The sequence below is a fragment of the Rattus norvegicus genome, chromosome 11 (assembly GCF_021556685.1).
Source record: "Rattus norvegicus strain SHRSP/BbbUtx chromosome 11, alternate assembly SHRSP_T2T, whole genome shotgun sequence".
NCBI classification, from domain to species: domain Eukaryota; kingdom Metazoa; phylum Chordata; class Mammalia; order Rodentia; family Muridae; genus Rattus; species Rattus norvegicus.
Window position 1 is genome coordinate 83,429,212 of NC_141544.1, and position 133,275 is coordinate 83,562,486.

Below are 133,275 nucleotides of genomic sequence, written 5' to 3' on the forward strand. Positions count from 1 at the left end.
TTTGTTATTTCAAGACCAAGATTCCCCCTCTAGCAGGCCGACCCAGTCTAGGGTCTGGTGTCAGCCTCTCAAGTCTGGCAGCCAAAATCTGCAAAGGAGAGCTGGCGTCTAACCCGTCGGAACCTAGGACCTAGCGGCTGCGATGGCCCCGCCCTTTAGGTGTCCACGGTCACGATTGGCTCCCGGCAGCGCGGTCCCGCCCCCGCTATGGCCGCCGCCCGCTGCCGGGCTCCGGGCCCTGGAGTGCTGCTTTGAGTGGGCCCGGCTGCTGGGCCGCCGGCTCCGGCGCATGGACCTCCTCCGAGGCGGGGCCGCGTGCGCTCGGGCCATGGCGCGCCTGGGCGCGGTGCGCTCGCACTACTGCGCACTGCTGCTGGCCGCGGCGCTGGCAGTGTGCGCCTTCTACTACCTGGGCTCGGGCCGGGAGACCTTCTCCAGCGCCACCAAGAGGCTGAAGGAGGCCCGCGCCGGGGCCGCCGCGCCCACGCCGCCCGTGCCCGAGCTGGCCCGGGGCTCCGCGGCGCCGGCCTCCGGTGCCAAGGCCAAGAACCTGGAGGGCGGCTTGGCGGTCCCGGTGGACTACCACCTGCTCATGATGTTCACCAAGGCGGAGCACAACGCGGCGCTGCAGGCCAAGGCTCGAGTGGCGCTGCGCTCCCTGCTGCGCCTCGCCAAGTTCGAGCCGCACGAGGTGCTTAACCTCCACTTCGTGAGCGAAGAGGCCAGCCGCGAGGTGGCCAAGGCCCTGCTGCGGGAGCTCCTGCCGCCCGCCGCCGGTTTCAAGTGCAAGGTGAGAGGTGGATGGCCCACGTCTGTTCTCTGAGCTGTCACTGGTAGCTCCAGTGAGCGGTGTTCGATTCCTGTGCCTGTAGCCTGTCTAATATCCTCTACCCTGTCCTGCACATGCTTGTCCAGCGTCCTGGAGATCTGGTCTGGGGGCGTGTCCTAGAGTCAGACTAACTGGGATGGATCGGCAGCGTTAACTAGTCCCTCTCCCGCTTCATCCGGCACCGTTTCCTGAAAGATCAGCCCGCCCTATTTTGCTAGTTTCCCAGAGTTCATTCATAAGAAGTGCCTTTACAGTCTACACTCCTCATATTCTTTGACTTCTGAGAATGGAATTGTCCCTTTTGAAGGCACACAATAGTCATCACTCTGAGCTGTCTTCTAGTCAGGATCTTGGGGAGGCCTCTAGAAGTATCAGGGTTAAACTGGAATTCCTCAGTAGTATTCTGGGGGCGGGGGGGGGGGAGGATCTCATGTCCTCTCTGTGTCCTTTTCCCTCTTGCCCTTAAGAACGTGAACCAGTTAGATAAGCCACAAGTTCCTCCTCCAGAGGAAAAGCTCCAAGGGATACAGATTTGAACCCACCAGCCTGACTTCCCAGCAGCTCCCACCTCTTCTGGCCTCTGATTTATCACCTGCCTCTGTTTGTCCAGGATTGGGTTCTTGACCTACGAGCTTGTTACTCTCATCAACTTGCTTGCCCTATCTATTTTGATGCATTGGTTGTCCGGAGGGGGTTCAGAGTCTGATTATTGGGAAAGAGGGGCCGATGGTCTTTAAGGATGGAATCTGATGTTGGTGGAAGATATTGAATCAAGAGCAGAATTCCTTGTCCCTGTACCTAGCTTGGTGCCAGGGACCATGCTGTGTTCAGGGGTCCAAGGCAGTTTTGTGTTGACTAGAGTGATGTCCCTGTTGCTTGGTAGAGCTCTTCCTTGACTCTCCTTCCTGGACTCATGGCTATGCCCTCAGTTTCTTTTGTTTTTTGGGCTTGCTATCCAGACCATACTGGCCTTGACCAGTCTTTTTCTGCCTTTGTCTCCGAGTGTTGGATCACAGGTATGCATAGCCCTGATTGGATGGACTATTATTATTATTTTAAAAGGATCTCACTCTGTAGTCTAAACTAACCTGGGAACTCATTGTGTAGCTCAGGCTGGCTTCGAACTTGTGCCAGCGCTCCTGAGTGCTCCACTCTTTGTGCGCCACCACACCTGGCTCCCAGACTATATCGAGTATGTCCTTATGTTCGGGAACCTTCCAAGCCTGACCCTCCGTAGCCTGAAGGACCTTTCCATTCCTGCTCCCCTCATAGCACTGAAGATAGGACAACCGCTATGGTCAGGAAAGGGTACCTGGACTGGAATTTCACCCTGTAGGATCTAGAAGTGTCTTTCACCAGGGGTTTGTTCCAGAGCCTATCCTGCTTTGCTTATCTGCAGTCTCCAGAGGTAACTCAGCCTGTCCCTGTTTGATCCCAGCATTCTAACATTGGAGAAACCTTACTATTCCAGGGAGAAGACATAGGGCCAGTCTAGGCAGGTCTTGGGTTTCACCAGGTCACCTTGAAGACCAGCATGCTCTGCTGCAGCAGGGAGAGCAGCTGGGGCCTGCTCTGCATTTCCAGATGTGCTTCCTGCCCTTCATCAGGTATGCACACTGTAGCCTAGCCTGTGTGCCTAACTAAGCTCATGTCATTCCCTGTGTTGGATACTGTCTCCATCCCAAATCCTGCTGCTCTTCCAATGCCGTCAGCTCCTTGGAGGCGTGCAGGGGACGGACCCACGGCTGAAGAGTCTGTGTTTTTCCCATTGATAATTTCCCGCTGTGGTGCTTTGCCATATCACCTGCCTCTACACAGTTCCTGCCCTGTAGTTGGCCTGAAGGTCAGACTGCTGTCTTGGAGTATGTGTTTCCTGCTCCGTGGAGTCCATCTCTGACAGCTACAAGCCCTCACACAAAGCTTGGTGGCAGCTGCAAATGACCTGAAGAGACTGTCACCTTTCCTGTTGAGGTGTAAGCTAGTGGTTCTAGCTCAACAGTTGTTAACCTGTGGGTTGAGACCCTTTTGGGAGTTGACTGACTCTTTCACACAGGGGTCACCCAGGACCAGCAGAAAACACAGATACTTACATTACAAACGGTAGCAAAATTACAGTTAAGTAGCAACAAAAATAATGTTATGGTTGGAGGTCACCACAACATGAGGAACTATTATTAAAGGGTCACAGCATCAGGAAGGTTGAGAGCCACTTCTCTAACCACTTCTCTAACCTTTAGCAGCAGGCAGCTAAAGGCTTATCAATCTTGGGGTCACATTGCTCCCCTTGATTATAAATTTGTATTTTGTGAAGCTGTTTCTGTGGTAAAAGGTACCCCTGCTCCCCAAAGAAGGCTTGCTTCACTTGCTGTCATTTGATTCTTGCTGGGCTTTGTAAAGGTCCCTACACCACAAGCCATTCATCGGTGCCTTCAGTCTTCCTGGAATGTGCTCCAGCTCTGTCCTGCCTGCAGGGTTAGGAAAGTGCTGTGACGCTGACCACACTCCTGCCCCTGGCATCTCTTAGCTGCCCTGTCTGCCCCTGACACCACACTCTTTGTGTATGAGCATCTTTTGTTCAAGAACTTATTTCTTTCAGCACTGATTAGGAAATCAGAACTTCTCGAACAGGTCAAAGCACCGTGAAGACCTTCAGGAACAGACTCTGCAAGGCCACCGGGGAGTGGCTGCCTCCGAGGTGACCCAAGGTGAAACAGCATCCAGACTACAGTTTCTCCCTTTTGAAGATTACCTCTCTGTGTGTCTCTGTGTCTGTCTGTCTATCTGTCTGTCTGTCTGTCTCTGGAGGTGGCTCCTCGGTACCCAGCCTTCTAGAGACAGCCTGGGGCTTGTCCCAGGGAGAGCCTGGCACTCCGTCATGTCCACAAGATATAGAGCTGGCACAGGACTGTGTCTGTGCTCACAGTCGCATTCCCAAGTCACCTTCAAGTGATAAACACCGGAAATAAATAGAGAACGTTTTAGTAACCTTGGGTTATGTTATGGTTAATTAAATATTAGAAGAAACATTCAGGGAACCAGAAAAAAGTCTCATTTTGACTCTTAGAGAGAAAATTTCGAAATGTGTTAGCTTGTTATGTCCTGACCGTGGGAGTACTTTGTAACCAAACGTCTGAACCTGCTGTGTCCCAGTTACCAATGTAGGAGCTGCTTGGATAGTCCATCTTTCCACTCCAATCACATGCTCCCTAATAATACTAAAAACCTCCTGGGTCATGCCCCGGTCTCTGGTCCACACTGTCCTGGTGGTGCCTAGGATGTGCATTTAGATGGAGAGGCACAGGCATTTCTGGGATGAGCCTGAGACTTTCCTACTGACCTCCTGGAGCCAGCTCAGGCTCCCTGGCCTCTGCTGCCCGTGATGGCTCTCTTTCTGCCTCAGCCAACTTGGGAGGGTGCCGTTGTCACCGTACCACATGATTTCCAGTTAGGTCTCCTGTGTTTCCTGGCACATCCAGCCTTGCTTTCCTTCTCTAGCTTGTCATCCTAGAGCTTGAGATTGGGTGTCCCTTTCTGCAGATTCACTTCCGAGCTCCTCCTTTGTCCCTGTGTCAAGTAGACTCTCTGACCTCTACCTCTGTATGGTTTTGCTTTGTAGCCCAGGATGGCCTGGACCTCGAAATCCTGGTGCTGGGTTATAAGTGTGCGCCCTCATGCCTTCCTGAGATTAGCTCTTCCGTCAGCTTTTCTTACTGTGTCAGATCCAACAGGGTGTACCCAGAAAGCCCGACAAGAAGCTGATGTCACACGTTCGTTTGGACTGGTTTCTCATTTAAATGGTCTGGAGGGAAGCATTTCTGGCTGGCGTGAGAGCCCCATGCAGCCAGGAGGCTCTTTCTAGATCACTGTCTCACCCTCCCCAGGGTAAGCCCTTGTCATGGCCCAGGATGGCTGCTGTAGCTCGAACCAACAGATCTGTGTTGCTTGTAGTTCAGCCCAGTGTTTCTGTGGCTTTGACTTTGTCCAAAATCAAATGTGGCCCTCCTCCCCTGTCTCCTTGATAAACTAAGTTCAGTGAGTGGCCCTCAGAAGCAGCCCCAGTCCCGCACAGCCACTGTTGACACCTCTGCTGGTCCTGTGTTGACACCTCCGCTGGTCCTGTGTTGTCACCTCCGCTGGTCCTGTGTTGTCACCATTCTGTCTGCTCAGGTATCACCATTTCCGTCCTGAGCCCTATCTTTCCCATAGTCCCCTGCGTATGTCTTTTGTGGCCCGTACTCATTTTCGCGTCTATCCACCCAGCAGGTGTTGAATGCTTACCCTGGATAAGCGCTGCCCTGGGTTCCCGTGAACCATAGCCACAGGACAGCCCTCTGGGGGCTCACACTCGGCCGCCATGGAAATATGTGTGAGAAGCTACGTTTTAAATAAGTAACAGAGCAGGTTCCATGAAGAGAAGCAAAGCAAGACAAGGAGCTGGGGGTGTGCAAATGTTCTGGGTGAGGACTTGGCTGCCCTGTGTAGGTGGCCTGGGAAGGCTCGCTGGTAAGGAGGTGAGGGAGCAGAGTCTGAGGGGAGGGGAGAAGGAAATCCCTGCAGGAGCAGCTTCTTCAGAGAGGATGAGGAGAGGGGACTGAGTTTTTTTTTTTCCCGGAGCTGGGGACCGAACCCAGGGCCTTGCACTTCCTAGGTAAGCGCTCTACCACTGAGCTAAATCCCCAGCCCCAGGACTGAGTTATTAGTGTGCCCAGATGTCTGAGAACGTAACTGACCTGTGGACTTGTTTGAAGTCTTTTTCTCCCATCCAGAATGTCCCTGGAAGGCAGATATGACCTTCATCTGTCAGGTTTTGGGAACCCACCCTCTGTTCCTGAGTCTGAAATGACCACTGCCCCTTCGTGTGCTACATAAGGAGAACAACCACTACCTTCCTACATGGACGGGCCAGGACGCTGACACAGACAGCCCTCCCCTCACACCAGGCCATTCCTCACTGCCCTCCAGTCTCCAGTTCTGCCTCTCCACTGTGCCCACATCTTCTGTTTCTCTTCCATTTCCCACTTGCTCCTCTCAGCGGCGCCTGGGGTCTCTGGGTCTCTTCCACATGGCACCGGGCGACAGGGATGAGCCTAACGTTCTTGAGGTCCACATTGTACCACACCAGTACTTCATCCCTTTTTGTACTTGGATGGTATTCCACGGTATGGATCAGCTTGATGAGTTCTCTTGGTTTCCCCTTTGGGGCAGTTATGCTAAGCTTGCTTCTAAGTTTGGGGTGGACCAGCTTTTAGATGTCTTGGATATAACCTAGGCGTAGAACGTAGGTCTTCAGAACTGCCAGGTTGGTTTCAGGGCAGCCGTATCGCTCACCGCTGCAGGCACAGTGTGGGGCCTGGCTCTGCACTCTCACTCGTCTGTGGTTTTGATCTTGGTCTTTTGGTTTGATTTGGTTTTGACTTGCATTTTCTTAGTTACTGTGAGGTGATCATGTGCTGGTAAGGGCCGTTGGATAAATGCATTTGGCAGGATTGCACACTCAGTGTGCTAGTTAGTGTTTCCATGGTGGCACAATGCCTGAGGCAGGAAAAGAGAGGTGTGTGGGGAGAAAGAAGGCTTTACTTTGGCTCATAGTTCCAGGGGTTTCAGCCCATGGTTGTTTGGCCCTGTTCCTGTGGGCCCATGAAGAGAGAGAGCTTTATGCTGTAGAGGTATGGTGGTTCCTCTTCTGGTAGTTAGAAAGGGAGTACGGAGAAGGGAGAGGGGAAGAGGAAGAAGAGGAAGAGGAAGAGGAAGGAAGAGGAAGGAAGAGGAAGAGGAAGAAGAGGAAGAGGAGGAGGAGGAGGAAGGAGAAGAGGAAGAGGAGAGACAGAGACAAGAGAAGCACAGAGACAGAGAGGAAGCCCCTCAAGGTCACATCCCTGGGGATCTACTTCTTCCAGCTAGGTCCCACCTCCCAGTTTCCCCGCACTTAACAGTAGTGCCCACACTTTATGCGTTGCCCCATTGGTTAGGTCAGAACCCTGACACTTCCCTGACACCTTGGCACCTAGTAATATTCCACTGTAGGAGTGTTTTTCTTTTTCCCTTTCTTTCTCCCTCATTTCCTCCCTCCCCCTCTGCTCCTTTCTCTCGTCCTTTCTATCTCATGCAGACCAGGTTGGCCCCAGACTCACTATGTAATCAGGACGCCTTGAACTGGTTCTCCTGCCTCCACTTCTTGAGTGCTGGAATTCTAGACGTTTCCCTCCCCCTCCTCCAGCTTTAGAGGAGGCATTTCATATCCAGCCCCCAGCATTCCCTTCCTAGCCCCCAAAGGCTTGTGGGCTCGTACTACAGAATAAATGCATTCGGTCCATAAGAGTCTTTATAGGCACAGTTCCAGTATTGATAAAGAAAAAAAAAGGGTGTGTGTGTCAAAGTCTTCTCTGAGATTGAAGGCAAACTCTTAGCTGAGAGCCCCCGTAAAATTAAAAAGCAAGTTACATACTCCAACATACTGTGGAATAGGGCAAACGTTCCCGTTCTGAAAGGACAGTGGACAGGGCAGGGGGGACAGGACCACAGGACCCATGCCTTTCCATCTCAAGCAGGTTAGGCTCATGGCATAGAGTGAGCAGGAAGTGCCTGAGACCCTCCAGGCCACATGACCTCTCTCCTGGCCAGCCTGTGCCTGTTACCTGTGACTTTGCCTGGCAAATGGTTCATGATCTTTAGCCTCAAGGTCCTAGAGCAGTGGTTCTCAACCTGTGGGTCTCTATCTCTTTGGGGGGCCCAATGACGTTTTCGCAGGGGTCACATGTCAGATTTCTTGCATATCAGCTATTTATATTCTAATTCATAGTAGTAGCAAAATTATAATTGTGAAGTAGCAACAAAATAATTTATGGTTGAGGGTCATTATAACATGAGGAACTGTATTAAAGGGTTACAGCGTTAGGAAGGTTGAGGACCATTGTAGTCTCCATTGGAGCTTACAGTTTCATGTATGATCCTCAAGGGCTGCCAGCCTCCAAATCTATAACTTGTATATTTGGTGTGTATACAAAACTAGCATTACATGGAGTATGCCAGCGTTTGCCTTCAGCTGGAACAGTGGCTCTCCCCTTAGGTCACAGACGCTTCTGAGACTCTGGACGGCTGAACTTGGGGAAACAATCACCTGGTCCTTCGTATTCTTAGACCTTCAAACCCCAGGATAGGGTTGGCGCTTTCCGAGAGTCCTTCAAGGTAGCTCTCCTGTTGTCCTGATGGACTTAGTTAGCTTCTTCACAAACACACACACACACAAAATGAAAACTTATTTATTGTGTGTGGGGGGTGTGGGTCTGGGTGTATACACGTCACAGCAGCCTGTGTGGAAGTCAGAGGACAACTTTGGGAAATCCATTCTCTTTACCATGTGGAGCTCAGGGATCACACACTCAGCCATGAAAGCTAGTTCATTTACTGCTGAGCCGTCTTGCTGCCCTGCTTTTGTTTGTTTGTTTGTTTGTTTTTAATGGTTCTTATTTCTTTGGCTACTACACACTTTTAATCTATTGCCAAACGGCAACTCTTTCAGAAGCAAGCTTGCCTTTTGCTCCAGTTGGTGCCGTAAAGCACCCAGAACACCCTGCTTTGTCTGTCACTCCATTCACTGGATTGTTATGCCATTTTAAAGTTAAGCTTTACTAAAAATCTCTGGGCGTGGACAAAATGTAGCGATTCTTTTCTAGAGTGTACCGTGAGTGGCCTAAAGGTAAGGGGTAGCGCCTCTCACTCTTGGGTGGGCTGGGGGCATCTTTCCTGTCTGAAGCCTCTGGACTTAGCTGGGGGGCCTTGCTACAGGCTATGAGACCATGGAATCACCAGTAAGCTCTGCTCTCAGTGCCCCAGGGCTTCTCCCAGACAGTCTCAAGTTTCTCCCACAAGCCACTTCCAAAGACCTGTGGGCCTGGTGGTCAGTGCAGGGGCAACACCAGCTAATTTTCAGTGCTGATTCTCCTTTAGCCACATTTTGTCACTGAGGCAAAGCGCCCAAGTGGGGCGTAGTTAATGGCCATCAGTTCCATCGCTGGAGTCTGAGGTGAGGTGGGACATCATAACGACAGGAGGGTGTAGCCAGGCTGCTTACAGCCGATTGAGACACGGAGGGCACCGACCGCCCAGTGACCTCTGCTCTAGTCCCCACCACATCCCTATAATGCCACCAGACTGTGAGTCCATCGAAAGGTTAGTGCAGTGTTCGGGGCTCCTGAGATGTGCTCCCTCCCTAAAAGCCCTGCCTCAGGACAACACTTCAGGGATTGAGCATTCAACACGATTCTCCTTTGCTGAGTGTCAGGGGCATTTCATATTCGAACCATAACAACCCAAGCTCCTCTTACAGACACAACCTCCCAGCTCCTCTGACTCTCCCCTGCCTACCTTTAGAGCATCTGTAGAAACCTGTGTAATTGGAAGAACATTGTTAGTGGACCTCACAGTCCTTGCTTTTGGCTTTTCTGTGTCTGACTCTCTGGGTTGGGAAGGCCTCTGGTCTCTTAGATACCTTATCTACCCCGGGCTAGCATTCCTGCTCTTCTGTGCCTGGGTCAGTACTGGGGCGTTTATGCCTTGGGTGGCCTACGTTTTTGTTTTCTGCTTCGAGACGTGCACTGGGGGAGACCTCTGTGTAACTTTGGGGTCTACAGTCTTTTGGGAAAACTGTCTCCCAGGCCTGCATGAGGAGGAGCCCAGGCACATCAATCACACAAGCTTCTGGAAAGCCTGGGTAGTGGAGGGCCACTGTCTCTAGTTGGCCGCTGGAGGGCGCTGCCGCACTGTGTTAGTTTGCTCGGCGCCTGGCCTTTGGGTCTCCAATGAATGTACGCTTTCACTGGCCCCACTACGCGGCTTTAGAAAGAGGGACCAAAGAAAGGTTGCCAAGTGGCAACTCGGAGGGGTCTTTTCCTTCCTGTCCAGTGTAAACAGTGTTGATGAGACTGACTGAATGTGGCTAATGGGCCTCCAGGGCAGCTGGATCCAGTTCTCTGGTAGGAGTGCAGATAGGGAGAAAGTCTGGGAGCTTAGGTGATGCTGTTCAGCAGGCCTTGTAGTATCCTCCCCCCTCCCCCCCCCCCCGCCCCCGACATACCCTTTCCTTGTCACCTGAGCCTGGATCCTGCTTCAGATGTGGGAACTGTGACTGGAGCTGGGCCTGCCCGTAGCCCTGGCTGGCCTACTCAGGTTGTTGGCTGACAGTGTTGGGATTCCACCTCTCAGGCTGCAGAGTCCTTAACCTAGAGGGCCCAGCACAGAAAGCAGCTCTACCTGTTTTGAACGGTTGAGCCAGGCCATGTCAGCTGGTGTCATGTTTGTTGTTAACTTAATGTGCTCCAAATTAAAGCCATTTGTTTCATTTATTGGGGGTGATTATTGTTTAGAAGCCCCAATTAAGCAATCCTCTCTGGTGGAATGAAGTGTCACGGAGTCTGGCACCTGTTACCCTGCACGGGAGGCCTCAGGCTGGGAGAAGAGGTGCCCCCATCTGTCCCCTCCTCCCCTTCTTGGTCTTCTCAGGTCCTGTGGCTGGGAACACTCTGTTTCTCACATTTGCTCACTGCCCTTCCTGCCTCTAACAGTCTGCCCTGGGTCCTCCAGGGAAATGCCCAGGGCAAGAATGTGTGGCTTGGAGCCTGGGACCTGGGTTCAAGTCAGTCCAGTATGTGACATTTGGGAGCGGCTGCCCTGGGTGTAACACTTGTGAGCCTCCACTCTTGACTCCCTTCCCCTCATGGTCTTCCAAGCTGTCTGTGAGAGAAAGCTGCCCTGATAGCACAGGGCCCACCTGGCTCTCAGCGAGTGAGTGAGTAATGCATCGTCGGAGGCTGCTGCTTCCCGTTCCTGAGTAGGTGTGTGAGAGCGGGTTCCTTCTCAGCATCCTAGAAGGCTCACCCACCGGGAGGGTGGTGCAGCGAGCTTGCAGTAATAGTGTTTGCCCAGGTTTACCTCAGGGAGCCCCTGTGCTGTCCACAGTTCTCTAAGCTACAGTGTTCCTTCCTGGTCTGCTCCCTACCCCCATTCCAGTGCATCGATTGCTTGTCCTGGAAGCAGGAACTCGGTGCTTTACTGGGTACTCTGTTGTATCCTTGCCTTCTCCTGTAAGCACTAATCAGGCTGATGAGATCAGAGATGGGGGAGGGGGAGGAGAGGCCATAGATTGTATCTGTGCCATAGACATGTGTCTTTGCTGTGGGAAGGAAGAGGCTCTAATCATCACGCTCCCCTCATTCCCTTGGAGCCCGCAGCTGTCCACTTGGTCCTGGGTGCAGGCTCTGTGGATGCCTGCCGGCTATTCTGCAGTCAGTGGGAGAGCCCGAGTCTGTGCTTACTGTGACTCGAAGGCCTAGTTGGCAGGCTTGAGTGATTAGCTTCTAGGAGCTCCATTGGAACTCTCGGGAACTAACAGTTGACAGGTGATGCTTACCTCTTGTCAGTGTCTTTCAGGTTGTTTTCTTGGTCAGATTGCACACAGACTGTGATACTGAAGGATTGGATAAGTGTAAACTGCCAGTGACTTAGAAGGTCATGTCACCAAAAGACCCACACTTCTCATAAGCTTGCTGGCAGGCTCACATTCTCAGCTCCTGCCACTTCAGTGTGTGTGTGTGTGTGTGTGTGTGTGTGTGTGTGTGTGTGTGTGTGTGTTGGGAGGGGGTCAGTGAGACCTGCCTTAAATGGGCAGTTTTGTGGGGTCCTGATCAAGATGTAATCCGAGAAGGGACTCACTGGACACTTGCTCAGGATTAGACGTGATGCTCACGTCTTGTCTGAGGCTACCTCTTGTCTGAGGGACCAGAAGACAAAGCAGGGGGTTCCTGGAGTGCTTGGGGCTGCCTAGGAGGATGCAGAGGCTGCTTGGGGGAGCGAGGACCTTTGAGGACGACATTGATAGTAATTTGGAAAAAAAGAGACAGAGGCCACTGGGATGGTAGGCCCCTGACTCTTCTGCCTGGCAGAGTGGAGCAGGCAGGGGGCGGGGGAGCCTGGTTGAGGGAATGTTTGCTGCCTGGATTAGCAAATCCTCCAGCAACAGGGAGGCACGACTGCGCCCTAGGTGCCTGGCTTGCATTCAGTTTGCCTGCCCAGCTTCTGGAGGGCTCACCTCACACCCATGTGTGTGCTTGGGACTTCCTCTCCTGAATCTGTCACCCCTTTGCCCTCTGTAGTCCTACACTCCCCAGCAGGCTGCTTTTTTTTTATTGTGTTACGCACCCCATATCCATCCGTCCTTTCGCCTACCCCTGGTGTGTTGACTCTGGCCTCTTTACCAGCTGCTAGAGTGCAGGACCGGCTCTTCTGTCTGTCTCCATGGCGGGCGCGAGCTCTGGTGGAGTGTGAGGCTCAGTGCAGGTGGAATGGGTGCAGGAGTAGATGTGGGTAGTAAGGGTGAGCAGTGGCCTGCAGCTACAGGAAGTGAGCGGACTGCAGGGTGCCCCCTCCCAGGAGTTCCTAGGCCTGTGGGATCATGCTAATGAGAAGGGCTCCCAGTTGACATCGGCTCTCCAGTAGGGGTTGCCCCACCTGAGACCAGCCAGGATGGTCTTTCTAAGGTTTTGAACACCACTGCCCCTCCTTGTATCATTGTGAAGGAACCCCAGTGCTATTGGGAAAGACTCCTATTGTTTCTCTCACTGTACGAGCTAAGGCGTTCCTAATCTGCCCAGAGCGTCTGCTGGCACGTTCCTGTCTTCAGCCCCTGCCCTGGCCCCAGACATGGTGGACAGGGTCGGCCCAGGATGCTCCTGCTGAGTTCATGGTTTTCTCAGTGTCTGAGCTTTAGCTTCTCACCATAAGTGATGGGTTAGATACTTCTCCATCACAGTAACAATGTATCCTCTCCATCACAGTCACTAACGATTCTCAGTCTATAAAGTCAGGTTGTTTGTTTGTGCTGGAATTGAGTCTAGGGCCTCTCGCATACTAGGCAAATGCTCTACCATCAAGGTATAGTCTTAGCCCACCAAGGGTTATTTTAGGTAACAGCCATAGTCAAACAAAGGCATTGTATAGGCCTCTGGTGGGGCGTCAGATGGCAGCAGCAGGAACACACAGTGGAGACCCCAGGTCACTTGGTTGGGAATTGAAAGAAAGGAAAAGAAAGGTCAGTGTTCCCTTCAGGGGCTCCCCTCCACTTCGTAAGAACTCCCACGTGGGCTAGAGATGGCTCATTTGGTAAAATGTTTACTGGGCAAACATGAAGACCTGACTCCATGTCCCCCACAGCCCTGTAAAACCAACGTGTGGTCCTTGCCTTTACCCCTGGTGCTGGGGACGGAGAGACAGGAGTGTCCCCTGGTTGCTAGTCAGGCTGGGGAGTGGATGACTTCAGGTGGTAATCTGGCCTCTGCTGCCTGTACAAATCTCACACACAACTCCCATTGCCCTTAAACTTCCTGTCACTTCCCTGTAGTGCTACAGGCTGACGTTGGCAGAATGGTGGGCACTCTCCAGCCCTGAGTCACATGAGAGGTTCTCTTACTGGTGGGTCTAAAATGGGTACCAGGAAGTTGCAAGCTCATGTTCTAGAATTTGTTTTGAACAGAGGCTAGGAGATGAGGGAAGAGGCCATTGTTTAGCTTTTCCTGGGGTAGTTCCTGCAATGAGCTTCAGAGAGTCAGTCAGTTCTTTGGGGGAGATTTGGTTGATTTCCTGGCCTCACTCCTGAGGAGATAAGGGGAGTGGACTCCCCAGCTCTCTCCTGCAAGGATTACAGCAGTGGCCTCAGGTGAAAGCCCCCAAGGAGCAGGCATCATATTGGAGCCTGCCTTGGTCTTGCCCATGGTCTGCAGAATGCTTTTCTCTTAAAAGAAGTTTACAGCTGCCCCTGGCCCAGGGCAGAGTCCTGAGCGGAATGGCCATGAGCACCTGAACTGGACTGGACCTCTGACCTTCTGACCTTGGAACACTGCAGCCTTAATGGCTGTTGCTTTGGGTGGTTCCTTCTTACCCTTCTGAAGCAGGGGATGGCCTGTGAGATCTGGAGCCCCAGGGAATGGTGACCAGGGTGCTCTCTGTATTGTTCAGGGGCTTACACACGTGACTTCGTCCCCTCACCAGTTGGGGGAGCGTTCTCAAGTGATTTATGAAAAGCAGGACACTTGGCCCCAGGGCCAGGGCATGGTACCCTCCTTCCTGCGCCAGCCTGTGCGCTGTGGAGCGGGGGAGCCTCTTCTCGTACCTCCTGCGTTTACTTGGCCCCGGGTCGCAGGAAGAAGTCTAGTGCCTTCAAGTTACCTGTGAGGAAACTGGGGCCCAGGAAAATCCAAGTGGCTAGCATAAGGCATTTTTAGTCACTTCTCTTTGCTGTGATAAAAACACCATAACCAAATTAACTTAACAAGAGAAAGCATTTATTGTTTCAGAGGGTTAGAGTCCGAGATGGCAGAGCAGAGGCAGGGAGCTAGTGCTGGGGTTTGTCTCCACTCAAGACCAGACAGAACGCACCAAACCAGCATGGTTCCACGTGGAGAGGTTTAATGAGAGAAGAGTAGAAAAGTGGAAAGGTAGCGGGCCATGACACATGGGGGGGGAGGGGGAGATGGGGAGAGAAGGGACAGGGAAGAGGGGAAGAGAGCAGGGAAGACAAAGGGCAAGAGAGATCAAGAAGGAGAGGAGGGAGCAAGCAGCCCCCATTTTATAGTCAGGCACAGCTGGCTGTTGCCAGGCAACTGTGGGGCGGAGCATACTGGGCTGTTCCCAGGTAGCTGTGGGGGTGGAGCTTAGACAATACCAATAGCTGAGAGCTCACTTCGGATCAGCAAATAGGAAGTATGTCTTGGGTATCCATGTCCCCCTGCCCACCTTCTCTTTGTTTTGTTCCTGGGGCAGGGTGCATTGGGAATCACAATCTTTTGTAACCTCATTCCCAGTGATTTCACTGACAACTCCTCAAACAAGGCCACATCCCTCCTACTCCTTCCCAAACAGTTCTACCAGCTAGGGACCAAGCATTCAGACAGGGGCCTACAGTAGCCATTGTTATCAAATCACAGCAATCACACTGTGGGACAAGGGGATCCAGGACTGCGTGGGTTCCCTGTCTCCCTGCCTACCCTCTCTCTGGTTTGTTCCCAGACTTTTAGGTCTTTACATCTTCAGTTTTCTTTCCTGGTGGGATGCATTTGCTTAATCTCACTTTCCTGTGGCCATTCTTCATGTGCTCTGTGTGAGGTGACAGCTGTGACATGTGCCCTGGAGTGGCTCCCATCAGGGCTGCCTCAGGTGCAGGCTCAGCCGTTCTGTCCTCTTCCCACTCCAAGCGCTGATGTCTTTTGCCTGGCTCTGGGCCTCTGTGGGTCCTGAGGTGGGGAGTCCGGTGGAGCATAGCTGTGTGGACTAAGAATCCATTGCTACCTCCTGCCTGGTCCTGCATGTCCGCTGCAGTCCCATTGTGCCTTTTCCATGGTCTCTGGGCCTGGTGAGCAGATCCACATGGCACCCAGAAATTTCTAGATATTTCCTTCTCTGGTGGTGTGAGGGTTAAACTGTCAACGTAAGACAATCTCGAACTGCCTGGGAAGGGAGTCTTGGTGAGTGAGGGATTGTCTAGATCTGATTGGCCTCTGGGTATGACTGGGGGGGACAGACAAGCTTGATTACATGAACTGATATGCGAACTCACCCACTGTGGCTGGCACTGGGACTGGGTTTGGGTCCTGGACTGTATCAAAATGGAGGTGGGGTGGAGAGATGGCTCAGCGGTTAAGAGCACCGACTGCTCTTCCAGAGGTCCTGAGTTCAATTCCCAGCAACCACATGGTGGCTCACAACCATCTATAACAGATTCATCTGAAGACAGCTACAATATACTCATATATACTAAATAAATAAAATTAAAAAAAAAAAAGACGAATAGTCGGCATGAGGGCGTCTTTCTCTGCTGCTGACCAGACATGGCTGCTGTGGGAAGTCCCCGGCATCAAGACTTCCCTGCTGTGGTGGAGACTCTGTAACCTGTGAGCTGAGCTGGAGTCAGAGTATTTTATCCCAGAACAGAGGTGAATTGGTGGAGAAATTAGAACTGTTTGGGGGAAGGGTGACGTGGAGACATTTGGTACATTTGGCTAGGACAGACACTGAAAGCTAGGAGCAGAGCTTAATGAGGCGTTCTAGTAGGGAGCTTGGGAGGGTGCTGAGAGAAACAGACACTGGGGTCCAGCTTGTTAGGTTTCAGAGGGGAGCAAGGACTCCACTGGGCACAGGGCTAGGGGCCATTGTATGCTGTTTGATTAGGAACCTACCTTCATTTTGCTCATGTCCCGAGAGTCTGAGGGAAGTTAAGTGTAAAGATAATGGACTGATTTGCTTGGCTGAGGAGGGATGGTGTTAGGCTGCTTGGTCAAAGGTCAGATGTCCTGGTCGATGGAGCGTTCAGCACCACTGTAAGGAGGCCTTCTGCCCTGCTGGTAGGTAGAAGAGTATTTCTCCACACTGGAACCGACGTAGCTGTAGTCAAGGATGCCGGTCTCCCTCTCAGGCTGGTAGCAGGACTGGCAACGTCGTAAGTGTCCTTCACAATGTACTGGTTTGGAAGACATGAAAGACACAGGACTGAGGGAGTCATGGAGAGCAGCCAAGGTGAGGAACCATGTGACAGTGGAGGCCCCAGGAGATGGAGATGCCAGGACTGTGGAGATGATAAGGGGAGCTGCAGCTGTGTTTGTGGGTGGCAGAGCTGGAGGCACAGGCCCAGGCCCTTTAGGGTGAAGTTAACTTACCAGGTGCTGAGTGAGGAAGTGGAGGATTTGACATCTCAACGTCCTAGGAGTGCAGTCGCTCTTTCTGCCCTTGCCTGGCTGTGATGAGATCAGCTGTGGCCGGCACGTCTGTTGCCCTGCTGTGGTGGATGGTAACCTGGACTTGTGATGCCGAATGAACCCTTTCTCTCCTACACTGGGGTTTTCAGGTTATTTTATCACAGCAACAGGATGAAACCTGGCTTCCTATCCAGTTCAAACACCCGCCTGGAGCATCCACACAGCCCTCTCAAATACCTGCTCCTCTAATGCTTAGACTGACGCTGCTGTCACCCTGCTGTCTCTCTGCCTGCCACACTGGGAGAGTGCCAGATGCGGGGACTTGGGGGTAGAGACCATGTCAGCTTCTTCCTCCCTCCTGTGTGGCCTTGTGTGGGAGTGGGGTGAATTTGCTGAACAACTCTGGTGTTGGCACAGGTGGGTGTGGTTCAGCTTCTGACTGTCCCTCATCCTCCCAGGGGCCTTAGGTAGTTATTTTCCTTCTATGAGTGACTTTCTCAGCTGCATAAGGGACACATAGATCAAGTGAATGAGTAGTGTGGGGAAAGGACTGTCCATGTCTAGCACCCAGTAGGTGTTTGGCAGGGCCCATAGGTAAGGCTACCCTGTTTCCTGAGAGGTCTCTCGAGTCCGTGTCCTGTGTTGGGGTAGCCATGCTTGTCCCTGGCATGCCTTCACATGGCCTTGCCCGCCAGGTTGCCACTGGCTTATCTGCATCAGCCGAGCTCTGTAGCAGGCACTGTGCCTAAGCCTGGCCGTGTGTGCAGAGAAAGCCGGAGCCACACACTATGTTCAGTTGTGTCCTGGCTAAAGAATGACTGCCTGAGCCCAGGGGCCATCTGAGTAGTGTCATACCCTGTGGTCCACAAGTTTGTCAGTGGAAAAGGAACAAGCTTGAAGGTGTGGGATATGGCTCTGGAGCAGTTGAGAAGACGCTGGGGGAGGCGAGACGCTGGCTATGTTAGGAGATGACCCTCCTTGTATACCCAACAGATGGCAGTGTACAGTGGGCTTTGCTCCCTAGTTACTGGTGGTGCTGGTCACTGTTGACGTGTGTGCCAAGGCCTGGGTCTCCATCATCTACTAGGGCATCCCTGTGGGAATGCTTGCTGGAGCTCATGGAAGGTGGAGAGTCCCTGGGTAACAAGACACAGTCCAGCCGGGGCACTGTCCACCCTGTGGCCTGTCTCTGCCTCCTGGGTAGAGCCTGTCCTTGGAATCCCTGGCACATCTTGGAGGACAGCCTTTTCCTCTGTCACAGCTGGAAACTCAACCTGGCCGGGGCCTTGGACCCCAGCAAAGTGTAAATAACCAAACGGTGAGTTAAGTTTCGGGAGCAGTCCTTGCCAAGGGCCTAAAGCCGGTTGGGTTTGCCTCCTTTCTGGTCCTCTAGGCTCACAGAATCTTGGCTCTGACCAGAAGCACCAGCAATGTAACTGTTCACTCTCAGGGCTTTCTCAGAGCTGGAAGATTTCTTAGAGCAAGCGAAACAAAATGGTTTCTTTTGTTAAATTTGGAAGCTCTTGCTGTTTAACCTCCTGGTTTCTACAACTGCTGGTTTCTCGTCTTCTTGTGTGACACGTGGTCTTGATTCACACAACTGTGGAGGGATTTGTTACAGCCGGAAGTATGAGGGAACATCTTGCTGGCCCGTGAGAATGTTCTGCTCTGAGGCCTGGCCCCAGGCCCAGGGTGAGAAAGGGCTGTGAGGATGTGAGAGGATGCCTAGAGAGAGGTGGGCAGCGGACCCCGAGAGCCTTCCTGACTGCCTCCCCAGAGGTTAGGAAGCTAAGAGCCATGTTCTCAGAAACCCTCCTCACATTCCCATGCCCCCCTCTGACACTTGCTGGTGTAATTTTGGTATGGCTGGGGTTGTGGAGTTAATCTCTGTTCACTTCACTTATGGGACCGATATGTCATGTGTAGGTCAGGTCATGGTGCTTCTGATCTCACTGTGTGCTTCAGACTTAGTGTTCGCGTAGTATGCTGTCACCTTTATTTTATAAGCTGTTCTGTGAGTTTCTGACCTTTTGAGACAGGATCTCAGGATGTATCAGGCTTTGGATGAGAACGTCTCCCATCGGCTCTCCCAGCTCACCTTTGATCATTTACTCGTCACTCAAGTTGGGAGCCCAGCCGGGCAGAGCTCAGCTGTGATGTAGGAGAACTAATGCTGGGGACATTTCCCAGATGCCGAGGACAGCCCTGCTGTGGGCGCCAACGCTTGTCGTATGTGAGTCAGATTCTCTTTACAGAAGTAGAAGACAGTTGTAGCTGGATCTCACCCTGTGTCTTCCAACCCGCTCCTGTAGGGTATTCCTTGTCCTAGATGAGAAAGAAGTCGCATGTCTTGTAAATTTGTCTACTTTTACTTTTCATTTCACATATACATTTGTGGTATATACTCACTGTGTGTGCTGGTCAGTTTTTATGTCAACTTGACACAAGCTAGAGTTTTTTGGGAAGAGGGGATTTCAGTTGAGATAATACCCCTATCTGATTGACCTGAGGGCAAGTCTATGGGGACATTTTCTGGATTAACAGTGAAGGGAAAGGGTTGGCCCATTGTGGGTGGTGCCATTCCTGGGCAAGTGGTTCTGGTGTGTGTAAGAAAGGCAGCTGAGCCAGCGGGAAAGCAAGTCAGTCTACGGTGCTCCTCCCTAGTCTCTGCTTCAGTTCCTGCCTTGAGCTCCTGCCCTGGCTTCCTTGGATGATGGGCTGTGATGTGGAAGTGGAAGTGAAATTAACCCTTCTCAGCCCAGGCTGCTTTGGGTCATGGCATTTATCACTGCAGTAGAGAGCAAACCAGGGGTTATGCTTTGTGTTACCAAGCAATTATAGAGATGCTCCTATATATCATTTTGATACTTGTTTTCCCTCAACTTGATGGAGTTAAAATTCACTGCTGCTGTGGATACATGTGGGTCTCATTGGCCATTTAGGCTGCTACGTAGTGGTTCATTATGGGCAGACCTGGCTTTACCATTTCCCCTAGAAGATGGCTTTCGCTTTGCCACCCAAACCTTGCTTCAGCATATGTAGGAGACAGCTGTTCACTATGGCTGGCAGGCTTTGGGTAGACACTTGGTGTAATTTTCTCCTATTGAGAGGGGTGCCCAGTCTTAGTGGGCAAAGCCTTTCACTTGGGCCTTATCTGTTCACCTCCCAGGGCTGGGTGTAAAGGCCCTGGGCCTGGCTTTGGCCCTCCTTTGACCTGACTTGCCCACTTCACTGGATCCAGTTTTTTTGTCTTAATCCAGAGGGTCGAATTGGTGGTGTGAAATCAAAGGCCTCCCCTTTAAGGTGTCGTTAAACCACAAGCCTCCCCTTTAAGATGCCAGCTGAGTCAAGCAGCCTGATCCTATGGCCTGAAGAAGTCAGATTGACCGGTGGGCCATTCTGTGGGGGCATTTTCTTGATTAATGGTTGTTGTGGGAGGTGCCACCCTGTGTGGATGGCCCTGAGTTATTTAAGAAAGCAGGTGAACAAATCATGGTGAGCAAGCCAGTAAGCCATCTTCTTCCAGAGTCTCTGCTTCAGGTCCTGCCCTGGCTTCCCTTCAGGTTGGACTGTGAGCTGTAAGATGAGAGAAACCCTTCAACGGGAACACGAAAGCAGGCTAGCACAGGTTCCTGCAGTTACGACGCTGTTTGTGCTGTGGCTTCATAGCCATTGATCTAGCCCAGTTGCTGGCTCCTCTGTGCTCCTTGTCACATTGACTGTCCCGACTAATACACAATTTAGAACTTCTTGTCACTGCAGAGACAACGTAAAAGAAGATTCTTCTCCAGGTCTCCCTGTGACATCCTGTCTGACATGACTGTCACATGACTGCTATCCCTCTTAATGAAGTTCCCCTTAAGGTTTTCTTAGAGGAGACGTGTTTTTCCTTGAAGGCTCTGTCATATGGTCCCTGATGTGATGGACTGACCTTTCCTTAATACTTTGGCGTCTCAAGGCCTGATGACTGCTTCCCTGATCACGAGGCCTTCTCTCCTAGTAAAGCTCATTTCTGAAGGGCAGCATCGCCAAGCCCTCCCTGAACCAATCTCAGCAGTGGCACGTGTGATGTGCTGTGTGTGACGTGTGATGTGCTGTGTACATGTTGCTTCTTGCCGTTCCATTTAGCCACGGCTTCTGGGAATGAGCCTTCAGAGGCTAGCTGGTCTAGGGGAGGCAGTATCGAGGGCCCCTGTGACCAGCTCTCTCCTCCTCAGCTACTAAACTCCTGTGCTCAGCCAAATGGTCTGCTTTCCTGCAGCTTGCGAGGTGAGCTCAGAGTCCCTTGTCATTAGCTGAACTCAGGTTTATAGCCTGGGGCTGCAACCAACTCGTGACAAAGAAACGCTGTTTTCCTTGATCAGTGTGCGCTATGCCGAGTTTTCTGCTCTCTAAAACTCAACAGCCTGTATTTACTGTGGGTTCTGGGCGTGCCGGGTACTGTGAAGGAGCTTGGGTTCCTCAGAGAAGGGAAGAGGCAGACAGACAAAGACTATGGCCTGCCCTGGTGGAGCTTACGTTCTGTGCAGATTTAATGAGCTACTGAAAGCTGTCCACATTGCTTCCTGGAGAAGTGAACAAGGTAGGGGCTCTAAAGGCTTAGCTTTTACTTTATGACTGCCCTAGGGAAAGCGAATGGCTGAGCAACACAGTGCCAGCAGGTCAGGAAGGGATGCAGGGTAGCAGAGGAGCCTCCTGAGAGATGGCACTGAGCAGAGGGAAGGATCTGACCTCACGGCTAGATGCGGGGTGATGCGGGGTGCTGGCACTCCTCACGGGAAATGGTTTCTGGACCTCTTTGATACCTCGTTCTTGACTTTGGGTGCTCTCCCTGCAGGGTGATTCCTGGAGGTTTGTGCCCGGCATCCAGTAGAGAGGCTCAGCTGCCACTTCCTTCTCAGGGTGACTGAGGTCCTCGTACCATACTCCCAGCCTCATTCCAGATCCTGATTCTGACTCCCTGGGGTCAGTGCACACCATTTATTGGCTAACCAGGCTCCTTTGTGAGAGCCTGTGCCTACTGAAGCTGAAGACTCCCTGGGGCAGCATTTGAAGCTGGCAGGCGTGCTGGAGGCATAGGTCCCCTGGTGCTGGTTTTGCCTTCCATTATGCACTCTCCCTGAGGCCCATCTCATTTGGGGTGTATTTCTCCTTACCTCTGTCAAAAGAGGTTTCTGAGTTTGAGGATAAAACCTAAATGGTGATAAAAGCTAGAATGCTGGGGACTCCTACGGGAGTACCTGGGAGTGGCAGATGGTGCATAGTGTGAGTGGAGATGGGTGGAGGGGTGGGGTGAGCTGTGGAAATGGGTGGAGGGGCAGGGTGTGCTGTCCCAATCAACACAGTGAGGACCAGGCACAGGACTCTCTCTTCTGAATGTGAGCGAAGCAGCTGTGAGAGCAGCTCTTTGAAATGCCTTTAGGAATTAGACGGGTGGGCTCTGGTTCCTCTCTAGCTGCTTGCACTTCTGTCAGGCTGAGTTCCAGTCATGAAGGACATCTTGCAAAGTGGTAAAAGTCACACAGGGGGCTGTGGGGAGTGTTCACAGTTTCTTTTCTCCTAAGATCTCACTTTTACCTTTTCCACTTAAAACTAACAAGGCGGAGCTTTGTCCTCTCATCCCAGGAGGCCATTCTTTCCAAAGTTCAAGTTAGCGGAGAGGACAGCATGTGCTACCCATTGCCGGTGCTGCTGTGGGGACGCATTAGAGTTTAAACCGAGAGGCCAGTGGTCTCTTGTCCTGTCCGTCTGTCACTCACAGGTCTGTCTGTCGCTCCCTGGTCTAGGAAGACTTCTCTGACATGATGTTAGAAGTAACCTTGAAGAACCAGACATGGTTACTGTGAAGCAGCTCCTGGTTGGATGTTTATAGCACCCTAACTAGTAGGTTAAAGGTAAAAGAAGGGCTGTGTTCCTGCAGGTTTAGAATAAGTCCCGTGAACTAGAAATTTCTGTTTTTAGGTACTTTCAGGGCCAGAGGGATTCCTAGATTATTTCTTGGGTTCTCCTGGGAGCAGGTCCTGCAGACTCCCTTCTGGACTGGTGAGTTCTGCCCACTCTGCTCGTCTTCTGCACTCTGTGAGCGAATCTCAGTGGTTGCTGAGTCCCTCTGGCCTTGATGCGCTCTGCTGACAGGTGCACGTGTAGCAGTGACGAGCGGACAGACAAGGTCCTGCCTTCACTGTACCTCACAGCCAGCCAAGAGCTGGAGACAGGCCGAGAACGACTGACTAAACATGTCAAAACATTCTGTGTCAGCTGGTGAGAGAGAGGTGTCACAGACAACACTGAAGCTGCTGATGTGGCGGCCAGAACAGATTGTATGCATGTGGTGTGTAAATGTGTGTTTTGCTTCTGTGTTCCTGGGCTGGGGCTCTTAGCTGTACATCTTGTGCCCTGGAACCTAAATGGAAAGAAAGATAGCCAGTGGGAGACCCTGCGGTGTGCGGTGTGTCGTGTCTGTAGGGTTGAGGCTTTGCTACTTGTCTTTCCGCACAGAGGCAGGCATCACATCCGTCACGCAGATGGATGCTTCCTCAGGAGCCACCTTTCCTCCTGGGAATTGTTGGACTTGATGGCTGAGCTCACAGGTTAGTGGTGTGTCTGTGAAACCAGCCAGCCTTGGGTGGACTCCAGCCCATGTTGGAGCCCACTCCTCACCCACAACCCTCAGAACAACTCAGTTTGCTCTACTTATCCTCCCAGTTGTCCTGAAGAGTATTTTTGGGTCGGGACGATAATGGAGACCCTGCTTTTCTTAGTGTAGAGTGCTGCTGTTTACCCGCCCAGCCCCATCATAATGGCCGCTACCATCTCCACCAGAAACAGCTGTGACTACTTGCAGGCGGCCCTCAAAGTCAGGCCTGTTGACATTCCCTTATAGAAGTGGCGGTGGGGAGGGTCCCTAGACTATTACCTGAGCTTTAGCCTCTTGCTGGCACCTCCCTCCCAGCTGTGGGTGTTCTGCCACAGTGGTTTGGAAAAGTGTTTGTTAGTCTATTTCGTGTGGAAGGCTGACTGAAAGGGGGACTCTGTGGTGGTGTTTTTAAAACTGTCTAGTTTTTCTCTACTCCCGGCTGGCTCTCGAATGAATGAGATAGATTTATTTAGTCAAGCTTTATTCCACAATACCTGGGCAGTCATTGATCTATTTTAATCCTCTGAACCTTCCAGCCAAAATCCACGAGATACTACATTTTAGTATTGGTCTGGCTCTCTGGGCTTTAGATATATTTTCCTATGCTGTCTCCTCTCCACCTCCTCGTGACTGAATCCTCCCAACTCTTCTCTCTATTCCCTCACCTGGCCGGCAGAAGTCCTGCCTATTCTCTCTTCTGCCCAGCCATTGGTTGGTCAGCTTTTATTGACAAGGCAGAGGATAAAGGTAAGCACTATTTACACAAACTTGAAACAGGAGATACTTGGAATAAGCATTATATATAATGCCAGGTCTGGGTTGTAAGCAGATGTGAGGGCAGAGAAATCAGCATTGAATAACACAAGGATAACCTTTACACATGCACAAAACATCGTGCTGCCGTGACTCCCGTTTATGCAGCTATAGGACATCTTCATACTGGCTTTGGGGAAATTGGCTGCTTTAGGGCACGTGCTCCTTTAAGTAGCTCCTCACCGTGCTCTCATCAGTAAGCACAGTGACTGGCTCAGCAAACTAGCTTGGGTCAGATCGGTACTTTGGTCTGTTGTTGATACCCGAATCAGGTGAGTAGGTGCTCACCTCCCCACGGGAGAAGTTAACACTCAGAGGGAGAGCAGCCCCTCTTTGGGAATGTGTCCAGTGTTTGTCACCAGGAAAGGCCTACCTGCTATTCCATGCCTTCCCAGGTGGCCTTAACGGGGAGGCTGTGACCAGGGACTGGGTTGGAGAAAATCAGCTCCCAGGCTGAGGTCCATGTCCCTTCTAGTGACTTTCTGATCCATTAAGACCTCTTTAAGAGTTGGTTCTCGGGCTGGAGAGATGGGTCAGTGGTTAGAGCACTGACTGCTCCTCCAGAGGTCCTGAGTTCAATTCCCAGCAACCACATGGTGGCTCACAACCATCTGTAATGGGATCTGATGACCTCTTCCTATGTATCTGAACAGTGTACTCATATACATGAAATAAATAAATAAATCTTAAAAAAAAAAAGAGTTGGTTCTCTCCCTGTCCCTGTCTCTCTTGCTCTGTGTGTGTGTGAGAGAGCAACATGGGCATATGCACATCTGTGTGCATGTGTGTGAAGACCCAAGGTTGCTGTCAGGGGTTTTCCTCGGGCACTTCACCTTGTTTTTAGACCAGGTTAGTCACAGAACCCAGACTCACTGATTTGCTAGGTTGGTGGTCGGTAACCCCAGGAGTCCTCCACATAAGCGCTCGGCTCCTGGCTGTGCCTGGCAGTTGAGTGGCTAAGCATGCAGGACGGCATCTGTAATTTCTTTCAGTCCAGCTAGGACACAGAAGGGCCGTGTGGCTCTGATATCTAGAGATATCCTGTGTCTGGAGATCCCGAAAGGGAAAGCACTCTAACTTACTAAAAGTGCCAGTGGCTGTCTGTACGCCTCGGGCACGACTGTGTGCCCACCTGAGATGGGAAGTCAGCACCTAGCACACCGTGCCGTTAAGGCCAGGACTTACAGATACCTGAGTCTCTGGAGGCGTTGATCCCATGTCACTGGAGGGATTCCAGCCAGACTTGGTGCCTATGAATGGTAATGACTTGCAATGGTTAGTGGTTGTTGTTTTTTTTTTTTTTTTTTTTTTTTAATCAACTTAACATAAACCTATCCATACCCGGTAAGAACCAATCTCAGTTGAGGAACTGCCTCCATTTGGTTGGCTGATTGGCATGTCTGTGGAGCAGCTTCTTGGTTGGTGATTAATAGAGGAGGTCCTAGCCCACTGAGGAAGGTAACTAAGGGCCTGTGGGCCTGGGCCATATCAGAGATGCAGCTGAGCAGCCCACGGGGAGCCGGAAGTGGACGTTCCTCTGCGGTCGCTGCTCCAGGCTCCCGTCTGGAGTTCCTGCCTTGGTTTCCCTTGATGATGGACTAGAACCTATGAGATGAAGGAACCCTCCTCCCCACATTGCTTTTGGTCACGTGTCATTACAGCAACAAGAAGCAAACGAGGGCAGGGATGTTTGCTTGTCCCCATCGCTGGACAGTTCTGTTGATGGTGAGCTTGTCGGCTGAGTCTGGGTGTTGCTGCAACATCCTTCCATGCTGGATATGAACCCTGTGGAAAGCGGAGGAACGTTTGTCGTTCCTGGGGAGACGGATGCCATCCCTGCACCAGAGATGGTTGTACTGGCAGTGTTCTTCTCTCCTTTGGTTGAGGATGACCTCCCCAGTCCTCCCCCTGGCTGACTGGCAGGAGCTGCAGCTCTCCTGGCAGCCTCAGGGTTTCCTGGAAACCGTGTCTTCCTGTGCCCAGAGCCAGCTCATTACCTGCCGCCTTGGCTCCTGGAGCGTGGTCATGTCTGGTTCCCCATGGGCTTGTCATTTGACAAATGAGTTTTGCTCACTCTGAGCTAAGGGCTTGGGGCGGGGCTCTGGGGGTGCCTTAGCTCCTCAGAGACTCTCCCAGCCTCTCTGTGCCACTGAGTGTCCACCCCCGCATGGCACAGGATCAGCTCTGATTGGTTGCACCAGTGTCTAAGGCTGAAGTTAAGAATGTGTTGTGCCTGGTGAGACGAAGCCAGATGCCTCCTCCCCTTGAGAACCGCCCTTTCTAGTTGTCTTTATGGTGCACAGAGCGTCCTCCGCGCATACTTTATTTTGAACAGCAAACTCTTTGAGGATACTTAGAATACGAATACTTTGTCTTTACCGAATTTAGACTTTTAAAATAAAAGGAGGCAAAGGGATTTACAGACTTAGTTAATATCCCTGATAGACTGTGTAATCATTGGCATGAAATACTGTTATGAACAAGTCCTTTAAGTGTCACTGATAAGAGGAAATTAGTGAATGCTTACAAATGTCTGATTATAAGCTGATTAGAAAACCAACTGTCTTGCTGTATGCTTGGTAAGTCATGGCGGGAGCGGGGGTGGGGGAGGGCGTCGTGTGGCGTACACTTCCAGAAGCTTCTTCATGAGCTCAGAATGGGCTCTGTCCTGCATGTGACAGATGGATGCTCTAGTGACTCAGTCAGTGTGAAGGGTTTGAGGAGGAAGATCTTAGGTTGAGTGTGGGTAATGCTTTATAAGTAATAGGTTTTAAGGTTTTAAGATGTGTTACAAGTCGTGACCTGATTTTATTGTCTGTATCCCTGTAAATCACACTCTTACGTTTGCATAAGACACTGTTCTGGCCCACTCACTGCTGGCTGCCTTCAGTAACCAGCTACTTTATAGCTGGCTTCCTAGGTTCTATGGCAGCTCTTCCTGTAGCTCATGAGGTGGGGCTCTGCAGCCCGCAGCCAGGCTGGAGCCTGGGCTGGGCTGGGGGCCATGGTGTCTAGCCTTGATGATGCTGGAGGGGTCATAGTCTGCAGGCCAGCCGGCTTCCTGCTCTGGAGACTGGGCATTTTGATTCACACTTGGTGTCTGTGGCTTGCTTCCTGCTGTATGGATATATCCTTGGGATATATTCATTTTTCTTTAAGTAGATTCATTACCTGAAATATTCACGGGAGCTGGCTAAACAGCCATTGGAACAAATGTACTGACAGTCCGTTTGTCCTCACTAAGTCTGTTAATTCGGACTGGCTACAGTTGTCACTGGGGAAGCTTGGGTGGTATGAGGCTGGGGCGGGGTAGGCTGGCCGCTGACAGTACTTTGCTTCTATGGGCTTGGCTGTGGCTGAGGCAGGCCCTGCCCTCATGTATAGCCCATCCCCCTCACACACACTCGCACTTGAGCGTGCACACACACTCAGGCACACATGCACACACCCCTTCCCTTTCCTCTTTAATGAATGTGGAGATGTCTGGCCCCTGAGAACCCTCCTGTGCTTTTAGCGCCATGTCTATTCCAGCCCTTGGTGATGGTTTGGAGGTGTGATGTGGGTGTGCTGGGAAGGCTATCACACAAGTGATGGCTGATCTGTGAGGAGAGAGACTGAGGGGGCCAGAACACAGGCAGGGGTAGGATGTGAGGCTAAGGAGTGAGAGCAGCTTAGCAGCCATGAGCTGGGTGCGTATCCTCAGTCATCCCCGTGGCCACCACCAGGGTAAGTGTTGCCATTCCTGTGTCACCCAGGAAGGGGTCGGGCTCTTGCCCAAAGTGTCGTTTCTTCAGGTTACAGACCCGTGTACATGGCCTGGCACAGATGTAGCCAGCTGTTACAGGGCAGGGGACAGTCATAGCCAGTGAAGCCCCATGCAAGGATGGGGAGTAGGAGGGGCCTGGAGGATCATGGGAGGTGGTGTGAAAGCTGGAAGGAAGGCTGGAGAGGGAGTTCCACACATGGGAAGAGCAAGTGGAGGTTTACAAGGTTACAGGTCATAAAGGGGCAGCCGATGGGACAGGTGAGGGTGAAGGTTCACCCTTTTCTAGCCATGCATGCATGTGGGGAAGGAACTTCTAGCCACCAGTCCTGTCCCTGCTGGGGGGTTTGGACCTGACGGTAGTGAGCTTTGGGGGTTTAGAAGCTAAGAAGAAAAATATAAATCTGAGTGTTTGGAAAGTGACTGTGAGGTCCGACAGAGGACACTCAGGATGAGGTTTACTGTCAGGGAAACCACAGGACAGGGCCAGAGGCTACAGAGGAGTGGGAGAGATGTAATTTGGGTTGGTGTTGAGAAATAGCAAGCCACAGAAAGAGAAGGCCGGAGGAAAAAGAATGGCCTGAACAGGGATGAAGGAGAGCAGCACTTTGGGAGCAAAAGGTCAGGAAAGAGCAAAGCCTGCGGGCTGTGTGGCTTTAAAGAGAAGAATGCCGACTTCAGGGAGCAAAATGAGCCTCGGTGGTAAAGACCTTGCGTTTCCTGCTGTTTGGAGACAAGGTTCTATTCCTCTGGGGTGTTAGAACTCAGAGGAGTGAGCCACCACTCCTGGCTAAACTAAGCTCAGTAGCTTAGAAATGGAAGTGACCAAGGACAGACATAAGCATGAACGAAAAGAGGTAGTTTGGAGAGAAATAAGAACATGGGAAATCTAGAGCAAAATCGGAAAAGCAGAAGCCCCTGGGTGGGGAGCCAGTGACGTAGGCTGGGCACGATGACCACAGGCTCTGGAGGTCCAGGGTGTGATAAACCTGGGCAGTCATGGACGGTGAGAAGGTGAGGAGTGGAGCTCACTTGCTTGCCCACGCCTGCCCTGTCTCCTGCTGGCATGGGAGCAGACTTTTTGTCGTGAAGTTTGAAACTAGAAAGCAACCCGAGAGCTGGGCCCACTCCTTGTCTCTCCTTCCACATGTCCACTACCCCATCCCCAACAGTGTCCTTACCAGCCTGGGCTCTGCTCTTTAGTGTCCTTCCCTACTTCCTTTGTCCTCAGTCACTCCCAGCACCCTCTTAGCTCCACCCTGTCGGTTTCTGTCTCCTGGGCTCGAGTGTGTGTCAGATGTTTGGAGCTCAGAGAGAGACGATTGGCTGACTGTTGGGATTTCCCTGCTTCCCTCTATAGGTCATCTTCCATGATGTTGCTGTGCTGACAGACAAGCTCTTCCCTGTCGTGGAGGCCATGCAGAAGTACTTCAGTGCTGGCTCAGGGACCTACTACAGCGACTCCATCTTCTTCCTCTCGGTTGCTATGCACCAGATCATGCCCAAAGGTAACCTGGATGGCCAAGAGCAATGGCCCTGTGGTGTCAGGCTCTATATACACTCTGGGCTCAGTATGGTTAACCCCCTATTTCTGAGGGAGACGGGCTAGGTGCCTCCAAAGAGCCAGGTACAGCTTTGTCCCGTCTTAGTCAGGGTTTGTATTTCTGCACAAATATCATGACTAAGAAGCAAGTTGGGGAGGAAAGGGTTTATTCAGCTTACACTTCCACATTGCTGTTCATCACCAAAGGAAGTCAGGACTGGAACTCAAGCAGGTCAGGAAGCAGGAGCTGAAGCAGAGGCCATGGAGGGATGTTACTTACTGGCTTGCTTCCCCTGGCTTGCTCAGCCTGCTTTCTTATAGAACCCAAGACCACCAGCCCAGGGTCAGCACCACCCACAATGGGCTGGGTCCTCCCCCCTTGACCTCTAGTTGAGAAAATGCCTTACAGTTGGGTCTCATGAAGGCATTTCTGCAACTGAGGCTCCTTTTCTGTGATGACTCCAGCTTGTGTCAAGTTGATACATAAAACCAGCCAGTACAATTGACCCCTTGTCAACTTGACACACAAACACATCACATTAAGCCTCAACCCTTATTTTCTTATTCATCCCCAAGATCTAAATAACTTAAGAGTCACATAGTCTTTACATACTAAAAGTTCAATCCATTTAAAATATCCAATATCTTTTAAAATTCAAAGTTTCTTAACTGTGGACTCCACTAAAATACTTTCTTACTTCGAGAGGAAAACATATCAGGGCACAGTCACAATCAAAAGTGAAATCAAACTCTACCCATCCAATGTCTGTCTCCAAGGGCTTGGGTCACTTTTCCAGCTCTTCCTTTTGTAGCACACACCCTGTCTTCTAGGCTCCAGATGCCTGTACTCCACTACTGCTGTTCTTGGTGATCATCTCATGGTACTGGCATCTCCAAAACTCTGCTGTCTTCTACTGCAGCTAGGCTTCACCAATAGCCTCTCACAGGCTCTCTTCATGGTGCCAAATCTCAACTCCTTTGCATGATCCCTTCTGTCCGGGGCAATCAATTGTAACTGAGGGTGCACCTTCACCAGTGGCCTTCCATGGCCTCTCACAGTGCCCAGCTTCAGCTGTTCTTCATGACCCCTTCATGTCTTCAAAACCAGTACCACTTGGGTAACTCTTACACAAGTCCAGCCACAGCACAAGGTACAACCTTGGCTATCTCTGGAACACAGCCTCTTTGTGCTCTCAGAAACACTTCCCAGAAGATTCACCTCAATGATGCTGGTCTCTTCTAAATTCTAATTTCTTAGCTCCAGCTGACCAGCATCAACAGTCCCAGTAACTCAAAGGTTCGCTTTAGTAGTTCTGGTATCTTGTTAATTACAGCTGATTCTTCAGCTCCAGCTAACCAAAACCACAGAATCTTCACAATCAAACAGCAACAGCCCTGAAGTGAGTCCTTATCTTCCCTCAGAAATTTCACAAGCCAGTCCTCCATCTTCTGCACTGTTCTCAATATTATCTTCCAAGCTCCTACAGGACATCCCACAGAGCTCTTCTAGCTCAAAGTTCCAAAGTCCTTCCCACAGTCCTCCTCTAAACATGGTCAGGTTGTCACAGGAATATCCCACTCCTGGTACCAATTTGTCTTAGTCAGGGTTTCTATTACTACACAAACATCATGACTAAGAAGCAAGTTGGGGAGGAAAGGGTTTCTTCAGCTTACACTTCCACATTGCTGTTCATCACCAAAGGAAGTCAGGACTGGAACTCAAGTAGGTCAGGAAGCAGGAGCTGAAGCAGAGGCCATCGAGGGATATTTCTTACTGGTTTGCTTCCCCTGGATTGCTCAGCTTGTTCTCTTATAGAACCCAAGACTACCAGCCCAGGGATGGCACCACCCACAAGGGGCTGGGCCTTCCCACCTTGATCACTAGTTGAGAAAATGCCTTACAGCTGGGGCTTATGGAGGCATTTCCTCAAGGGAGGCTCCTTTCTCTGTGATAGCTCCAGCTTGTGTCAGGTTGACACACGGAACTAACCAGTATATCCCCTTGCTTGATCTCCTAGTCCTGTGAGTGACACACAAACTAAGACTTTGTCTTCTACTATGGCTTACATAGTCCCTCAAGCGGTAGAGCTAGAGGTTGAAGTCGTGGCTGTCTGGTTTAGAACCCTGCCTCTCCAGATAGCTTTCTGTCTCTTCATGACCCAGAGGAGAGCTTTATGGGAATGCCCAGTACAGACGTGGCTCCTGTTCCAAGGTCACACGCTGGCCCCTGCTCTGCCGCCAGCTGTATACATGGCTCATGGTAACAGGCCATCTGGGACCTACAGGAAGTGGAAGGAGCTCCTTTAACCCACATACCCAGGGTTTTCTTGCCTTCTTTAGCTAAGTGTTAATGTGCTTCCAGAGGTTTATTCGTTCATATACCCAGGATGTACTCACCAAGAACAGTTACTAGGAGTTACTAAATCTCTGTGGTCACAGAGAGCAAGCAGCACTGTGCTTCCTGCAGCGTCTGGGCTGTGCTCTGCCGGGAGGTCGGGAGCTGCATGAAAGGGTGGCCATATACCACTGTGCGGTCCCCTGGAGCAGGCGGTTCGGAAGGCCTGCACTCCTCCAAGGGACACTTGGTTTTCGGACATCACGGATGCTGTCCTGAGTTGGTTCCTTACCTCTGTGCTTTCTTTGTGCTTATGTGTGCACCGTAGACGTTACTTCTGTGCTTCATTCCTGTTTAACTGCTGCTTTCTTGCTGTTTTGGTTATTTAGTTTGTTTCCTCCTCCTTCGGGACAGTGGGAGTGAGTGGGTGGGGCCTGGGAGGCAGGATTAAGCTTGTGACCCCAGAGCCATGTGAACGGACTTGGTGACCAGAGTTCCAGAGACTCCAGTTACGTTTCTGTGAACTGTGTGCGCTCCTTAATGCTTGTAGCATAAGGTCACCCCAAGTACATAAAGAACTTTAAAAACGTGTTTGTCCTCGTGACCTAACCAGGTCCTCATGTGTGCTACGTAAGTGCTCTGCCACTCCAGTTACACCTGTCTCTGCTTCTTCCATTTTAAAGGATTCATAAGATATCTGAGAACAATAATAAGTAGGAAAGGTTATGTATTTACACCACGTAAGATCAGCCTCCCCAGTCACTGCTCTCTTCTTCTTCTGTCTCTGACGTGTGTTTACGTGTGTTTTAAGGATTTGGACTTGGCATTCAGACTCCTCTTCTTGCGTGTCAGGACGTGAACCTGATTTCATTTCAACTCAGAGAACACGCAAGCACTCGAGGATATCAGCAAAGCCACTAATGTCACACCGTCGCACCTCCCCATGCTGTGTGTGAAGGCTTCCTGAGTGTCTGTTAACCAAATGAAGCTTAGCTCACTTTACCGGTTAGTCTCCTCTCCTGGGCTGGCTCAGTGCATTCCACTGGCTTTTTAATATTGTAAATTAGACTATGGCGGACATGCACGTGCAGAAAGATTATCTTCTTTCTTTAAGATTGTTTCACTGTCTTCCCAAGGGTGGAATTACCAAGCCAAAGGTGATCTTTACAAAGCCATGTGTGTCAGCTCTCTAGAGCCCCCACTGTGGCCTGGCATGAGTAGTTTCTGTGCTGCTTTCTAGCCCAAGTTGCTGACTTTTTGTGGAGCTCTGTAGACTTTTAGGCAGCTGCTCCCCCACTTGGCAAGGAAGACCTACAGAGGCTTGGGTGAGCTGGGTCTCTTCTGAACTTTTATTCTCCTGTCCAGACCTGAGTTCTAGTACATCTCTCTGCACAGTTCCTTGAAGCTTCCCTCAATTCCACCCTTTCCTCTGCTATAACTCTGCAAAATGGTCTGGTTGGGATAGGGGCGGGGAAAGCAACCCCGTGTTCTGTGCACTAACTGTCCCTTTGAAGCAGTGTCCTAAGACCCTGCAGTGCCCGCAGAGGAACAAAAGTCAGGCCAGGCGTGCATGCTGCCTTCAGTTCTTTTCAGCCCATGCTTTGCTTTTGCTTGCTCCAGCGGTCACATGTGGCTAGCTAGCCCATCCTGCTGTTCATGTCTGCTATCCCTCCACAGACCTGTGGCCACTCTCTGTTTTTCTCTCTTTCTTTCTGTTCCCGTGTTAGTTTTGTCACCGTTAAAAAACACCTTATGCCATAACAAATAAAACGTGTGCCTAACTGGAGCTGCAGGGAGAGAAGATCAGCTCCTTTGGGCTCGCTGTCGTCACTGTCCTGCATGACATGGCTATGAGGAACCATCAGCTCTGGGTGACATGCCAGTGAAAGCACCTCCTGAGAGGATTAAAATCCTGATTGTGTCAAAAGCAGCTGCTCAGGAGTCCCCCAAGTCCCCTGCCCCTGGCTTTGAACTCACAGAGCACTTTAAAAACTACAAGTGAGTTACTGTTTCTATGGTAGCCAATAATCTGCTACCTCTAACCACGGCCTCTAACTGTGGCTTCAGTAGAAACAACCTATAATCCGGGGAGGGACTAGCAGGCCTCAGGGATGCCTGCCTCACTTCTGCATAGTCAGGCCATGCACCTGCATGCACATATGCTTCCTAGATGTGCTGCTGAGGAAGGAAGTTACTGTGTGTGTCTTGTTAATGAATGGTGACAGCCTTGTTTCTTCTGCCTGTATCCTGATATATGTATGGCTTTGAATCCCACCAGCTGTGGGATAGAAGCTCGGAGGCTTAAGGGCTGTATACATGTGTCCCTATGGTGTGGTCCTATGGGTTGAACCCATGATATATCTGGGTTCCTTTGCTTTCTGTGCCCCACGTCTGTGAGGAGGACTGAGCTAGGCATCTAAGTGGCTGGAAAGGGAGCTCATGTCACAGATTGTCTAGTTCAGACTCTGAATCTGGTAGGGCTAGCTGCAAACCATAGCCTTGCATTTCACTGACTTGATGATGAGAAGCCATTTGGGGCACTGGTCTCCCTAGGCAGTGTTCCTGATTTCTGTTCTCATGGTTTGTCTTGTGTTGCCTGTCAAGTCCCTTAGAGTCATTAGGGTCTGATCTCTGGGCCTTTCTACTTCTTGGGGTACCTGCCATCACCTACACTAGCCACCCCAGCTTTTCTCATTCCTTCATTGTGACTACTCTCCCTTTCAATCCCTCTCTGCCTCTCTCTCTCCACTCTCCTGACTTGATTTGCCTCAGCAGTGGTATGTTGGAGAGCTCATCCCTGGGTGAGCACTTCTACCTGGCTGTGCCGTGCCTCTTGGCAGGAATCTATGGGAATATGTGTTGCCCTGTTTGGACCATCTGTCTGCCCTGCCCATATGGAAGCTCCGCCAGGGCAGGGACGTGTGTGTTTCCAGTGTTGAGAACAATCCAGATGTAGAGTAGGCACCCAGTAGGTACTTGCCAATTAAGTGAAGTAAACTTACGTTAGGTATACATTGGGAAATACTTTGATAAGGGGCCAGTCAGTAGCCTCGGGTGTCTCCTGAGCCACCGTAGACACACCTGGACATGCAAGCTGTGCAATCTGGGTGGCCCTTGCAGGTGGGGCACCTGCAGGATTTGAATGTCTCAGACCACGGTTCTGTGAGGCCCCACAGGAGGAAACACTCTGGACTCTGGATTCTGGTGAAGTTGGGGAGCCTCGACTGTCAGTGTTGAACATAGCGTGAGGGAGGACATTCTCACGTTGGAGAGGACAAAGGAACAACAGACACTGGGCCCCAGCCTGAGTGAAAACATCTGTGTGGATCACAGCAGAGGCGTGAACTCGTGTCCGCTGTTTGCTGGCAGCCGCTCTGCAGCAAAGCAGAGCCATTTGGTGCCTCTTACTCTGATGGGGCACAGCTGAGCAGATTTTCATAAATACTAAAAATAGTGATGTGGCCCAGTCCTCTTGTGTCAGGGCTGGAAGCTGACTCTTGGCGAGTGGAGACCGTGGCATGGTGGTTGAGTAGTGACTCTCACCCTTAGTTCCTCCACAGGCTTCTGCTTTTAACTTTCCAAGGCTCCAGCTAGCGTTTTGTTTTTATCGACTTGAGGTTAACCAGTTGGTGGTGTGCAGGACACGGAGGCCAGTGCTACTGAGTGCCCTTGGGGTGGGGACGGAGGAGAACCCAAGTGAGTGTGGTCACAGCAAGAGGTCACATGAGCAGCCTCTGCCCTGGAGGACTTTGGAGGAAGCTATGGGCTTATTTTCATGGAGAACAAGACCAGACACTGCCAGTTCAGTTAGTCTGAAGGCAAGCTTTGAGGAGTGGGGAGGACAAGGCTGAGAGACTGCACAGCAGGCCTTCCGGGGCATGGTGCTGGATGGGCAGCCTGGGCTTACCCCCACATGGCCTCCTCAGACAGTGAGCAATGTCAAATCCTAATTTCTTCTGTTAAGAGCTATAAACTGTGTTTAGGACAAGGAGTTACGATGCTTTTACCTCTCCACCTTGTAAGACTTGCAAATATTCTGCTCCCACCCAGGGAAACCTTCGCTCTAATCCAGGAATTCAGTGGCCAGATGTAGTGGCCTTGGAGCGCTGTCCTTCCCCGTTCCTGCTTCATTTCCTGTGTGCCAGTTCTTTCTCAACTACCCAGCTGATGTAGATTGTCAGGTCAGACCCCAGGCGGTGGGGAAAAGGCAGATTACCACCTTCCTTACAATGAAAACCCAGTGCACTCCTTGCCTCCGTGTGCTAGCTCTTCAAGCACACTTTGTTGGTCCAGAGTAAAGTCTGCCTTGTCCAGACACTCCATTCAAACTTATTTCTAACGGGGTGGTGATGAACTCCAGTCTGCCAAGTGTGGTCACCACACACCTCTGGAATTGTTTGCTGTGTGTATTCTCTTGGTCTCTATGCATTTTGGAAACATGGGTCACACGGGGAGAGCGTTGCAGCAATGTGGTACCTCAGCTGCTCTGCTCTGGCCCCTTTCCCTCAGGTTTGTTCCTTTCTACCTTCCCACGTTCATCATGGTCTCCGTCTTCAAAGTAGCTTCTTAAGATAGAGTCTAGTCACCTGTACACTTTGCTGTCCCTCTTTCCAGGCCGACTCATCTTTTCCTTTTCGCTGGGTCCCTTCCGTCTGCCATACTATCTTGATCTCCTCTGTCTGCCTGCCTGCTTAGTGCGGGAGTCACCTTAGCCTTGAGAGGAAAAGGGAAATGTCTTCACTACTGCACTGAGCTGGGGAGTTGGGTACAATAATGAGTGTAAGCGAGGTTGGACCACTCCATGGGTAGCAAGAATAGTTTATTGGGGTTTAAACTAAAGCTGTCTCTTAGGGGATGGGGACAGAGGAAGCAAAGTGGCAGAAAAGCAAGTGGATCTCAGAGGACTCAACAGGGTGAGGTCTTTGAGCTGATGTAGGCTGTTTGGATTGAGACCCAGAAACTAGATGTTCTTCCTTGAGGTAGTTGACCTCTGGGGTGACCCCTTGAGTCCAATTTATGCTGCTCACATTAGTCATGGTTGTAAGACCACGATCTGCCTCCCCCCAAAAGCCACTGAGTGTCATGGCTCCTCAGTTAGGGGTAGAGGCTATGAACTCATCCCAGCTCCATGCTAGAATGTTGATTGGCTTGGTCTTGTGAAGATGTTGTCCAGGCAACCAGAGCTGCTATGAGTATGTGAGTGCTGGTTCTGGCTTCAGAGGACTGGTTTGCTCTGGCCCTCTCTGACCTCTGACTTTCTTGGATTTTCTGCCCCCACTTCCACAGTGATCCCTGGCTGCTGGGGAGGGCTTTGATACAGATGACAGTCATTTGCTCTCTGTGCTTCGACCTGTTGTAAATTTATGCATTAGCTACCCACTGCACAGAGGACCTTCCTGATGCCTGAATCTGAGAGCTGCAGCAATGTGCTCGGAGTACAGAGGGCAGGCAATGCTTTGTCTGCTTAACACAGTGGTAGTAGTACTTTCACAGTAGGGCTGTCATCTTGGCCATGGGATCTTGCTCAGATTTGCCTTATCAGATGTTTCCTCCTGGGGAGTGGGCCTTAAAGCCAGCCAGAAAGCAGGCGGTTACGCCCGTTACGTCTGTGCCCTGATTGCGCCCATGTAAAGATTTTGCCATGCTAATCATTATTGCAGTCCACAGGGTTCACAGCTGGGAAGACTTCGGCCACTTTTCTCCCTAACAGCCTTTGCCTACCTTCTAGTGCTATGAAAGCGACATTCTTGGCTTTTTACATGAATTCTGGGGATCATATTCAGGTCTTCATGCTTATGCAACAAGCACTTTACTGACTGAGCTATTCTCCTATCCTCTGATTGATTGATTGATTGATTGACTGATTGACAGATGGACGGACAGACAGATGGATGGATAGATGGATTGTTTGAGGCAGGGTCTCGTTAACCCTGGTTGTCCTGGAACTTGTTTTACAGACTGGGCTGGCCTTGAATTCACAGGTATACACCGGCCTCTGTCTCTGGAGTGCTGGGATTAAAGACATGAACCATCACACCCAGCCTATTCCCTGCTTTAAAGCAAAACAAAACAAAACATTTTATTTATGTGGTAAGGTTTGTCCATTGTAGGCTTTAATCACAGAGCTGTGAAATGAGCGCATTGACAGGCCCTGTGATGAGTATGCATGTTCACGGAGCTGATTTGGTGTTAGTGTCAAGGAAATGCCTTCTTCTGTCTTCTGCCCAAGTGCTCAGGCACTCCTCTGACACCTCAGGAACTTCAAAGTCACTGAGAAAGAGGATTGTTATGGGAGGGGCTGTAACTGGAGCACCGGGGGACCTGACTGTTTGGGTATGTGGTTCCCCCGCCCCCTGTGACATTATTTCCACCCACATGTCTCTATTTTTCCTTTCTGCTTAAAACATTTTTCTGTTTCTGTGAAACAGAAGTGGAGTGGGGGCTTTGGTTCATTGTGCCATTCCCTTAGCAAGCCTCACTTCTCCGTATTTTCAGTTCAGATCCTGGTAGAGAACCATTTGGCCAGCCTATTTAGGTCCCAAAGTGCATATTTACTTTTATTTATTATGTTTTGTTGGTGGGACAGAGGAGGTGGACCATGTGGTCCAAACCCACCCATGTGTGGCTGCTTCTCCAGCAAGAATGTGGGGAGTGGCCACCACTCATTCTCTGGCACAAAGCAGCCATGGGACTGGATGCCATGCTAGGCATGGGAAGAACAGGGAGGGGAAAGATGTGGACCAGATGTAGGTTTTGCCCTCGTGACTTCCATTTCTAGTGAGAACATTAGATGTTTATACAGATGTTTATAAGGAGAGGGAGGAAGGAGGGGCTACCTGAAAAATGCCCTCCTTGAGGGTGTTACAGGCAACCTCTGAGATAGCCCCTGTCATTGTCACCCCTGTATTTGGACTCTGGTGACATCCGTTTCCTTTGTGTTGAGCTGGGCTTCTTGGTTTGGCTCTGATGAGTAGAATATGACAAGTGTAACAGACATTGATTCCATGGTTTTTATTGAAGACAGCGGCTTCCATCCTGGCTTTCCTTTCTCCCTAGGAGCACTTCAGAGGACTAGATGCTGTCCAGTGAAATGTGGAGGGAGGGTCCTAAGGAGCTGATGTTTCTGGTCAATGGTCGGAGAGCATCTTAGGGCAACAGTTGCTAGGCTGATGGGCTCGGGTCCTCACTTAGTCATGGCTGAGACTGACTGTATATAGCTTATGGGCTGGAGCATCCAGCTGAGCTCTCGAATCTTACCCCAGAGGGAGCATCTTGCAAGACTACAGTAGACATGACAAGCAGGATACAGACATTGGTGTCCTCAAGCATGGGGCATTTCCTTACCACAGGTGGATCTGGGGGCGGGGGGTGGGGTGGGGGCTTTCTGTTCCCCTTGGTAGTCTTTCAACTCACCGTATCCACTATTCGACTTTACTATTTCTAGGCTCTTGTGACGGCAAGAGTGCTATAGAGGCCGGATTGTGTCATCTCTGGGGAGTGGTCTCTTTTCTTTCAACGTACTACACAGAGAATTCTCTCAAGTTAGTGCATGGTTCAGTAATCCATGCTTAGTAGTATTTCCTGCTGTGATGTAGCTTAGTTTGCCTAACCATTCATCCACCAAAGAACACCCGGCTGTCTTCAGCTTTCAGTGGTTATGTACACATCTGTGTACAGGTCTTTGTGTGAACATAAGTTTTATTTTCTTGGCACATATGATCAGGACTGCATTTGCTGGGCTCTGTGGTACTTACATGTCTGTCGGAAGTCAACAGTTTTCCCCAGGGTAGCTTACTGTTTGCACCCTGGCCTCACAGTGTATGAGTTCTCCCTTTCTTTTCATCTATAGGTTCTTGGACTGCTGCCGTCTCTGACCCACTGCTGGCGATAGGACTGTGTCTTGATCTTCTCATGAGTGACACGTGTGAACTATTTAGCAACAGCCAGGCCGTGTGTTTGATTCCTTTCTGTGGGTGTATTTGAGATAGTGTTGCAGAGTCCTACAGAAAAGTACTGGAGGCAGGCACTTAGTAACTCTGCCCCACCTTCCCTGGCGGGGCTGTTCTTCAGGGCAGCAGGCCACGAGCATTGCCCCAAGTCAAGCATATCCAGTTTGGCTTTTGTCTGTTTGTTTTTTTGTTTGAGCGAGGCTGTCCTGGTACAAATTGGCCCTGAACTCCTTCAGCCTGTACCTCCCACGTGCGGGAATTGCGGGTGTGTCAGACCACACACATTTGTTCACACGAATCCAGGTGTCCGGAGGCTGGAGAATGGAGAAGATCCCTCAGGAGTTGGGGTTGCAGGCAGTTGTGGGTCATCTGACATAGTTGCTGGGAATCAAACTTGGGTCCTCTGGAAGGACAGTCAGGTTCTTGCCTCTGAGCTGCACAGACCCACTGCTTCGTGGAACTGGGAAGTGCTACACACCCCAAGGGGCTCTGGAGGTTTCTGTTGGGTTTCTTCCCCTCCTTTCTAGATTATAAATGCAACCTGTTTTTAAATAGAAGATTCTTTTTATTCTAGAATTTAAGATGGCGTTCTCCTCCCAAATCAAGATGTCTCACTGATGACCCAGGTCCACAGCCATGGGAGGTCTCGGGCTTTCCAGCTTTTTCTAGCTATCCAACCCTCATACTGATTCCTGCCTGGTGTTTGGGTCTGGAGAGCCTAGGGTCTACGTTGACCAGCGCTTACTCTCTTCTGGGTCTAGGGTGAGTAGTGACTGGGCTCTGGGTCCCTTGACAATGATACTTTGTCTTGTTGGCAAACCCCAGGCTAGAGAGACCTGAACTCTCTGGATTCTGGAAACAATCTGTCTTATTTGAATTCCTAGAATCAGGACTTTATACAGTGGCCACAATTCATGGAAGTCAGCGCTGGGGGAGTCCAGCACTGGGAGAGCACAAGACTTGAGTGGGGATACATGGTGAGCAGGACAGAGAAATGAATCTAGAGTTCCCAGACGTGAAGGTAGCTTCACCACTGACTGACTATGTGAACTCCATCAGCCATTGTTCTACCCTGGTTCTAGTTTCTTTGTAAGGCGAGACTATGTACTTTACACAAACAATATCAGAATTTCATTGAGTTTTATAGACAGTAAATGGAAATACTGCATGTGCATGTGTGCGTGTGTGCGCGCGTGTGCATGTGTGTATCAACATTTTATGTTTATACATACATCAACATGATTGCTGTTTTCTGCTTTATGTGCAGAGGTTGAAACCCTCATTCTTGAAGCACATTTAGCACATGGGTATGTTCTCAGTAAACACCATCTCTCTGGTCCAGAGCATTGTCTTGCAGGCTCTACCCTGGCAGTTTTCTTCTAACCTTTTAAGGAGAAGTAGTTGTTGCTGTCTGTCAAAAAACAGTTGTTGTTGTTGTCTAAAAAGTATATTTAACATAAAGGGGTGTGAAATGCAAGGCCGACTGTTGTTCTTTTGTTTACATTTCCTTCCCTTCCTGGTGACTTTGGGGGTTGCGTTCTTCACAGTCCTGATGGGGAAAGCAGACTTGGCTTCTTGCCAGGTTTACAAGACTGGAACCCCTCAGGACTAATGGAGACCACTGGCAGTGGGCGGAGTACCCTGCACTCACCTAGAGTCTGACTTTGTAGACTTGACTGCTGCATTGACTAATTGACTTGCTCAATTAATTGGTTACTTGATTTCTCTAGAGACTGACTCAGAACTTTCAGAATGGAAGTGCTACACACCAGCACCTTGTCAGTGAGCAGGTTGCCATCAGTGACAAGCCATGCCAGCCTCATGACAGTTGACACGTGTTGCTAGCCAGTGTACTGTTTTCTGTGTACTTGTTCCCAGTTAAGGTGGGACTTCAGGGGCTCAGAGTTTTCCCATCTGGAAGTTGAGAAAAGCAGCACGAAGAGCCTAAGTGGCTTGCCCTGCGCACATCTGGCTATGTGGGAAGATGATGGATAGGTTTCAGGGACACTAGTTAATTAGCTAATCAAATGTGATAGTCACAGTTCCTGACAGAAGATGTGGGATATCTCTTGAAATGGAAAGTATATATTATGTACTATATACTTATAGTATGTTATAGCGTTTATGGGTGCTCTTGGTGAAAGCAGGGCTCCCAGGACAAACCCTAACATCCTTTTGGACCTAACTTTAGCCTGAGTACCTGTGAGTTAATTAGATGCTTTGAGTGTAGTGCCCTCCCTCTGGCTGCTGTGTATGGTGCAGTAGTTAGGGGAGACAGATAGATTGTGAGGTCAGCTGAGGTCAGACTGAGGAGGACAGATAGACTATGATACCAGCCCTGCGAGGACAGATAGACTATGAGGTCAGACTGAGGAAGACAAATAGACAATGACATCAGACTGGGGAGGACAGATGGACTATGAGGTCAGACTGGGGAGGACAGATAGACAATGACATCAGACTGGGGAGGACAAATGGACTATGAGGTCAGACTGGGTTAAACTTCTGGTGTTGACTCACTGGGCCCCAGCCTCCTCCTGGAGGAATTAGGCCAATAGTAGCATAGCAGCTCAAGGCTGTCAGGATCACCAAGTGAGCTTGGGTGTAGAGAAAGCTTCTGCTAGGTCGGTGGCCCATGGAAAACAGGCAAACGGAACTCATAGAACACTCACTATTTCATCATCTGGTTTTCATCCTTAATCCTGAGACGTTCACTAGAATAACACAGAGTTAACCAAACCAACCAGCACGCAGAGACTAGGTCAGGGGAGGAAAAGACACTTGAGTACATACGGTCGTGAAGGACGCTCTTTGGCTCGTGTCTTAGTTAGGGTTTTACTGCTGTGAAGAGACACCATGACCAGGGCAGTTCTTATGAAGGAAAACAGTTTCAGAGGTTCGGTCCATTATTGTCATGGTGGGAAACATGGCAGTGTACAGGCAGACATGGTGCTGGAGAAGGAACTGAAGTACCACATCTTGATCCACAGGCAGCAAGAGGAGACTGTACCACACCTGGTGGACCTTGAGCATAGGAGACCTTAAAGCCCGCCCTACATTACACACTTCCTCCAACAAGGCCACACCTCCTAATAGCACCACTCCCTGTAAGCCGGGCATTCCAGCACAGGACCTGTGCGGCCATTCCTGTGCAGACCACCCCAGCTGGGAACGGTGTCATCACTTAGCCCCTGTCTGTAGCTGAGAAAAGAAACAGTGCACCCTCAGGAGGGGCAAGCTTCCAAAATGTGTTGACTTGTAGAATAAAATGTGCCCCTCCCACAGACGGCTGAGCATGCTGTTTCTTTCTCCTCTCTTGAACCTGAGTTCCACCCTCAAGAGTGTTGTCCATGGTGTCTTTATTGAAATCACTTGGCATTTTAGGATTTTGTCTGGGGGCTGCCTTCATTTTCAAGTAGGAATGAACCATAGCATTTTATTTTTTCATAGCTCAAGTCTTAAATGCCCTTGGCTTTGAGAATCTTGTGATGGGCTAGGGTTGTTATAGTCCCCCGAGGAGTGTAGCCGTGGCTGTTCCCTGGCTAAGGAGGCTGAGCACACCTGTCCAGTGTGCACACCTGTCCAGTGCGCACACCTGTCCACTGGACCTTTGGAGTGGCAACCATGCTGTAGGTCTTTCGAGCCTGGCCACACTGGTGACAGTGGCTGGGGATCTTGGCCAGACAGGACCACAAAAAGTCTGACCATCATCGTATGCCTGCTTATCTCCAGGGCCAGTGCAGGGGGAAAAAAGAAACAGGAAATTGTTCAAGGAATTGATGAAATGAGAAAAAACAGGAAGTGGCTCTGCAGTGGGGGAGGCGCAGCGTGGACCGTCCTGAGAACCAGGCAGGCTAAAGGACAGAACATCCCTGCAAACCTCTGACAGTTCTTCCTGGTCTTCCGGAAGCCAGGCTACGGTCCTTGCTCTTACTGAAGGACTGTGGGTGGCCTCCCACCCTCGGCTTCTTGAAGGCTCTGGAGTTAGAATGGCAGCTGCATGCGTCACAAAGCTCAAGTAACTCAGGTGTAGCCTCTGCTGCCTTTCCTGCTGCCTCCTGGCCTCTCACTCACTGCTTGGTGTTGTCCCAGCTCCTCCTGTCTCTCTCTGCATATTCTTTTCACCTAACTCCACCTTTCCCAACCTGGAGCCTACCTCTGTGTGGTGGGGAGCAAGGGGAAGGCAGAAGAGAAGGCTTCACACAGGCCCCCCTGTAGGAGTGCAGCTGCAGGGGTCTTTTGACAAAAGCCACACACACCCCTAGGGAATCTTTTGGGAGTTGTGGCTTGTTTTCAAATCTGTGCTACATGTTGATGTGAAATTTAGAGGAAAAAAAAAATCACCATTTTTGCTTCCCTTTCAGGAAGGGTGAAACTTCTTAGGTATAGACTGGGCTGTTAGTTCCCAGAACTGTTGTGGTTGTTATGAATTTATAACCTTACAAATGCGTCATCCTGAGGGTTGATTCTCATCTCCATCCCTGACCTCTCCCAGCTACTCACTGTCCAATGGGTACACCTTACACGGTGCCCACAGTCCACAGAGCCCTCCTGCTAATGACTCTTCCTTCAGTCGGGATTAGGGTCGAGTTTAGATCGTGCCCAGCCGAGCCTGCGACCCCCGAGCTCTGCTGTCAGGGCTGAGTACTGCACTTGTAGTGGAGAGGTGGGGGGCTGCTGAATTGGGTCAGAGAATTTTAGGCGTAGGAGAGTGCAGTTGGGTCAGAGAATTTTAGGCATAGGAGAGTGCGGTGCCATCTCTAAGACCTTTGATCTCAGAGAGGGGACGTTCAGTGTCCTGAAGACAAGTCACTGCTGCCACCAGAGGCCACCGGAGGCCACCAGAGGCCACCGGAGGCAGGGCCTTCCATCTTTGCACATGTTTTGACCTTCGACAGTTTCTTCTTATTTGTCTAAAACCTGCTTTTGTATGTTGATGCTTATACCAACTGCTGACCTCAGCAGAGAAGCCTGCTCCTTTGTTCCTAGATCCAAAACCAGCATCCAGTCAGGAGAAGCAGCTCCATTTTCCCCGTGTGTTCTCCACTGGAAGTTCTCCAGACCGCTCACTGTCTGGAAGCCTGCGTCGTTTGGTCCTGTTCCCCCTAAAATGTAAGGTCCAGGTTTGCCACTGCATGTGGGGTGAACACTGGGAGAGCGCAGTAGTAGCATTGTCCCCCTGTGTGAAGAACATGCTCCCCAGCTGATCTAATGCAGGTCTCTTCATGACTATGGGTTGAATGTAGAGGCCATGGAGTGGGCTTTCTGGGGAAAGCAGGATGGGCCTCTCACACTGGTCTGAAAAGAAGAAAAAGGGAAAGAAGAGGAAGGAGGGATTTTAGGGGCAGAGTTTGTGGCTGGGCTAATGGTACTGCAGAAGCTGGGGTTGAATGGTTTCAATCTACAGCTTTCACCAAAGAGGAGACTATCTAGATTTTCTTTTCCACGCACCTGGATGTAGGTCCAAGAGGAAGAGGCAGGGGAGGCCTTAGAAGCTATAAGCAGTCCTGTGTCAACGGTGGAGTCAGACTGCCAACACTGACTGTTCATGTTTTCTTCTGACGTGAAATTCCTAGATTCTTAAGTGTGTAGTTCAATTAATTTTGACATGCGTGTGTGTGCGTGTGTGTTCATATTTCTGTAACTAGTTCTGGTTACTGAACTAGTCCGGTTCCCATCTCCTTACTGTTGAGCCTGCCACAGGAGAGGATCTCTTCGCCTTGGATTTGTGTGGCTGGTTAGCACAGTGCCACAGCAAAGCTCCTTGGTCACCCCATTAAAGCATCACCAAGTTTGGTCTGGCCCTGACCTGTCTCACCAGGTTGTGTCAGTGACAAACTCCTGTACCACCCTGCATTTCTGCTTTGTGATCCATTTAGGCGATGCGTTTCTCTCTCTTTTATCAGTTCCTTGATGAAATGTGTTAGAGTCTGCTGATGAGAGTTCTAAACTCACATTGGTTTTGAATAGTTGGCCCGGTCCTCATCTTAAATTCTATTTCCATCTGCTCCTGGGTGCGTGTGCTCTGTGTAAGATGTGTTGCTATGGTAACCGTGCCTCTTCTTAAATAGATAACATTATTCTTTAGTGGAACTCACTAGGTAGCCTGGATCAGCCTCAAGTTTGTGGCAGTTCTCCGGCCTCAGTCTCCCCAATGCTAGGATTACAGGTGAGACCTACCACCCTCCGTGAGAGGAGTGGCTTCTATGCCCATCTATTAAAATATTACCACTATCAGCTCCAACCTAATCTTCAGCCTTCTGCAGCATATCAGAGAGCGAGGCTATGTCTAGATGTAAATTAATGTGATACTCTCTATTCTGCAGCCCATCATCAGAACATGAGGAGCTACACAAGCAGAGGGAGCTTACTATCCTAGAGGAATTAATCAAAGAACACTGCATGTCAGGGACGCAATGCCTACTGATAGCACAAGTGTAATTGTTATGTTTGTGTAACACGCATAGGGTAACAGACATAGAGTTTATGATCAAGATCAACTCTGTGTCTGATTTTGTGCCACTTATTCCCAGATTGTAGGCTTAGACGGGAACATACAGCCATCGGAATTGCCAGAGGGGATTTAAACCTTTGACATAGCCCCCTTCTAACCAAGGTTATGAGGCACACCCCAGGGTGGGCAGTGGCATGTATCCTCCCTTACAGATCATTCCAGGACAGGGGTTCCTGTTAAAATTATACCGTCTTTTAAGCATGTGGGCAGGTGAAGGGTCTTTTTGATTTTTGCTTCTAACCATAAGCTAATAATTTCTATATTGGGGAGGCTGTGCTGTGCTGAACTGATAAATAAGTTCTAAAATCTCAATGCCTTAATAAATACATACATATTGCATGTGTTCATGTTTATGTGTGTGCACATGCGTGCATGCATACATATGTGAGTATAAGCGTGCACACGTACATGTGTGCATTTTTCCAAGCAAATTTTACTCTGGTGTAGTGACTTTCTAGGTACCTTTCAAAAACCTTTCAAAACCAGAGTCCAGTCCACACCATCTAGAACATGGAACTTAGAGCCTCACTGCAGAAGTTGCACCCACTGCTTCTGCTCACCATCCAGTAGCCAGGCACTACTCCTGTGTGCATGACTGACATGACAGGAGAGCGCAGCATGTGTGACAGTCCTACCTGCAACCCTGCTGTGCCCGGGATTTCCACCTGCGTGTGGTAAATGGAGTTTCTTGAGCCCGGAACAAAGTGCAGCCAGGCTGACTGGGTTGCCTGCCATCACTGCTCATGACTGCCTGGTCCTCTCTGGGCCTCAATTCAGACTTTCTCAGATTATCCTGCTATTGTTACCATTTCATAATCCCCACTGTGTATAACCAGTTCATCTCTTCATGCCACACGGTCGAGCGCAGGATAGTGTATGTGTTGTCACCTGATTCAGTAATTCCCCCGTCCTTCCCGGTCTCCACCTCTCCAGTCTTCTCTCTTCTCCAGCTGGCTGAGAGGCTGCAAAGGGCACCCCATGGCCACTTGTCTGTTACCACTGCTCAAGATGGCTGTTCATCCTCACCCCAGCTGGGTATAGGCGTGTGGGTGGGGTGGAGGTGGAGAGCGGCTCCAGTGGTCTTTGTCTACCCTCATTATGCCTGGTTTGCCTGAGTGTGCAGCTGTGCTCAGCCCTGTCGGTGAGAGTGTGTTAGTAACACAAAGTAGGGCAGTGGCGCCAGACAAATGCTGAGGGCACGAGCCGTCGGCATGGAGACAGCGCTCTTCCTTAAGCAGAGAGGTTGGGTCCTGGCCTAAAATTCATGGAGATGCTGCTCTCTGAGTAGGGGTGCTCTGTCCCATCCCTCACATTGCTCGTCTTACCAATGGGGGACAGTCTGGAGAGCCAGAGTGCCCGGGGAGGCTGCCAGAATTACACCCAGGTAGGGAGACATCGGGTCTTCCAAGTAGGGGTGTGGTGAGCCTGCAGTTTGCCACCTTCCTTCTCTCTGCTGCCTCTCAGCACCAGCACTGGAGTAAGTGCCACCCTTCCCTGAGCACCAGCTCTTCTTCCTGCGGAGGAAGCGGACAGAGAGGGTTTATAAATGCTATCTGATTGCAAGAATGCAAAGTTCCCAGTGTTACCAGGAAAGGCATTCTGTGTCCTAGTCCCATGAGACATGCTGCTTACTGCAGCTGTTGGTGCACTCAAAGGGTCTAACCCAGACCCCCACCCCCACCCAGGCAATCATGGACTTACCCACCCCTCAGGGGTTCAGCCAGCTCTCAGCTTCCTGACGGAGTGGTTTTCTTCCTGAGCAGACTGATTTTCCTGCTAACTTTCCTCTCTGTGCTCATTATTATATTGTGAGCCCCCCATGAGGTGCAGAGGGAAGGAGGGCACAGCTCTGGGTTTGTCTTAAAGAAAAGGGAAAGGCTTGTCCTTGGGCAGAAAATCCCAGTTCAGCATGAACAGAGTCTTTGATAGGTTACGTTACAGGAATACAGTGTATCCATCTAGCTGTGCAAGATAGGAAAGAGGTGAGCGTTTCAAAGAGAAAACAAAACTCAGGCTGCCCGTGACCGTGAGAGACAGCTCTTTTTTCCTCCTGTCCGTCTGTCCAGTGTGTCGTGTGTTCGCAGGGTACTCCTGGCTCGTCACTGCAGTCATTAGGGAATGCCTTCAAGATGGGCGGCTCTCCGTAACCAGGCTCACCCTCTGCACCTGAGCACTGCCATGAGCACTCACTCCAGCAGCACCGCAGAGACCTCTTGTGTGATTGTGCACTTGAGTAGTTCACACCTGTGTGTGTGTGCGCGTGTGTGTAGATATGTGTGTGAATACACTAATCTGTGAAGGTCATCGGGAAGGTATCTTATTTTTTGAGAGATGTTCTCTTCATGACCTAGAACTCAGGTCTTAGCTACATACAGTATGCTGGCTGGCAGTTCCCCAGGATCTGCCTGTCTCCCCGCTCCGTGCTGGTTTCATAGGTGTATGTGGTACTTGGCTTTGTACTTTACCTGCTGAGCCATCTTCTCAAGTCTAGAATGTCTCAAAATTGCCCTGCCCTGTATTCAGGAGCCAGACCTTAAATGCAGACCTGTGGGAATCTTCCTGCTTTGGTGTGAAGAGAAGTGGGGTGGGGGTAGGGGGGTCCCATCAGAGTAGTATAGACTTAGAAACGCCACCATTAACCACACACCAGCTGCTAAGAACAGGTTAAATGTTTGTTTCCATAGGAATGCAGAGTTTTTCCTTCAGACAGGCATGCAGGAAATTAAACCACAAGAAAGGCCAAGTGGAATTTCTTAATCCACCCAAAACAATGAAATGTGAAGTGTGGGTTTATGGTTGGAAAGTGACTGGATAAAAATAGCATGGACCAGCTCCACGTCTGCCCCCTTGGGTTCCCAGAGCATGGGTGTGTGGACTGCAGGAGGAGACCAGACTGGGCTAGAGGCTGCCCTCCTCTGGGAAGGCTGGCATGGCCTGGCATCTCCTGCCCAGGCATAGTTTCTCTCCTTGCTTGGCTCTTAACAATCTGACCAGGGCTCACAGTGCCTGCTTTAGATGCTGTGTCTAAACTTAAGTCAGTCTATGTTTACACAGTGGCAACTTTAGTTCTCACCTTCAGCCATCGTGTCTGAAGTGAGCTTGGCAACTCATTGACATCTCATGGACGGGTTGCTTGGCCTGTGACCTCCCTCACAGGAACTGGCTGAACTTCTCAGTCATGGCCTGGCGTTCTCACTGCCTCTGAGGTTGCTTCCTCAGTGTTGGGCTCTTATCAGAGTTCCGACCGAGGACACAAGCTCACACTTCCCAGAAAGACTTGTTTTAACAGATGTGCGTTTTCCCAGCTCTGAGACCTAATATGCTGCCATTGCCTTGAACTTCAAGATGTGCCAGTCAGGGAGCTGAGGTGGCAGGAGGTGGAAGGGGCACGGTTAAATCAACAACAGGAGAAGAATACAGTGAGAGGCACTCCCACCTGATGTTGGCATTTGCTCTGAGAAAGTGCTTTTAGAATCACAGTCATCAACCGGAGCTGAAGCAGGCAGGAGCGTCTAGCTGGTCTTAGCTTAGGAAAATGATTTTAGAAGTTCTGGCCACTTGAAGACAAAATCATAAAGTCCTGGTCATGTCAAAACCTCAAATCTGTTAAGCATGTCCTAAAACAGAAATTTCTTTGTGGTAGTTAATTACTGTCTTTTAAAATGTTCTAATTCAAAGGCAACATACAACCACCTTGAAAATGTATTTACAAAGTAATTAGACATTTCTACTCTAATGTTTTAGCTGCATGAATAATATATGTATCCACACATTATACATATATTAACATGTTTTTACATGCTGATAATCATGTGTTACAGTATATTACTTTTGATATTGAAGTCACAGAAACAAATCAGCCTGCATCCTTTTTATAACTGAGGGGAGTATATATGGTAGGAAACTTGGAAAAGTGTAATAGGTAAATTTAAAGTAATGTAATATTCTGTTATGGCCAAGGATAGTTGCTACAGATGACCTCATGATCTGCACCTCCCAGCGTTCACCCCCTATCCTCAGTCTTGGAATTGAGATGCCTCTCACTTGTTTGTGACAAACAGGATATAGTGGAAGTGTGCTCCTTAACTCCCAGGGCAGTAAGACCTTGTGGTTAAACCTGGGTCTCTTGGAACACCTGTCCTTGACAAAGCCCCTCTTAGAACACAGCAGCCATACCAGATAAAGCTGGAACTCTGGGAGAACCCACACAAGAGCACTTAGGGTTCATAGCCACAACTGAGCCCTGAATCAACTTCTGGCAACATGCATGGTTGTCTTGGATGCCTAGCCTAGCCACCCTGTTGATGGCCCAGCCCTGCTGCCATTGTTCACAGTCACCGAGATCGCATGAGGACCATCCACAGCAAAGCCTTGTTGTTGATCTACACGGCTTACGGCTCTCTGGAGCCACTGCTCTTCTCGTCTCAGTCAGAGGCTCACTACACAGCAACAGATACCTAGCAAACGTGCGTGGATAGACACAGCCCAGGTGAAAGGAATGCTCAAGGCAGAAAAGGCCTCTAGGCAGAGCCGGGGGTTTTGCTCTGCGGCCATAGGCAGGTTCTTGGTTGCTGTGAACCTTAGTTTTCAAGCATTAGTAAAATGGAAAGGGAGACTTTGAAAAACATTCCAGTCTGGCACATAGTTGGTCCTAAGTTCATATTAGCTGTCACTTGGTGATATTAAATGGTCACGAAGTATGGTGACAAGAACACACCCTGTCCCCTCAGTTATAAAGAGGATGCAGGCTGATCTTGGCCATGATTACCCTTCAGTGGGCTGCCATACAGCCTAGCAACAGGACCAGCCACGTGCCATGCTTGCTGGGTGTTGTGAGGATGGCCATGACTCTTCAGGCCAGGACAAGATGGAGAATGTGTTGTAGAAATCTTGGGTTTGCGTTTCTTGAGGTTAGACATAGCGCTGGTCATTTCTGAGCCTTGCGCTCCACACAGTGCTTAGCACACTGTGTGACTTTGTGGCCTTGGCTGGCCATCAGTGAGGACACTACAATGTAGTTCTTCCCAACGTTGTATCTGTTTCACTGAATAAGGCAGAACTCACTGTATAGTGTCTTTAAAAGACAAGCTTGGGAAGAAAACGGTCTCTAGTTTGTAAAGTGCTTCCGACACACCTTCCCCACACTGACACTGCTGCTGAGAGAAAGGACAGGCGCCCTAAGCCTGCATCCTCACAGGCTAGCTCCTGCTCGAGAATGTTAGCCAAGAAGGGCGGGAGGGAGGGAGGCAGGCGGCAGAAGGCCACTGCTCTGTAGAGTAACGCTGTATCTAGACAAGCCCCATCACAGTCTCAACGTGTTCTCCTACACAATGCTGTTTTTGTAAAGACAAGGAAGGTAACATTTCAGAGATCCAAGGTAACACCACTAATGCTGAGACAAATGGACACAACAAGGCCCAGTGGCAGGGACCCAGTGTGGCTTCTGAGTGTTCCCAACATAGGTGCAGAAGCCAGTCCTGATCACAAGGAAGCCTTAGCCGTCCTGAACCCAGGGATCTCTCAGGAAGTCACCCCTTAAGTTATTCCAGGTCATGAAAGACAAGGGAAGACCAAAGGAGTATGGAGCTCTGACGACTGTTTGCCAGCAGTCCCTGATAGAAGTGTTATTTTGTTTTTTGACAGCTGACAAAGGCGGACTTGATGGCCCTGCGCTGCCAGTGTCAATCCCCGTAGTTCAGCGGCTCTGTGGCCTGGGTGTCTTGTTCTTAGAGTGTGTGCCGAAAGAGTTAAGAGTTCAAAACCTTTTTGTTTCTGTTTTGTTCTCGTTTTCAACTGTGCTTTTGTCAATTCGACATTGTGTATTAAGTCCTTCATTAAAATTAAAACAAGTAACTTAGATTTTAATTAAAGTAAAATAAAACCAAATTAATTAAACTAAGCTAAAATTTAATTACAGCCAGGGAATGAATGACGTTATGCTTAAGCACAGTTCCATCGAATCTTTCCAGTTGTGGACAGTGTTAAAGGAAGTGGTAAATGGGTTTCTCGGCGGAAACCGGTGTGGCTCCTGCTTCAGAGGACAGCAGTTATTTTTAAATGAAGATTGATTCCTGGAACTCTTCTACCTTCTGCGCCATTCCTGTTGGACACGGAGAGTGCAAAAACAGCAGGGCATCACTGAGTGGAGGAGGAGGAGACAGAGATGGGCCAGGAAGCCCTGTGTGAGGGATGCACGAGATCCCAGCACATAAGGACTTCATCCCAGCTGTCGCTTTAGTGGACAGTATGGAATTATATCCAGTAGCTACTCCTTGGTCAGCTCTCTACCTCGGGTTCTTACGTCTTACTAATGAAAACTGGTTTTCTCCTGCTTTAGAAAGTGAGGGAGTGGACCCCTCAGTAGTCAAGGACTGCCAGAAACAGTCCGCCTTGTTCACTGGTGAGAAATGGCTCGTGTTGATCCAGTCCTTCTCTGGTGGACATACCTCAGTCGTCTGCGTGCCCTGTTGGCCGTTCTCACCTTGAGGGCGACAGTGGTAAGGGCTTGGAGCAACACTTGGAGGAGGGTGAATCTCCTGGGTCGCTCACCGGGGAGAACTGCTGCCCAGGCTCAGAGCTACCAGAGGTGCAGGCAAGGCAGAGGTGCTAAAACGTGGGACGCAAACTGTGTCTGGCCCTGGCACCATAGTAAGGGGCCTGTGTGGGTAAGCATCTGTGTCCAGCACAGTCAAGCAGTGTACAGAATGTGGAGCAGCCATGTCTGGGACAGTGGAATGGGAGAGAGAAGGCCCGGGCCTGACATACATACGTCCTTGAGTCTTCTGTGTGTTCAGACCACTGTAACTTACACGCTCTGTTTATGTTTCTGAGCCTGTCACCGTGGTGCACTGATCCAGGGTTGTTGTAAGGAGCAAACCAGCCAAAGCACAGGGGAAGTTTTGTGAACTGGGATTGCACTTTGAGAATTGCAACTCGCTACAGCAAATACTGAGAGCTTGTCTTTGTCACGTGAACAAATAGCCACGCCAGGTAGACAGACCCTGATGGCCCGGGCAGAGGCATGAGAAAGTCAGCTGCCAGGGAGGGTGAGGAGCTGCAGCTGACAGAGCGAGGCTTTGCTAACTGGCTTCCCGCATCTAAACTAAGTCTTTAAAGTGCCGAAGGCCCCATTGCCAGCGAGGAGGACGTGGTCAGGGCAGGGAAAGAAAGAAAGCTCAGGTTAGAAACAAGGGTCCCAGGACTCCGAGAACCTTGGCAGGAGAAGCCTGGGAAGTCAAACAGTACTGATTTGGGCAAGCCAATGGTATTGTGTTCAGAAAACATTTGCTAAGTCTATCCAAAGAGGACTGGATTCTATAGTTTCTGCCTCCAAAGGGTCCATGAAAAACCCTCTTGGTAGGAAAGAGCAAGACTAGGCCTCAATCCATCAACCCCTGTGAGCCAAGGGAAATGTGCTCCCACCTCACATAAGGAGAGCTCCAGCTTTTGTGAGCATGCACACACACACACACACACACACACACACACACACACACACTCACACTCACACTCAGTTACACTCACCCAGTGTCTCTGGCAGGTACCACAAAGCTATCTATATGGAAAGACTCACAGGTATCATGGGGGCTCCACACTATAGAAATGGTAGCTTTACAGATCACAAAATATGGGTGTGAGCTATAGTTTTATATGAGCGATAGAAGTGAAAGAAATCTGAGACTGGGTACTGTGTCTGCATTGTTTGGCTAAATCCAGAGACAATTCTGTTGTTTACTAAAGCAGTGATTTCCACCCAGTTTGAGTGCTGGGGTTGAGGAGAGAGACTCTTGTGGTCCTGATGCAGGACCACACCCTGTGTCTCTCTGTAGAAGCTTGTTTGACCTACACATCAGGAGCTGAGAGCTATAGACCATGTCTTGGCTGAGCTGCAGCACTCAGATTTCCCTGCCTGGTTCTAAGAAGGCTGAGTATGGCTAGGAGGAAGAATGTTTTGTGAAGCTAATGGATCAAGTTGACTAAGGACATTAATTTCAGCCCCCAAGCCTTTCCCGGAGATGGTCACAGGGTGCATAGATCATTCTTAGGTGCCCCTCCTGGGAAGTGTAAGCAGCAGCTGTTAATGTGGAAGTCATAGATTCAGGTTCAAAAGGCTGGGTCTTCCACAGACCTGCATTTCTGAGAGTTGGCCTTTCCCTGGCATCCAGAGGCCTGGAAGACCGAATGTGGATTTGGGGCGGGGGAAGACATTGGAGCCCCATGTGTTTGGTGTGAATTCACTTCCTAGCTCTACAGCTCAGTTACATGACTCAACCTCCCCTCCAGTTGTCAGGTAGAAGTGATACTGTCAACCTCCCCCTGCATTTGGATGTCCCGTCACTCCAGTTGCACTTGTCTGTTGCCATGGAGATTTCCAACTTTGCCAGCATTAGTCCCCTTTTCCAGGAGCTTCTCCACTGGTCTCTGCTCAGTGAAGGGATATTCCCAGCCTTCGGAGTCCTCAGGGAGGAGGGTGATGATGGAGCTGTTGTAGGAAGTGCAGACCCTGTTCGTCTGTAGAAGTCTCGGTCACTTGGAGGTGTCCTCTGCTCACCCTTTTTATGGGAGCTTTGCTTGTTTAAATAATAGGGTTGAAATAGAGGCCTTTCTGAGAGGCCAAGGGAGGCCCTGTGCAGTTGCTTCCTTGTGGGTTGTCTTAGCTAAGTCGCCACATCCCACTGAGCCTGTGTTTCCACCTCAGGAAGTGGAAGCTACTGATGCTCCCTTGCAATAATGTGGTGCCTTAGCGGAGTTGGCAAAGGTAGGAACCGCAGCATGGGCGTAGCACCAGGGCCTTCTCCCTGCTTCTACAGAGGAAGTGCGTATCTGACCAAGCCGGAGGAGCTCCAGGAATCTGCCCAAGGCCCTGGACGCTTGGCATATTCTGCTGCATTTCTTCAGAGAATCCATTCCCATTGCCAGCTAGCCACCCTGCATCTAGGGCTTTCATTGCAGAGGGAATCGTGAAGGGTGCTCCGAGAGTCAGGGCCAGAGCCAGTTGGGAAGGACCCAAGTTTCCTACTGGATGTGAAAACTAGCAGTGCTAACTCAACCCACTAGGGACACATCTCTCTTATGCCTGGACAGCACCCGCAAAGGGAGAAGCCAGGCTGATAAGACACAGAAGGACTGTGCTCCAAACCTCCCCTCTGGGCTCATGACTTCTCATCGGTGGGGGATCTCTGCCCCTTTAGTTGCTCTCTAGCTCCTACAGGTCAGAAGTTCTGCCCACAGCAGCTAAAAAGCAGCAGGTCTGATAAGGTGGCAAATTGCTACAGTATTTCAGGACAGGGAAAACAAGCCACTCTCCAGACATCCTCTTCCAGAACCATCGAACGCTGGAGTCATGGAGCAGGACATCATTCCCCTTCACTGCAGACAGTCAGTGGGCACTAGGAAGCCAGTTGGAGCCATGGCCAGTGAGAGCTCCCTGGGAGGGCCTGTCTCTCCTCTCATGGTGTTTCCTACCACGGTGATTATGCTCACCTCCACTTCTCATCCCTTCCCACCCATTGTGCTACGGATTGTGTGTGCTAGCTTGTGTCTACCAGAAGCTGTTTCTGAGGACAGGGGAAGGCAGGGGTAGGGAAAGGCATGAACTCCGACTGTTTTAAAAACCCCTTCTGGGACCTTTTCTCTTGTTTGTTTTGGGGTGCCATTAAGCATTCAGTCTGGCTTGTAATTCCATCCCCAGTCAGATGACATGCTTGAGGCTGCCTTAATTGGAAACTGATGATGGCCTGCTCCCAGCCTGTTTCCACAGGGGAATGTTGAGTTGGGACTGTCCCAGCCAGTCTGGATGTCATGACTGTGACCTTCTGTGGCACAGTCCCACCTTGCCTGGCTTGGCCTTGAACCCTAGTAGCAGGTGCTGGCTTCCACAGTCCAGAGACAGTCAGAAACCCCGGAGAGGGCTGCTAGGACCAGCTGTGGTGGTAATGGCGGGGACACAGAGGTCTAGAAAGCCACAGCTATAGCCAGCGTGTTCCATCTGCCCTTTTTCCAAGCTTAGTAGAGCCAAGTTCTGGTTAGAGCAGTGTCTTTGGCCTGACACTGGAGTCAAGAGAGTAAAGGTGAGCAGGATATCCCAGTGAACACCAAGCTCCAGACCAGAGAGCTCGTGGCACTTGGCATCTCTATCCACGTTAGGAGAGCATGGATGAGGTTGAATCCCCAGAGCATCAGTTAGGGAGGTCAGGGTTTCTGGAATCAGCCTTGCTTCTTAGCTTGTTTGAGTGTCCTAATACATCCCTTGACCCTTTCTGATCTGTAAAATGGGTAGGCTGGCCTCCATTATTACTAGGACTGTAATAGTGTTTCAGGGTAGTTCTTTCCAGAACTGTTGTCTCAGATTATTCTGCCCTCCTCTTTTGCCGTCTTCTCACAGAGTTTGGAGGAAGATGTCTAACCAGTCTGACCGGTACCCTTCCTTTTAAGACATCCTTTCAGCTTTTTTCTCCCCAGGTCTTCCCTGTGCATTACCGCTGTTGTCTACTCTTTGCCTTGGGGACCATCATCTCATTTAGTCCTTAGTTTTGTGTGGCTTTGTCACCAGTCCTCATCAGTATCCCTGGTGAGGATACTGCCTGAGATTGTCACTGTGGTTGTCCCCACATAGAAACCTCTTTCCCTGCAGTGTCTTCTTACATTTTTATACAACCACCCAGATGTAGTTCCTACAGAGGGATAGTTCTGCCAAGACCAGAGTCCGGGAAGTAGGTCCTTAAAGCTGCCCTTGCTGGTGAACTGCAATGCCCCCCTAAGCATCAGCTGGTGAGCTGCAATGCCCCCTCCCCCCCAGCATCAGCAGGTGAGCTGCAGTGTCCGTCCCCCCCCTCCCCCACCCACCCCAAGCATCAGCCTCTTTTCAGCGGTGACATTTAGGCCTTGGCTTCTTGTTTCCTCATTTTATAATGAGACCTTTGGTCAGGTGCCCATGTGACAGTGCGGGCTGTCCAGGGCTGTGGACGACCCTGAGCAGATGGGGGGTGTCCTTTGCCCAGCCCTAGCCAGGTGTCCTGCACCTGGGTGCCGTGGTGAGCTGCACCTGCTTCCTTTTCAGCTAGTTACTGCGCTTGAATGCAGGGCTGACATGGCTAGCTCTACCTCTCTGAGATGGAGTGAGTTATAAGTAGTGCTCAGGCCTCTCAGATTCCTGTGTTGTGGGGGATATTGGACCCCTCCTAGCAGGGAAAGCACTCAAGTCATGGAAGGGCTCATTAAGAGAGGCTCTACCAGGGACAGGGAAGGGGCTCTTCAGGAAGTCTCTCCAGGGCTCCCTGACTGATGTAAATATTAAAGTTGGACCGAGACAGAAGGCTAGTCAGCTTCTGATCAAAGAAGCAGCCACGTCTGGTCTGCCCTCCGGTGCACATGTCCTTCAGGAGTGTACGTCTGTGCCGAGGCAGTGATGGATGGTTGGCGGTGTTGGCAATGCGGAACAGATGAGACCATGATAGCCCACCAGGACCTCCCCAGAGCTGCTGCAGACTGTGCTGCCCGGGCACCCAGAGGATCCTGTGGGAGACTGGCTTTCCTATGCATTGACACACAGATGGCTTCAGTATCGAGGAATCGAAAGTGAAAATGTGGGGCTGGGGATTTAGCTCAGTGGCAGAGCGCTTGCCTAGGAAGCGCAAGGCCCTGGGTTCGGTCCCCAGCTCCGAAAAAAAAAGAACCAAAAAAAAAAAAAAAAAAAAAAAAAAAAAAAAAAGAAAGTGAAAATGTCTTTAATGTCTTCCATTGACATCTGCATTTGGCCAGGCAGCTGTCCTAGGATTCTTTCTGTTTCTCAGTGTCTTTGGCCCTTCTGTACGCTCCTTGGGAGGTGAATAGTGGATCAAGAATCTGCATCTGAGACCCTCTGGTCAGAAGGAGACTCGGGCTGGAAGGGGCTTGGGGTATTGGGCTTCTGAGTCAAGTCGAAGTTCCATTTCCACTCCACCACTCACCTTCTGTGCCCTTGGGCTCCTGCTTTTTAGCCTTTTGTTTTATTTTTCAGAGGTCTCGTGTAGCCCAGGCTGGACTCAAACTTGCTGTGTAGCTGAGGCTAGCTGTGAGCCCCTGATCTTCCTGCCTTTCAAGTGTTGGAATTATAGGTGTCTGCCACCATGCCTGGCTTGTCTGTTTTACTGTTCGAATTTATTTTTATTTTATGAATGTTTTTGGCTGTATGTATGTATGTATGTATGTATGTATGTATGAATATATGCATGCCATGTGCATGTGGGGCTCACAGAGTCCAGAAAAGGTCAGATCCCCTGGAACTGGAGTTATATATGGCTGTGAGCTATCATGTGGGTGCTGGGAATTGAACCTGTGTCTTCTGAAAGAGCAGCTTGTGCTATTAACCACTCTCCCCAGCCCCTTGTTTTCAATCTTTCTAAGGCAGTATTTCTGGATGTAAAAATGGGAATAATTCTTCCATTGGAGGGCAGATGAAATGTGAGGTTGACAGAAGTGCTCTTTGGGGCCACAAAGATGATGCCTTCCCTACCTTCACAGACCGTCAGCATCACGGGCCAAATGCTCTTATTTGCAGAACCAGGGTGACATGGTTTTACTGCTAGAGATGGTGGTGTGTCCTGTCCCTGTGTCACTAGGGCTCTGCTTTGCTGTATTTAAGGGACACCTGAGATCTGGGTATGAATGTTCATGCCACAGGCAATGAACCAAGAGAAAGAGAGATGGCTGGGTAAAATGTTTGTGTTGTGGGGTTTCCCCAGGCCCTGATGGCCAACCATTGAAAGCTCAGTGCAAGAACCTGGGGCTGTAACTTTCACCTTAGGACATTCTTTCCTGGCAAACATTGTCTTTCCGTAGGGCCAGCACCAGGGTCTCTGCCTTGTGGCCTGAGTCTGCTTTCGATCTTGAGACACAGGAAACTGGGTTGTCAGCAGTCAGGCCTGACTGCTGGGCTTTGGTTTTCTCATTGTTTATGGATGAGGGGTTGGTGGGGGCAGCCTCTGAGCTCCTGTTGTGGAGGTGGCGGTAAGATGCTGACTGCCATGGGTGCTCTTTGGCCAGGGCAGTCCGCTCTTTCCAAACCCTCTGCCCAGGAGGGCAGAGCAGCTGGCCACTCTGCTGTGCTGTGTCCTGAGCAGCTGGACTCACTGATGTAACTTTTGCTCTTTTTTGCTGTAGAAAAGTCACATAGAATGTGAACTTAGGCTTTGTTCCTGCACCACAAAGGAAACTAGGACAAGGAACAGATGAATCAGTTTCCCTTACGTTGTAAGCTGTGATTTCTTCATAAACTGACTTGGAGAATGCCAATTGCTTCCTTGAACACCCCCGAGTGTTTGCCAAATGCTAAATCCTGCACCACTGATAGAGGACAAGATGGTCTTGTCCTCAGAGGGCTTCTAGGGACAACGGCCTCCAGAGCTGTGACACCTGCAGCTGAGCAGCCAAGGAAGGATGGCCGAGAGCAGCGGGGAGCACCCCATACTCTACAGTGGGGCACGGATAATTACCTCACCCACCCATTCCTGTCCACACTGAGCCCAGCCCGAATTGCCCTCCTCCAAGAAGTCTTCCAGAGGTTTGCAGGACATATATATCCAGATAGGATAGTATCTTTTACCCCTCTCTTCTGGCAGCCTTTGTTTGACACTTGTGTCCCACCTAGGAATCTTAACTTTACCTAGGGTTTCCATGTTGCAGGTCATTCAGGACAGGCACTTTGGAGTGAACCACACATGGCCAGCCATCTAGACAGGGCATCTGGATTTGAACCAAGTGGGTTCTGCAGTCAGCAGAGAGGTCTGTGGACCCCAGGCTAGACATGAGTATGGGCCTTGGTTTTGAGCAGAATGGATTCTGCAGTTAGCTAGAGCTGCTGTTCACTGAACGTGATTCAGGAAGCTGGTGGTCTTATGTTCTTGTCTTTACTGTGTTAGGTGCCAAGCCTCCCATCCCAGGATGTCATTTTTAGTGTGTGTGTGTGTGTGTGTGTGTGTGTGTGTGTGTGTCATTATGTAGCGCAGACTGTCCCAGATCCCAGTGAGGTACGGTGCCATACCTTCTAGTCTTACCTCTTTGGTACGGTGCCATACCTACCTAGTCTTACCTCTTTTTTTTTTTTTTTAATTTATTCCTGCAGAGATCCTGAGGATCATTCAGCTGGACCTTGATCTGAAGTATAAGACCAACATCCGAGAGCTGTTTGAGGAGTTTGATAACTTCCTGCCCGGTGCTGTTATCGGCATAGCCAGAGAGATGCAGCCTGTGTACAGGTAGGCGCTGGCTGTTGGAGGATGCTTGAGGGCTCCCTCCCATCCTGTCCTCTCTTCTGCCACTCACGGCCGCTTGGATGCAACCGTGTGGTGGTCTCTCTGCACTTACTCCTTGGAAACATGTTACAGCTGACAGGTGATGTCACGGGCAGGGAGCGGGTGTGGTCTGGAGCAGGAGAGGCTGCCCCTAGAGTGGGGGACTCTGAGACGTCTTCCTCCAGAAGCCCAGTTGTTCATGTTGTGGGCTCTGGCTTAGCTCCAACGATTAAGACCTGGGCTTCAGCGGGCAGCAGTGTTAGGATCGACCCTCCCGAGCAGAGCTCTGGGCTTTGTTACTTCATGTCATCATGGTGCCGTCACACAGAAGGAGAGTGGGCGGCAGTGGTGCAGAAGGAGCCACAGCAGCTCCAGACCCAAGTGGTATGTGCTGGTCGTGGCGGACCGGCACTTTGTTCCCGAGGCAGCACTTCCTTGTCAAGTGTATAGCACAGAGAAGCTCCTGTACTTGAAGCCAGGAGATAGGCTCCTGCTCTCTGTGCCCCTGAAATGTTCTTGACATCAGAATGTTAAATAAATGTACCTACCCAATTAAGTACTATATAGTGCGCGAGAGCGCGCGCACGCGCGCGCGCGCGCGCACACACACACACACACACACACACACACACACACACACACACACCCTAAACAAACAAACAAAAGCTCACTGTAGTTGTATATGCTGATAGGCAGAACAAAATGAGTCTTTACTGAGGCAAGCACAAAGGCAAGCTAAAAGTCACAGGATCAACCAAGGAGAGTTCTCCAAAGCCAGCACAGATCTTGGGGACAGAAAGGGGGTGATGCTTTATGTTCTTGTCCTCTGAAGTGATTTATGTGCGTGTTGCACATACATTGTGTCTAGAGAGAGGAGGAGGTAAGAATAGCAGAAGTAGGTTTTGGTTCAAAACTTGTCTCATTGCAGAGGCTCTAGTGTGCCATGTTGCTGACTCACCCCTCCCCACCCCCACCTCTGACAGATTGACATCCTCCCCCAAGCCAGCTGATCAAGTTTGCTCTGGAAGACCTAGAATTCTCCTTCCTTGGGCTCCTGGGGCCCTTTGTTCTGTGCCCTCCCCCCTCCCCGCACCCTCCTCCCACCCGTGCTTCGGAAATCCTGGAGAAGCTAGAAGTCATCAGAGAGCTGCTGGCCCTGGCATCTAGTGACTCAGAGCATGAGTTTCCCCCCACAAAGGAGGGGAAGAGACAGGCTTGGGTTTGGTGGTGGCTCTTTGCAAATCACATAACAGGAAATTCCTGGAGGCCTTGAATGGGCGATAGCTCCTGGGGCTTTGTGGGCTGCTCCCATTACATAATACTGACCCTGCTCCTGGAGCCTTGGGCAGCCTTCTACTTGCACGGGTAGTGGGGTTGTGGATGGATAGGGGAAACCTGCAATGTTGACTACAAAGACTGCTCCCAGGGCAGGCAGCATTCAGTGTAAAGTCCTGGATTTCAGTCAGCTGACACCGTACCTGTCACCTTGGCGCCCCTTAAGACAGAGCAGAGGAGCTCCAGACTTTGTCTCCTCAGGTTTGGTGCTCATAGCTCCTCTCCCCTGCTTCTCTTCCCGCTGTTGTATGCGGCGAGGTCCCTCCTGCTCAGACTCAGGCCTTAGGACGTTTGGACCTTGGTGAGCAGATACCAACACCTGGGAGACAGGGTTGGAGCTTCTCGTCGTAATCCACGAAAACCGCATCGCGTCCGTGACAGAGAATCGTGGCCAAAACTTTGTTTTCTGCAAAACTCGGCTTTTACAGTGGTAGACATTAAATCACTACGTGGCTTTCCTAAGGGAAACAGATGAAAGGTGGTAATTCTGATGAAGTTTCCCTCACTTTCTGAATCTTTATCATTGTGTGTAATGAGGATCAGGAGAGCCTGCTACTGGCAGGCTTAAAAACACCACTCAGTAACCAGACATTTACACACACACACACACACACACACACACACACACACACACACACACCGTAAATGTCACTAAAGACGTCATAAATAAGGTTGCAAATGAGTGTCTTGAACTGCTCTGCATCCAGGGGTCATCTGTTACACTGTGCACTTTCAGTATTTGCTGGGCCTGAGAACTGTCTGGCTGGTGGCAGACAATGACTATGGCATGTGTGTACTGGGCTGGGGGTGGGGTGTGCACATAGACTTCAGACATGTGGGAACTGGAAAGCCCAAGGACCTGAAAGATCGTTGCTAGTTGATCCCTGCTTTGGAGTCCTTACCTGTCTGGGGGTCATGGAGGGGGCCAGGGTTGGATGATAGAAGAGAAGGTGGGAAGAAGAGGAGTCTAGTTAATGGCACCGACACAAGGTCAGGTGAAGCTGGGCTCTTCCGAGTGGGCATGGCCCCTGCTCTTTAGACACAGGCATGCAGTTTATGGGGGACCTACAGCTCAGACAGAGCCCCTCCCCAGCAGCTGGTGCTCAGAGGCCTCCCCAAGTATCCCGATGTGGCAGGGACTTGTCAGTGGAGTCTGATAGCATCCATGAGGAGAAGGAATCCGCTAACAAATGCTGTAGCTGGACACGCCGTGACTAGTTAAGCAAGCATACTGGGGTCTGGAAATTCACTGGGCAGGAATGGGCTCCAGTCCTCCAGCTGTGTAAGTTTTATAGTCACTTGTCCCACAGTATTGTACTTCAAAGGACGCACAGCAAGTCATTTTTATGGTGACTTCCCCTCTATTGTGAGTTGTGAAATGTCTCAGGCTTACAGAGGGTGGGGAGTATTTCCCACCATGCATTTGATGAATGGCTTTTTCACAATTTTTCCCCACAAACACATCAAACAGACTACTTTCTGGACAGTGCTGTAGGCCAGGGAGTATTGGGGTACACATAGAAAACAGCTTTTCTCCCTGGGTGCCCGCTACTGTTTGGTCAAGCCAACCATGACTTTCTTCATCTGAAAGTCAGAGACCCCATCGTCTTGGGTAGAGTACTGCCCTTCCACCCTTTGATTTTCTGTGCATCTCTGCTAGGAACTGGACCCCTGGCGAGCGTCTCTGGTGCTCTGTGTGACTGGGGTGAGTGATCAAACAACAGAGCCCTAAGGCCTGCGCTGCAAACCCACACTTGAAGTTTACAAACATGGCTATGTGGGATGGCTTCCTGTAGTGCATTAGAAGTCCAGGAAGCAGTTGGGCCTCCTTTCTTTATGTGCTTCCTGTAGAATTTAGTATGAGGTCATAGAACAGCTAAAGCAGCTGATGTAGAGGCCACGATGGCCTCAGGCTGGGCTCAGAAGCCTTAACTGTGCTGCAAGTCACAGGGTCCTCTGGGTCTTCCATGTGAGCTCAGGGAGCTCGCTCTGCCTGTCTGTCTATCCGTCCACCCATCCGTCCATCTATTTATCTATCCATCCACCCATCCACCCATCCATCCACCCGTCCATCCATCCATCCATCCATCCATCCATCCATCCATCCATCCATCTGTCATCTGTGTCTCATGAACTCCTGTCTGACCCCTGACTCTATCAGGTACCACCTACAACAGGACACCAGTGATGTGGACTTTCACATTAGCAACAGATACTGGTTTGCATGATAAATGTGCTCTAGATGGACAAACCTAAACCATTTGTTTAGTTTGTTATTTGTTGTTAGTTTGGAAAGTTACACTCAACAGAATATTCTGTTTTTCCTAAATCTGGTAACCCATTCCCAGCCCTCCACCCCAGTTAGAGATCTTTTTTAGCAGAAGAGAGTGACCTGGCTTTCCTTCAAGAGCCTGGGTGGGAACATGCAGGGTACCAAGGGCTAGAGTGAGTGTGGGCTCCTCCCCAGAATGCATAGCCCAGAGAAGACCACCCTGCCGGAGCTAGGAGCTAAGCTGGCCCAGCTCATTGAGAAGGCCACAGTGCCAGGCAGCCTGGCAATGACTTAGCTTCAGGTCTTGGGCTCCTCCTAACTCTAGCGGTTGTCGGAGAGAAGGCTGGAGCCTGAGTGGCAGCAGCCAGTGAAGGTCACTTTGCCCTGGAGCTGCCTGCCTGAGGAGCATCGGCATGTAGCTTTGTCTCCAGCCCTCAGGCTAGCATCCTTGAATAAGCCCAGGCCCACCATGAAGCCATGGCCAGAGCAGCATGGCTGCTCTCTCAGCAGCCCTGTGCCGGCTTCACCTCCTTCCAGATGCTGGGATGAACATGTCTGTCCAGCTTCTCTGCACTTGCCTTATTCCCTTCCTAAGACTGGTACAGGGCTGTCGGGGGCATTGCTAGGTAGGAGGAGGACGTGGAGATCTCACTTCTTCCACTCTGTGATCTTGACAGTTAGGTACGTTCTCTGAAACTAGGTTCTCTAGCTGATTATAACACTGTCATAGCACACTTGAGGGAAGGTCAAATTAGATGATGTGTTTATACTTCCTGGCACAGAACAAATAAGAAGTGGCAGTAATGTAGTGTTAGAGCCACCCGAGTCCTAGCAGAGCCCCTGGAGAGTCCTGCGGTGCCAGCAGTCACTTAGCACCCAAGCCCTTGTTTCCTTGTATGTATGTAGGGCCAGGGTAATGTTAGTGGTGCACACCTCTGGGGTTGAGGAAGCTTTTACCTGCCGTAAGAGCCTGTCTGCCTCGTTAGGGAAACTGAGAAGCTGTGACTCCTAGCTTCCTGGTCACTGACATTGTGTAGATTCTGTATCCTCCCTTTCCTTCCTCCCCCAAAGCAATCATTCTCAGTGTAGCATCTGCACACACCTTTACTACACACCTTAAACAAGGCAAGGAATTTGCAGAACAGAAGCCTACCATGTTACTGACCAGTCTACAGGGACACAAAAGTTTTAATATCCCAAGAGGGGAGCAGAAACCCAGAGCATACAGAATAGGCAGTGTCCTGGGTGGTCTCTGTGGAGGAGACTGGGAGGAGAGAAGGGAACTCTAGCAAGCCCCTGCCTCCACACACCAGCCTGCCGTCCATCTGCTGCCTGTGCCTGGATGCCTGTCCTGTTTCCCTGTGGTGGATGAGCTGCTACCCTGCTTGCTTCCAGAGCTCAGAGCATGGCTCTTTCCTGGTTCCGTCTCTGGCCTACAGAGATGTTAGTTTCCGATTTGAACCACACTGCGCCTTCCCCCTGGACTAAGTCGAGTAAGTTGGTGTGCTGTGGTGGTGCATGCCTATCTCAGAACCTGGATGGCTGAGGCCGGAGGAAGGTGGGTCCATTTCTGGCCAAGGCTACAAAGCAAGTTTGAGGTGAGCTTGGGTTATGTAGACAGACTCTGGTCAAGCCAACCAAACAACAGACAAACAAAGGTAATTATTAAAAAGAAATAAAATACATTTTGTTACTTATACAAGGATCGTGGTGTTGGCTTTTTCTTTGTTTAATCTGTAAATTTATCAATGGGTAAATGAACTTTCTTCTTTTTTTATTTTATTTTTTTGAGACAGAGTCTTGAGAAAACCCATCCTAGCCTCAAAATTGTAATCCTCCTGCTTCAGCCTCTCCAGTGCTGCCATTACAGACATGTGTAGCCAAACCCAGCCAACCCCTGCTTTATACATTCTTGTGAATAAGGTGTGTCCACACAGCAGTGTTATGAGCACCCTGGGCCAGACTCAGTCTTTGTTCATCAAACATTGCTAATTTCCTGAACAATTCTTTTTTTCCCTTTCACTTTTTATCATGGTGAACTTTGAACACATAGAGACATGGACTACATCTTAGTCCATCGGTTACCACAGGGTCTCAGGTATGAAGAATGATAGCTGGTCCTGTTTCTTCTCTTCTGTGCACACTTTCTTCTCCCACAGAGGCTTCCGAAGTCAGTCCCAGGCACCATACTGTTGAGTCTGAAAATATCATTGTCAGTCTCTTTCTTTGTAAGAGTTACCTGCTTATGCTGGCTTAGAGCAGAGCAGTTACGTGTTCCCTGTCATTCATTCAGTCTGCCAGTTCCTCAGTTGACAAGAGACATCTCACTTGCTGGCCTTCTCTGTGTCTCTACATCGTCTTGTATCGGGATGCTAATGTGACTGGCACTTCTCCTAGGAAGCCTCCTGACTGACGTACATTAATGGTCCCTAGGATGTGGCCGTGCTTTCTATCAGCCATTCACCCCTTTCCTTAGCATTTGTAATCTAGGACACGAAGATAAAAGACCAGTTCTCCCCTGTCCTCGACACCCTACCTGACACCTGCAGATGAGTTTCTGGGCCCTTGTCCTTGTGTGTCTTTCAGAAATAAGCCGAGATTGAACCAACCAATTTCTTTTTTTTTTTTTTTTTTTTTTTTTGGTTCTTTTTTTTGGAGCTGGGGACCGAACCCAGGGCCTTGCGCTTCCTAGGTAAGCGCTCTACCACTGAGCTAAATCCCCAGCCCCTGAACCAACCAATTTCTTCTTCTTCTTTTTTTAATTGGATACTTTTTATTTATATTTCAAATGTTATTCCCTTTCCTGGTTTCCTGTCCATAAGCCCCCATCCCATCCCCCTCCCTTTCTTCTATAAGGGTGTTCCCCCTCCCCAACCACTTCTTCCTACCTCCCCTCCCTGACATCCCTCTACACTGGGCGGGGAGGGGGGTCCAGCTTTAGCAGGACCCAGGGCTTCTCCTTCCATTGGTGCCCAACAAGGCCATCCTCTGCTACATATGCAGCTGGAGCCATGGGTCTAGTTTAGTCCCTGGGAGCTCTGGTTGCTTGGTATTGGTATTGTTGTTCTTATGGGGTTACAAATCCCTTTAGCTCCTTCAATACTTTCTCTAGCTCCTCCAATGGGGATGCCATTCTCAATTCAATGGCTGGCCACTAGCATTCACCTCTGTATTTGTTACACTCTTGCTGAGCCTCTCAGGAATTAGCTATATCAGGCTCCTGTCAGCATGCACTTCTTGGCTTCATCAATATTGTCTAGTTTTGGTGTCTGTATATATATGGGCTGGATCCACAGGTGGGGCAGGGTCTGAATGGCCATTCCTTCAGTTTCTGCTCCAAACTTTGTCTCCATATCCTACGAATGTGACTGGCACTTCTCCCAGGAAGCCTCCTGACTGACGTACATTAATGTTCCCTAGGATGTGGCCGTGCTCCCTCCTACGAATATTTTTGTTCCCCCTTTTAAGAAGGACTGAAGGATCCATACCTTGGTCATGTTTCTTGAGCTTCATGTGGTCTGTGGATTGTATCTTGGGTAATCCGAGCTTTTGGGGTAATAACCACTTATCAGTGAGTGCATACCATATGTGTTTTTCTGTGATTGGATTACCTCACTCAAGATAATAGTTTCTAGTTAAATCCATTTGCCTATGAATTTCATGAAGTCATGTTTTTGATAGCTGAGTAATACTCCATTGTGTACATGTACCACATTTTCTGTATCCATTCCTCTGTTGAAGGGCATCTGGGTTCTTTCCAGCTTCTGGCTATTATAAATAAGGCTTCTATGAACATAGTGGAGCATGTGTCCTTGTTGTAGTTGGAGCATCTTTTGGGTATATGCACAGGAGACGTATAGCTGGATCCTCAGGTAGTGCAGTGTCCAGTTTTCTGAGTAACTGCCAGACTGATTTCCAGAGTTGTTGTACCAGCTTGCAATCCCATCAACAATGGAGGAGTGTTCCTCTTTCTCCACATCCTCGCCAGCATCTGCTGTCATTTGAGCTTTTGATCTAGCCATTCTGACTGGTGTGAGGTAGAATCTCAGGGTTGTTTTGATTTGCATATCCCTGATGACTAAGGATGCTGAACATTTCTTTAGGTGCTTCTCAGCCATTTGATATTCCTCAGCTAAGAATTCTTTATTTAGCTCTGTACCCCATTTTTAGTAGGGTTATTTGACTCTCTGGAGTCTAACTTCTTGAGTTCTTTGTATATTTTGGATATTAGCCCTCTGTCGGATGTAAGATTGGTAAAGATCTTTTCCCAACCTCTTGGTTGCCATTTTCTCCTAATGACAGTGTCTTTTGCCTTACAGAAGCTTTGTAGTTTTAAGAAGTCCCATTTGTCGGGGCTGGGGATTTAGCTCAGTGGTAGAGCGCTTACCTAGGAAGCGCAAGGCCCTGGGTTCGGTCCCCAGCTCCAAAAAAAAAAAAAAAAAAAAAAAAAAAAAAAAAAAAAAAGAAGTCCCATTTGTCGATTCTTGATCTTAGAGCATGAGCCATTGGTGTTTTGTTCAGGAAAATTTCCCCAGTGCCCATGTGTTCAAGGCTTTTCCCCACATTTTCTTCTATTAGTTTGAGTGTATCTGGTTTTATGGTTTTATGGTTTGATGTGGAGGTCCTTGATCCACTTGGACTTAAGCTTTGTACAGGGTGATAAGAATGGGTCAATTTGCATTCTTCTACATGCTGATCTCCAGTTGAACCAGCACCATTTGCTATCTTTTTTCCACTGGATGATGGTTTTAACTCTTTGGTCAAAGATCAAGTGACCATAGGTGTTAAATCCATTTGCCTATGAATTTCATGAAGTCATGTTTTTGATAGCTGAGTAATACTCCATTGTGTACATGTACCACATTTTCTGTATCCATTCCTCTGTTGAAGGGCATCTGGGTTCTTTCCAGCTTCTGGCTATTATAAATAAGGCTGCTATTTATGTGGGTTCATTTCTGGGTCTTCAGTTCTATTCCACTGATCTACCTGCCTGTCTCTGTACCAATACTACAGTTTTTACCACTGTTGCTCTCTAATCCAGCTTGAGGTCAAGGATGGGGATTCCCCCAGAATCACACTGAGGTATTTTGTGTTATTTGTGATTATTGTGAAGGGCGTCATTTCCCTAATTTCTTTCTCAGCCTCTTTATCCTTTGAGTAGAGGAAGATTTGTTTGAGTTAATTTTATATCCAGCCACTTTGCTGAAGTTGTTTTTCAAGCTTAGTAGTTCTCTTGTGGAACTTTTGGGGTCATTTAAGTATACTATCATATCGTTTGCTAATAATGATATTTTGACTTCTTCCTTTCCAATTTGTATTCCTTTGACCTCCTTTTGTTGTCTGATTGCTCTGGCTTGGACTTCCAGTACTGTATTGAATAAGTAGGGAGAGAGGGCGGAGCCTTGTCTAGTCCCCGATTTTAGTGGGATTGCTTCAAGTTTCTCTCCATTTAGTTTGATGTTGGCTACTGGTTTGCTGTATATTGCTTTTACTATGTTTAAGTATGGGTCTTGAATTCCTAATCTTTCTAAGACTTTTAACATGAAGGGGTGTTGAATTTTGTCTCAGCATCTAATGAGATGATCATGTGGTTTTATTCTTTTTTGTTTACATAGTGGATTACGTTGATGGATTTCCGTATATTGAATCATCCCTGCGTCCCTGGGATGAAGCCTACTTGATCATGATGGATGATCGTTTTGATGTGTTCTTGGATTTGGTTTGTGAGAATTTTACTGAATATTTTTGCGTCGATATTCATAAGGGAAGTTGGTCTGAAGTCCTCTTTCTTTGTTGTGTCTTTGTGTGATTTAGGTATAAGCTTAATTGTGGCTTCATAGATGGAATTAGTCAGTGTTCCTTCTGTCTATTTTGTGGAATAGTTTGAACAGTATTGGTATGAGTTCTTCTATGAAGGTCTGATAGAACCCTGCATTAAACCCATCTGGTCCTGGGCTGTTTTTGGTTGGGAGACTTTTAATAACTGCTTCTATTTCTTTAGGAGTTATGGGACTGTTTTTAGATGGTTTATCTGATTCTGATTTAACTTTGGTACCTGGTATCTGTCTAGAAAATTGTCCATTTCATTCACTTTTTCCAGTTTTGTTGAATATAGGCTTTTGTAATTGGATCTGATAATTTTTTTATTTCCTCAGATTCTGTTGTTATGTCTCACTTTTCATTTCTGATTTTGTTAATTTGAATATACTCTCTGTGTCCTCTGGTTAGTGTGGCTAAGGGTTTATCTATCTTGTTGATTTTTCTCCAAGAACCAGCTCCTGGTTTTGTTAATTCTTTGTATAGTCCTTTTTGTTTCTACTTGGTTGATTTCAGCCCTGAGTTTCCTGCCTTCTACTCCTCTTGGGTGAATTTGCTTCTTTTTGTTCTAGAGCTTTCAGATGTGCTGTCAAGCTGTTAGAGAATGCTCTCTTCAATTTATTTTTGCAGGCACTCAAAGCTACAACTATTCCTTTTAGCACTGCTTTCATTTTATTTCATAAGTTTGGGTATGTTGTGCCAACATTTCTTTCATTAAATTGTATGGAGTCTTTAAATTCTTTCTTTCTTCCTTGACCAAGTTATCATTGAGTAAAATGTTGTTCAACTTCCATGTATATGTGGATTTTCTGTCATTATTGTTGTTATTGAAGACCAGCCTTAGTTCATGGCGATCTGATAGGATGCATGGGATTATGTCAGTCTTCTTGTATCTGCTGAGGCCTGTTTTGTGACAGATTATATGGTCAGTTTTGGAGAAGGTACCATGAGGTGCTGAGAAGGTGTGTCTACTACTCTGAAATAGTGTCTGTCTTTGTCTCTGAAGTGTGTTTCCTGCATGTAGCAAAAATGTTGGGTCCTCTTTATGTATCCAGTCTGTTAGTCTATGTCTTTCTATTAGGGAATTGAGTCCACTGATGTTGAGAGATATTAAGTAATAGTGATTGTTGTTTCCTGTTATTTTTGTTGTTAGAGGTGGAATTATATTTGTGTGTCTCTCTTCTTTTGTTTTTGTTGTAAGGAGATTATATTCTTGCTTTCTGTACAGTGTAGTTTCTCTCCTTGTGTTGGAGTTTTCCATCTATTATCCTTTGTAGGGCTGGATTTATAGAAAGATATTATGTAAATTTGGTTTTGTTATGGAACATAGATGGAGAAACCAAGATATTCTATGACACAACCAATTTCTGGTAGAATTAAGTCTGAGTGAAAGAGTAGGGACCTGTCGTCTTTTTCCATGGAGATCTTTCTAAAGAAAACTGGTTTGCAACCCATCTTGCCTGGAGGCAGTCCTATAGGAAGGACTTTCGTAAGGTCAGGGGATAGAGGTGTCTCGGGAGAGGTTGAAAGTCTATTGCATCTATTGTGAGGCTATTTTTTGTTGTTAAGGAAGAGGAATTTTAAAAGGAAAAAGTAGTATCTAAGAGAACCCAAGTGAAAGCTGTTGTTGATGTGCTTGTTACCCTGTGGTTCCTGAGTCCACCGTGTAAGCTGGGAGCATCCAGATGCCATCCAAAGTCACAGGACCTGGGAAGTATGGCGTCTGCGTGTGCTGCTGAGAGGTGAGCATGGGTAGAATGTGAAGGCTTCCTGTGTCTGAAGACACAGCCCCTAAGGTCCTCTCCCATCAGGTCACCAGGGCTTTGGCCTTGCTGAATCCTAAAATAAGATCTACCACATTCTAAGCCAGTGTTCCTCAAGCTTCCTAGAGCTGTAATCCTTTAATACAGCTCCTCATGTTGTGCTGACCCCCCCAACCATAAAATTATTTATGTTGCTACTTCATAACTATAATCTTGCTACCGTTATGGATCATAATGTAAATATCTGAGATGCAGGATGTCTGATATGAGCCACCCCCCCCCCCCGAAAGGAGTCACCGCCCAAAGGTTGAGATCAATGTAGTGAGTGATGGGCGGTCCATGCTCTGTCCTGCTATGCAGGGAAGTAAGTGCCAGCTCCACAGAAGACGTGTGCTGAGTAATGAGGACGCCACCCAATGCATGGCTGGCCATTGTGTGGCTCTCCGGTCCCACCATGGTCTTCTTATAGAAATGGCGCTCTCATGAGATTTTCTTTTTAAAGACCACCTATGGGACACACTCTTCTCGATTTCTCTTTTGGCCCCATGTGTTTGTGCCACAGGAGCCAGCGCTATTAGGAATTCTGAGGTTTTCTAGGTGATATTGTAGGGAGGGCAGGGCAGGTAAATGTAAGAAAGGACAACCACCTGCTGCTTAGATAGGACTTGTCCCTAAGGGTTCATAGGCTGTCCTTGGTCCCTCTCCACTGTGGTCTTATGAGAGGGAGTGGGCACCTAGAGGTAGGGCCTCGAGGGAGGCCTTCAGCTCATTAATGTGCCTCCCTGCCAAGAAATTGGAATGCTTCTAGTGGGACTCTGTGCTTAGTTCTCATGAGGTGCCTGACATATGAACAGACTTGGACCCTCCCCTTTGGTTGGCTGTTTTGGAATGTCACACACACACACACACACACACACACACACACACACACACACCCTTTACTGTGATGCTGTCTGTCACGAGGCCCTCACCAGATTTAAGTTTCCAGAACCATGAGGTAAATAAGCTTTATGGTGTAACCCAACCTCGGATCTCCCGCTAAAGCTTCGAGAAACAGACAGAAACAAGTGTCTATGGCATGTCAGAACCAGAGTCAGAGGTGTGCCTTGGTGAGCCACAAAGACAGTCTGCTGTAGAGTCTATAAACTTTGCCAAGTGGCCGTCAGTTGTGTAGTCTGCTTCCACAAAGCAAAGAACTGGGTGAACTTCTTCCTTCCTCCCTCTGTCTTTCCGCTGGTTGTATCAGCCAAGAAATGCACTTACAGAGCTGGGCTCTGAGCTCAAATAGAAAACTTATTAGGCATTTGTGGAAGGTCTGGCTAGGCAAAGCTATTAGGCCCTGCCCTCCAGAGGCTTATAGCCATGCGGGGAAGTCCTTCTCCAGGTTGCTTCACTGGGAAGGGGGCTGGACAAATGCTACAACTTCTGCATAGCAGAAGCTGACTTAGGGCCTGTTTTCATTTGTCAAATAAATATCTCACTGAATGAACTGTATTAGCAACCTAGGCAGCATACATGGTCAGAGAGGTATGTGTGTATGTGTGTGTGTGTGTGTGTGTGTGTGTGTGTGTGTGTCGCTACTCCCAAGGGGGGCAGATAACATACTTGAATCCCGGTGTCTTGTGTGTAAAAGAAACCTGTGGCAGACAGCATGCATAAAGGACTGAGTTCAATGTGATGGGCTATGTACAAAAGGTGCCTCTTGGTGGCTTCATGGCCACCTCAAACACAGGTTTCTTCAGGTGACAAAATAACATGGAGATCAGTTCTAAGCCCCTATACCTCCAGGTTAGCAGCAGAATTGGCTACTGCAGTGACATTGAGTGTTCAGACTGCGCTTCGTTTTGATTGAGTGCCTCGTGACTCCTGTCTATAAGCCTTTTACGATGGATTACGCAGAGTCCCTGGCCCCTCCTGTGTTTGAGGGAGGCTGAGTTCACCATGCCCTCCCCTCCTATGTAGAAGCTGAGTATATGAGAGCATTCATGGGGGAACCTGGCTCTCGCAGCTGTCCCCACCCTTGGAACTTTTGGGTCACTGTATGTAAGAGAAGGACCGCATGCTGGAGCTAGGGTTGCTTAGCATATCCGGCCTGGATGCTTGCTGTGTCCCTGCCTAGCAGACGAGCCCTCATTATGAGAACCCATCCTGATGGACTCAGTTCAGAGACGCTCATGGGACCTCGTTAATGTCAGTCACCATGGAGAAAGGTGCTGTGCATGTGACTGCTTCTCTGCCTCCACTTCAGTCCCCTTGGCCCTGTGAAAATAGTTACTGCCTCCCTTAATAAAATGAAGCCCAGTGTCTGCATGGAAATCCTTTCTCCACTGCCAGAACCACGCTATCCTCACTGGCCCAAGTCTCATGAACTCGGAACCATAAGGAAGGCAACATGGCGCCAGCACTCTGCTCAGGCTGTCAATGAACGAGAATTTCGTGTTCATAGTGATATAATTGTAGTTCATTGGTATTCAGCCTTCAGAGAACTGGTAGATACAAGGCAGAGGTTTAAAAATGAATCTGACTGTTTAGAAGGAATAAAAACCATAGCGGAGGAGGGGCACCCACATTTCTTTGAACTGTTTCTCGTGCCAAGATGTTCGTAGGGCTTGGGAGGACTAGAGTGTGATTCGTCTACAGCCATCACCCCAGACATTGCTCATGTTCCTTTGTCCAAGGTTTAAGCATCATATAGGATCGAGCGACGTGCTGTTCATACATGTCTGGGAACAGCCTTGCTCGTCAGAACCCAGGGAGCTCTGTGGGGACACAGAGCAGGACTATGTGTGACTGGCTGTAGAGTACAGGTACCTCCCGGCCACCTGCACAGACCAGGCTGCAAGATCCCCAGGCCCCAGTCCACAGGTAGTCCCTCACAGAGGTCAGAGGGCATGAACTATTGCTCTTGCTATAAAATGAGAGCATACCTGATTCATGCCCATGATTAAAAAAATAAAAGACAAAGAAAAAAACAAAAACCAAACAAATGATAATCTGGTGAGTGTAACTTATTGTAACGTGCAGGAGGGGCCTTCTGTGAATCATAGCTCAGGATACAGCCTGGAACAGTGTAATTTCAGGAAAATACCTCCAGGAAGTAATGCAGGTTTTTGAAGATATAAGAAAAAAAAAAAAAAGGAGAAGGAGAGGAAAGAAATTGATTGAAAGTCTTTCTATGACCTGGTTGATGAAAGTTTTTTTTGTTTGGGTGTTATTTTGGAGTAAGTTGTTGTTGTTGTTGTTTGATTTTTACATGAATATTAGCCCAGTGTTGTCACATCTGATTCTTCTTTTAAGGAGATTAGAAATCTCTGTTGGGAATGTTTAAATATTAACAATTAAGCAAGCGATTTACTAGCCAAACATCATACTGGTGTGCCAGATGGAGCCTGGCCGCTGCCAGGCGGATCTGGTATAAACCTGGCTCTTGCTGCCACGCTTGGCCTGGGCTCCTGGAAGCCTCAGTTAGCTGATCTCAGATTCTATGCTGATGGTTTCTGAGGCCATACTGACTTGTTTTGGCTTTTCAGATGTTTTCTCCCATTTCTTGAAATAGTTGTTGATTCTGATTGATAAGTTTTAAATATTTCATTAGATGTTTTTCCAAGTAACCTCAGACTTAACTAATAAGAAAGCACCAGACTAAGCAAAATTCCTTTCCAGGAATATAATTCTAGAAGAAAATAAAGGGTAAGTCACCAGACCCTCCATATGTTGGAGCTTGCCTGTGTTAGTCTTCTGTGAGCACTTGTGCTTGAGGTCTGGAGATGCTTTGGGAACGCTGAGGGTCTGATGGGAAGGGAGGGAGGGGATCCGATCAGAATGTAGGGGAGAGACACAGTGCAGGTGCAGCAAGGCAGCGGCCATATGCTCTCCGCTTCTCATCCCCTCCCGTCCACTGACGCAAAGACGCCCGTGCAGGCCTGGGCCATTGATGCCCAACATGTATACTGGCATGGGCCAGCTCAGCTCTGACTCTGAGAGTGTCCTAGGCCCCCGACCTCTAGGCAGAGGACATTCCTAGGCTCTTCTCTGTGTTTCCTGAGCAAGGAGACTAGAGTTGAGAGGCCTGATGCCCCATGTCCAGTTATCTTGCATCCTGGGGAAGTGAGCCCCTTCTGGGATTTGTAGTATGTAGCTACATGCAAGGGTAATGGCCTTTCATTAGAACGACTAATAGCATTCTAGCCTCTGCCCTGGTGTCTGAGCCTTGTGTAATGACCTCACACCTCTGTCCTTGGTCATTTGGGAGAGCCAGATTTCTGCTCCAGCCTTCCCATGTCTCTACAGCAAAACAGTTTTGATTGCTTTCCCTCACAGCTCACTCTGCTCTCTGGTGATGTCGTGATCAGTTGTACATGGCTGGTCTCGCTTATTCCTGGGAGTCAGAACATCAAGAAATCTCAGTGTCGAGGGCTTGAATAAGAACTGTATCCAGGTAGGCATACAGTACGTCTTGCCAGAGGGCAGTGTGCCTTGGATTAAAACAGCTCTTAGCATAATAGATGCATTATAATAATTTCTGCTTGCAACTTATCCAACATCCATCCACTCATCTGTCTGTCCATCCACCCACGTCTTAGACATTTGTTTGTCCCTTCATCCACTTGTCTGTCTGTCCATTCACCACATTATTACCTGATTGTCCCCTCATCTACATGTCTGTCTGTCTATCCACCTGCTTCTTATCCATCTGTCTGTCCCTTCATCTGCCTGTCCTCCCATCCTCAATCTTCCAAGGTGAAAGGAAGCCTCTCTCAGAAACCCCACTTGACTCTCTTGTTTTCCCCAAAAGTGAAATATCTTTTCTGTATCTTTCCCTCCTGGTGCTGAGTTTGGTTGTACGCTCAGACCCAGCGTGGGTTTTCCCGTGGAGGGGGTGCCAGTGTGTCACCGTCTCTGGAGATGGCAACTGATGGTGCTTTGCCTTCCTGCCGCCCTCCTGTCACTGAGCTGTCTGATGCTCCTCCCTGGCTGTTGGAGGAGGAGGTGGGGAGTAGATTTGGGTAGAGTGACTCAAGTAATTTCCTTCCTATTCAGCCTCCTTTCCTTTTTCCTAGAATGAGAAAATGAATTGATGGATCTCATTGCTTTTGAGAGCGTGTAGCCCAGGTTCTGTAGTACAGCCAGTCAAGAACTCATTATGTATCCCTGGATGGCCTCAAACTTGCAGCAATTCTCCTGCCTCAGCACTAGGATTATAAGTGTGAGCACCAGGCCTAACTGCTTCTCTCCATAGAATTACAGTCTTGGGAATGGATACCTAAGAACATTGTTTCTCATGTTAGAACTTCCCTGCAACATCCATGATTTATCAGGCCTGTGCTTAATGACCTGCCACTATGGGGACCTGTCCCTTCTGAAGCAGCCCATTATCTTATTGCTGGACAAGTTCATGGGAATGCATTTCTCTGTTAAACCTGAAGTGTGCTTTCCTGTGTCTGCTGCTCTTCGTCCTCTTGTGTTCTCTTAAGGCCACATGGGTCATGTCTGCACTCCTCCCTGGAGAGGCTTTCTCTGGGTTCTCCTCTCCCAGGTTGATCGTCTTCTTCCCATAGCCACTCCTCTGAGTTTATTTCCTGTCCTGGCTTCCTGGAGGCTGACCTGCTCAGTTCCTGACCCACAAATGTGTGCACACATTCACAGCAGCGCTCATCTCCATGGGCCTGTGCTTGAGCCCTGCTGGCCAGAGAAGGTCACTCACCCACGGTCCTGGTGGGCAGCCAGGGTCATGCACTTGTGCTGGGTGCAAGGATCAGCAAGGACTTCATGATGTCAGCTGCTGTCAGGAGAAAGGGGCAGAGGAAAGAAGCATCAGGTTGGCAGTATTAGAAGAGAGGTTTGGATGTGTCAAGGCTCACAAAGACACCAATGCCCACTGCAAAGCTCCTGTTTTCCATTCCTCACTTGTATTCTCTTTTCTGTTGGAAAGATAAAATAGAACCAGATTTCCTATGGTTCTGTCATTTCTCTAGTTGATGACTGACTTGGCCATCCCCATAGAACCATAAAGCAAGTCCTGTCACCTTTCCCCAAGCCATCAACCCCAGCGTGTCGCCTCCTCCCCTCCCCGCTGTCTGTGCAGGACAGACACCATCTGGGTTTCCCACCAGGTATGAGCAGTGCCTTCGGATTGGTGCTGATTCTCAGCGCTCTGCTCCCCAGAGCTTCCTGACTGCTGGGACTCAAGGCCATGGCGTACTTGGTGTACCTTCCAGGGCTTCCTGTTTGCTGTGGCTGCTCTGAGACCAACTAAGTGCCTCAGCTGTCATTTAACTTGAATTTTATATTGGAACAGAAATGAACTAAAACCCTAGATACCTGAGTGTCTAGACCAGTGATTCTCAACCTGTGAGTCAGGGCCCCTTTGGGGTCAAACACCTTTCACGGAGATTAGATATCAGATATCCCGAATATCATATATTTACATTATGATTCATAGTGGTAGCCAAATTACAGTTATGGAGTACCAATAAAATAATTTTATTTGTTTTTTTTTCTTTTTCTTTCTTTTTTTTTTTTTTTTTTTTTAGGAGCTGGGGACCAAACCCAGGGCCTTGCGCTTGCTAGGCAAGCGCTCTACCACTGAGCTAAATCCCCAACCCCAATAAAATAATTTTATGATTGGGGGTCACCACAGCATGTGGAACTGTTTCAGCTCTGGGAAGGTTAGAACCACCAGTCTAGACTAATCTACACAAATCTTGAAAACCTTGGACTTGGTTGCACAGAATTCTGGTGTGGCTTTGTTCTACAGTAGCCTTGCAGAGCCTGGCCTGCTGGGAGGTTCTAGGAGTTGGGGCAGGGAGAGACCTCTTGGCATTTATAGGGGGAAGAGCCTGGCTGCCATTTTGGAAGCTGGGTTACTCCCTCTCTTTTCTCAGACTTCTGCTGAGGGGATGCTCTGAGCCCAGTGGAAAAGTCACGGCAGAAGCTGGAGCCAGACTGCCTGGACTTGAATCCCAGCCCATCCACTCATCTACATGCATGCTTTGCCCTAGCCATTTAAGCCAAGTGTGCTCTGGACATTATCTGTACCGGGAGGTTTCTCATGAGGATGCTGGGCTGAATTAATATCTGTCATGTGTGTAAAGGCATGAATGCTGGATGAGTACTGGAGAAGAGCCAATGCAACTTGATGGCCTGTCTGTAATCCCTACCGGCCTTTAAGACAGCAGCCATTGGCTGTGATCACTGTCTACTGCTTACACACGAGTGCTTTAACGCCAGAGGCTGAACAACCGGCTTTCTTGGTACAGATGTGTTTTAGAGCCCACTAGGTGCTGCCACTGAAGAAACTCTTTCCTGATGGCATTGGTCACATACTTGCCTACAGCATTTCCAGATCTTTTGATGCCTACAGAATTCTTAAGTAGGGGGAAAAGGCCCTTCACAGGGCCCCTCTTCCCTCCCCAGGGCTGGCCAAGCCTTCTTCCTGCAGATGTCAGCTGCTGTAACTCTGTGCCATTCAGGAAAATTAATTTTCCTTTTTGTCCCAGCAGCTGTCTGCCAGCTCAGCAGGAAGGGCCCCGGCTTCCGCTCCCTGCCTTACATTCCTCCTCTGGGAGCTGCCTGGTTCTACCAGGGCCCAGGGACAGTGCCACACCGCCATCTGCATTCCTCTTTACCGCAGGCAGGGCTTTGGGATGACATAGTGTAAAATTATTTTCACTAGAACTCAAAGGAAAGGTTCAGTTTGCAGGGTGTAGCTGCTTCTGCATTCATTGACGAGAAACCCAGCTTTGACAGGAAGAGGGTAGTGCATGTGACGAAATACTGAGAGAAGCAACTTAGGGGAGGAGAGAATTATTCTGGCTCATGTCTTCAGCATGTCGCATCAGGGAGGGGGTGGGGCCAAGTTAGTCTGTGGCTGGGAAGCCGAGGGAAAAGATCCTGACACTGCTGGGGCCCCAGCCTGTGGGATGGTGGTGCCCACATCTGGGGCAGGCCTTCTCTATACATCCTAAGGTGTACATAGCCGGCGTCCTAGGTGCTCTGCAATCCAAGCAGTTTGACAGTCGAGATTGACATCATGTCCTGCACCAATCAGACTAACCAAAGAGTCTCCATTTATGTTCCTCCTTGGTAAGATGAGAGTCATGGTTTATTGTATGTTTCAGGACTGTTGGGATATAAAACAAACCCAGCTGATGCTCACCACCTGCCCAGAAGTCTCTTAATTGCTGTGTCTATTGGCGATTGGCCTTTGGTGATGAACAGACCTGCATAAACCTTGCATATGCCTCTGTGCTGCATCCCCGCGTTGGATTCCCCCAACACCATTGCTGTTGGTAGTAGTAGTGTCTAAGGAGCTTACTCCACCGGGCTTCCAGGGTGGTATCAGTTCCAAGCCTCTAAGTAGAGAAAGAATGAGAACATGGCAGTACCCTGGCTCTCGGCTCTTTTTTATTTTGAGAAGGCTCACAGCATCATCCCAGTGAAGGCTGATGTCATTAGTGCCCCCAAAGCCCTCTGTTCCCTGGCTCAGCTTAGACTAATGGTGAGCAGAACCTACTTTGTAGCAATGACGACTTGTACTTAATGACTGCATCACACAGGACAGGCACTGTCCCAAGCACTCAGATGTTAGCCCAACTCCATGAGGTCAACAGTGTTCCGATCCCCATATCACAGATGAGGAAGCAGAGATACAGAAAGACAAGAATAAGGCATCCACGTGTCTCAGCCTCTAAATGTGTGTCCAGGGTTGAACCTGTTGCCCTCTGACCAGAGCCGTGTTCTTGTCCCTTGCTCTCCTTGTCCCTCTGCTGCCACCCCACACCCCCTGTAGCAGGTTGCACATTTGGCCCCCGGATCCCTGCTTTCTTATGAGTGAGGCCCTCAGCCTGGCAGCGGCATTTCCACACCCCACCAGCTTCCAGCAGCATGTCCCTGGCCCTGCTTGATGCTGACCCCTCCCTGGGCGTCCTTCATTGCTGCCTCTGTTTGCTGAGGCCCATGGAGGATGGGCAGGAGAGATAGTGTCCCCATTTTACAGAATTTGTTCAAAATCATCAATCTAGAAGGAGGGCCATGCATCCAGCACAGTTCATTTCCTCTCCACTACGATGATGTCCTGTTAACATCTTTTATGGTAAAACTCGTTTGAGTGTGCAGGGCTCACTAGTAACACTCAGTATAGAGAATTCTCACACTCACAGGGTGGGGCACCTGCCTTTTAAAGAGGAGGCGCCCATCTCTCCCTTGCATGATTGATGTGTGGCTACAGCCGAGGGCAGAGCATGGTAATGACTGGAGAATCTTATGTGTGGAGTGGAGCTCACAGGGATGCATTTTCCTGCTGCAGCAGATTCCAAAGCCATTTCTGTGACTGCTGATTTGTGAGTTTTGCTGCAGAAATAGCCGTGCTATCAATAGCCAAATGCTGTGTATCTCTCCGCTCAGGGCAGCTGGCTGCAGCGCCACAGCTGTCCAAGCTTCTGAGGTATTAGTGACGATACGGAGCCAGGACTGACTGAAACTGCCCACCATCCTGCAGACACTAAGGCAAGACACTTGGTGACACAGAGGACTGGCTAGAAATAGGAGCACGGTTACAAGATCTTCTTAGCCTGTTTCCAGTTCTGGGGTGACTGAGCAATGTTAGCATTAAATGCCTGTATATGCAGTCATTGTCTCGCAGCGATCCACGGAGAAGTAACAGGTTACCGAATGGGAGGGGTTCCTTTGTCCATCTGAACTTAGGCTGTAGTTAAGGGAACCAGGTAGAGGCACACACTGAGGGAGGGCCCCACACAGCCTCGTGACCGTGGCTATGGTGTTGGATTTGGAGGCTCTTGAGTTGAGCAAACCTCGGCAGTTCTGCCACCATTTGACTCTATGCTGCCTCACCCTTGCAGCATGGAGGACAGAGCCACACCTGGCACAGCGTGGAAGCCCCTGTGCCTGGTTTCGCCCTGGTCTCTCCATCTTCTCTCCCTGCACTTCCGTTCTCCACAGCCTGAAAGGGTGCTCACTGAGAGCTGTGATGGATACAATTGTATCTGTCCACATTCCCAGTGGTGCGGACCTTCATGTTTCCTTCAGGCAGCCTGAGGTACCACATCTTCCTGCCTCCAGGGATTCCTAGCCAGGCATGTCCTCCACCAGCTCCAGATTACGGGCACTTCACCCCTCAGATGCAGGCCCATCTTTCCTGCCCTCAGTTCCTGAAGCACTTTGCTCCTGACGGAAAAAGCAATCATTTGATCCCACCTGCTGTCTGCACTGCTTCCTCTGTCTTCTGCCTCACTGGCAGCCGGGAGCTTACAGACCACAACAGGCTGCGCGCGCGCACACACACATACATACACATACACACACACACACACACACACACACACACACACACACACACACCCTCTTTGATGAGGTTGCCATCATCTCAGTCAGCTATCGAGTGGTCTCTACAGGTGCCTAGCGCCCTCAGAAAGAATACATCTATCTATGGAAGTCTCGGGCTGGAGTACATTACACTGAATGTTTAGAGATGTCGGGAGAGACATCCAAATGGCTGAAAGCTCATGGCTAGAGGTACATCATTAGTCACCAGAGAAATGTCAATCAAATCTGTGTGAGGCCAACTCCACCCCTCAAACAGCTGTGATGAAACGGCAACAGTGAGTGTGGTGCGGGTGTGGGGCACTGATGCTCCCACTCACTGCAGAGGGAGTACAGATGGGTTCCTGTGGAGAGCAGTCTACACGTCTCAAACCCAAGCATGGAATTGTTGAATGGCCCATTGCTCTCCTACAGTGTACTCCCAAGAGAACTGAAAAACACATGCCCATACACAACCCTTCATACTCGTGTCATGATAATAGCCAAAACAATAAATAGTCCTGTATCTGTCAGTGACTAGACAGAGACAGTGTGCTGGGTGTAGTGGCTCACTCCTTAATCTCTGCTCAGGAGGCAGAGGCAGGCAGATCTCTGTGAGTTCAAGGCCAGCATGGTTTACATAAGGAGTAAGGACAGCCAGGGCTACACAGTGAGACTGTCTCAAAAAACAAATAAATAAACAAGCTTGTTTTTTTTTAAATTAATTAAGCAAAATGTGATGGAGTCATATAATGGAATACTATTTGACCACGAAAGTCAATCCATTTTACAACGTGGATAAACCTTGGAATCATTAAGATGCCTTAAGCCAGACACGAAGGACCAGGCTGTGTTTCCTCTCTGGACCACCTAGAAGGGGCCAACATGGATGCAGAGGTAAACATTTTACACAGGTGAATTATACATCAGTAAAACTGTAACAACAGCCCCAGATTCTAACAGAAAGAAGGGCAGGGGTGATACGCTGTGCAGTGTAGGCCTTCACTGCATATCCCAACTCTGCTGTCCATGGAAGGAGATGGGCTTTAATGCTACTTCTCTCTGCCCGGGGTCAGAGCCTTTCCAACGCAGTGTTCTCTCCAGGAGTGAATGAACATAAATGCCAAGAGAGCTGTACAAAGCCATCATTTAAAGTTTTTTATTCCATTTTTATGATTCAGGTGCCTTCTTACTTCCCAAGGAACTTGAAATGACTGCCGGCACTTGGCCTTCTACTGGGTGCACACCAGCCCTTCAGTGTTGTACATTTGTTCATTCAATCATTCTTCCACACGAACGTTTATCGTGTGCCGGGGTTTAACCTGAAGAGGCAGATAGAGATTAATGAAGGAGCAAATCAGTCTGCTGCTGTGTGTGGTAAAGGTCTCTAAGCCCATAGGAAAGACCTTGCACTGAGCCACAGCTGATGGAGAGGACCAGGGAGAGGTGATTAACTAGAAGGCAGGTAAGAGTTGGTCGGGAAGAAAGGCCATATTGGGTAAAGGGGGCAGTGTGGGATTCTGGAACTGTGAGAGTTCAGGTCAGGGGTCAGATGTGCAGGTCCGAGGGTTGGCTAGAAAAGGCAGGCACAGAGGCCTCTAGCCAGAGGCATTTGGCTGTTACCCTGCAGCTCCTGGGAGGCCATCTTTAATATAGAAAGATCGATGGTGGGGGGGATGGAAATTTGCTTAGAGAAGGATGAAATCACCAGCCAGCTTAGTGTGCTCTCGTTCAAAGACCCCAAAACTACCCAGGCCTTCAGACCCTGGCCACCTTGGTCCCAGGCAGAGACTCTTCTAGGTCTGCCTTCCTCCATGCTGACACTGTACCTGTCAGGAGCACTCGGGGGAGGACAGGCTTACAGCTTCAGAGGGCTTTCAGTCCACTCCACAGAGGGCAAGATGGCAGAGGTAACCCCTGTGTTGCAGGAGTGTTAGCAGCTTGTTTACGTTGAGGTGGATGGAAAGCAGAGGAAACAGGCTGAAGCAGTGGCAGGTATGACCTACCCCTAGTGCCTGACTTCTGCCAGCCAGTCCCTACCTGTAATGGTCCCACAGCCTTCAAAATAGTGTCACACACAAGCCGGGGGGTCAAATACTCAACCTGTGAGCCTGCAGAGGACATCTGGTACCTAGTGATCCACGGTGGTGGTTTGACTAGGAATGGCCCCCATAGATCCAAGTGTGTGAATGCTTGGCCATAGGGAGTGGCACTGTCAGGAGGTGTGGCCTTGTTGGAGGAAGTGTGTCCCTTCAGGGGTGGGGCCTTTGAGGTCCTTTGCTCAGGCTAGGCCCAGTGTGGCACACGGTCACCTACTACTGCCTGTGGGTCAAGACAGAACTCGAAGCGACCTCTCTAGCACCATCTGCCTGGATGCTGCCGTGCTTCCTCCGTGATAGTAAAGGACTGAACCTCTGAAGCTGTAAATTTTTTCCTTTATAAGAGTTGCTGGTCATGGTGTCTCTTCAAAGCAGTAAAACCCTGACTAAGACACCCATTCAGTGTACAGGTGCCGGATGAAGGCCGCCCACGGTGCAGCAAGAGTGTTCCAACAGTGGCCTTAGCCTTGACACACACCAGCCCCACGCTCTGTCCCCACATCGATGCAGGAGGAAGCAACTTTTCTGCTCTCCCTGTCACTTAGGAGAGGGTCTGTGTTGTACTTGGCCCTCTCTCTGTCTGCAAACAAGTCTGTGGTCTACACCTACACTTCTCGAAGTGAGTTCCAAGGAACCCCGATTACAGATCCTGCTGTGGGGAGAAAAATAGAATTTCCTGATCAAACAAGCCTGGGAGGCTTGGGTTGTGTACAGTTACCCCCACACCACACACAGGAGTGCTAAAGCCTGTGACTGTCCACTCCCACCCCACCCACGCACTGAGTCATCTGAAGAAACATAATACTCAGGTGGGAGCAGTGTTCTGTCTGTAGTTGCTATTAGATTGTTCAGAGTAAAGACAGCAAAATTCATGCATTCAATACAGGTACAGCTGTTTTTTCTATTTTTAGTCTGTAGTCAAATGAATCTATAGATGTGGAACCTATGAACATGGAAGTCTGTGTGCGTGTGCGTAGTGTGTGTGTGTGAGAGTGTGTGTTGTGTGTGTGTATGTGTGTGTGGTGTGTGTATGTGTGTGTTGTGTGTGTGTTGTTTGTGTGTGTGTGGTGTGTTTATGTGTGTAGTGTGTGTGTGTGTGTGGTGTGTGTGTATGTGTGGTGTGTGTGTGTGTGTGTGTGTGGCATGTGTGTGTGGGTGTGTGTGGTGTGTGTGTATGTGTGTTGTGTGTGAGTGTGTGTGGTGTGTGTGTGTGTGAAAACCTTAAGTACACAGTCCTGCCTAGATTTATTGAGGATAACCTTTTTCTGAACTATGGTGGTTTGAGAGAGAATGTCCCCCAGAGGCTTAGACATTTGAATACTTGGTGAGGTAGTGCAGCCTTGCCGGAGGAAGCACATGGTAGGGGTGTGTTTTGAGAGTTCACAATCTGGTGAACCTGTGGCCTAATTTTCTCTGTTTGATGTTTGTGGTCGAAGATGTGACTGATCTTCTCACAGCTTCCTGCTTCTGGCACCGTCTTCGTCAGTGGTTGCCATGGCTCCCACAGCTGTGACAGACTCATCCCCATGGAGCCTTAAACCAACACTTTCTTCCATAGTTCCTTTTGGTCATGTGTTTTACCACAGTAACATAAAAGTAGGGAATGCATTGATTTTTAGACATAGATCACTTCTGGCCCATGACACTTAAGACTCAAGGACCGTGGAGTCCAAGGGCCACAGGCTTTTGAAGGACTGTCTGATCTGTGTGCTGCTAGTTACGTCCAGACCAGCAACCAGCACATAGACGTCTTACTCTCCAGCAAGGAGCATGCCAGGCTGTGGGTTTCCTACTGTGGGTTCTGGTGTTTTGAGACACAGTTGCAGCACTGCCCTGAAGTCTACTAGCATGCTTAATTGGTCTCAGAACTATTAGCTCGCCAAGCCATCTGTCCCTGGAAGCTTGAGCAGTGCTGCAAGTCCATTAATAATTGAGCGGACGAGTGTATTCAGACACAGCCCTTCCAGCCTCTGCACTCACTCAGCGTCCTCTGCCTCCAGAGAAGTCACAGCGAAAGTTCTCTGTTACAGAGACGCTAATGATCCAGGCAGGAATATACCCTGCTCTCCCAGAGTCCCCTAAACTCGGCAGTTGGAAGAGGAATGGCTGATGGAGACTAGTCCCGCTCTAATTGCATTAGCCACTTTGGAAGATGGTGGGTTTGGAGAGCTGGTCAGCCAGTGACCTGTCTATGGTTGAATGTGTAACATCTTAGCTTCCTTTGTCTACCTTCAACTGAGGCGGTCCTGGGGAGAGGCCCATGGCCAGCTTCAGACCAGCCTTTGTTCTAGAGAGTAGAGGCTTGTACTCTTTAGCATTGCTGAGAAAGGGCTTTTAAAGTTTGAGTCTTACATATTAAAGATACCTAAAATTATCGGTGGAATTCATTTGAGCTGACTGGATCTGGCCCTCATTCCCATCCAGTAGAATGATGGACGTCACCTCTAAACGAGAATATAGACAACATCCAACCCAGCTCCTTTTTCAATAGACGAGAGTGAGAAAAGTGAGAAAAAAGACAAGGTCACCTCCTCTTCCTCCATGGTCTTTTGTAGAGCTAGGGAGATGCTGGGCTCCCGACTCAGCCCTGGTTCCCTGCTTCTGAATTCCTGAATGTTTCTGGATACACTGGTGTCGGGACACCGACTGTTCTTATGGCCCCATGATGCCAGGGGAGCATGCCTGCCCCGGGTTAGCATGCCTGCCCTGGGTCAGCATGCCGATGGGGCAGCATGCCGATGGGGCAGCTAGTCAGGCTCCTCACGCTCTGTCAGTAGTCAGTAATGGAAGAGAGACTCCCTCCTCAAGCGTTCCCTGCTACCTTGTGGTGTTTGGTACCAGTTGCCTCTTCAAACTCTCCTGACCTCGCTGTGGAATTGAGCCTGGTCCTTAGGGAAGGACTGTAGAACCAACCCTTCTCCTCCCTCTGTAGCCATCACACCCCCTGTTACAGGGTGCTGAGCGTGGGGCAGCCTCTGGGTAGTCACTGAGCTGGGATCAGCCATTCTCTGGAACCCGGGAGCAAAGGGTAGAGCTTTACTTAACTCATCTGCATTTTAGTTTCAGTCCTTTGTGCTTCCTTAAACACAGGAAATAGACTGAGCTCCCCTCCCCCAATTCATGTTGAAATCCTAACTTTTGAGAGGACAGTCTGAGCCATAAGGTGGAACACTTATCAATGAGATTTGCATTTAGAAAAGAGACCCGGCAACTCCCTCACTTTCCTACTTTGAGGACATAGCAAGGGGCCCTCACCAGATACTGACGCTACCAGAGCTGGCTTCTGGAACTTGGTGGCTTCCAAGACTGAAGGACAACCTTGGTGGTCACTCTCTCTTCATTGGTGAGTGATTCAAGCCTAGAGAGCCCAGCATCAGAGGGCCAGTTGACAGCAGAGCCGTTGTGTATGCAGCTCGCTTCTCCCCGCTGATGGCTCAGCTGCAGGCCCTCCACTGCTTCAGTTTGGGACACTGTTCTTTGGGACAGGATGGATTCCGCAAGCACGAGAGGTGAAGGTGCTCTGGGGACGCTTCACTTTGGAGCTTCACTGAGGAGCTCTGCAGCTTCACCGTGGGCACAGAGACAGGCAGGGTGGGAAGGCCAGCCCTGTGGCAGAGGACCAGACTGTTCAGGGTGACTGTTTCCTGACAGTCTGGAGGTGTGAAAAGGAACACGGAGAGCCGTGAAGCACATGTCGGAGTGGGAGTCAGTCAGGATCATGGGTGTGTTCCCTTCCACCCTGGATGCAGAGATTCAGGCCTCTCTGGTTCCATCTGATCAGGCAGAACGTGTCCCTACCTTTAGGCTGTCCTTGAATTCTGAGTGTGGTGGTCTTTGGCTGTATTTCTGTCCAAAAGGCTTCAGCAGCACAACTGCAATGCACAGGCCCAGGTTGTACTCCAAGAAGACTACATCCGCCGGTAGAAAGACACATGGGGCCAGTTCAGAGCCTAGCAGGGGCGACCCTTGGTGGCCCAGGAGAGCTTCTTATATAAGCAGTCTGGAAGTAAAGGTAGGGGCCAGGTCGATGGCTCAGTGGACAAAGACACCCATGACCAAGCCTGAAGGACAACTTGAACTCAATTCCTAGGACCACATGGCAGAAGAGCAAAACCAGCTCTTGTAAGATCTCTGACCTCTGGACACGTGCTATGACACAGCTACACACACACACACACACACACACACACACACACACACACACACACACACACACTTGAATAAATGAATGCATGAATAAACAAACAAACAAACATAAAAGAGGCACAAGTGGCCTGAGCTGGGATGCTGTGCTCTCTAGGCCTTTAGACCCTGAAGGAGCAGCTCAGAGCTAAGGCAACAACAGAGGAAGAACAGTTCACAGGCTGTAAAGCTGTGACCCAGCCCCCACACCTGCCTGAAATCCACAGGCTCTTACCTAGGAGCAGCGGCAGACAGGAGCTTGTAGTCTATTCGCAGGTCAGAGGTGAGTGCTGGATCTCTTAGTTCACAGAGCTCAGCTAGGGAGGCATGTAGGAGCTGTGAGGCTTGACCCTCCACGTTCTCCTAGCACAAGAGCTGTTCAGAACCGCCTTCATCCTGCCCCTCAGTACCCAGAGCCTAGACAAGGGGATCCGAGCGTAGCCAAAGGGTCCTGAGGAAGTAAGAATGATGCAGTAGCTGTCAAGTTTGCTTTCATGGGCACCGCATGTGGACTCAGGCCCATTAGGAGAAATGCTGTTGGGATAGTGGTTGTAGTGTGACAGATGCCTATAGCATCTGTAACATTATTAGGTGTCAGTGCTCAACACGTCACATGCTTATGTCACTTAGTACAGAACTGATATTAATATCGACCCATTTTCCTGATGAGAAAATAAAGACATGGGTTATTCATACACCCTGATAAGGTAGAGCTGGGACTCCATGCAGGACCAGAACTCTGGACCAAGCTTTCGTCAGGCTGGGTAGAGGCCCTGGAGCAGCAGAGAGGGGCAGATGTTGGGACTCCCTTCCCCAGGAGTATGGGACTGACCTTTGCTGGATGTGGCTCAGTCCTCCTATGAGCAGATCATCCTGTCCTCGGCCTCGATGTTTGCTTTAGAACTCTAAACTTTTCACTTTCTGAAAGGAGAGAGACTGACCATGTGAGTGTTGACTGGAACATGAGCCTAGAGAGGCTGCCAACACCCCAGTCATCCAGCAGGGGTCCTGCAGGCACAGCAGGAACTTCCCAATCTGAGGGCCTGCCAATCCAGGGACAGAGCCTGCTGCCACAGCTGCCCCTAAGCAGCCCACTGACCCCTCCTGTCTTTTCTCCTCCAGCCCAGCCCTTGCCTTGTTGTTGCAACTGCAGAGGGTCTCCCCAGCTGTTGTTCTTGGAACCTTCCCCGGGCTCTTGGGACCTTTGAGAAAAGAACAAACAGCTAGGAAAACACAGGAGAGTTAAAAAATGTTTGTGAGTTCTGTGCTCACAGAACAAAAGAGGCATTTGCGAGACTCAGCACTGTTCTGGGGTAGTGAGGATGAAGCAGCCCTTTGAGGTCCTCTCATGGGCTTTGCTCCACAGTGTCCAGCTGATGGTGGACCGCAGCTAGAGACACTGCTTGTCTTCCCCGGTGCCTGGCACCTACCAGGGAGAGAGGGCTGGAACTGGCTTCCATCTCAATGCCTTTAATCCTCAGTTTCCAGCTCCCTCCCTCTCTTCATCTCACTAGAAAGAGTCAATGCCATTGCCCAGTCCCAGCTGTTTGATTCCAGCCTCCCAGCTCTCACGGAATACCTTCCATCGCCTGTGTTCAGCAGAAATAATGAGATCAGATTTATAGAGAATCCTATGGTTCCACTAGTGATGATGTGTCTCTCCTTGCTGGATCAGTTGTTTCTTTTTATTACATAGGAGTTGTCTCTATTTTACCAAAACAAACTGGAGGCTCGAACTGGGAACTGACATTGTGGGGCTGCCAGCAGAACCTTAAGGAAAAGCTACACTCCTCAGACACCACTGAAGTGAGGGAACCAAAACTAGACACCTCATCTCCACCTCTTTGGGAACCACCAGGGACCCACTGTTGTCTTTGTCTGTGAAAGCTTTCTCTAGGAAAGTCTCCAGGCCCGGCCTCTTGACTTCTGAATGGGCAGGTTACACTCGGAGGCTTAGGTCACTGTGGTTCCCAACTCCCTTCCCAGCCTCCAGAGTATAGTAGGCCTGAGGCCTAGGCCAGTCCATGAAGGTACTCATCTGCCCAGTACTGGTGCTGGCCTGCAGTGCCTCAGCAGTGATTATAAAGAAACTGTGTTCTGCTTGTCTTCTGGGGGACAGCATGCTTGCATCAAACCGTTCCTCCATGTGTCTTTCCTGTGTAAGCCAAGGCTGTGCAGACTCAGTGGTGTTACGGTGTAGCACGGACCATAAAGCATTAATATTTCTCTAGGAAGAGTTGTGTTGTGGATGAAAACAGCCTTGGTCCTGGGTGCCAGAGAAGGGTAGGAGGGGAACCCAGGCTAGATGCAACTGCGTCCATCCATGTTCTGTGATAGCAGTTGTGGGGCAGGGGGACAGTCAGCTTTCTTTAAAGGATGGACTTTTCCCTTGAGGTTTCAGACAGGCCTTTAGGACTGTCCTCGCCTCACCCCACACTGTCCCATGACTCCTGCACACTTCTCGGGGTGACAGGAGCTCCTTGGGGAGTTTGCCTGCATCCTGTCCAAACTGCTGTTTCTCTAAGGAGCTGCCCTGCCACCAGGAGACGCAGGAGGAGGCGCCCAGCACCTGCCTGTGGGAAGAGTAGGGCTAAGACAGAAAGCCCAGGTAGTAGGGTCTGTGCCTGGTGTTGGGGTGGGGGGAGAGTGGGGTGCATTGCAAGCACTCCCCGTGAGTAGGCATCAGGGGAGGGAGTTTAGCAGTGAGAGAAGGAACTCTCTTGAGGGCACAGTTGGAGAAAACTCCTCCCCACAGACATTTCCCAGTGACACTCTTGGGAGACAGGGGCTAGAGAGCATCTGCCTGAGTCCTGTGCCTGGGGTGGCCATCCTTATACACTGAAGCCTGTGATTAGTGCTTTCCCTCGGACCAGCAGCAGTGGCTGCCCAGGAGAACTGGGCCCAGCAGAAACCTCAGAGCGGAAGAAGGAGGGACCCCTGTGTTTGCTGCTTTGGCCTCAGCCGTCCTCCATGTGCAGAGGCTGCTGATGTAGGAGTGCAATGGTTGCTGTTGGAAGGGAACTGCTGACTGAGGACATCTGCTCCGTCGGGGCGTGGCTGTTCCTTCCAGATGCTCATGTGAGAGAGGAGAGAACGAAGGAGGGGTGACATCTCGTGTCTAGATTCAGGAGAACCTTGCAGACAGTGGGAACAGTTGGCAAAGAGCTTTGTGAGTGGAATGTGAGGGGATGGGGAGCAGAAGCCTCAGCCTCCTGTTGCCTGGAGTCCCTTCCCTTCTTCCCTTCCACATAACTCATCGTAATATCTCCAATTATTTATTCTTATAAAAACCATCTACAGTCAATTATTTAAATACACACAACATACGTGCACACGCGCCTTTAAAATGACACAGCTGGGACCACATCAGTCACCTTCCCTGAGGGTGCTTTTCCGGCTCATCGATACTTCATAAAACATCTCTGGAGTCAGCTGGTACACTTCGTATTTCATTCTTATTTATTCTAGAGTATGGTAGTCGATATTTTATTCAGTCATTCTTATTTCCGTGGGCATTCACTTCGCCTCCGGTTTTTTATTTAATGTATAAGTAATGCCATTATTTATAAATGTGTTTGTGTGTCTTTGTGAATTACTGTTTTTATTTCCCAGGGGTAGATTCCATAGAGTAGGGATATTGAGCTGAAGGGTAGGAAGATTTATAATTTTGATAGATGTTTCCAGATTGTTCAGCCCATAGCCCATAATAATTTTCATTTTTATTAGCAGTCTATGCAACCACCTCTTTCCTGCTCAGCTGTCATTTTCTGGTTGTGCCGGCCTGATGTGTGGGCAGTAATCCCTCATTGCTCTGTAGATTTCCAGATCCCGGTATTCCTAAGGTGAGAAGAAGCCTTAGGAAGGTGTGTAGTCAAGAACATGTAGTCAAGATACAAATCTATGTCTCGTGTAGTGACAGATGTGAGGTTCTATACTGTTCTGCCTTAAGGGCCTGTGACATTTGTTTGAACTCACTGAGATTTGTGTCTAGTTTTGTCATCTCATCTCCATGCATGAGCATGCAAAGTTCTCCCAGCACTGTAATTAACAGACATGTTTCTTGCTTCTGACATGGGTGTGTAACACATGGGCTTTGGGAGACAAATGCATTTCAAGTGCTAGAGAATTAATGATGATTTGGGTATTGCTAGTCAGCATTTGGGGTGGGGGAGTCAGCATTTGGGGTGGGGGAGTAGAGCCTGGGGGCAAGAATTGGTTTTGAAATAGAGAGGGGGTAGAAGGGAGCATTTTGAAACAGACATCAGTAGAGACCTCATCCGTGGGTAATACACTGCTGAGTGCCCCATCCAGAGTGCTCGATGCTGAGTGCCCATCCAGAGTGCTCAGTGCTGAGTGCCCCATCCAGAGTGCTCAGTGCTGAGTGCCCCATCCCAGAGTGCTCACTGCTGAGTGCCTCATCCAGAGTGCTTACTGCTGAGTGCCTCATACAGAGTGCTCAGTGCTGAGTGCCCCATCCACTTCCTTCCCTCAGATCCCAGTCAGCACTGTGTGCAGAGCAGATGCCCCACACTGGCACGTTTATGATATGCAGGATATGAAGAGAACTTGAATCTGATATCAGGAGACTCGGGAATCTTTCCCAGCTCTCCAAGCAGAGGTCATCCTTGAGACCTCAGGCCCTCCCTCCATCATGAGTGCACAAATGTGGCTCTGATTTTAGGGAGAACCAGTCTGGCCAGCTGAGTTCTGGGGTCCACTGGCACTGGGGTCCACTATAAAGCTTTCCTTGAGAGGTTCAAACTAGGGTGGGGGGTATTGCTTCAGGATAAGTTGCCACCGTTACAGGACGGAATGCAGAGAGCCCCAGCAGATTTTTATCTCACTGTTAATTGGCTCTTGGAGTGTTCGTGGAATTTCACTCCCCTGGGCCTGGCTCTCGAGGCCTCATGGCCTGGCGTAGGCTCTGCACTCTGGAGCCAAGTTGGACAAACGCTCACTGTTTCTAGGCTGTGCCCAGTGTTCATGTTACTATCTTTGCTTGTGCTATTCTTGCCACTGAGGCTCCTTACTGGCTCTTGGCTGCCTTTCATGGAAGCTCAGAATGCATTCAGGGCTGCATGTGCTCCTCTTGTCCTCTTCAAGTGTACGTGGTCATCACTGGGTCCCTTCCTGCCTTGTCATTGGGTCTTGGGGACATAGTGTAGTCTTCTAAGGAAACTCTAGGTCTGTAGTGTGTTGAGTAAATGATTAGAAAGTGAAGCAGAAAGCTAAATAAAAGGTAAGTGCATATGTGGCAGGAATCCAAATCAGTGTAAGAGAGAGGAGTTTCACAAATACAGCATCACAGTGGCGTGGATAAGACATGGGTGCTGGGTCGTCACAGCCTGGCCGTGAGTCCTTACTCCACTGCCATGTAGCTTTGAGACCTTGACGGAGGTCTTTGTGCCTTAGTTTCCACATCTGTCAAGTAAAATTCAGGATGGTACCCTCTTGTAGAGCTACAGTAAAAATTAAAATGTGTAAACTCCTCTGAACAAGCCCCAGCACATAGCAAGTGTTAATGTCTCTAGCAGACCAGCTGCTCCAGGAAAAATTACGTTGACTTCTTACATACTTTTCAGAAGTGATCCAGAAGTGGAGCCGTCAGAGACCTCGCTGTAAATTCACCTCTGTTTAAATCCTGTGAGCCAATGAGGCAGAGGTTTTCCTGAGAAGATTCTGCCCTTACTATGGCAAAAGAAAATGTCAGGAAGTCCCATGGCCCGAGAGCCAGCTTTGGCCAGGCCTTGCGTGAGGGATACTGATGCAAAATGCTTTTTCTCAGCACCGCTAGATATGTTCTCATCATACCGGAAGCAAGGCCCAAAAGCGACCAGCCCCTCTTCCAGGATGATGGATCAGACTCCCAAACTCATGATCTGCTTAATGGAGCTTAGAGGTGCATACGTGCGTGCATTCATGCGTGCCTGTGTGTGTGTTCCTGGCAAGTGGGCGGGCTCCATGGACTGGCTTTGTCTTGCTTGAGGAGTATGGGCTGACGGTCCAAGACTCTGAAGCATCCAATTAGCCTCACCCCATGTTTGCCCAGTGTTCAGCTACAGGAGATCACGGAAGTCTTTTTCCAGGTTGCACCCAGATGACCTTGAGCTCCCGTCCGCTGCTCAGTGAGAACTAGTCTCGTTGGCGTTAAGACACACTGCTTCCTCCTGCACACCGGCCGAGCTGTGTACTTATTATTGATCCACCTTAGCACCGAGCATTTGCACAACACATCTGCAGCAACTGTAATGCCAAGTCCATGTACAAGAAGTCAGTTCCTGAGTTATTTCTAGCCAGTCCCAGCGGCTTCTCTGCATATGTAGCAGGCGCAATCTGTTTGAACAGAAATCACACAAGTAGGCAGGTAAACAATATCCACATTTACACATTTCCCTCAGGGGGCAGCAGTCAGGCCACTGCACTTCTACTTTAAATTGAGTCTATATTTTGGAGAACTCTATTCTGTCGTAACTGAGATAATACAGTTCCACTGCTCTCCGGGGACAGCATATATTAGTCTTGTCCGTCAACCTTACCAGCCCGAACACATAATGATACACAGAAAAATGTATCATTATGAAGTTGGCAGCCAAAGCAGTGGACGGGTAAGGAGGGAATGATACAGGAATATCCTGAGTGGTCACTACTACTATGTCTCTTCCCTGAAATCCAGGCAGTCTCCACAGCAGCTGCACCCCTGATAGGAAATGCTGCTACCATCAAGCCTCTACCACCAGAGAACTAGGCTAGCTGGGTGGCAGTCAGCAGCCAAAGGTTAGTCGAGTCCCAGCCTGTCTCTCCCGCCTTCCATTTCTCTCTCTTCCTCTCTCCCTTTCCGGCCCCCTCAGCTCCCAATGGCTTCTATGTTGATGTCCTGCCTCAGAACGTGACTTTATTGGAGGACAGGCTCATCGACAGTGCCGTTGGCTGAGGTGAGATCAGTGGGGCAGATCATGATCCAGTACTGCGGTTGCCCTCACAGAGAGAGGAGGTTACAGCAGACACTCACATGGAGAGAATGCCACGTGGAAATGAAGGCAGAGGTCAGTGCTCTATCAAAAAAGAAAGGGCAAAGATTGCCAGCAGGCACATCCAGAGACCTGGAGCAGAATCCCAGGAGGAGCCTGAGCTGGAGAATGAGGGATTTCCATTGTTTAAACCATCCAGCAGGTAACACTCGGTCCTGCAGCCCTAGGGAGTCCTACATGTCCCCCTGCTCTGCGCACAGAGAGTACATGCCTTTTGCATGGGGCTGCTGTCCAGGACCGAGATCTACAACACTGCAGCGTCTGCTGTAATGCAGACATGGATTAGGGGAGTAACCGGACAAGGGCGGTTTCTAATTCTAGGTCTGCCCATTTTTAGTTAAGACTTCACTGCCTGGTCAGTATTTTGGAAATATACTTAGGGGTTGTGGTGAGTCCACTGCAGAGGAGCCTTGTCACAGTGCCGGGCCGGCTGTAGCACAGCTCTATATCATCACTAGGGCGAGGTATAGCACTTTTGCCGCGCGCGCGTGTGTGTGTGTGTGTGTGTGTATGGGTGTGTGCATGTGTGCGTGCATCTCCTGTAGGCACACACGCCTAGGCATTTATCAGGAACAGATAGAGAGAACTGGGAGAAGAGATTGAGTTTCACTTTGAATATGTTTTACAAACAGGAGATATATTTCTTTTTTTAAACAAAGAAATATTTTGCTAAATTGCAAATGATGGGAGGGAAAGAGATTTAGCCTGGTTGTACTTGAGGAAGGCGCCAGTCGTGCCAAATCCTTGGGTATATCTGGTTGTATATTTCTATAATCTGGTTGCAGTTTTTGCATTTCCAGTTACCATCTCTGTAGAACTGTCTTCAATACATGATTACATTTAGTGAAGGGAAACGCACTGACAGAAGAGGCCTGTGACGATGCACTTGTATGTCTGGCTATCCAGGGCTGCCTCTGGGTCTCCAGGATCTCCTGACAGTGGTGTCTATGGAGTCCCCGTGGGGAGTGGTGTGCAGAGTGCCCTTAGAGCCATCTTCCTTAAAACTTGTATTAAAGTTGATGTGATTCAGTGTGTAAAGCTATGTGGCATTAGTTTTATTTGCTGCACACGGAGTCTCCCCCACTCCAGCACTGGCTAGCACCCACTGGAGAAGGGAGCCACTGTGGAAGCTGAAGCAGGTAATTTTTTCACTTCAGAGTTCAAATTCTCCCATTTAAGAAGCTAGGTGGTGTTCCCACCATGCGTGCCTCATGAGGACATGAGATTATGAAGCCTTGGTGGTCAGCCTGAAGTGGGAGGCTCAGAAAGACTGGTGAGGTTTAGTTCTGACTGCCCTTGATAAATAGACTTTATCTCCTCTGAAGTTTGGAGGAGACAGCTTGCTGTCTTGCTAAAGTGAAGCTGAAGTTCAAGGCCCGGCTAGGCAGACAGAACCAGAGCGCTGTGTTCCTCAAGGCATAGGGCAGAATCCCCCATTGTTTATTCCCTAATCCTGTTACCAACAGACAAGGACCCTAAGGAGTCTCTAACTTTATTACCATCCTGGAGCCATTTATCCGTTGTCTGTGGGCTGCTTGGCCAGATGTCCAGGGCTCTGAGCATCTTCTTACTATTCTCTCTGTCCTTCCAAAGGAGAACCTGGAGGTTCTAACCTGACCCAGGAGAGCGAATGCAAAGAGGATCCTTCTCTTGGGAGCTCAGGATGGGGGCCATATACTTGGGTCCTGATTTGGAGGTAGCTGAACAGTGGGGAGATAAGTGAGGCTTCTATTAAAACTGGGTTGCTGCTCACCTGCCCTGCAGCAGCTTCTTAGACAACCCTCCCTAATCGTCCTGGGCTATGCACAGCAGGACTGCAGTGTCACTCCCTGCCAGCAGGGGTCTCTCCTGAGTTGCACTGGGTCGTTATGCAGACCTTGTATGGGCTCCTCCCCCCACCACAGACTGATTGGCTGTGCTCTGTAAATGTTCAGCCTACAGACTTGGATGCCACTCTGAGGCTCAGCAAACTGGAGATGGTTAATTGATGGTTAATCGCCTGGGAGAGGCAGAGGGGAAGGAGTGCACACTGAATCACAGTTCTCTAAGAGAACACTAGTGGATAACAAATGAAGGTCTTTTTGGTCTCCACCAAAGCCTTCTTACCTTTTGGAGTTATCAGTGATTAGCTCGTGGTTATTTTCTGTCACTTTATTTAATAACGACAGGCTGGACACTGGATGTAAAGAGCTCATATTTAGCTTACAGCATTCTTTCCCCCTCTAGAATCGGTACCCGTGTGGTTCTATCCTACAGCTAAAGACGACATCGATAGCGGGGCAGTGCTGCCTGGTGTTCATCAGAAATCTCCTATGGAGCATGCAAACACTACCTCTAAAAGGGATGCTGTCACTGTAAAGGAAAGCCAGGAAATGGGAGGCAGTAAGCCCTTAAACGCTGTGACAAGTGTCAGGAAGAAAGGAAAGGTGAGCCCAAGTCGCTGGGGACACTGTAAGTCTCAGCAGGATGACCCTGGGGTGCTGGTCTAATAGCACACGTGCATCCTGCCATTCCCCAGCTGAAGTAGGTCTCCAGTCCATTGCTGTGTAGACTCTGGTTTCTGGAAACGTCCAGCAGCGTCCCCCACAGAGCAGTCAGGCCCTGCAGAAGTAGCCCTTGCGACCCAGAGCAGGCCTAGTGTAACATGGGAACCTATTTCCTATTTCCTGCTGTGTTACATAAAGGGTATACTGAGCACTTTCGTCATTGTCATTTAAAGCTGTTAAGTGACAATGCTTTCATGTCACCCGTCACTCCCTGGCTCACACACCTCTAGTGCGCACAGACATGCGTGCCTCCACTGTGACTCCATGTAACACTTACTACTGAGTTGCTGCATCCTGCTGTGACTTCCTCTAGTTCTGAAGTCCCATGGCCCCTGGTCTAGCATCCCTGCATCCCACTCACACACCATGGTTCCTCAAGGTCGTCACACACAGTGGCACCGTATACCCAGAATGGTGCTGTGGTGAGTACCGGGTCCTAGCTCCTCTCGTCCATTCACCATGAGCCTTCCTTCACTCAATCCGTGAGCTTGTCTGTGGTGCTTGCTTGCCATTTCACCTTGGTTAGGTTAGGAGACACCCCCTGTAAAGGCGTCCTGGAGGGTTAGGGAAGATGATCTCCCTGAATGTGGGCAGTGCCAGTCCATGGATCCAACCAAACAGGAAGAGGGGAGAAGATGGGAGTGAGTCTAGTGCCAGTATCACCGCTCTCTGCTCTCTGACCCGCTGGCTGTGCGGAAGCTCAACCACTGGACTCAGTCCTTCCTCCTCATTACTGACTTTCCTTCAGACCGTGAGCCAAGTAACCGTCCTTAAGCTCTTCCTTGTCACTTACTTACCATAGCATTGAGAAGAAGGACTAATCTAAGGTGTGACATAGTTATAGCATACAGGTAGTAATGTATAAAATAGCACGCATGTAGTAATGTATAAAATAGCATACATGTAGTAATGTATAAAATAGCACACATGTAGTAATGTATAAAATAGCACACATGTAGTAATGTATAAAATAGCACACATGTAGTAATGTATAAAATAGCACACATGTAGTAATGTATAAAATAGCACGCATGTAGTAATGTATAAAATAGCATACATGTAGTAGTGTATAAAATAGCATACATGTAGTAGTGTATAAAATAGCACACATGTAGTAGTGTATAAAATAGCACACATATAGTAGTGTATAAAATAGCACACATGTAGTAGTGTATAAAATAGCACACATGTAGTAATGTATGAAATAGCATACATGTAGTAGTGTATAAAATAGCATACATGTAGTAATGTATAAAATAGCACACATGTAGTAGTGTATAAAATAGCACACATGTAGTAATGTATAAAATAGCACACATGTAGTACATGAAATAGCACACATGTAATGTATGAAATAGCACACATGTAGTAGTGTATGAAATAACACACATGTAGTGGTATATGAAATAGCACACATATAATAATATATAAAAGGTAAATACCAGTAGGAGATAAGTTTGTAGGAATACTAGTCTTCGTTCACTTGACCAGTGAGTGCTTAGAACATAAGGTCACATGGCTGAGTAAGACCCTTAGGTATGAGCATGTTAGCCTGTCCAGCCACCAGAATGGAGGTAGTCGGTCAGCTCCTGTCTTCTTAAGCAGCCTGGGGACAGGTTTATTCTGGGCACCATTTGTATTGCTTGCTTGACAGAATATTACTGTTTCTTCCCCTTTTTTGTTTGATTGCCCAAGTCCTATGCCACAGTGCTTTCTGGCTGGCTGTCCTGAGAGATTTTAAAGGTCACACAAAATGTGGCCTCTTCCTCTTCCCCTTGAGTCAAGTTGGAAGCACAGGCACAGTCAGCCATTCTAAAGGCACAGGCTTGGTTGTTGATTTAAATGTAGTTCCTGTCTGACCTTACTTAGGGTCCTCTGGACTCTGAGCTCCCAGGACTCAGCCCTGTACAGCTTCAGAAGGATCCAGAAACAATCAGTGCTGGCCACTGGGGTGTGGTAATGTTTCTGCATTCCCCTTTCCTCCCAATAAAACCACTTGATGTGGAAGCTAGGCATGGCCTGGTGTCCCCAACCCCAGTCTGATATCCTTCCCATGTCAGGTGTCCCCTCTCTCCTCCCTACCTCCCACAGCACTGTCCGGGTGCCAGCCCCCGTCAGGCAACCTGGGAGTACAGTGGGATTGTTTCAGTTCTACAGATGCTTAAAAAGCAGACAAATCAAAAAGCCTTCCTTCTCAATCACACTGTTACCAAATAGAAGAAAGAAATGTGGGTAAAGTTAATTGTTTAACTATGATAACCATTTCTGCATATATAAAATGCCACACTGTAGACATTAAACACATACAATTTAGAAATCAGTTCTTTGCTAACTGTTGAAAAACTAAGACATGCAGGACACACTTTTTGATGTATCCCAACTTCATATATTTATCTTAGTAAGGGGCCAGATGTTCTCATTTCTAGTCAGGAAACATGATAATCAGAGATGCATTTCTAACCACCATACTTTACTCAGATTGCACTGAAATCTATAGTATACAACTGGGACTAATTAATGTTTTTAAATATTTACCTACGCACATAGATAGAAATTGTATACATTTCTTGAAGGAAAAAACAAAATAAAAAACAAAACAAAACAAATAAAATAAACCCCCGTAGGCCAGGCAGGCTGGGCAGCAGGCGATGTTTTGCAGTTCCCTGAGGCGCTCCTCAGGCTGTTTTCCAGTGTGATGTGGGAGGTTAATGAAGGCACTGTGAGCCATTGTTATTTCTGGACTGTGAATTGATTAGGCCGAGGATGTACAGTGTGGCAGGGTGGCCAGGCCTGTGTGGCTCTGGCAGTGACCCAACCGACTTTGAAGATAGCATGCTGCTCCCTAGTCAAGGCCTGGTGGCCATGTGCTGTGTCATGGGCACTCCTGGCATTGTGCCAGCTCTTCACAGATGCTGGCGGGAGTCCTGGCTGTGTAGATACAATGTAGACCTTTCTTGGGAAAGTCAAGTTCACTCCTTGCTTTGCTGGTGAAAGTGTATCTACTTGAACTCACTTCAGTGAGTGCAGACTGGGTCCCTGCCTTGTGCCAGGCACTGAGCTAACAGCAGGGATTCAGATATAGAACGACGACACCATCTCTATCCCCAATGGTCTGATAACTCAATGGGTCAGAGTGGCATATGGAGTCCTGGCAGACCCCACAAAGGAATTGGCCTCTAGGCTGTGGTTTAGTTAAAAGGTGGTTGTGTGGGTGGGAAGGGAGGAGGGCACAGCAACTAAGGCCCTGGTGAGAATGGCGTATGCAGAGTCATCAGGGACTTCAGTGTGGGTGGAGCATGAGTGAGACGATGGAGCAGAGGAGCCTGAGGTGGGCAGGGCGTGGCCAGACTGCCCAGCTTCTCATGGCCTGGGCTAAGAAGTTGGGATGGGGTCTTCAGAAAGTGGGGGGGGGGGGGTACAGCGTCACTGTGATGTCAGGACAAATGGACAGCAAACACCTGCCTCTCGGCTAGGTCACACTGGTTGTCTTGGCAGTCAAAACAGTCACAACTACATCATTCCCAGTAGGTCACACCATTGGAGACAAGACCGGTGCTAGGTGTGTAGACAGGAGGTCCAGCCCTGACCGTGTGGCCATCAGAATTCCAGGTGAGGTCAGGACAGTGTGGGCATCACCGCTAGAGCATGGCCTCCAGCGTGACCTGGTGGGAGCAACAGTGCGGGGACTTTTTTTTTTCACCATCTAAGATCCTCCTACAATGTCCATTCCTGTAGCTTACATCTGTTTTCCTCTCCTTGTTATGCCCAGCAAGAAGTAAATCTCAGGGCTAGAGATGGCTCAGTGGTTAAGAGCACTGACTGCTCTTCCAGAGGTCCCGAGTCCCAGCAACCACACGGTGGCTCACAACCATCTATAGTGGGATCTGATGCCCTCTTCTGGTGTGTCTGAAGACAGCTACAGTGTACTCATATACATAAAATAAGTAAATAAATCTTTTTTTTTTAAGAAAGAAATCTCAAATATTTACCCAAGGAACACTTAAAAGCAGCTTTTTCAAAAAGCAGCGTTTACACTGAGGAGGATTCCCAGTGCTGCAGCTGTGGGATCAGGTTGTGCATCATCTGGCAGTGGCTTGGCTCAGTAACCTGGGGTTTGTGCCGGACTCTTGCCAGCACTGGGTGTCACCTCGGCAGAGTCACTGCACCTGGGCTGACAGTGTGGGCCCCAGTTGGACAGCCCTGGGGCAGTCTCTGTGATGAGACACCTCTGTGTCTCTGGGAAGAGCTGCCAAGTGATGACGACACGGGGAGCATGCCCGGCTGTCGCATGCACCTGCTGCAGGCCGCTTTGTGCATGTGGAGCTGTGCAGAATGCTTGGTTTCCTCTCAGGGTTTGTTATTTCCGTCTCCTGAGAAGGGCAAAGAGAGGAAAAACAACCATTTCCACAGAGAGCATGTTTGAGACCTTGTCTCTACCCCACGTGCTCTTGCCTGCCTCAGAACATTCTATGCTAATTACACAAGCTGCTGCTGCCACAGCTTCCTGTTGGTGTCCACGGCTCCGGAAAACATGGAAACTGGTGGCCATCTGTGCCTACAGCGGGCTGCAGTAGAGCTGAAGGGGGTCAGCTTCAGGTGAGGACACTGTGTTCCTGCTGCACACCAGGCCCAGTCATCCCGAAGGAACACAGCTGACAGTGGCTTGTAGAGGAACCCGTGTGGCACTAGGACAGAGGATGAGAGGAAGCCGCCATCCAAGATTCTGTGCTGGAAAAGGACTATAGACCTGAGGGAGATCTCAACCATGGAACAGTAACAGGAGATCTGGTCCTCTCTCTGCATCCTGTGTCTTGTTCTCTTCTGTCAGATTTTTTTTTTTCCAAACTCAACAGAGATCCACCTGCCTCTGCCACCCTAGTGGTGGGATTAAAGTCACACCTGCCTTCCTCTGGCACATTTTTAAATTGCTAAAATATATGCAGCATAAAAGTCGCCATTTGGAACATCTTTAAGTCCGTAGCATTAATTCTGCTGCAATGTTCCACCACCGCTATTCTCTGTTTCCAAAGCAGAACTCATCCTCCGTACTGGCTGCCCTTCATTCTTTCTCCTCAGCCTGTGGTAAGCTCTCATCTACCTCTGCCTCATAAATCTGCCTGGTTTACACAGTCCATGCATGTGGAGTTATATACCTGTCTCCTGTCACTCTGTTGCCATTAGAAGCCTCTGACTCATGCTGTCCCCAGCTCCCATCCAGAGCCAGCGGGGAAATCCCATCACCAATGTCCCATCCAAGGGCCCTTTGTCTGGAATATCTGATCTAGGGCTTTTGGGTTCAGGTTTCCTTGTGTGATTAATGTGTGGAAGAGCCTTCTCCCACCACCTACCCCCACACACAATCCCCTGGCCAATTAGAGGTAGCTATGCTGTCTCAGAATAGGGCTGTGGCCTGGCCCTGTCCGTACCCTGAGAGGCAGTGAAGCATTGAGAAGAGGTCTCAGTATTACTAGAAGACATTTTTGACTGACATCCTTACATCCTGTAAGCCTTAGGTTCCTCATCTAGAAAAGGGGTTTAATAATATGCTCCTCCAAAGCTTGCACAGACAGAGTTCAAATATGTAAATGTGTAAAATGGTGCTTATGTACAGGTTTGTCAAAATCACTGCCATATTTGTAACCTATGCCTCCAAGTTTCATAATGACTAAGTGAAATAGCTTATTTTCATGAAGTACCTGGCAGATAATAATTATTGAAGGAAGTGCCAGCTCCCCATGTGCATGCATGCCATGTGTTATTACAGAAAAACTAGCATGAGGGGGTGGAGAGATGTCTCAGTGGTTAAGAGCATTGGCTGCTCTTCCAGAGAACGTGGTTTTAATTCCCAGCACCCACATGGTGGCCTACAACCATCTTTACTCCAGTTCCAGGGCATCCAGTGCTCTATTCTGGCTTCCAAAGGCACCAGGCAAAGGCATAGGACGCACACAAGCAAAGCAGCACATAAGTAAAAATCACTTTGTAAAGCAACGACCTGCAAGGCTTAGACTGGCCTCAGTGACTGTTCCCAACTGAGAGTCAATGCTCGTCCGACAGCAGATAGCTCCACCCCACGCAGACCCACAGTCCTTTCCTATTTTCTTTCCAAGCAACAGAGAAATGAGGAGTCCCAGGTGTGGAGGCCGGCCGACTGCAGAAGTTCATTTAGGACCATAGCAAAGTCAAAATCAGAAGCACTGAATGTGAGGAAGGTGTGGGGCCTTCACAGCCCAGCCTTAGTGCTTTCACCCCTTCTTTTTGAAGTTTGGAGACAGTTCCTTCTGGGATCAGTCTTTCTAACCTCCAGCAAAATATCATCCCATTCCGTCAGAGATCAGATGAGTCAGTGGCCTTCCTGTTGTGTGGGTCCCTATAGTTTCAGTCAGAATTAATTCATTTTAAACCCACAGAGGAAAAGTATCCTGATTGAAAACCGAGCTTTACCAAACTTGTCTCCTTGTCCTAATTTCAGTTGCCAGCTGAAAGGAACTGCACAGGAGGTAAAGAGCGGTGGGAAGTGTTACCAAGTTGAAGCTGGAGGGGATGGCTGGCCCCAGGGAAAGACACTGACTCAGACTACAGGGAAAGTGTTATATGCGTGTGTCCCTTGTGAGTGTGCATGCATACTCGTGTGTGTCATACGTGTGCACAGATGTGTGGCAGCCAGGTGTGCATATGCGTGTGCCAGGATGCACTAGAACAGAATGTGGCTTCTGAGGAACGTGTTATTTCTTCCCACTCAGCTAAGCACAGCTCTCCTCTAGTCCCCTACTCACCATGAACTCATGGGTACTTTCTGAACCTATCTGAGATTAGCCTGAGCTTCCGGCTAAGGTTGAAGGGATTGGTTGCTTCTGCTTCTGCTTGGTGTAGGAGAGGCTCAGGGGAGTGAGTGTTTGCTGAAGCTGCTCATCTCTCCCACCTCTGCCTCAGCTCCTAGAAGGAACTCTGCTGAATGTCACCTGTTAAGCTAGACTCTCACCGGGCCACATCCTTCAACAAGCAAGGCCCTCACTGAAGCCGATGGAGCTTTATACTCCAGAGAAGAAGCTTGTCCAAGTGTCTTTTCCTTCCAGAGCTGAGTGAGTGGCTTCTGGACGCACCTGGCTTGTTTCTGTTGCGCTGCCAGCCTGCCCTGAGAACCAGACTCACTGGGCACCCCGTGTCCCTGCAATGAAGGCTGCCATGCCTGGGTGCCTCAGCCTTCTGCAGATCTTTTCTCTGCAAGAGTTGGCAGTGGTCCTAGTGCATGCTTCAGTGAGCTGGTAACAAGGACACTTGAAGATTTACCTAGCAGGGTGATCCATCCCTGAAAGCACTCCGGGTGCTGGGAATCCAAGGCCAGGCCTCAGGCTTTTCCCACTCACCGCTAACTGGCTCTCTGTCTCACCCAGTGCTGGCCAGTGAAGGAAGGAAGCAGGCCATCCTCCATCGCAGCTGAGTCATGTGATGTTTCATCTCCTTCTCCAGTCTTCTAATACCTTACACCTCCTCTTGTTCTGGGGAGCCGTCTGAAGCTAAAGGAAGAGAGATTGCACTCGTAGGTACCCAGGTGTCAGCACATCCCACACACAGCCCTCACAGCCCACACACAGCCCTCACAGCCCTCACAGCCCTCAGGGATAGAACGTTGAGTTCTTGTGGAGCCGGAGCAGGACACACTTTGACTTGCTCAGAGTCCTCTCTCTGCTCCTCCACTGTGCAAACGTGTGGTCACGTGACTCTGTGCCAACACTGCTGATCGCGTCTCATTTAGCCTATTCCCCAGACACACATTTCACAAGCACAGTGAAACCAGAGGAGCTCTTATGTAAGAGGACCTGAGAGGGGAGGGGAGGCCCAGGGGAGGCTGCGAGTACACATTGCTAAGATAGAGGACTTGAGGGAGGAGTCTCGGGGAGTGTTGGGGAAGGAGAAACACTTTATAGTCAGGGTAGCTGAGGGGCCCCACCGTGCACACTTAGTTCCTTCCTGGGTGGAACAGGTGGTGGGCTTAAGAAGGATGACCTGAAGATGGGAAGAGCTGGCCTCTGCAGGGACCATGACCCCCACCCCATCTAGACCAGGATCCCAAAACGGTGAGGCTCATGGCCAGCAGGGAGCACCCTCAATGAGAGCTTTGTCCTTCTGTAGAGGATTGTGAACTTGGCTCAGCAGAAAATTTCCAGGATCCCACAGGTGCCCACCTGTGTGGGAGATGGGGGCTGACCCTGGCCCCAGCAGGCGAGGCCGGGAGGCCTGGCAGCGCCCAACAGAGTCCTGTGCCCGAGGCGGGCATCTCTCGGTCTTGGACAAGGGCCAGGGGATCTCTGGGAGGTTAGTGAGAAACCAGGGAGAAGAGACCAGTGGAGGATGCTAGCTAGCTGAGGGCTTATAGATTCAGCCGTGCAGCCGGTCAGGGTCTTCTGGAGGCTCCGGGCTTCTACGGGGCCTGGCCTGGCCATGCTGGGTGTGCTGGCTTTTCCTTCAATGCTTCTTTTCCAAGCTGTGTCCACAGCCCAGGTTTCTTCATACATCTCCCACTAATGGAGACCTCAGAGAGGAAGCCAGTATTGAGAACTCTGTCCTTCTGTTGTACAGCCTTCCAGCCAGATGGCTCTGTAACTTCTCTGGGGTGGGTGAAGAGCTGCCCTTCCTGAGGGGGCAGCTTGTACTCTCCTCTAGCCGGGTGTGTGGTCTATAGCCGTCTCCACAGTGTGGGCTAGATGCAGACGCATGCCCAGCTGACGTGGACGTGGCTTGATGATGACACTCTCTCCTTGATCAGCAGTTCAGCAGCCTGCATTACTACAGGGAAGAAGGTAAGGGGCAGCTGGGCCCCAAGAGGAAAGGTCTACACAGGCACAGAGTTCCAGAAGAAAGGTTAGGAGACTCATGTCCAGGAAGACAGGCTGTTTTTGAAGAACTGCCTTCCTTGGGCAGTGGCTGGAGCTGGTATCTAATTTTCCTGCCAGTTTTGATCTGGGTTTTAAGTTCCACACTTCACAGTCACTCACACACTCGTCATCATTGTCTAGTCTGGGTGAGCCCAGGCCACATTCTTCGTCCCCCATGCGCTCTGCAGTTCCAGACGGTGGCTGGCACCTGTGTAGACACCTGACTCCAGCACAGGTGGGAGCAGGCTGGGAGAGCCACCAGAGTCTCCTCCACCTTCGTGGGGCCCCCAGACCCAGCAGAGACGCAGGAGCATCATCTGGAAGCCCAGATGGAGTCGGGCAGAACACTGCTACCGAGGAGCCAAGGAACACATCTCGGTTTAAAAGGAGAAGCATCTCCCTGGAAAGTCGGCCATAGGGAAGCGGCAAAGAGAACCTCTAAGCCTGTGAGCGTGGGCGAAGCGAGGTTGGCCACGGTCAGGAAAGAGCATAGGCATGTTTGCCTTTGGGCCATCTAGAAAAAAGGGCCCTGTAGGCCAGCATCACCAGCTGCCCGGTCCTGAGACTGGGAACACGTACAGTGGCTGGAGAGCACATGAGGGTGCCACCGAGATGGCCCCTAGTGATGAGTGTCACACCATTCAGACCTCAGACCATGATCCTGCAGTCTGAAGAGCTGGTCAAAAAACAGACTCAGGTTGAGGGAGCCATGTAGAGGCCTTGTAGACCGTGTTAGGGGAGAGGGCGCTGAGCTCCTTGGTTGTGACTAGGCCATTAGGTTGGGAAAGGGTGCCTTCAGGGAAGACTCCACTACCATAAGACTCCATGTTTCTATACCAAAATGAAAGAAGGAAGAGGTTCCAGGGGACAGAGAATGCTCCCTCCCTGACTGTTCCTCCTGCCCCAGTCCTTCTCCTCACACAGTGGCCCTAAGGGAGGTTAGGTAGGCCAAGCACCATCTCATAAGACCATCCGGAAGAGAAGGAAGGGGGCAGAAAACTGGTCGCTTCCCCGCCCTGTTTCCAGAACACTGTTCTTACAGACACTAAGAAGGAAAAGTAAGGACTGGGCAGAAGTGTATCCAGTCAGTGACCGCCTCATGTGCCACACCTGGGAAACAGTAAGCAGTGAGATGCTGCCCACTGGAGACCACCCATACCCCAATCCTGAACATGCCAGGGGCTTTGCTGCCAATGGGAATCAGGTTTGAAGCAAAGCAAGTAACCAAACCCATAGCACACGCAGCTGGCGACACCCAAGGACAGATGATTGTCTCAGAGCAGTGGCTTTCATTTCTGCAAGCTTCATGGCCCATAGACCCCAATCTTGGCCCGGCACCCAGGCTTCAGCTGATGAGTCCACTGAACAGACTGGGAATTGAGACCCCCACCCAGCACAGGCAGTGGCTCGGCCAAGGTCACCCGCTGATGGGTGCAGAGCCCACACCAGCGCAGACAACCGCAGAAAGGGGGTAGGCCTGGCAACCACACTGCTCGGCGAGCTTGACTTGCACCTGTGCTTCTGTGATCTCATCAGACATGTCGAATACTGCCTGCATTATCCCATGACGTCCTCCCACCATCCTTGCATATAGTCAGGAAGCCAGGGGCTTCTGTATAGAAGCCAGGAGGTGGAGAATAGCGTGCCTTTTCCAGGGTGATGAGCAGAGGGCCAGGATTTGAATGAGGTCCAAGCTGAGACCAGCTGCTCCTACAGCCAGCCCTGCTTTCTTGACTCGGTCATGCGCTGGCCATAGAAGGAGGTGATATCCCCTGAACTCACATCTGTTCCATGGCCATAAGCTTGTTGCTTCCAGGACTCATTTCCTGGGATCCCCCTCCCCGCAAGGCTGTAGCAGAATAAGAGGGTGTAACAAGTGTTAATATAGAATTTGTAAAACATTTCAATTTGTCATATTGTCTATTTTATGGCCATTAAAAAAATAGTGATGTTGATACTATTATAGTCTTCATCTCTAGAAAAACAATTTTAAAAGGGCTAGTAAGGTGGCACAGCTGGTAAAGTGTATACCATACAAACGTGACCACCAACTTCTGTCCTGGAAACACATGAACATGGAAGGAGGAAACTGCACAGAGCTGTCTGCTTGCCTCTATACACTACACCACACACACATACACACGCATGCGCGCACACACACATGCACATACACACATGCATGTACACATTCGATAAGAAAATGTTTTAATTACAAAGGGATCAAGGTGGCTGGAGAGATGTCTCATTGGTCAAGAGCACAGGCTGCTCTTCCATGAGACCTGGGTTCAATTCCCAACACCCTCATGGTGGCTCACAGCCATTTGTAACTCCAGTTCCCGGGGATCTGACAGTTTCTTCTGGCCTCCGTGGCCACTGCAGACACATGGCACATAGATATATGTACTGGTAAAACATTCATACACATAAAAATAAATGAATCTTTAAAAAAAGAAAAAGAACAACGAACAAACCCAAACCAACCAATCAGAAGCCAGCTCCTTTTTCTTCTGAGTAGACCCTGGGCCAGCAGCAGTGACAGCAGCAGCAGCAGCGTTCCCTGGGAGCTTGTCAGTGATACAGCTTCTGAGGGGGAACTTGCGTCTCAATGGGGTATCAGATGAGCCCACTTCCACACAGGGTATCTAAGCAGGACCACTCTGTGACAGGCTCTAGTCCACAGTGGCCTTGCTCTGAGCATGACCTGTGAGGTGACCAGTGTTCGTGTCAGTGTGCTGCCACTGTCTGGTACCTTGACCAAACCCACACACAGATACGTGAGCGGGACGGAGTCTGCTTAGGTGGGTGGGAAAGGTGCCCTCATTTCTCCTGGGTTTAACAAGTCGCGGCTCCTAAGGCCCTGATACCTGTGCCCTCGCATCTAAGTGAGGCCAGTCCCTGCACCTCTGGCTTTTGGATCAGAACTCCCTTCAGTGAAGGGCATTGCTGTAGCTGGGAGTTTAACTGGAGACACAAGGTCAAATTCCACACATACCCCTGGTCCTACCACACACACACCCACATTCTGCTCACTGTCCTGGAAAACACCCCATCGTGTGTCCCTGGCCCTTTCTCTTGTGACCTCCAATGCCGTGGGGCTATTGGGAGCAGTGAGCCAATTCCAAAGGTGACACTGGCTCATTCCCTCAACCCCTATGATAAACATCCCTCCCCTTGGCATAAATTTGGGGAATGGGTAAGATTAGTGTTCTAAGCTAAGGCCACAGCCTAGACCAGGCCATGTGTTGTGTGTGTGTGTGGGAGGGGTGGGGGTGGGGGAGCAGGAGTCGGATGCTCACAAGGTCCAGTCTGCATCTTCGTGGTCACTGGAGTCCCAGAACTCTCTCCAGAATTGAGCCAATCCCTGACAGAGGTGCCCAGCCATCAGTGAGGCCTCTTCTGGGCCAGTAGTAGGAAGGGCCTGGCCTAGAGGGCCAGGCCTCTCTGGACTCTGCCTGCCTAACCTTTGTCCCTGGACATCTCAAGACTGACGTGGATTCCTTGGCTCTTGGTCCAGCCCCACTCATTCTCCCTCTAAACCTTGGGGGAGGGAGGCCTCACAGCTGTCAGCTCAGTGGTCCAAGATGTCTCCTCTCTTCCTGAACTCTGCCTCCAGTATCTTCTCGCATGCTGTGCACTCCTGCCACTGGGTTTTAGAGTCTGATTTCCCCTCCTCCAATTACTTCATCCATTTGAGGCCAGCATCTCAGCCAGCGCCTCTGTGACTGTCCACACAAACACCAGTGAGCTGTGTCCAGGCTCCCTCTGCCTGCTTGGTTCCAATCACACCCTCCAGGCCAGCAAGCCATTTTATCTGTCTGTTACGTATCCCAGAGAGGAATGCCCAAGGATCCTTGGAAACTAGTGCTGACATCAAATTGTTCTCACTCCAGCCCCTCCTTCTCTATAGGTTACTTCATCTTCCACCCTCCTCAACTTTCCCCATAGCCTTGGCCTTAGATAGGCCCCAGGGCTCCCCTCTTCATGGCAAATCCCCAAGCCTAGTCCCCCTGTCTCTACTTCAGCTTCCCTCACTAGAAGCTGGAGCCGACAGCCTCTCCTCACTCAGTCATGTAGATACTAGTGTGAGTGTTAGTAACGCTTCAACAGTCTAGCACACAGTAAGCTCTTCTCATCCCTGCCCTCTCCCTTCAGTCTGGCTCGCTCTGGCTTTCCTGTCCTCCCTCTAACCTCTCTGACAAGACGCCGTCTGCCTCCCCTCTGTCTGTTCCATTTGTATCCTCTCCAGTCCAGCATGCCCTGCTCCTTGGTATCCTGTATTCATTCACTTGTCCCAAAGGTCACTGTCCCCTCCTGTGCACTGTCAAGCTCTTACCTTCTGTAGCTTTCAACCCTAAGAGACACAGGGGCCAGCTTCAAAAGGGGAGGAGCTGTCCCGGCAGAGCCCGGAGAGACTACTGATCAGGGATGTGAATAGCTTGTTCCAGAGAGCACCGGACGGACGGTAAGAGCAGGGTGTTGCCTCCATAGAGGGACCTGTTTCAGTAATTAGAGCAGAGTGTCACCGGGGCAAGGTTGGTGGAGGGTAATGTGTGTAGGTCAAATGGCCAAGGTGAGGAAGGGCAGAGGGTACCCCAGTGGTAGAGCAGAAAGGACGATGGTGGTAGCAGTGATGAGCAAGGAGGTGCCCGAGGCTGTGATGATGACGGGGCAGCTGTGGGAGGTGGAGGATGAGTCCCGGGAAGGACCAAGGCGGGAGGCAGCAAGACTGGGGTTTTGGTGTGAGCGCCGAGGTGCTTGGCCTGATGATATTCAGGTCAGCATGTCTGAGTGACAGGCAGAATGGGCACCCTCATCTCTGCCACACAGTGCCCAGTGAAACAACTCGGAGAAGGATTGGCTTTGGCTCAGTCTCAGGGTGGGCAGGACATGGCATGGAGGAACATCTCTGTCTGGGGTGGCTCCTGTCTGAGGCAGCAGGAGCAGGAGACTTGCTCACATCTCAGCAGACCAGACATCAAGGATCAGGGTCAGAAACTGGTCAAGCTCTATCCCCAAGGCCCACCGCAGGTGGCCCATTTCCTCCTCCAACCCTGTGCATTAAAGGTTACACAGCCGCCCAGCACAGCACAGTAGCTAGAAACCAAGGGTTCAAGCACACGAGACTTTTAGGGACATCTCAGACTCAAAGAAAACAGGCCCTGAGACTTTATATCTCTGTGACTGCACACAAAAAAACCCTTTTTTAATTAAAAAGATGAGAGCCCGATGCTGATGATGGCTTGAGTGTGGAAGGCACCACCTGGGGAGATAAACCTAGAGGAAGACCTGGCGGTGAGGAGAGGACATGGAAGGAAGGCCTGCTGGGGACACCTGGACTGCCTACCTGGGTCACAGGGCTGGCTGATGAGTGGTTGGTAGGGGCAGAGTGGGTGCAGACCCAGCGAGGCTGTATGGCCCTGTGGCTCCTCGGAGATCTCTGCAGCAGAGGAGGAGCCCCACGGCCTGAGTTAGTATCAGCGGCTCAGGTTTCGTGTAGGGGACAGGTGGCTGGGGTTCTCCTAGGCCGCCATCTTCAGGAGTCTGAGGTGCCTTCTTCAGCCACCTGCTGGGCTTCTCTGCATACAACTTCGTATCCTCTCCTTATATCCCCGCCCCTCCCAGCCTGCACTGCTGCTACTGGCCCCACCTCCCTGGCTTGCCCTTCCCCTTTTCTAGGCCCTCACGCAGCTCTTCCAGCCCTACTGGAGCACATCCGCCATGCTCCGCGGTTGTTTTGTAGGATGGACTGGTGGCCGTCTCCTAACCCCGCCCCCTGTCTTCACAGCTCCAGTGCTGCAGGGGTGGGAGAAAGGCCTGGTGACTGAGATTGTGCTCAGGCAGGTGTGTGCATGTTGAAGAACCCACTCCCGGGTGGCATGACCCGAAGCCTGCAATGCGGTGGGTGGGCGCTCCACAGCGCCTCAGGGGTCAGAGCTACAGGGCCTGGCCAGGAAGGGAAACCTTAGACTGGTGATGTAATTCTTCGGGGCTCTGAGAGGACTATGGCTGTGTGGAGAACTGTCTCATGGCTTACCAGGCCTTGCCATCAGAATCCCCCAGGATGCAGGCACCTGTTTCTGTAACCCACAGAGATTGACTGGTCTTAGCCTGTGCAGCTGTGGGGACCAGACAGCAATGTAGGTCACCTTTAGCACACCCAGGTCTGGCACAGGAAGCCATGTCGAAACAGAAACTCCCAGATGGCTGGGTGGACAAGGGCTGGTTGCTGAGGTACACACCCCTAGCAAGCTGGGCAGGCAGGGAGAGACATCTGCAGAGTCAGCCCTCCTGTGGCTGAGTGCCTACACTGGCAGACAAAGCCATTTCTCCTGGGCACACTGCTGGGCACCATCTGTTTACCCCTCTGCTCCCAGAGCCCACCAGAAGTCCCGTGCAAGAGACTTATCCCTGTCCCCAGCCTAGGTCATTGCCCAGCAGGCCACAACCTGAGCAGCACAGTGGCCCACAGTTGGCTTCCGCCTTGGTGTGGGGTGTTCTGCTCACTTCTCCTGAGCTCAGTAGATGCTCCTTAAGTGATAACTAGCTGCTGCCCTCGGGTATCCTCTGGTACCCAGTGTATCTCAGTGAGAATGGGGGCTTTGGACGTCTCCTGCTGACTAACACATGCTGCTGCTTATCTCGTCCTATGAGTCCACAAGCCCCGACCAGGGAACAAAGGACAGACACTCATAGAGGAATGCAGGGATCTGGTGAGGTTCATACACACTGGGAGAGCCACAGCTCCCACACCAGCAACCCGGAACCTCAGTGTGGTTATTAGGTAGAGGGTTGGCTATCCTTACATGCAGACTCTGTGAACATCCAGGAGGAGGCCAAAGCTTTACTTACCAGTCTACACACACTGGTCCCTCGTTTGCACTCAGTCTCCCAGGGGAAACAGCCATCCCTCCTGAACCTCACCCAGTAAGTCTTTGCCACTGTGGGGTGAAGCATTGGCCTCTTTGAAATGGCAGTGCCCATGTCAACAGGACACACTCAAGACTTCCTTGACTTGGGACTTTGTCTGTCCCTACAGGCCCTCAGCACTCACATTGCTGGACTCCCGTTTGTCACTGTCTAGTCACTGGCAACAGCCTCTTGCCACTCTCCAGCCTTCCATGACAACATTTTCTCAGCCCCTTGGCAACAGCAAAATCAGGGACCTGGGAGTTCCAGGTCCCCCCTCCCCCCTGTTTTGAGCCTGGAGAAGATCGGGTGAGATGAGGACAAGCGCTGATCGGTTCCCCATCTTCACTTCTACAGGATTGCGTCCCCCGAACTCCATCTGCTGAGGTGTGGCTCTCAGCACTGTTGAATGCCACCAATGGAGGCATCAGATGTAACTGTTGTGAAGAAGGACTTGTGGTGGAGTAGGGTAGCTCTCCAGAGATAGCTGCACACACAGATCACCCCTGAAGGTGAAAGTCAATATTGGGCTGAAGACACTTCAGAAGCCAGGGCAGCATGGAGGATGTTCTTCCTCACAGCCTGCAGAGGCAGCGCTACACCACATCCTACATTCAACAAACAGTCCCGACTGACTGAGTCTCTGGCGGGTGCACTGCCTGGTGTTCCTATTTTCAGGGACACAGAGGGAAAGTGAAAGGTCCACTTTGCAGGTGGTGGCAGAAGCGAGTCTCTAGAAGGCATGGTTCTTACAACAACACCCCAGTGCCCTGCATGACCCCCCCTCCCAAGCTGAAGGCTTCAGTGATGAAAGTTCAAACCACGCCGATGCCTAGTCTGGATGTGGTCTGCTCTGTCCCCTGCTCAGTGGATGAGCAGTGGTCCTGATCCATAGAATAAGGAATGCGGTAGCTGCTCCCCCAGCAAGCACCTCCCTTCTCCCTGCCTTCTCGCCAAGATCGCCTTCCTGGTCTTCTTTTGTGAGGCCCTCTGTCCCTGAGGGCTTTTCTTACCCTCCTCGGCTGAGCCAGGGACACAGGTACCATAAGTCTACAGAACATGCTGGCGAGAGGGGCTGAGCGGAGGCTATTCTTTGGGGAGGGGAGGCAGGAATGTCAGGACTTGCTGCTCCTCAAGGAGAGCTCTGCATTTGTGTCTCCTACGGGGTCTGCTGGGCCTCCTTCCCGTGGAGTCCCTTCCTCCTCTTCTATCAGGTAGCCTGGTTCCACCACTGAGGACTGGCCCACCCCTACCCTTAGGCCTTTAGCTTGAGAAACTGAGGGCTCAACCTTGCCTCATGCTATGGCGTTTGCTAACTCAGTTACTGGCCTACAAACAGAGCTGGTGTTTGTAACCCACGAGGGCCTCCAAATAAGGGCAGGTGTGTGTCCTACCTGCTTCCTTTCCTTCCATGGCCCATGCAAGGTTTTGGCTTTTGGATAACCCAGCCCCTTCCAGGGAATGTACCATCAGAAAGAAAGGGCTTGAAGGGGCTTCATTCGTACTTTTCCAGAGGCCTCGCTGACTTCTGGAAGGGGCTTCATTTGTACTTTTCCAGAGGCCTCGCTGACTTCTGGAAGGGGCTTCATTTGTACTTTTCCAGAGGCCTCGCTGACTTCTGGAAGGCCTCGTTATTTACAACGACTGTACGTGCAAGGCTTGTTCCAGTTGAAAACGAGTTCCCAAGAGAAGGAAAACCCTAGTCCCTGCTATCATGGGACCCAGCTATCATGGGGAACGGGACGAGAGCACAGAGGGCAGATTGGATGGGTGTGAACATGGGCAGCCTGCCCAAGAAACTTCTGGAAGATAGGACTCAGAACCACATAACTGGATTCATCAGGAGTCCCGGGGACAGACATAGCCAGCCCAGGCCCCTGTGAGGAAAGGGCAGGTTTGAGGCTGTGTACTGAGCTGATTCAGAGTGGTTCTTAGGTCTGCCCTCACAGCCAGTATCATGACAGCAGTGACTCTGTGTCTCAATGTCTGGTCTCCAGGGCTCTTGGCTTCAGGTGTGTTGGCCAAATTCAGAAATGAGTTTGGAATTCAGGTGCCATTCCTTGGAACATTAGCCTGTGGAATCTGAGGAAGTCAGAGATAAAGGAACTGCAGAGGTCAGAAGCCTCCGCCTAACTGACCAAAGACCTCGGTGTCCCAGGAGAACAAGAGACCCCAGTGTGTAGGGAGAATAGGAGAGGGTCATGCAGTCCACCCCCAACCCCGCCTTCATGGTGGGTGGGGAGATCTGGGGCCACCAGCACCCACGAGAGAGCTCAACTTGCCACATCCCTGTACGGTTCTCATCTTGGTGAAGTTGCCGTGGAGGCGGGTGAAACCAGCCAATCCAGCGTCCTCTGTGTGCTGGCTTCATCTAGGAGATTGGGAGCACTTTGACCAGGGCACACAAAAGGTCATTTTGTGCTTGGCTGGGTTGGGGGGAGTTCAGTTCCCTTTCAGGCTGGTTCTGCTTCAGCAGACACACTGGGAAACTTGCATTTCTAGTTTCCATCCCTTTTTGCCCATGATATATCAAAAATGTGTTGATCTGGTTCTTTCTAGCTCTTCGTTATAGAATTTCTCTGCCTGGTGCTTGCCTACCTGATACCATTCCTGCATGGTGCTGGGGTGAGTGCTGTGGTGGGCACTGTGCTGTGGTAGGCGCTGTGGTGGGTGCTGTGGTGGGCGCTGTGCTGTGGTAGGCGCTATGGTGGGTGTTCCTAGGGAGCCACCTGGGTTATAGTTTCCACCTGGACATGTCTTCTCTTCCTCTTGCAGGCCTCATTTTTGTCACTCTTGATATGAGAGGGAAGGTCTGGGGGCTTCAAAGCAAGGGTGTACCCCACACAGCCCTGACCGATGACTACTTGCTGAGGGGGAAAACCCCTTCAGCACACCAGAGGCTTATCCATGGTGGATAGATTGCTCAGGGTAGTGACTCAGTAGCCTTACCTCAGCCTGCCTCCTCCTGCCACCCACCACCAAAGGCGGCAAGACTCACTCCTCCCTTTTTCATAGTCCTTTCTTCCTTCCCGAGTTCCTGTCGTCTGGGCAGCCCATATGGGGTAGAATCGCCTGAGGACCCCGTCCCTCCTGCCAGACCCTGATCTCTTTGGGGTCTCCTGCAAGAGAAGGGAGGAAGCAGCGGGCAGCATGGAGCCTCCATTGATCTCTCTTCCTCCCTGCTAAATGTCCTGTCCCCACCATTGGAAGAGGTAGTTGGCTTGTAACCTGACTCTGAAATTAACCACTTGACAGTAGGGTTGGATGGCAACGTGTTGACGTGCTAGCAACCCATCATGGCCGGCTCTGTGGCCGGAAGGGCCACAGCCTCTCAGCTTGCTCTCGAAGCTTATCTTTGCCAAGGTTGTTATCAGCAGGCAGGCGCCAGATCAAAGCCTGCTCTCAGCTCTTCTCAAGCCATTCCTGACCGGACTCTAACAATGGGCCTGTGTGCTGCATTGGTTGGTGTCCCACGGGCATGCTTTTCCCTTACCAAGATCAAACTGTCGGCTGCCTTTCTGACACGTGAGAGCACAAAGAAGGCTTGTCTGTCCCTTACTGGAGTCAGGTGCTAGAACTGAGGATGGGCCTGGTGCAGCTCCTGCATGCCGGGGCTCTGGTTTGCTTTGGACCACAACTTACACTTCCCCTGCATCTGATTTGGTGAGCATCTCTATGAGGCATCTCTAGCCAGTGTAGCCACAGTGTATTCCCTACCCTGAGGGCCCAGGCTCGCCCAACCTGGCCCGGGCACTGCTGCTGGGCCTTGTCTTTGAGCACAGGTTTGGGGGCCCATCCCCCAGATGCTACAGCACCTAAGATCTTGATGCTCAAGGCTAGAATGCAGAACAACCAGCGCTCTAAGCATGTCAACCATAGGAAGATTTCCAGATGTTTCCTTCTACCTCCAAGTGCAAGTATTTGGATAAAGGCCAAGGAGGGTCCCTCCAGCTGTCGCAGTACATGAACCTAGGTTGACTTTTCTGAATCTGCTGGAGAAATGTGGAAACTGTGGTGGCGTTCCCTCCTAAATGCCGTATTCCCACGTGGTTCCACACAGCTGCTTCTCACCCTAACTTGCAGTCATCTGCTGAGAGCTGTCTCTGGACCCCAGCCTCTTCTTAGCTCCTCAGAAATGCTAGGCATAGGGTCATGAAAGAAGCTTGTTGTAAAGGGGAAAGCCTGCTGGGGTCAGTCTGAGTTTGGCTGCCTATGACTTCGTCATCTGTCACTCAACCCCCCACCTCCCCGTGTCATGTCCTCTTCAAGGCCATAAGACAGGGTGAGGATTTTACCTTGCTGCCGTCTGGAGGATGTGAACTTTGAGCCACAGGCCGGGGTTCAGTCTCTGCTTCTGCTCCACACCAGCTGTGTGACTTTGGGCAAGTTACACAGTCTCCCCGGGCAGTGTTTTCCTAGCTCTGTGGCGGGTCATCTCACAGAGCTCCAGACTTGAGGAGGAGTAGCCCCCATTCAGCATGTGGTCCGGGACCTGCCATCTCTGCAGACCCTAACACAGTGACAGTGACAGTGACAGTGATGATCTCATCAACATGGTCTCCCTGAGGTCATCGAGGACGTGAGAGCCCGAGACCTGGAGTTAGGGGCCTGGATTCAGGCTGGCGAGGTGCTGTAGATTCTGAACCTCGGAACCCCCCCCCCCCCCCCCCCCGCTTTTGTTTCTGAGAGACCGAGGGAGGAGTGGTCATTGTGAAGGCCCAGGGGCCACGGCTCACTCACCCCAGACTGGGATAACTCTGTGTCCTTTCCCTTCACAGGCACACATTCTGGCAGTTCCGCCACGAGAACCCCAAGACCAGAGTTGGGGACCCTCCTCCTGAAGGACTCCCTGGCTTCAACAGTGGAGTGATGCTGCTGAACCTGGAGGCCATGCGCCAGTCTCCGCTCTACGGCCATCTGCTGGAACCTGCCTGGGTGCAGCAGCTTGCTGACAAGTACCACTTCCGGGGCCACCTGGGGGACCAGGACTTCTTCACCATGATCGGCATGGAGCACCCGGAACTCTTCCACGTGCTGGACTGCACCTGGAACCGGCAGCTGTGCACCTGGTGGAGGGACCATGGCTACAGCGACGTCTTCCCGGCATACTTTCACTGTGAGGGCCACGTCAAGATCTACCATGGGAACTGCAACACTCCTATCCCAGAGGACTAGGCACCAGCTCGCCCGCTATGCCAGTGGGGCTCCCGGGCCTGGGAAGAGAGAGAGACTCGGCTCGGATGCCCTCCAGGGGCCAGGTGCTGCAGATGCCCCAGCTGGCTGGTTCCTGTCCAGCCGGTCGCCATCCAGAGAGGCTCAGCTGAGCCCTCCTGGCACTCAGACTGTTTCGCTCCGGGCATCCTGGGACACACACGGGCGGTTGAAGATCCGGAAGGAAGGGAAATTGCCCCTTGTCTACATAGAATCAGAATCCTTGTAAAGGTCTGGCTTTGCTAGACTGAATAAGCATCCCGAGCAGCAAACTCTAATGCTTTGTGAGAGAACAGACTGCTGGGCTCCCAGTGAGCACTGAATGCCGAGTGAGAGTTTTAACAAGCAGCCCAGGGCAGAAGCCTCCAAAGGAATGCCATGGTCTCACATCCTTTCCCAGGAGGCTTTGCACCTCCTCCAGGCATTCATGTTGCCTGGTGCAGGCTACACTGGCAGCCCCTTTTGGATAAGGCCTGAGCATGTAAGAATCTGCTTACTGTCCCACTCGCAGCTCTACCCCTACTGTATCCCAGAACCGTCTACCTGCCCCAGGGACTGACCACTAAGGAATCAAATCTATCATCAAAGGACAGAGATTGCCCATGCCACGGCGTGCACTAGATTCACTCCAAGGAGCAGCCAACCAGGTCTCAGGTACAACTGGGTGAGCTTGGGAAGAGGTGGCCTCCTAGTCTCATCATAGTCCCTGGAGAGGAAAGAAAACAAACTCCTAATTTCCCTTCCCAGAAGTGAGTACCATTTCTCTATGTACGCTTGAGATGGACTCTGTAAGTCAACTGCCCACAGGAAATCCCCACAGGCCATGTCTGCACCCTCAGGCAAGAAATGGGAGGTTCTTACTATATAGTCTGTAATTACCATGAGAGACACTAGTCTTTGAGAACACTTGAGTCATGGCATTTGCTCTCTGGCTGCAGTGTTCAGGGCACAGGGCTCTGAAAGAAGAATAGAGTCAGTATCAACCAGAAGACCTAAAAGGACCAACCGGAAGGCCTGCCTGTGGCTGCCAGTTGGGTGGTACTGTCCTGTTTGGTTCCAGATGCAGAACTATCTCATTCTAGCTCTTGGCAGGCTCATCTGCTGCCGGGAAGAAGCCCGGATGTCGCTGGCTCCTTAGCCCAGACCTCCCAGTTCCATTCATGCCTGGTGAGGTGGCACACTCCTTCACCAGCCCTCTGCTGGGCCCAGGTCATCTGTTCTCCCAGCTACTTGGCGTCCTATTTATAGCGTCTGTTCTTAGATGCCTGCTGTGCACCAGGCGTTGGCTTAAGGATTTCTGTGTGCCCTGGATAATAATCATGAAAACCTCAACAAGTTCATCCCCAGCTCTAAAACTGAGCTATGAAAACAGACATGGACGGGCCCTCTGTTGTGTCGTTTACTGAAGCTTTTTATTTACAGAAATGTTGGAAACTGTTGCTAGGGAAGCAGATAAATAATGCAGTCATATGGTGAGATATATTAGAAATCATTTGAAGGAATATTTCATGTACCAGGAAATACTTATGCTAGTGAGTAAAGAATACACAATATAAGATTGTATATGTGTCCTTCTATTTTTTAATCACATGTATGTGTGCATCTCTATGTATTTGTGTACAAACAGGTACATACATGAAATGCATATGTATGTCTGAAAAGAGAAAGAGTTAAGAACAGGCCTATTCTGTATTTTATTCAACTCCTCATAGACCATGCTTCAGCCAGTCACAAGACAGCTATCCCAATGGGGGAGGGGATTAAGAGACAGGAAGCTTTTAAAACTCACAATAACAGATGAATTTTTCATCAAGAATTAAAGTGTTTCTTGAGCTGGAGAGATGACTCAGCAGTTAAGAGCACTGACTGCTCTTCCAGAGGTCCTGAGTTCAATTCCCAACAACCACATGGTGGCTCACAACCATCTGTAATGGGATCCAATGCCCTCTTCTGGTGTGTCTGAAGAGAGTGTCGGTGTACTCACATACAATACAATAAATAGATAGATAGATAGATAGATAGATAGATAGATAGATAGATAGATGAAAGAAAGAAAGAATTAAAGTGTTTCCAGAGCTACAGTGTCTTCTGTTACTCAAGAAAAACAGTAAACCAGGTAGGTACCCAGCACAACAGACTCTCCCACTTGTGCACACATGTATGTGTGCATGTGTTATTGTGGGACAACACAAGTGCAAGTTTGTGAAGTTGGTTCCCCAACACTTCTACCTTACAACCCCATTGTACCATCTCATCTCCCTCTACCCCCGCCATTTACTTTGAGATCACCCCTCAGGAGTTCCCACTCCTCTGTCACCAGCAGCTTTGACCTAATGGTAGAATCATAGACAATAGGAAACCCAGCCAGACTGGCAAAAGCCAGGGGAATTCCTTCCTTACCCCAAGTGGTCTTTGACAGATGTTGGAGAGCCTTCTGATCAGGGCCCTGCTGTGGTCTGTGTTCTGCATACAGAGTTAAATTTCTGCGCTTCATGTGGTACACAGAACCTTCACTGTCTAGAACATCTGTTCATATAATTAGGGTGGAAATCCAGACAGCATTTCTGAATATAAAAACTTTATCTTCATTTATGTTAATTCCTTATTTTCTTGATTATTTTACAACATACATGATATGCTATAAATTTAATAATTTTAATTATATTCATTTATTCAGTATACACACACACACACACACACACACACACACACACCACATTGCCTTGTGCTACAGTGTAGGGGTCAGAGGACTTGTGGGAGACAGTTCTCACCCACCGAGCGTGTGCCGGCAATGAGACCTGCATTGTTAGCCTTGACAGCGAGCGCCTGGACCCGCTGAGCCTCCTCTCCAGCCTGACATACATTTTTTTAACCACTCTCCTTTGCAGCGGCCAGGAAGTATCCTCCCGTTTTATACCTCGTGGATAGCCATGATGGATGTCTCCATAGGAGAGCAGTCTGGGCTAAGTGGGTTCTGGTCCTCACCTCTCCCATGGCTGTCCCCTTCTCTAAAGAAATGTAATCTAGTAAAAGCAGCGCTAGCCTTGCTTCCATTTCCTGCACAGTGCCGCCCTTGTGTACACACAAAGCCCACTCCACATGTGCTGATAGCATTCGCATTCGGAAAGCTCGCCGGCTTACTGATGAGATTCAGTCTTGTATGTGTGTCAGACCGAACACCCCCCACAGCACCGCATCACCAAGCCACAGGAGAGAGAGGTCGGTTCGGCAGTGCTCAGCCCGGAGCACACCACGGGTAAGCAGGTACCTACCCAAACCTCTCATTTTAACAGTAACTGGCTAGTCGGAAAGGCTAACCCTGGATCTAGAGGTCGGTAGGGAGGGACAGTGGTGAGAACTTCACTGAGAGGTCTGTCTGCTTGAAACTACAGTTGTCCTCATTCCCTGGACCACCTTGGATAAATAAGGCCACCCCTGCCCTCATTTCTAAACCCAGGGGCTAGAGGTCTGCAACAGATGTTTGCAGGAGAGAGACGTGTTAGGATTCGATAAAGTGTGACATAACACGGTACAAGGAAAGCCTGGTAGTTCTTAAATATTCTCGTGAACATAATAAACTCCAGCTGTTTGGAGTTGGTCACATGTGCTGCGGGTGGCCCCCCTTTCAGTTATTCCCGTCACCCTGCGGTCCAGGGCTGCCTCAGCTCACAGGTAACTTGCTGGTCGACATTCAGATAAACCTCTACCCAGGCCTCAATTTCTTCCTGTGTAAAATCACAGGGCGTCTAAGGAGCACCTCAGCCCCCAGCCACGTGTGGAGCAGCGGTGCTTAACACGTGCAAGGCAGACTTCCCCAGCCATTTATCACGCAAACAACTCACATCTCTGAGAAAAGTCCTCCTCCATCCCTGCTGTATGCAGGCAAAGGGTGGAGGGCTGTTTGCCATCAAGAAAGAATTGCCCGCAGGCCCCTGCTTGTGCTCTCCCACCGCTGTGCCAGAAGAGATTTTGTCTTTAGCTTCTGAGCCCAGCTACCAAAGGGCCTCCCTGGCCCAACTTTTTACAGACAGGTCACAGGTATTTAAGTGTTTTTAAATAAACATGGGATAGCGAAATCCAGGCCTTTGATCTCAAATGTAGGAAACAAAGGCACAGAGGTCGAATAAAATAAATGAGAAAAATTCTTTACAAGAAATTTGAAAAAGTCTACACCAGGGCAGCACTCGGGTTTGTAGAACATGGTCTACACAGGAATTCTGAGATTGCTAAGCGTGGTATGACAAAGTAAGAAGCTTATACGGTAAGTAGAAGAAAATTTAATTGAAGTTAAATACATAGGAAAGGATGTTAACTCAAGCTATATAAAGAGAAAGGGGACATATATACCCACAGATACTAATCTCCATAGAAGGGAGAATTTATACATAGATGAATAAATAAATTTAGGCCTTGATCTCACTATTAAAAAGTAATTGTATAAGAACAGGACAGGGGATAGTTAAAGAGCACTGTCTTAGTGGATACAAATATTCGTTTAGATTGCTTTAATTACCTTCAATTGTTTTAATTTTCAAAATGCATGCTGTGGTCATGATATTAAAAATCCTCTGGGAGAGAGGTCAAAATAGGGCAAGCCTTTTAAAAAGAAAAAAGAGGCTGCTAAGTTAAATCAATCTATACCTTTGATGATTTCGGGTTACTGGACCAAGGCCATGCGAGTTTGGGAGAGAGGCTCTGTATTTGTGATGATAGGAAAGAAGAAAATGCTTTGGACCCCTCTTTAAATGACATGGATCAGATATGACAGGGGAAGACCCCCTGAAGATCTTCGCTACAGAAATGAAGAATTCGAGAAGATCGAACAGGACAGGTAACTTGATTTGCTGATTCCTCCACATGGGAACAGTCCCAAAACTGGCTTAGACATAAAAATGTCTCTAGCCAAAACTTCAGCTAAAATTAGACAACATATAATAAATAAATAAAGATTTATCGCAATTGGCTACTGATCATACTAACTCATAAAATGACAGTCCTCTTTCATCTGCTCAAACAAGGAACAAAAATCCTTAGCTGATCTGTGCACCTTGCACAACCCATACAAATATTTTAATAGTACTAAAACTTTGGTTGTAAGATTCATATATTACAGGATGCAGAATATACAGCTCTGACAAGATTCATCTGCGGGGATGCTAAAAGGACCTGCTGTTCTAGCTCCCTGCTTCCTGATGCTGTTTCCAGAGACTTGCTTCAGGAAAAGCTGCTGATTCCCGATCTCAGTTCAGCTTTTCAGACAGATCCTGCCAGAACTTCAGTCAAGTCCTGAGCCTTCTAAACATACAGAGACTGGATAACAGATGCTAAAGCATCTGTTTTCTAATTTTCCTACCCCTCCCTGTTGTGGGAAATAATAAAAAAACGGAGGCACCATCCCACAGTGCACCGGTCACTGGTGGTACAGATGGCACTAGCAGTGTGTTCTCATCTCGGCAGACTCTGACCCTTTGCCCTGAAATCTCTCCACCATTCTAAATTAAATCCTCTGGTAGTGGACATAGGGGCTTCTAGTTCGTTACATTGTATCTCAGGCTTACCCTGTCCAAAAAGTCCCGTGTCCCTTTTCTCCTCTCTTTCCCACTCTGATCTGGAAGTCCCACCTACTCCTCGCTCAGTGATTGGTCCCCTGAAATCTTTATTCATTAGGGGAAGGTCCTTGTCACATTTCACCTTTTCTGTCTAAGTAGTGTGGGATGGTGTGTTTCTTATTATTTCCCACAACAGGTGGTGATGCAATATGTTAGGCAAGAATTCGCTAGAAATTTAAGATTATCAGCCTGAGAGAGTTTTATTTTCTAAGTGAGAGGCAAGTCAAGTGGACTCAAGCAGGGGGAACCTTTAAACAAAGAAACCTAAGGGGGATTCTCTGGTTGCAGGCTCTGAGGTTACCTACTGTGAAAAAAAGATGGCTGCTCTAAGTCAGAGAGCCGAGAATGGACGCTGCCTGCTTCCTTAGCAGATGTTGATTGGAGTATGATTTATTCAAAGGCTGGTTTGTTTCCTTTTAGGATAGATTTATAGACAGATTTTGCCCGTATCATATGGGGAATTTTGCCTGCAGTTCAGAAGTAGGATAGGGAAAATTAGTCACTGACTCCAAGTAGAGAGCAGTGATATTTGCCTGTTATAAAAGTTAGGGATTTAGCTCAGTGGTAGAGCGCTTGCCTAGCAAGCGCAAGGCCCTGGGTTCGGTTCCCAGCTCCGGAAAAAAAAAAAAGACAAAAAAAGTTATTAATAAATAGAATTCTATAGCTCCAGATAGAAAGCGTGACAGATAGATGGTATATTAACTTCTGCAGGAAACTCATTCTTTGTTTGTGTGCTCCACAGGAATTTTGGGTTAATTTCCTGACATGACAAATCAGAAAAGCCTAAGAATAGTTTTATACAGTGTTTCAGTTTACCTCGTTTGTTTTAGATTTGTTTTAATTTTCAAAATGGGTGATTTTGAGTTTTGTGGTTATATTGTTTCTCTGGGAGAGAGGTCAAGCTAAAGGTTTTTCTGTTTACTGGCTCAAGGAATGCTATTTTGGGAGAAATGTTTTCCATTTTTAGAAAAGGGGATAGGGTCTATACACTTTCCAGAGTTATATGGATCAGATATGGATGAAGGAAGACCCCCCACCAAAGACTAGATTCCAGAGACTCAAACAAAGCATATCTTGTTTTGTGTCGAGATTTATATATCACAGGACATACGGCCTTGGTGAGTCTCATCGTCAGACACTCTGAACTGACCTGCTTGACCTCATGATCTCAGGGACTTTCAGTGGGAGCCAGTCAGGACACAGACATTGGAGACTGCAACAACCGTTGGTGTGGCCTTCTCAAGGCCAAGCAACTCCCCCATTTCCCTATGCTCCCCCAAAGATATCTCAACACCCATATACAACTGGAAGTAGCTTTGAAGTGTCTTCGCCCCGGTTCCCTGGACTTTGGGGGTCTGGAGGTGTTGTTCTACGGTTGTCTTTCTGGGGAATTTAGAAACGGTCATGATTTAACAGGGAGGAATTAGCTAGAATTGATTTGCAGCCATAATCTCATTTGGTAGAAATCCTTATAATTGTGACTGAGTTGAAGTTATCATTTCTCACATTGGTACAGAATTTGTTTTGATTCAGAATCAGGGTTTTCATTGGTATAAATTTCCTCTACTGTTACAAAAATTTAAAAGTACAAGGCTTGGACCCAGTCCTTCTATTCATGCCATTACAATCTGTCTTTAGACGATTAAGCAAGATGAGTTAAGGGACAGATAGCAAGTTCTTGGCCCTGGGTTAATTGCTAGGGTGCTTGCTAGATCTTTTATTTAAAACAGCTGAGAATAGTTAACGAACAACAGTCCAGATTACTTTACATAGATAGTTTTCAAAAATATCAGACATTCGCAAAATGTGACATTTAATGTTATTTATCATTTATTGAAACATATCTGCTCCTAATTGCTCCCCTTTTGTGGATTCAAAGAAGAAACTGATCATCTGCCTCCAGGTGAGGTTATACATTGTGGCAAGGTAGCCACTGGGCAGAAATTGCCTATTTCTTCTACAGACCTATACTGTTCATGAGAGAACACAAGTTCCGGGATAGGACAGCTTAGTTCTGCTGAGACAGAATAAGCCAGTCCTTAATAATTCCTGTTTCACAATGTCTGTCTGATGATCCTGGCCAGAAGGCTGAAGACTGATGCTCCAACTGTTGCTAACAGGGGACTGTACAGGTAAGCAGCTGTCTCTACAACGTGCCTCAGTTCTAGAAGCTGTGTTAGGTTTCCTTTATTGTCAGTTAATATTAGTCACTCTCGGATTTCTGACGGGGTTGAAGGCTAATTATAGTCTCATAGCCTACCCAGGCTATTTAACATTGAGAAAACATACTTAATTGGATAGTTTTCAGATAGTATACAAGCTAGCCAGGACATAGCATATAGGTTTTAAGCCTTTCTTAAGTTGGGATAGATAGCAGAGTGTTCTATTTGATTGACAAAAATGATGGACTGGGGGTTAGGTATATTTTGTGTACGTCATAAATTACAGAATGGTAATGTTTCTGTTCAGCTTACATTTGAAAGATAAGTTCCTTTTTAATTGGACAGAAAGAGTGAAATGTGGCAAGGACCTTCCCCTAATGAATAAAGATTTCAGAGGACCAATCACTGGGTGAGGAGTAGGTGGGGCTTCCAGGTCAGAGGCGGGAAGAGGGGAGGAAAAAAGGACTCGCGGATGTTTGAACAGGGTGATCTTGCGGTACAAGTTGTCATGAACTAGAAGCCCCTGTTAGATGGTGGACCCGCTGGAATCCACTACCAGAGGATTTGATTTAGAATGCTTACTAATTGGGATGTTAGTTGTTGTGCCCAGCGATTATGTTACCTGTTGATTCTAAACTAAGATTGTGTGGTGTTTTTCTTCTTGTGGTGACTCAACTGAGTTTCAGAGAAAGTACACGGCACTCCAGCCAGCTTTGGATTTTAGATGGGTGGAGCTGGCATGGTAGTGACCATCCATGGGAACTTAGCGAATTGGGTGGAAAGATTTCAGAGGAAAGGGTCAGAGAGTCTGTGGAGATGAGAACACGTTGCCACTGCCATGTGGCCCACTGGTGCCTGGCGTAGTGTGGGATGGTGTGTTTTTTATTATTTCCCACAACACCTCTCCACCCCTTTTAAAAATGTTTTTGTCACCCCTATTCAGCAGGAAGAAGTTATAAAGACTCATTATCGCAATCCCTTGGGTTTGGGTGTCTGGTTATGGCTATTTTACAAATTATAGATAGGTAGTCCTTTTAAGGGATAATTTGGAAGTCGTCATAATTTTGAACAGGGAGGAAATATATGGAATCGATTACTAAATTTATTCTTAAACAAAACATTGTATAGTCATAATCTTACCTTGGTAGAAATCTTTATACATGATACAAAATTTAAGTTATAATTTCTGACACTGGTACAGAGCTTATGTACTGATACAGATTCAAGGTTTTTGTTGATATAAATCTTTATATATGATATAAATTTTGAAATTAAAATTGTTACTCTAAGATAGGCATTGTGCCTATACAACTCATTTAAGAATACAAGTTTGAACCAGTCCTTCTGTAGCTGCGATTACAGCTTTGTTTGGGATGATTAAGTAATGCAAGTTATTAAACTTGCCAGATATTAAACTCATGGTTATATTAGATTCAATTTAATTATAATAAGGTTTTTTTAATATTATTCAAATAGAAATAGCTAAGAGTAGTCAAAGTTTAACAGTTCAGATACACTTTATATAGATAGTCTTCAAAAACATCAGAAATCCACAGAATATGACATTTATATCATTTCATTATTATTAGATTTTTGACTAAGAGACACATCAGCTCCTGACAGTTCCCCCTTCATAGTTCAAAGAAGATACTAAACATCGTAACCTCCATAAAGAGTGGCTCCAGTTGTGACAAGGTAGCCACTGGGCAAGAATTGCCCTAATTCATCTACAGACAAAAAATACTGTCCAGGAAAGAATACGCAATTGGATAGTCAACAGCTTAGCTCTGCCAAGACAGAGTAAGCTAGTCCTTCATAATTCCTGCTTCAATTAAGGTCTGTCAGATGGTTCTGGGCCAGAAGGCTGAAGACAGATGCTCCAGGGAATTAGCATTGAGGAAGATGATGTAGATTCCAAAGGATGGGTTTCAGGTGGTAATGCCAGTTAAAATCAAAACAAAATTCAGGTATAGAACTGTAAACTTCTTAAGTTAGGATAGATGTTACAGTAACATCCCTAAATTGAAAAAATTGACGGACTGGTCATTATTAGTATATATCATACCTTATAGTTTACATAATTGTTATAACTGTATGCAATGTATATCTGAGAGAAAAGGCCTTATTAATGGACGAAAAGGGTGAAATGTTGTAGATTTGGTTTATTGCTTATGTTAATTGGGTCTTAAAATTACACAGGAATTCATATGTCTGCATGTGAGATGCTGAGGGTCCCTTCCCCAAGCTGATTAGTAAATAAAGTTGCCAGTGGCCAATGACTGGACAGGTGGGACTTTAGATTTCCTGGGTGAGGGAACCACAGGAAGAAGAAGAATTTAGAATCACCATACAAGGAAAGTAATAGGATGCAGGCTCGAGAGCTATGGAAGACAGAGAACTCTGTAAGAGCCAGGTAAGATCCAGGTAAGATTGACCCCAGGGACTACTCCCCTGATTGGGTCTGAGTAGCAATATATAGATTTTAGATTTTAGAAGAGTATAGATTTTAGTAAGTAAAAATTCAGGAGTATTAGAGGGGAGGGGAGGTGTTAGCTACATGGAAGTTTGAGAGCCATTAAACAGCCATTGTGCTGTTTAAGACATATTAAAACAGAAGTCTGTCTGTCTGTCTGTCTGTCTGTCTGTCTCTCTCTCTCTCTCTCTGTGTGTGTGTGTGTGTGTGTGTCTGTCTGTCTGTCTGTCTCTCTCTCTCTCTCTCTCTCTCTCTCTGTGTGTGTGTGTGTGTGTGTGTGTGTCTGTCTGTCTATCTGTCTGTCATTTGAGGATCCAGAATATTTGGATAGGCAGTGAGGAAATCACGCAGCTGCCACTAGGGAATAGAGCAGATTAGTCCTACACTTGAGGGAAGCACAGAGGCTTCAGTTCCGGCTTAGGTGACCAGGATGAGCTGCCTTGGGGACACTCTAGGCAGACCTAACTATTGCTGTGAGGTGTTTCCTGAGACTAGGGCACAGAAAGAAGGCTGCTGTGGTGGGGGAGAGGGGTGTCTCAGATCCCAGAGCATCTTGAACCCTGTCCTGAGGGAAAGGTGCCACCACACACACACCTTGCTAAATGCCCTGCACCCTCAGAGGCAGCCCGGGTAGGTAGTCAGATTCATATACCACCAAGGCCAGTTGCTCCTCTGAGACTTCCTGCTGAAGTGCAAGGTTTGCTCCAGCCCTCCCTGGGCTCAACATGTCTGGCTGTAGCCTATGTGAGGCCGTGATGGCAGGGAGCCTCTCTGAGGACCCAGAGGAAACAAGTTACCAACACTTCAGTTCATGCCCCATACCCATTCTTGCCCCGGTAGGGCTTCTCAGCTTTACTCTTTTTTACCACCATATCCTACTCCTGTTCCCCAACAGACAGTCATCCCAAAGTGTTTCCTGTGTGTCTCTGATATCACGATGTGGCCGTCTTGTTTGGCATCTATGGCCTTAATTGAAATAGCTGCCTCTCTTTCACCACTCCATGTTGCGTGAGACTTCTAATAGACAGATGTCTATAGAAAGCCAATGACAGACCAAAGAAACAATTCAACCTACGTCCAGCTTGGTGAGTATATTGGTTATTTATGGAGTATGGGTGAGAGCACATACCAGGAGCGCACACAACCCAGAGGAAGCTGCATCGCTACAAACCCCACACTGCCTGGGTGAGAGCCTCACAACAGCTGCAACCAAGGTTGAGCACAACTTGCAGACAAGATGGGAGAGTCTCCTCCAGGCTGCTGAGCCAAGTCTCTGCCTTCCTCCTGAGGACCTCACTGCCTCCATTCCATGTGCATCTGGAAAGGTTCCGCTCTCCGAGCCTACAAAGTGTGTTGACTCTCAAGTCTCCAGAGACAGCCCAGAGCGGACCAAACTTCTCTCTCTGGGGAGGAATGCTTCAATTTAGAAGAAACTTTTTTAATTAAATTAATTAAAAACACCACCGTCTCAAAAAAAAATAGAATGCAAAATTTATCGTCTTAGCCAGTTTTAAGTACACAGCTCAGCAGGTGTAAACATTTCTCACATGATGTGCCGCTCTCTGTAGCCTTACCAACTAGCAAAACGGAAACTCTATTCCCGTTCAATGGCGTCCTATCTCCTCCTCCCTGAAACTCCTGGTAACCACCACTATAACTTCCTGTGTCTATGAACTTGATGACTTTAGAAACGCCCACAAAAGTGACATCTTACTGTAGTCACCTCTCTGTGGGTGGCTTCCTCACCACAGAATGTCTTCAAAGATCCACCGGTGCTGCAACATTAGCAGGGTTTCCTGGAGGGAAACGTTTAATAAGGATGACTACACTGCTGTCACCCCACAGAGTCACGTGAAGATTGTCTGCCTGCCACCAGCCCTGAACACACTGCTCCTCACTCCCCACAGTGCTTCCCCTGAGGAACTCCCGTGTAGTGTCATCTCACACACTCATCCAGTCGCCTGTGTCAGCCTCCCTGTCCTTGTTCCCCGAGGGCCAGGGGAGCAGTTCTTTGGGTTGTAGATCCAGGAACCAAACCAGGAGGGACCACGAGGTAGACAGAGGCTTTTATTTATTTATTTATTTATTTATTTATTTATTTATTTAGGTTCTTTTTTTCGGAGCTGGGGACCAAACCCAGGAGGCTTTTATTTCTTAAAATGTGTTCATTTAGGAGTGCTGGGGAGACGTTCAGTGGTAAAGAGTACATGCTTCCAGAGGACCTGAGTTTGACTCCCAGCCCCCACATCAGGAAGAGCTGATACGTCAGACCTCGGTGGTCTTGCAATTAAAAAAAGAAAAAGGAAATGTACTTGTGCGTGCACGTGCATGCATGCACACATGCGGGTACTGGTGAATCCACTAGAGTTGCAGGTGGTTGCGAGCTGCCCAGCACGGGTGCTAGGAGTGGAACTCCAGTTCTCTGAAAGAGCAGCTGGTGCTCTTAACTTCCGAGCATTGCCTCAACACCAATACCTTCATTCTTGACCCAGTGGCCATGGTTGCCTTCCAATCCCCTCACCCTCTCCAGCAGGATCCCTACCTTCTCTACACGCCTCTGCATGTTTACATGTGTCTTTGTGTAGAGACAGAGGTGGGTCATCATCATAGCGGAGTCTTCCAAAGGATGAGACTACTCCCCAGCCAGCCCAGGTAAGGATGGTTTTACAGAGGCACAAAGCTGAAGACTGGGTCCCTACAGGGTGACTAAAACGTCTGTGCTTTCAGGACATGGGTGCTGTTGGGAGGTAGTTAGTAGTCTTTTGTTCAGGCAACAGACAGTGGCAACAGGGTTGGTTATCTCCCAAGGCTAAGTGAACACAGGCTTTGGAATAGGAAGGGGCTCGCTCGTGGTCCCAGGCAGACAGCTTTGTGGCAAACGTGGATCCATCTCATTCTTTCTAACCTTCTGGGAAAATTCTCCTTATCTCTAAGCCGGGAAGCCATGACAGCTTGTTACGTTAGTCTTCCCTCTTTCTGGGTTTCTGTGGCTCTCCTACCTTTCTTCCCAACCTCCCTCCAAGGCACCACCCCCTTTCTGTCATCCCACGCTTTGAAATGTCCCGGGTGGTGATCTCACAGTCTCCTGGCACCCAAAGCACCATGTGTCACAGCTTCCCACAGCTCCTGGTACCACACAGTGGGTGGGAATACTTTCATGGAGACAGCTATCTTCCAAGCTGCTTTTATGGCCTGGTCTGAGGGCTCCCCTGGATGTGCCTCCATGCCTTTGTGTCAAGAGCAACAGGCCTGTCTCTCCTCCCCTGCCTCACCACTATATATATATATATATATATATATATATATATATATATATATATATATTCATTCCTCTTCCCCAGCTGGAGGTGGAAGAAGGCTTATTTAGACCCCAGTTAGTATCGGATGCCTTCTTACAGATTTTGGAAGAAGAAGAAGAAGAAGAAGAAGAAGAAGAAGAAGAAGAAGAAGAAGAAGAAGAAGAAGAAGAAGAAGAAGAAGAAGTAGTAGCTATCGTAGGTGGTGGAGAACGTGTCCTGAGGGCTGGGAAGGAGGCTCGCAGTGTCCTGTGGTCCTGGGTATGCCCTGCAGAAGGTGTGGAACCTGAATGGCAGAGAAGCAAAGAGATGAAGTGGGCCTTGTCTAAACTGGGATCCTAACCTGGCGTGTCCCCTGGAAATGCCACAGGAGGAGTGTGGGAAGGTGAGGCTAGCAGGATGATCTGTGGAACCTGCACTTTTTTTCAGCACAAAGAGGTCCGCCTTATTCTCCAGTGCTCTCTTACTGTTGTGATGCATGACTGGCATCTAGTATTGCACAGAGACTGGCAACTCTCCCCCTTCCCCTCAACCACAGTGCCTGCCTTCACTTGGGCACCTTGAAGGCAGGAATAGTGTGTCTGGACCACACTGCCTGGCACGCTGTGGATGCTGATTAAATGTTCGACCACAAGAATAAGGGGAAACCGTAACACACTCCTAGGAGGAAAACGGCAGTCATGGATTTGTGGAACACAGTGTGAAGAGCTGGTGGGGGCCCGAAGCCACCTGCCCTAGAGGGTCCCAGTGAGGAGCAGAAGAGGAAGACATAGGAGTGTCTGAGCAACCAGGGAGACTCAGGAACCTACACCCATGAGAGACAAGTTCCCCGGCCATTGCTGAATCTCTGTTCACATTTGTCCTCTCATCAAGCTTAGTGACTTATTTTCATGAAGTGATTGATTTGTTCTATGATTCCTAGTATTTTAGTTAGGGTCTTATTGCTGTGAACAGACACCATGACCCATGTAAGTTTAATAAAGGATAACA

General features: G+C 49.4%; 1 protein-coding gene and 2 long non-coding RNA genes across 6 annotated transcripts; 1 reads left to right on the plus strand and 2 right to left on the minus strand.

Moving 5' to 3' along the window:
* Positions 1–204: 204 nt before the first annotated feature.
* On the plus strand, positions 205–120,426 carry Xxylt1 (xyloside xylosyltransferase 1). Of its 2 annotated transcripts, XR_015632839.1 has the most exons (5): positions 205–790; positions 29,140–29,287; positions 60,222–60,354; positions 116,094–116,159; positions 118,313–120,301. XR_015632839.1 is itself a non-coding variant. In NM_001430794.1 (4 exon segments), coding segments are annotated over 4 exon segments (1,179 nt in total). In that variant the 5' UTR covers positions 241–289; the 3' UTR covers positions 118,710–120,426.
* LOC120095678 (uncharacterized) lies at positions 83,043–89,155 on the minus strand. The gene is made up of 3 exons (XR_015633555.1): positions 89,011–89,155; positions 88,414–88,629; positions 83,043–83,219 (listed from the first exon to the last, which is right to left on the minus strand). It is a non-coding gene; the product is annotated as an uncharacterized LOC120095678 (long non-coding RNA).
* On the minus strand, positions 102,157–112,231 carry LOC120095677 (uncharacterized). Of its 3 annotated transcripts, XR_015633542.1 has the most exons (4): positions 111,973–112,225; positions 110,962–111,122; positions 109,110–109,329; positions 103,269–105,269 (listed from the first exon to the last, which is right to left on the minus strand). It is a non-coding gene; the product is annotated as an uncharacterized LOC120095677 (long non-coding RNA). The 3 variants fall into 3 exon arrangements; XR_015633540.1 differs by lacking the exon at positions 109,110–109,329 and having other exon boundaries at positions 102,157–105,269; positions 111,973–112,218; XR_015633541.1 differs by lacking the exon at positions 103,269–105,269 and having other exon boundaries at positions 108,516–109,329; positions 111,973–112,231.
* Positions 120,427–133,275: the final 12,849 nt, after the last annotated feature.